This window comes from Camelus ferus, chromosome 23, assembly GCF_009834535.1.
Source record: "Camelus ferus isolate YT-003-E chromosome 23, BCGSAC_Cfer_1.0, whole genome shotgun sequence".
Taxonomy (NCBI): Eukaryota; Metazoa; Chordata; class Mammalia; order Artiodactyla; family Camelidae; genus Camelus; species Camelus ferus.
In genome coordinates this window covers 29,809,959-29,954,137 of record NC_045718.1, presented here as the reverse complement: position 1 = coordinate 29,954,137, position 144,179 = coordinate 29,809,959, and the positions used below count along the sequence as shown (strand labels likewise).

The following is a 144,179-nucleotide window of genomic DNA, read 5'->3' as shown; positions in this document are numbered from 1 at the left end:
CTCATTTAACCTCTCCAAATTTCCAAAGGAAAAAAAAAAATTAATGCCCAAGTCAGCCTGCATTTCAATGGGGTCATTTTTAGACTAGTGGGTAGCATTCCACATCACACTGACTAGGGCATGCCTCTCACTCCTGCTTCGTAAGTGCCATACCTAGCAGATATTTTAAAGCAGGCCTTCAAGGAATGTGCTACATACATGGTTTTGTAGGGGAAATAATTTTTATAATAAGTCACCTTCAATAAGAAAAGTCAGTGCTTTCCCTTTTATCAAGAAGTCTGAAAAACTGTTAACCTATTTTAACAAACTAGGGTAATTCACAGCAAAAACTAAATAATCAGCTAGAAATAGTGTTTAACTTTTTAAAACAGAAAAGATCACTTAAAACATTTCTTCTTGTCCTACCCAAACGATGAAATGCTTCAAAGAGTAACTATATTAATGAAACATCAACAAGTTACAGATAAACATTTTAATTGATTAAATATATTATTTTCAAGATCTTTTTGAAATCGCACTTGTAATATACTAATCAACAGCCAAAGGCAATAAAAAATTTAAAACCAAAAATGTTCTGACATGAATATGTGACAGGAATTGCTGCTATGTAAAGTAACATACACTGCTCCCAAGAACAATATGTTTAGAGGATAATTCATCTTAACATGTGCAAGGACAAATCTGTAATCAAAGGCTGGAAGAAATATATATTAGTGCCTGCTTTTTAAAAGTTTATTTTACATTTTAAATACAGTATTTTCTCATTAAAAAAAAAAGCCAGGAAGTGCCTAACCCCATGGTTTCTATACCATATGTACACAAGAGCTGATGGACTTGACAAATCTTCTGGATGTAACAGTATGGACATCTACAAGCTGGAACTACCGAATCAAAACTAAAAAACACAAATTACGCACTGCTTAGGAGAAAATAATCCAGTTTCTGAAGAACCAAAAGAGAACAGAGTTAGATATGTACAAAACCAGGTATTAAAAAACCAGAAAGAAATGCAGCACACAAAAAACAAACAGCCTCTTATGTAGTGAATTGTATATTCTGCAGCTAATCAGTGGAAACCCTCCTACAAGAAGTGATTTATGATTTGAAATTTAAAAAAATCTAAGTATTTCAAGAACAACATATAATAACATTATGTGTATATTGCCACCTTTGTCCTTTTCTACCCATAACCACCCTCCCTTCTAAAAACAAGATTTTCTAGACTGGTCAATCACTTAAGTTTGAGGCAATTAATCTATATTTGTTTTCAGTAAGATGTACCTCTTTCCATCAGTGAAGACAATACAGATTAAAGCTATAAAAAATTTAAGCACGGGCATATGCGTTTCCAATTCTCTCTAGGTAAGTAATTTCAAACTGGAATCATGTAGGGTTTGTGCCTAAGTAGTATCAAATTAAAAGAAAATGGACTATCTCTGGCAGTGATTTCCATATTAGTGCAATGTTACTCCCCCTACACTAAATTATATTTTAATGGCTTTATATATTTTAATTCAGTAGGTGCCAATTTGAGTTTACAAAATCCCTAACTATATGCATGTATAGAAAATAGTTTCAATTTGAGATGCTCTATAAAGCCAAATTAAGATAAAAATGAATTAATTTTGCTTTGCTACTGGTAGTATGAATACCAGATGAAAAGGACCAAGTTTGTGGTGGCTTGCTAAGATGGATGTTTGAAATGTTCTATGTATCTTGATACTTCAATTATCAATCAGGTTTGACATTCTATATTAAGATTATTCAGAAAATAATTATCTGTAATAGAACTCTGAACTAAACAGCTGTATACAAAGCAAAAACAATCTAGGTCATTCCGAACAAGATCAAACCAAGGCAATTTCTTTTTCTATTATAATCTGTGAGGTCTTAAGTTTTAAAGATGGTGATCTTCAAAGTCAGATGCACCTCATGTAGACTGTTAACACAGGACTTCAAATCAGAGGGCACTGTTACTATGGGCTCTCAAAAAACACACAGAGCAGGCAGCAATGGACTAACCATCAGCCGAGTGGGGTCAACGTTGGGATGTTTTATTTTAGAGACTTTAAAGATTTAACACATAGCTCATGTAACTTCGGCATCCACTAGTGACTCTACTGGTCAGCACCGAAGGGCTGGATGAGTCTGAGGAATCCCTTTAACCCCAAACTACTAATGCTAAAGAGTTTCAAGGAAATCCTGATTCCCAGCAAGAGTTCACAAACCATCAGACCAAAATCAATAGGGTAAACACTGACTGCAACGCTCCACAAAAATCAAAAGAAATTTCCAGATTAAATGCCACCGTCTGCCCAACCCTAGACTCCAGACTCTGTAACATCTTTATCTAGTGTAATAGACTCTGTAGTAGACCGATTTTGACCTCCACAAAGAGTAAGAGTTGTCAAACTTGAGGAGATAGACTCCTCTCCCTGGATATTGGTGGCTGCCGGCGTACACCTCTTCATGACAGTCCCGGCGATACACAGGCACAATCTCATCCAGCAGAGGCTTGTTGGCATTCTTTTTGGCTTTCTCTTCAGAACTGATATTTTCTGTCAGAAAGAACAGAGACAAGTCAGTGTGAACAGATCCAAGAAAACCCCATTTGCATCAAGCATTTTAAACTCCATCCTTTCAAGAAATTGCTTGTTAGGGATTCTCTCAATCCAGTCTACTACTTATGTGCATATGAAAATGTACTGATCTTTCATATATCTGAGCAGCTGCTATATGCCAAGCACTGTCTGGGGTCTGGGAGTCCAGTGGTGGAGCAGTCAGCATCCTCTCTCCCTCTCTGTACTATAACCATTGATCCTGTTTCTGAGCCCCACTTTTTCCCTTCCACATCGATTCAAGTCCTAATTTCTCCCAACTGGAGGAATCTCACTCATCTGAGTAGGACCAAGGAAAATGTTGCTCTGATCCTCCTACTCAACAATATCAAAGTCCCCTCTTGTTTCAGGAAGGGGGGAAGGAGCTTCTAAGGACTATTATTTTCTATTTATCTTAAATATAAAGATTATAATGAGAAAGGTAGAGGTAGGTAGATATTCAGAGACCCTCTGAAGATTCAATTATTTTCACTAGGCCTATGTAACCCAGGGATGATCTGAGTGGTAAAAAAATGAGCTGTTTCTAGGTTTGCCCCAGTTAATAGTTTTCTGAACTATAATGATATGAGGTTAGGAAAAGAATACCTGTAGAAAACTATAGGAATGAGAAAATTATGAACTAGCTTAAAAGTTTCAGTTTAGCATATTACATATAAATAGCCTCAAAATAGGTTAAGGGAATATTCAGCATAGATTTTAAAAGACCTTCAGGTTTATAACATGGCAGAATAAACTATGTGATGATTGTCAGTGGCCACTACAAGGAATTTAAACAAGGAAGGTCTAAGAAACTTTCAGGATCTAAAGGAGTTTAAGGAGATGTGATAACTACAATGTGGCATCCTGGATGGGATCCTGGAAAATTAAGAAAAAATTAAGGAAATTTGAATAAATATGGACTTTAGTTAATAAAAATGTATCAATATTGGTTTATTAGTTATGATGAACATCCCACAGTACAATGTAAGATGTTAACAATGGGGGAAACTGGGTGTGGGGTATATAGATACTCTTTGTATTATCTTTGCAACTTTTGTGTAACTCTGAAGTTATTCTAAAATACAAAGCTTATTTTAAAAAAAGTAGATGACACAAACAGGCCCAAATCAGATTTGCTTTATCATAGCAATACTACTTAAAATTAAATGTCCTTCATTTGCAAATAAGAAATATAGAGCCATTCAAAATATACACTATTGCCCAAAAGGATGAAACAGATTTTTGGGTCCACTAATTCAAGATCCAAACTTTGTTCAAAATCTGTAAAACTAAAGGTTACTTTACTGAGATGGACGAACAACACATCTTTCATCAATTTAAGCAAAGACGTGGGACCTGGAAACAATAAAGTGGAGAATCACAGCTGGAGGATGGGTTACCATTATGTTGTCTTCAGAGAAAACAAACTCCTTCATCTTTTAAGACTGAATGGAGACCTGGGCATATATCCAGAGGGAACTCTAATTCAAAAAGATACATGCACCCCAATGTTCATAGTCTCTTTACAATAGTCAAGACACTGAAACAACCTAAATGCCAAGAACAACAGATGACTGGATAAAGAAGTTGTGGTATATTTATACAACGGAATACTACTCAGCCATAAAAATAATAAAACAATGCCATTTGCAACATGGATGGACCTGGAGATTGTCATTTTAAGTGAAGTAAGCCAGAAAGAGAGAAAAATACCACATAATATCATTTACATGTGAAATCTTAAAAAAAAAAAAAAAGACACAAATGAACTTATTTACAGAAACAGACTCACAGACATAGAAAAAAACCTTATGATTACCAGGAGGGAAAGGGGAAGGGGCAAGGGATAAACTGGGAGTTTGAGATTTGCAGATACTAACTACTATATATAAAATAAATAAACAACAAATTTTTACGGTACAGCACAGGGAACTATATTCAGAATCTTATAACCTATAATGAAAAAGACTATGAAAAGGAAAAAAAAAAGACTGAATGGAGAAAAACCAAAGCAACAAACAAGAAAACTGGACATCTCTTCCATCTTAAACCAAGCTAAAAGGATCCCTCAGAAAATAGAATACACAAGGTGGACAAGACACAGTGGCACAGTAGCCTCCACAAGGAGGCATATGGCTAAATGCTGTTTGTGAGTTAAATCTTCAAAAAGGAAAAAGTTGTGCTCACTCTTAGGAAACAATTCTCAAGAGCAATAAATCCTCACTGTTGTTACTATTAATGTAGAGATTTTAATGGGTTAGGTTTTAGTTCCAAATCATTTTATGATGAGAAACAGCACAAGGATAGGTAAAGGCATTTTCCATTTGAGGGATATCACACATTAGAGCAAAGGTCAAGGATGTCAAGGTTCTCTCTCACCTCTACACAGGCACTGGGCCTCAGCCATTTTCACCAATGCTCTTCCCAACAGCGATAACCCAAAAACGATAATCAGCTAAGGGCTCAGAATAGGAAGTAACCTCCTTGTAGAAGCTATCTACCTTGCAAACCAGGAGAAATATATTATCTCAACTCACTTCTTAACAAAATTCTCCTATTATTCACAAAGTTCTTTATAAGTACAATAATTTGCACACACAATAAAAATCTCCCTTCCCAGACATCTGCAAACCATCTGATTTTAATGAGTCCCTGCGTGCATCAGAAAGGCCAGTAAAGGGTAAGTCCCTGGTCCTGATGTTGCCAAGGAGCACCTGAGACAATGGCAGTGGCACCTTCCCTGCGATCTGCTGAGGTCTCTCTCTCACCTCTTCTTCTTTTTTCTCACTGTTAGATTTTCCTTTCTGATTCAGTCAGTAGTATTTACGGGCAATGCTTTACCTTGCTAGTGGTACTCAGAAATAAAGATTGCTAAAAACAAAATGCCATGAAAGACAAAGAAGCTCCTAAATGACACTGGCCCACGTGTGTGTTGTCATACACGACCCCAGAAGGCCTAGAGAGTGGCATGGTGTGGTGATGTAACTGAACTTGTATATCAAAAGCTGACTGAATTTTTAGCCTCCCTCCACGCACCTCCAGCAACTATCTCTTTAAATTTATCCCAGTGTAATCTCTGTGACTATCAACTCTCTTCAAGAATAAGTAGTTTGTTTACAAGTCACCTGAAAGGTTAGTTAGGGCCAAGAATTGAAAGTGCTTTCCCATTCGCCCAGCCAAGGCACTTCTTCCACATTACTCTCAATCAAGTCAACAAATATTTAAGTGTTTACTAGGTGTGTACAAAAGCCCTGCATTCTGACTTTTCTGGATAACAAAATTAAGGAGACCATATTCTCAATTAATAAGCAATATCTTTTATAACCTACTTCCCAGACCAAGACAGTTTAGACTGTCCTTGGAAACACTCGATTTTGTCTACTTAGAAAATAAAAGATTCACTCTAGCAAAACAGAAGAACAACTGAAATTTTTTAGGTAGGATGTTCTGGTGAATTTCTGTATTTACATAAAAAAAAAAAAACTTAGAATAATGACCAAAGAAGCTGATTCAAAAATATAAATTTAAATAAATTCCAGAGTTGGCAGAATTTCTTGCTTGCTCTTTTAAAATTTTTCAAAACAACCTTGCACATTTGGCTTTTCAACACACAAGGCTGGAAGTATTATAGTATTTAGAAAGCAGTAAAATAAACTGTCAAACAGACCGTCCTGGTGTTTAAAAAAATTCATGTTCAGGCCCCAGTCCCTTAGGAGGCTAGCTTCCCTCACAGCCTTTTCATCCCAAGGTCCCACTAATGAGGAGATTGATTCTCATCCATGAAGTGTTAATCAGGAAGCATAAGGCTGGCTGACATCTGACTGCACCATCTCTGCCAACACACAACCCAGCTACTGAATATGGACCAACGGCTCTACCTTCCTCCTCCTCCTCGTCATCGCTGGACTCACTGACATGCACGCTGACGGCAGTGTTTGGAGAGTCTGTCCATTCAAAATACACCCCAAACCCAATGTCATAATTGTCTGTAGCAAATTCCCAAAAGAGATATGATCCTTCTTCATGGGTGGGTACTCGAACAGTGACCACTTCTCCTCGGCCCACTGTAATCACGGAATCCGCATCCTGCCGAATCTTCTCTTTAAAGTCTTTGATCTGGGGTCGTGTCCACATGGATGGAGCTGCTATTACTGGAAGAGATTCTAAAGGCAACAGGAATTACAAAGGCTAAAGAGGATGAGCCTTCACCTGTAGGTAGCAACATTTGCACAGGACCACCTGCCCAGCCACACGTAGGCACCAAGTGCAATCTGGGCTACCTTAGATCAAGGACTCAGAGGACTATAAAAGCTTTCCCATGGAAATCTCCCCCCAAATTACTACATTTAACAATGTCACAGGTATTCAGGGGTCATCATATTACTTCAGGTAACAAATGCAATCCATAGTCTTAGAAGGATTTTTTTCCAACACTCTAATTGCATATGGGGATTTAAGAATGACCTTGGAAACTTACTAGCTGGAGACAGGGACAGTCTAACACAGAAAGGAGATCTGGAATTCAAATAAATTCATTTTTGGATGTGGACAAAGAAAGCTGGGCTTTGATTTCAGCCTCTCTATTGAAGAAAAGTCTTGACCTCCAAGTAAACCAAATTTCTAGGGGAAGGGCTATTCTAAAGGAATTCAAAGAAACAGAAAAACTCGGACAGGAATGGAACTGCTAGTGACTGAGTAAAAGGGAGTTAAAGTCTTGTTACTGAGCAGTTATCTATGTACACTGGACTACTCAAGTTTCCAGAGTTATTCACAGAGATTTTGATAAAAGATTTATTTGAAAATACTGGTAAACTCGTAATTTTTATTTTGGTGGGGGGTGTCATCGGGTTTGTTTATTTATTTACTTTTTACCAGGGGTACTGGAGACTGAATCCAGGACCTCATGCATGCTAAGTACACACTTTACCACTGACCTATACCCTCCACCTTCCATCCCCGTAAAGTCTTAATAGGAATTTAAAAAGGAGGGAGTGGTATAAACCAAAGTATTTCAAGGTCTTTTTTGAAACTATTTTGTCACTTGTTCTAAGGTGGTTCTGCAACCAACTTTCTTATGAACCATATCACCATCTCTGATCACCGCCACTGGAATGTTCTTGTCTTCTTTCTTACTTGGTGAACTCTTACTCTTGCTTACCCTTTCCCCAGGAAAACCTCTGGTGACCCCTCCAACTAGGCCATATTCCTCATATCACACACTCTCACTCTGTAACGGACCTCTCTCTCTCTCTCCTTCACAGTACTTATCGCAGCCACAATTTACATTTTATGTGTTATTTTGCTTCACTACTATAGCCCAACACTCAGAAAACCTTTAACCAATTGTTGAATGAATGAATGAATTGCCCACGAAAAGGTAAGCAGATCTTTGAAAATTCTAAGTTATCTTCTTGATAATGTGGTATTTTTGTCTCAAAAAATATAATATATTGTAGCCAGCCTCCAAGAGGGCCCCCAGTAATCCTCACCTCTGGGTACTCATGTACTTGTGAGGTCACCACCCAAAATGCATCAAGGTTGCTATGTGGGACCAACAGAATATGGCAGTAGTGCTGATGTATTACTTCCAAAGACAGGGCATAAGAAACACTGCCATCTCTACCTTGGTTTCTTTTGGACTGTGTGCTCTGGAGGAAGCCAGCTGCTGTGTTAAGGACCCTCAGGCAGCCCCGTGGAGAGGATTCATGGGGCAAGGAACTAAGGCCCTCCTGCCAACAGCCAGCATGAACTTGCCAGTCATATGAGGAAACCAGTTTGGAAGCAGAGCTTTTAGTCCCAGTCAAGCCTTCACCTGACTACAGTCCCAGTGGATGTCTTGACTGCAATCTCACGAGACCAGAACCACCACCACTCAGCTAAACAGCTCCTGAATTCCTGACCCACAGAAACCGTCAAGAGATAATAAATGTTTAATTATTACTTTAAACTGCTAAATTTAGGTCCAATGCATCACACAGCAATAGATAATCAATATATGAAACAAGGCAACCCAAAGTGTCAAAAAGACGTTGAGACTTGCTCTTCTAAACTATTCTAAGGTTCACCAGAAGCATCAGGTTCAGACTAAAAAGAATGAGAGGGCATTCAACTCTCACAAATACGTAATTGCTCTCAAAAGCTAACTAATCTGACTTCTTGACTTCTGCTTTTCATTAAGTTTGAATTATGGCATCTGGATGAATGAATACATCCACCAAGCTGTACCTTTTGGTCCATTCTCCAGGGCTTCTTCTGCAGCTTCTGGTTCAAGCTCTTTTTCTGAGTTGTCAGTGTGGGTTTTGGCTTGTCCATTAACTGACAGCATATCACTTGGTGCAGCTGCATTCACTTTTGATGATGGAGGCAATGAAGCCCCAGCTACTGCTACTTCTTGTTGTTTCTGTAATGCTGCCTATAAGTCAAGAAAAAGTGAAGAAACACTAACCAGGAAGGCTAATAAATGAGACATTTGCTCTGAAATGCACTCTGACCCCATAGTTTTGCTCTTATCAGATAGCACAATGCTTTAAGGAATTACTAATAAACCTTACCAGTTTTTATCCTATCTGTAATGAATATTAGTAGCACATTAACAAACTGATAGCTTAAAAAAGTCAAAATACTAACATGGACAAAAAACTGTAACTGAGGATCACATTTTTGTGACCTGAGGATCACTAGAAAAACTAACCAGGAAGAATTAAAGTAGGCAGAAATAATCAACTTAAAATAAAATTATTACAGGTAAAAATTGAACACAGTAACATTTGCTCTTAAAATTGATAGAAAATTTTCTTGATAAAATTAATATACATAAAATTTGAATCAGAAAAATTAAACTTAGTAGAAATAAACAGAAATTTCATAAAGGCAGAAGTTGTAACTGGTGAAATCTGATAAGGGCCCCCAAAGTGTAACAAACATAGACAAAAATAATCAATAAATTAAATCTTTAAGCTATATATAAAGAAAGATTCTTACCACAATTAAATTAAAAACTGTTAATTATGTAAAAAAATTGACCTAAAAATTAAATAGGCTTATAAAATGAAGTTTGACATCAAAATTTTTTTTTTAATTGAAGTATAGTCAGTTTACAATATTGTGTCAATCTCTGGTGTAAATAGCAATGTTTCAGTCATAACATATATTCATTTCCATATTCTTTCAAAATACTTTCTTAATGAAAATTCATCACTGTTCACATAATTATGATTAAAATATATATATTCATAAACATGAAATCAAAAGGTCCACTGAGTCAAAAATGGAGAATAAAAACATGTTAAGTCCAAAAAACAACTACTTTAGAACATCCCCTTCTTCTATCAAGATGGATAAATATTAATACAACTAGAAGTACCTAAATATTACTTAGGTAACTTTTTGGGGAACTTTAAATTGAATTAAAATATACATATAGAAAAGTATACAAATCATAAACGTACAGCTTGATCAGTTTTCATTAGCCAAACATATCCATGTATCCAACACACAAATCAAGACACTATCTGCATCCCAGAACCCTCCCTGGTGCCCCTTTCCAGATACACCCAAGAGTGACGACTATTCTGACTTGTAACATTATGGATTCATTCTGCCTATTTACTTCTGAACTTTATATAAATTAAATTGTATAATATATGCTCTTTTGTGTGTCTGGCTCCTTTTACTCAGTTTGTTTGTGAGGTTCATCTGTAAGGTCACAAGTAATTATAATTGTATTTTGTTTGTTTGTATTGCTATAGGAAATGCCGTTGTGAAAATACAAGATTTATTTCTCCGATCTACTGTTGAGCATTTGGGCATTTAAGTAACTTTCAACTAAAACACTAAGTTATAAGCGAGCATATGTTTATAATAATTAGGGGAAAAAAAGAAAGAAAACAGGAAAAAAGTCTTTATAATCTCATGGTTTAGGGATAATGACATATTTTGGCATATCTGTATATACATTTCATTTAACGTAACATTTACAAACCAGTTATTAAACAGCAACACCTCTCTCTGCTGCTAGTGTAGGCTAGAAAAACACTTAAGATTTTAAAATACCTTCTCCCAAGGACTACATTCTCAGTAATTTCCATATCAGTTTTCTAAAAGAGTACTAGCTTCCAGAAAAAGGGCACACAACCAAAACAAGTCAGCACACTCAGAACATTCACTGCATGACAGGAAAGCAAAAAAAGCATTTCTGTTGATGATCAACAGGTCAGCTCAAATGGTCCCTCTCCATTTCAAGCCTTTCTTGAAACTCTCCAAAATGAACACCTCCCTACCCTGGTATCCCACTGTCTATGAATATATATCTATTATCTATAATAGATTATAATTATTTATTTACATAATCTCTTCTATCTCTGGGAAGTTTAAAAAAGCACGGAAAGGCACAGGAACAATGTAACAAACACCCATGTAACCATACCTCCAAATTAACAAGTGTTCCCATTTTGTCATTTTGTTCCAGTATTTACAAAAAAAGTAATGCTTTACAGGGCTGAAGTTCCCTTTGTTCCTTCTCCAGTCTCTTCCCTTCTCTCTTCCTAGAGATAATCAATCAATTCGATCACTGCAGTCTAAACTATGGCTTTCCAATTCTGTTTCAAAGATTCTTGGTTTTCCCCATTTGACTGACTTTGTTCTCACTAAGTGACAGCAACCTACAAGCAGGACAGTGTATATGACCTATCCTACTAAAAACTTATCTCAATGCCCATCAAAGAAGCAGGAAAAGGGGAGTGATATGCTAAAGTAGAAACAGGCTTTAGAGGACAGAAAAGAAATCTCTCAAAAATACCACTTATTATCTTGAATAATTCTGGTTTGCCATCTTTTCCCTCCTCTATGGATTACACAAAGCCTGGAGTGCCTTTTAACTGCTCACTTATGCCAAAGACTCCAGAAAACATATTTTAGGTAAGGGTATTAATTTTTATGGAATTTAAAGAATGTAGCAAAACAACAAAGATGACTTCATTTAACAAGAAATGTTGAGCAACTATACTGTAACACTTCTCTTCACTCAGATATTTTGAAAGGTAGTAACTGCTTTATAAGCGAAAATTAATGAAATAAGTAAACTTTAGCTAGGTTAACTTTAAGGAGGCATTTTATGCCTCCTTAAGATGTAAAAAATGAATGTAAATTCAGTTATCTTCCCATGTACCAAATACTTTCACAAAGTAACCATTTTCTCATTTTATTCCTCTGATCTTCCTGTGAGGTTAACAGGATAAGTACCAGGTTTTTATATCCTATTCTTACTGACTGGGAGAAAAGGCAGAACAATCAGAGCAACAGGTAACTTGCCTGATCAAACCAGATAATGACAAAGTCAGGACAGAATCCAAGTGGTATCTGACCTCCAGTCCCATGTTCTTTCCCCAAACCACCTATTCCTATGTGGAAGCAACATACATGGGGGCAGGGAGCTGAGGAGGACGACCAATGTGTTGCAAGTGAGCACTGTAGCTACTGCACCCAACACAAAGGTCAAGATGGACCCAACCCAGCTCTGTCTTAGGGGATGGGGGTCCTCCAACTGGAAGCTATCCAGGCCTATGACAGCATTCTGCCTGAAGGATGTGCTTGAACTAACACTAATTACCCAAATCTTCATTGTTCCAGGGCCACTATTAGAGTCTATGTCAGACTCACTGGAATAACACTAGGTCCATACAACTCCCAAATACCCTTATGACAAATAATAGTGGCCACATCATCTGTTGCTTCAATATTATGTACTTTCTTTCATAATTGCCAGTGCAATGCTAGAAGTCTCCCTTGATAAAGGTCACCTAAAAGTTACTTTATACCTGAGAGGCTAACTGATGCAAAATTTATTAGCAACCATTAAAAAAGACCTTGCATTCCAATGAAACTAAAAACCCTCTCTAAGGCTGAATTCAGGGGTTATCTATCGTACCTGTTGCTGTGCAAGCTGGACTTGATACAACTGCTGCATATACTGCTGATAGTGTTGCTCCTGCAACTGGCGGATGAGAATTTGCTGCTGTTCGTAGTTCCCTGGATACTGTTGGGCTGCATACTGCTGGAACTGCACGGCAGTCTGCGAGTTTAAAGCTGCCATTATCTGCTGCCTAAAAACATCAAAAAATATATACTAGTCTGACTACAGGAGACTGTTCATGACAAAATAAAATGTCCTTGTTATTTATTTTTATAATTTATAACTCTTAAAAAGGACTAAGCTAATCATGTATACCAATCAGCATGTGTCCTAGGCCCAGAAGATTTAAGAAAATGAATTTGGCCTCAAATTTTTCACTTAAGTTTTTCAAGGAAATTTGGGATGGAGAGGGAGAATAATAAGCATATCATCATCACCACCATCATCATCACCATCATAACTGCTCACACTTACTGTGCCCTTACTGCGCGCCATGCAGTGTTCAGGGCACTTCCATGTACTACCCCACTTAGCTCTCACAACCGCCCTCTGAGGTAGGGCTTCACAAAGGAAGAAATGGAGGCGTCCAGTAACTTGTCCAAGATTACACTGCTAGTAGATGCCAGAGCCAGGATTCAAGTCTAGGCAGTCTGGCTCCAGCCTATACTCTTTGAACATGATGCTGTAAGAAGAGGGACTGTCATTTCTGACACAGATGAGGGAGTTAACTGTTGGCCATGGCTTTTCTACCTAAATACATGAAAAGTAGTAAGAGGCAGAACAGCTAAAAGATGTTACATGTGGCTCTGGTAAATAAAGTCAGTGAAAATCTGCATGTCCTTGGCATTGAATGTAAAGCTTGCCTTAAAGAGGAACACTTTAATAATATCTGGGCACACTTGGTTTAGAGATACTGAGTTCTGTAAACTATTACTATTCTTTTCTTTTCTTTCCTTATTTCCATAGAGGAACCACATGCTTCTTAACTCAGTCATGTGACCAACAATAAAGGCCTCAAAGCCACTTGTTAATAAATAATAAAAAAGGACAACCTCACAAAATTCTGAATAGAATATGATCCTGGGTCCACCTAGGGCAACATCCCCGCCAACCAAAAAATAATACTCGTAATCTCTCTCCAGAGGGGAGGGGATAGCTCAGTGGTAGAGTGCCTGCCTAGCATGCACAAGGTCCTGGGTTCAATTCCCAGTACCTCCATTAAAAATAAATAAATTAATAAACCTAATTACCACCCCCCTCCAAAAAAAAAAAAAAAAAAAAAAAAAAACCCAAAACCAACAACAACAAAACCCACAGTCTCTCTCCGAAGTAGAATGAGATCCTGGGTCGGTCTGAAGCTTTTCTGAGGAACTGCTCAGAAATAATGAGAAAACAATGGATTCGCATGTCCTCTGGTTTAATCTATATGCCATGCCACCCCTAAGATTCTAGGCGTTCTTCCCACAGTGTCTTATGTGTGTTAATCCCTCCTTTCCACAGCTCCCTCCTGAAGAACTAGTCCCTCCTGAGACAGCCGCTCTCACAGCCCTTACTGAGTAAGAAATGGTTTCAGCTCCCAAGTCCTGTACTAGGAGACTAGGAATAGACACCTGACACAGGCTGAGCCAACTAGATTCTCTGTTCTGGGAATTTGTAACTGGGTCTCTCATATTCCAGCCAGTCTTACTCAGATGCATGAAAACAAATATTACATAAATCCAGGCTGGGATAAGCCTTGCACATGCCAAAGCAGAGTGACAATTTGCAGAGAACAGGAAGAATGAAACAGAGACACAGATGAGAGAAGCAAAGACAAGAGACTGTGTGGGCCCAAAGACAGAGCAAGCAAGGAAGCAACCTCAGTTCCTGTTCTGGTCCCTGGGTTCTGGGAGCAAATCCCAAATTCTTATAATACATTCCTCTTTTTGCAACCAAATGCTTAAGATAAGGCCCTCTTTGGTAACATATCATTGGCACAAATGGCAAGTAGTTCACGCTGGTCTACCTCCCAGTCATCCCACAAATCACAGACTCATTCTAAGGCACACAACGTAGATTCAAGCACAACAGTACAGCAGTCCATTTCTCATTCTTTAACACAAGCCACACAACAAGCTTACTTTTGCTGCTCCAGCCGAAGCCTTTCTTCCTCAACTCGCCTCCTCTCTTCTTCCTCCCGTCTAAGCCTTTCTTCTTCTTCTCGCCTACGTTTCTCTTCCTCCCTTCGCAGACGTTCTCTTTCCTCCTCTTCACGTCGCCTTCGCTCCTCCTCCTCCTTCCTACAAGGTAAAGGACAGAGAGAATGAACCCTAAAGAATCCTGTTTAAAAATAATTTAAGACTATTTCCCTATGAAAACTGACATAAGCTTTTTAGAGAATCATGTGATAATTTTATCACAATTTGAAATGCACATATTCCACCAAGAGAAATTTATCATATGGCGTCAACCTCACAATATACAGATCACGGCGAGAACAATGGCTGCTGCACAGCAACAGAAAAAGGAGTCCAACAGCAAAGCACTACTTAAGTCATTTTGATAGATCCATACCCTGAAGGCTCCTTCTAAGATATGCTCACAGCACCACAAGCTCTTCCTTCCTACTACTTGCTGTGACTGCAATTAAATTTGTGTGACAAATCTGGCAATACATCTGTCTTACTCATTAAAGTACATGCTACCTAAGAGCAGACTGCCTATCCCACACCGCTATATCCTCAGGGCTTACCACAGTGCTGGAAAGAGCCAGCATTCAACAAACATGAATAGAAATGAATAAGCTACCTTGAAATGCCATGTAGCCATAAAAAAAGAATAGAATTGCATGACCTAATATGTAAAGAAGTTTAATATATTTGTTTAATGGAAAAAGCAGGTAAATAAATAGAAAAAGGCCCAGAAAGACACACCTTAAACGTGTCAGTTATTATCTACAGAGAGAAGAGTGAGATTAAAAGGCAGAAAGGAAGCTTTTCAGTTTGTGCTTCATACATTGCCATATGTGGAAAGTCATTTTTACTGCATATATTTGTGAATTATTTCTGAAGTTAAAAATTTTTAAGCATTTAATTTAAAAAAGAAAAGAACAGCTGGAAATCTAGGTGCAGCCCTTACCCAGCTCTGGCCCACAGCCCTTCACCCAAGGGAGAGCAGCCTGTTGCACTAGCATAGATGCCCCACAGCTCTAAGAGTGGCGTGGGGGCAAAGGGAGGTTGAAGATGGTCTGAAAGAGAAGATTTCTGAGGGTTCTCAATGAACATACCATTTCATAGTCCTACCATGAGATGTGTCTGGGTTACCCTGCTTTTCTCTCCAAACTTCTACAAGTGATGAATATGCCTGAGCCACAACCAAGGCTCAAATTACAGCAATAACATGATTTACTTTTAATATCTCACAGCTAGTACATAGGGCAAGATGGTCCACAAGCCAGAGCTTAAGCTTTAGGATAGAGGAAGTCTAGTCTCAAATGCTTTAAAAGAATTTTATGTAGACTTCATCTACATAAGCATATTTTTAAAAGGAAAAATACAGTTTTATATGTTGAGGAGTAACTTACTCAATTTATCATTTAAAAAAACTTAGAAAGTAATGTATACTTACTTCCAAAGACACAGCTACACCTCACTGACCCAGTATCATTACACAATAATACAGCACATAAATCAATTTTACAGTAAAGGAAACTCATTCCACTCTTATAAGAATCAAAGCTTTTCGTTTGGATAAAAACTGTCTTCCTTTGGATAAATATCTTCTGGAAGTGTATTAAGATATTTTCTGTTCTCTTCAAGAGGAATAAATTATATCCAGTGCCCTGTCTCTTGATAACTCAGGAGTTATAACTACAACATAAAAATTGTACATGTCATAACACAGTGATGGAGAGTTTATTTTCATATTAAATGGCCCCTAACTGCTACACTTCTATAATTCTTATGTCTATTTTTCATGGTTTCTGTCTTCTCCCTCACTGCCAAGCTATTTTCTCTTCTAGTATGTTATTTCCAATCTAGGTTAAGGTGGGGAACCAGAGAACTAACTGTTTCTAGAGTTAAGTATAATATAATCTGAGGGAGAATTGGTTTTATAGCATCATTTTCATACCTAGAAATTTTAGACTGTCAAAGTTCTTTTTTCTTTCTAATTTTTTTTTTTAAATGGAGGTACTGGGGATTGAAACTGGGACCTTGTGCATACTAGGCATGCTCTCTACCACTGAGCTATACCCTATCCCCTAGACTGTCAAAGTTTTTGAAAATATAACCTCCAGATAAATAAGGTGCCGATTATAATTCTGCTGAGTTCACAATCATGATAGAATCCTATAAACATAAATAGCACATTCAATAGCTCCCCCTCTAACCTCTGAAAATAATAAGCCATCTGGACGCCACAACCAATATGAAATGCCTATAAAAGGCCTACCATGTAACACACCTGATAAGCATGATATGAAGTATGAATATTCTAGAAATCCAAGGAAGGTAGCAGCAAAGGGTGTGTCAGCCCAGAGGGATGGCTGAGTTTATTGTGCTCGCTCAGAAACTTAGTGCAGTAATACAAAAGGAATGCTGCCATGATGAATGGGTGGTTCCTTTTAAATGTAAAGCCAAAAAACAAAACAAAACAAAGTAAAAAACAACAAAAATATAACAAAAAAGGAAAAAAAAAAACAAAAAAATTTTTTTTTAATTTAAAAAGAAGAAAAAAAAGGTAAAGCCAGACAGAAGCAGCAAATCCTCTCTCCACAAAACTCATAATGTAAATACTTGCTCACATCAGAAAGTCTGAGCAATTGCCATAAGAAGTTGGGATCCAATGGAAGTAAGACCTCTGATTTAGAACAGACACTCCATAAAGCAAAAGCATCAGTATACTAGGCTACACGAGGAAAAAGTAGTCTGCCCTCAAACTTCACCTTTTTTTTTCTTGCTCTTCCTTCTCTATTTTGTGGGACGCAACATACGTTGAAAACAGATGGCAACACCTATTCAGGAGCTTGACAAACTCTACCATGGCATCCTCTTTAGACATGTTTCCTAGGGCTGCCCATTCTCTCCTGTGAAGAATAACAAGAAAAGTTACCTCTTCTTCTTAACAGAATGAGAATTTGATTTAAATTCTAAGAGTTAAATATTAATGAGTCTCAGTTATAACTAAAATGAAGAATTATTCTACTATAAATAAAAGATTCAATGCTTTAAGTTTTGACAAGCATGTAGTGACTTACTAAACTACATATGCCACATACTAAGCAAATCTACTGTTGTAAACTACAATTCAACTACATTGCTGATAATTTCCATACCAGTAAAAGGGTATCAAAGTTTTACTTTTCTTATTATCATAGTTTAGCCTTAACTGAATAAAATGCTTAATGTAGTCTTTTTTGTCACAACTCTGTATATGTCCCAATAAGGGAATCAATTTCTATATTGTAAATGGCTGTTTTAATATTATTTAGGAAGAATCAAATAGAGCTGTACTTGTCTTATGTTCATAATCAGATGAGTAAACTTCTTCCACAATATTCAGCCATAAACATCTCCAAGCCAAGAACAGACAAACATCTGAAGATTCCAGAAGCTGCAAGCAAAAATGTTTTTCTTATTCTAAAGCTAATGAGCCAGCTATTTACACTTTAACCAATTTATTTTGTACTCTTTTCAACATTAGTCTCATTAAATTCATTATACAACGAAAGACTGTTACCTCCTGTCATTCCCCAACACATCAAAGAATCCAACCTCAGGACAAGTGTCTGGATTGTATGGGCCCATAAGAACCTGCTTATGCAGTGCCACAAGCTTTAGTTTTTCTTCATAAGTTGGATGAAATGCTTTGCCATCTTTTTCTATAAGAAAAATCAATACAAAGAAAATAATTAGCACTAGCAAAATACGTAATTTTTAGCATTATATGTTAAAATTTTGCTATAAGGTATATCACAAATTGTTTGTAATATATAAACACCATTATAGTGAGATTTTTATTTTAAGTACTAAGTTTTAATAGTAAGTCAAGATAGAAACCCTTTATGCTGAATTAATTTTTTAAGACACAGCCAAGTACTAGTACCTATGTTAAAACTACTACAGAGAAACCAATCTGTCAAGCTACAGTCAGGCACACACATAATAATGTACCACTTGACATCCTTCATAAATATTAAAAATATTCAACTATTTTTTAAATAGATAAAAAATAATTTTATATCAAACACTTTTAATATAAGAGACAATGTGCATAAGAGATTACATACACTTTGAAAAGCTATATTCAAAATGTATCCATCCCACCGAGGCACTATGATGTGTGAAGGGGCTTTGGAATCAGACAGCCTAGGTTTAAATCTCATCTCAGATACTTCCTAGCTGTAGGACCATTTAATCTCTCAGTTTGTTCATCAATAAGGTGAGAAGCCTCCTGCTACTTCAGAGGTAACAGAATAGTATAACTGTTAGATCCTTTTCCTTCCTTCATATTATGGTTGACTCTGGCAGGTTTTCAGAGTGGAGCCAGTTTGACCTATAAAGACTTAACTATCACCAACACCACTCATAAGTAGTATGAAACTGGGTGCTGGTAAAATGGAAAATCCTTAAATAGTTCTACTTCTTTGATAAATAGTAGCATTAATTTACTGGTTGAGTCTAATGATAAGAAGAGACTACCAAATTTCAAAACAACAAACAAAAAAAAGGAGGTAGAAAGTAGTATATGTTGCCTACAAATTTTATCCACGTACAGAGCAGTCACCAAAAGAAAATCACTGATGATGAGAGAAGAATATGGGTTAAAGGATATGAAAGGGAAACTCAGAAGAGGGAGGGAAAAAAAAAAAAAGAAGCTGCCAATAAGCATCCAAAGATATTCAATCTCACTTGTGAACGAAATGGAAACTGAAACCATCAGATACCAAGACGCTCTCTGCCATTAGATAGGTCAAAAAAAAGTTCCAAAAACATCAAGAGTTGGTAAGAATGGGACAAATAGGTACCGATTTTTATACACTACTGTTGAAAGTATAAATTGTTACAGTTATCTTGGAGGGCAATTTGGCAATAAATCTCAAAATTATAAATGGACATTTCCTATGGTCCAGTAATTTCAATTCTTATTACCTACTCTTGATATGCACTCTCAAATACATAGAAGGAGGTGGATACAGGGATATTCACTGCAGCACTGTTTTCTTGTTACCGTAAACAACTTGAGAGTTCATCAATAAGGGAACAGCTAAATAATGTAGTATATTCAGCCTGTGGTGTAAATGAATCAAGTACAGGAAACACTGTTAAGTGAAAAAAAGGAAGCTGCAGAAAACTACCTACAATCACAGCACAAAATATACAGCATCAATTCTAAGTACTACCTCCAACCCTCATGCTAACCTCTTTAAAATCAGATTAGTTTTTACAATCTATGGTATTTTACAGTTATAACTGGTGGTTCTTCTTCCTTAACTACAGTACATAAGATATTAGTATGTCTTAGAACTGATGAAATATAGCAAGTAAACACCCCCACATATACAGTCTATGGGTACATTTATATGAATGTAAATGCAAAGAAAAAGATCTAGGAGGAGTCACACTAAAGAGATGAAAATGAGAAAGTGGGAGGGGGCTAAGACTAGGAGTGATAATCAGAGAATTTAAAACTACGAACATTTTAACCTTTCAAAGGAAAATATGTGGAAGAACAAAAAGAACTGTTAAGAGGTGTTGCCTCTGGGGAAGTGACTGGCAAAATTAGTGGATGGGGATTGAAGAGCATTATACACACACACACACACACACACACACACACACCTATATATTTTCCAACAAGAACAAACTCATACAATACTTGGAAAAAATAAATATTAAAAAAAGACAAAACTGTGGCACTGATCTTATTTATTTAATACAAATCAAAACAGTTCAGAAACCTATGGACATGCCATCTGTCTTTGCTACTGAGCAAACAGTATCACTAGACAGTACCAAGAGTAGAAACGCCCTGTAAAGTTTTTAGAACATGATTACCATAGGTCTGTATTTATCAGCTAACAGGCAATTCCCATTTCAAAATCTAACTCTTAGAAGGCTATTTCAATCAATGATGAACACTGTAAGACTTTTTCTATATTCATTCACTCAACTTAATAAATATTTATTGAGCACCTGTATACAAATCATTGTGCTAGACGCTAGGGATTCATTGCCCTCCTGGAACTTACAAACTTGAGCTCAATCAAAAATCTGTAACTTGGCAATACAGTATATCATTGTGTCTAGGTGCATAGTTCAGGTATATAGATACTGCAAACAAATTATAATAAAATTATATTGAGATAAAAGAAAGATTATTTTAGAATACTTCTGACCTAGGGGAAAAAAATTAGGCCAAAAAGGTAATAAAGTGACTTGTTCCAACTCTTTTGGGCCAGTAGGTGTGTTTAATTCCAACACAGTATATAATCAAAGTAAAGTAAAACAGATGAGAGTGTACAAAACCAAAATACACCTTTACATTACCTCTCAAGTAAAAACCAACAAGCCTAGAAGTGTTCTTTATTTCATTCACTTCCCAATGAATCTCTTCGAAATACAGCCTTGAAAAATTATCTTAGCAAGAAAAACCATGTTACGCCTGTTCACTGCTACATTATTTAAAACAAAAAATCTAACTATTCAGCAATAACACACTGCTTAAATTACAGTAATCCACTGGATAGATTATACAGCTATTAAAATGACAATATAAGGGCTATATAGAATTTCAGAGAACAGATTTATGACTTACTAATTAAAATAAGTAGAATAAAAAATTAGATACCATGTTTACAACTACATAAAAATGGGTGATTACACATATAGATCTTTCTTTTAAAAAATTACAGTTAAGATTTTTCTTACAAAATTAGCTAGCCAGAACTCTGTATTCTAAGATGTTAGGTTGTTAAAATATGTAAAACAATAGTGGCTACTTTTTACCAGAAAGCCTTTCTCCAACTTTAAAGGTGCCGATAACCTTCCTTTACCATCTACCTTAATTTTATACATACTAATCACCAACAGTTTTCTTACACTATGTCACAGGTAATTATTAGAGAAGCATAGCCCAGACAATTTTCTTCTCACTTTCCCCAAAAGTGATGTTTTGAAAATCAGCTCCAACTTCTGATCTTATCCAACTAGTTGAAAGGATATTATTTAGAAAGATTTTGATTTTTAAAACCAAAACGGTACCAACCTAAATATTCATTTTATCTTGAGCCTTATAAAAGAAAAACAGGCTGCTGGTGATTCAAGGGGAAAAAAAGGTGTAGCCTGAGAAACAGTGGGGATAGAGTGCATGGTAGACTATAACTAACTTTCCTGTTTTGTTCAATCAGGATTCCTGGGGGTTTATTTTGCTTTTTCCCTTTTTAAAATAAGCCTAAATTCTATGAAAGTGGTTGCTTTGATCTAAATAAACATCAATAAAGATAAAATCAGATGGAAACTTTATTTACTGGAAGATCAAACACTTTTCTGATAAGTCGTGTAAGAGCAATTTTCAAACATACACACAAGAATTCTTATTTGCTTCAGGTAGATGATTTGAAGCTAACAGAACTAGTGGGTACAAAAAAATATTTTAACAATAAAACTACTACAAAGTTATTTTAATGGAAGGAGGGTCCATTTCTTACCAGGTGATAAATTTGCTTATTTCAAACATTCAGTAGTGCAAACTAGAAGCAGGGGACCCTGGGAGAACGTAAGTAAAGAAGGAAACTGTACCCATTATTCAGCAAGGTGTTAGTCTAACCTTAACCCTAAAAGGCGACTCATCAATAGAGGGATGGGAGTTTCAGGATTTGGGGATGTCATTTTGGTATCTGCCCCTTTTATGCCTGAGAGAACTATGAATATATTCCCAATCCATAAGGGATTTTTCAAAAGAAGAATATGGTTTTAAGTGTTAGTTTGGGTCAAGCAGTCAAATAAATCTGCTCACCACCACTAACCAGAATACCCTTTGTTCACAGGCACTCCCTACTAAAACCACACTCAACTAATATCTCTAAAGAAGAAACTGACTATATAGGTAAATTTCTGTGAGAATGAGCAAAACAGTACATCCATTCTCATGAACTCTATTGGCATTTCCATAGACTCTTACATACTTGCTAGTTTTAAGAAATGCTCCATAATCCTTCCTTTAAACCCCTTCAAATTAATTATCATTATTCTAGCTGGGGGACCAAATTTGTCTCAAAAAAAAAAAAAGGCAGAAAAACCACACAAAGAAAAGGAAACACACCAAAACGTTAATACTATATTATTTCAGAAAGTTTGGTTACAGATTTTTTTCTTTATTCATTTTTATTTTCTTAGATTTCCAATATGCGTATGTACTTCTATATCAAATAAACATATGCTTTTTTTCTTTTTTAATAAACATTTTTAAAAAGTCAAGGCAATTTATCTTTCAGCTTTTGGGATGAAGTGTTAACAGAGCAATTATTCTCCCCTGAGGATTATACAAAACCCAGGAGGATATGCTAAAAATCCCAGCCACCTTTAGTATACGACAGCCCACATCGTGTTGACATACTAAACTTCAAAGAAAACCCTTCACAATCAATATCATCAGGCAGACTATTGAAGTTACTTCTCTTTCGCTCTTCAGATGGCTCTAGTTCACACAACATGAGGGTTTTATTTAGTTTTTCTGAGTTAGATGAGAATAATTTTCTCCTAAATTATTTCTGATTCCAAGGGCATTAAATGTAGTTAGCAAGAAAGAAGTTATAACTACCATAACTGCATAGACAGAAAAAGCCTTGCTGAAGCTCAAAAATCTTTAACCAGGACCATGTCCCCAAAGGAAAGCTCTTTCAGTCCTGACAGTAAGGAATAGAGGCATCATCCTAGATCCCTGCACTTACAGAGTTAATTATTACAAAGTTATTTAATTCAATCAATTTTGGAATTCTGCTTTCTATAGCAACCCCAAATTATGCTTGGAAAGAAGCTGCAGAGCTATTTTTCCGGTGCACGTGTATAAAAACACACCAATGAGAAGCAGAAAATAACTACTTCTACTACCTGGAGAAGCATGACTACAAAGCTAGTCATTCTCAAATAGACTAAAAAGGGATCACTTGTTGGCATTTGTCCAGCAACAATTATATTAAAAAGTTCATTTGCTTTAAAACTGAAGACCAATAAAAGTCAGGTTAAAATGTATTTTACCTAAAGGAGACAGACTAAAGCAGGAACTGGCAAACTAGACCAACTCTGCCCACGGTTGTTTTAAGGCTTCTGAGCTAAGAATATTTTTAATCTTTTTTAAGAATTGTGAAACAACAAAAAGCAAAAACAAACAAACAAAAAACAAAGAATATGAACACAGACCAACCATATCTTGTTCTTAAGGCCTAAAATATTTACTGTCTGGAAGGTTTGCTGATCCTGGACTAGAGGAAGAAGTAAATGCAAAACCAAATGATTTCCTGATATTTAAAAGATTCAAATACAATTAAAAAGATTAAAAACATACAATTAAACTTCCTGCTAAACATGGTGGATTGAACATACACAATTATATCTGCTCCCCAATGAAACCCCACTAAAAAGACACGGAAGCCAATTTAGAGAACCCTGGAAAGGTGGCTCAGAAATTAAAGGCAGGTTCTTTAAAAAGCTAGAGTCTAGATAAAAATAGGAGCTTTGGTTTAAAGTCTATCTAAGAAGTAGGTACCCCTACCTCCCATTTTGTTTGGCAACTCGAAGTAGGCTACCTTGCCCTACTTTAGCAAAGGTCTGGATGTTCACTAGAGAACATGAGTCACAGCTGATCCAGGTGGGAGGACACCAGCCTGAGACTGAACTGCAGGACTGAAAAAAGAAATGAAGTGGAAGTTTCCCTAGTAAATGGTAAACACCTTCCACCCACCCTTTCTCCTGTCTAGTTCCCAAATGCTAGCAACTAGGTTCAAACACATGCCAGGCAGGAGAATATTTTCATGGAAAACTGTCCAAAAATAAAAGACCTGCACACACCCCAATTTGAAGGATACTAATGTTGAAGATTCCCCAATGAAACTTCTGCCTCATCACCTACAATGATAGCTTGTATTCAAGGTTACAAGTCCTCTTTAGTGCCTTACCCTTTAACAAGAATGAAAATCCAGGGATCACCAGACATTTGAGAAAGCTTCCAACGTGGAAAAAAAAAATCTCAATGAAATCTTCCAACAGAAAAAAAAAAGTCTAAAAGAAAATAAGGAATTCCAGGAAGAATTCCCATTATAGAGAGGTGAAAGGTAATTTCCAGGATGATAGCTAGACAGAGACTCAGAAGGTAGAAAGCTAAGACTGGATCAAAAATTTAAGGACATCTTGAAAGAAAAAATTATGCACATCTAGGAGAGATACCTGTAAAGAAGGAGTTTATCTGAGGACAAAGAAACCAAATGATAATGACCTCCAACTACACAAAAGACAAGAGTCTGCACAGGAACCAAAATATAATCAAAGTGCGTGATCAGTCTCAGCTATGAATAACACAAATAGAAACGACTCTCACTGATTTAATCACAAATGTGACATAAAATTAGGAGTTTGAGAAGGAGGAAGAGAGAGGCATACATGTATAAGTTACATCTTTTTTCTTAAGGAAAGAAGTAGCAGGAAAATGGAGACCAATACCAGAAGAAAGTTAAAATAATGGAAAGTGGTTGCCTCGGGGGAGACAGATTGGAGATGGGAAAAGAGACAGGGGATGGCTATTTTTCATTATAAAGTATCTAGTACAACTTGACCTTTTAAATTGTCTTGTTTCCACTTTGATAAAAAGGTAAAATGATTAAACTCATAGGCTCAATTTCAGTAATCAGTAAGACACTATGACATACGGTAGGCATAATAATACCCGCCCCCCAAAGATGTCCACACATCCTAATCCCCAGAACCTGTTAATATGTTAGGTTACATTAAAAAAGGGAATTAAGATTACAGATAGAATTAAGGTTGCAGCTGATCTTATCCTGGACTATCACATAGAACCAATGTAATCACAAGAATCCTTATAAATGGAAGGGGACAAAGAAGAGACAGAGGAAGATTTGAAGATGTTATGTTGCTAGCTTTAAAGATGGAGGACGGGGTCACGAGCCAAAGCATCCAGGCGGCCTCCTGAAGCTGGAAAAGGCAAGGCAACAGATTCTTTCCTAGAGCCTCCAGAAGGAACACAGCTCTGCTGACACCTTGATTCTAACCCAGTGAGACCCATTTTGAAATTCTAACCTCCAAAACTATAAAACAGTATGTACTTGTTTTAAGCCACTAAATTTGTGGTAATTTGTTATAAAAGCAATAAATAAGAAATACACAAAACACATTTTCCCCAGTAAATATATAAATGACTTCTAGATTACATTCCTATTAAATTCATAAGTATTTAACTTTACAATACTAAAAAGACAGCATTAATAATTTGATAATAGTGTTATAATCACAGTTACCAAGCCCAAAGTGCTGAAAGATGACCCTTCCACCTGAAATAAATTATACAAAAGGCTATTAGTCTCAAATGTCAATTGCTAGAGTAAGTTTACGGAGAAATATTTTTTCTCTGCTCTCTGGAGGTAATGGCAGAAGAATGTAACAAATTATTTCAGTGTTCCTTCTAGCCTTTAGTTGATGAAACGAAAGCCAGTAAAATCTATGGATTGTCAAGGATATTAAAGACAGGTGACCGAAATGCACAACTGAAGTTCAAATCCCCTCTACATATCCACTTGACCTACAATAATTTGTTATTGGACACACTATAAAAAAAGTTGCAAGCTATAACAGCAATAACCTAAAATGTGAGGGAGAGAGGAGTATAGAATTTCTGTATGCCATGGAAGTTATTAGCTTAAACTAGTATAACTATAAAATATTTTATATAAACTTAATGGTAACAACAAAGAAAAAACCTGAAGTAGATACACAAAAGATTAAGATAAAGAAATCAAAGCATATCCACCTAGTAATTGCTAATGTATGCTTGCACACTTCCTGGTGATGGGAATTCACTGTCCCAGTCTCTTCCATGTTTGGATAGCTGTGACTTGTAGCTCTTTATTATGAGTAGACCTCTCTCAATTCTATCCACAGGGTCTATTTCTAGTCCTCAGCATTAAATAAAACACATCTAACAGATGAGACCTTGAAAAAAGCCACAAAATACCATACACATTTGCCCTCAGTACTCTATTCTCTAGGCTAAATATCCCTAACTTATTCACTCATACATACCTCCTAAAGACCTGTGTTTAAATCCCAGCTCTGCTATTTACTAAGTATGTAACAGGGACACGGATAACCTTTCTGAGTCTCAGTTTTGCTATCAATAGAATGGAGATAATAACGTCTCCTTAGGTTTCTCATTGAGGGTTAGAAAGAATGTGGTCCAAAGTCTTGGTACAGTGCCTGCATAGAGCAGACACTTACTGAACAGCAGCTGTTATGATAATGATGGTAGGGATTTGAATTCCCACCCTGTACAAGTTGCTCTCTTCTGAATGATCTCCATTTGTCTTTACCCCTAAAGGATGATGCCTCAAACTGAAAGCAGCATCCAGGGACTGTCTGATCTGTGTGGAAGAGTCCAGGACCATCTCTCCCTTCTCTCATTCTAGATATCATATTTCCAACAAAGCAGCCTAAGCTCAAATCTGTTTTCTTTCATGGCCCTAACACACTGTTGCCTGGCAGAGAATACATTTTGAATAAATTCTGTCTTTTAGAAACATTAAAACCACATCTCTCCCATGTTCAATTGAGAAAAAAACTGATTGCTAAATTTTTATACTACTTATAAGAAAGTATAATATAATGCAGTATTTATAAGTTAATTAATATAAAACTCTGGAAACCACCTAGCATGTACAAAGTGCTTAATAAAAGTTGAATTTTCCACCATTACTTCAACACACCCCATAATAAATTCTTGGTAATCTCTCCTGAACAACATAAGCAGTCACAGAATACCAACTGCCAGGTATATATATACATATAATTCTTAAAACAATCTGAGTAAAAGAAGGCAGAGTTTAAACAACTGAGTGGCAGTATTAGGAAAAAGTGCCCCAGACAGTGTTGACTCCAGAGCTCAATTTCGTAGATACTGAGCCAGAGTAGCTCTCATTTTAGTTAACTGATAAAAGTAAACATTATCTCCTTCTGGGCATTGGTTACCAGAGTGTTCACTTTGTGAAAATTCATCAAGCAACATTTATGATTTGTGTACTTTTCTGCATGTGTAGTTAATAAAGGGAAGGCCTCAGGTAAACGTTAAAGTCACTTACACTAAAATATACATATACAACACATACATAAACAGCTCCTTGAATTCAGTATTCAAAGGAAAATTTTAGTTCAGTTCAAATCTACTATGAATCTAACATGAACTAGCAAATAAAAAACTCAGATGTTTAAAAGGCCATTACTATTCTCGGTGGCTATGATTTTCTTTCTTCTAAGTGACTCTTAGGTCTATATGTCCTCCTATGTTATACACTAATATCTTGGAATTATCTGAAGCTAACCCACTTAAGTCCAGGAGGCACATACTAATTATACATGTTATCAAAGAATAAATTACAGTTGTACAGTATTTTAAAACATTAATGGAACCAATTATAAAAGTTCTTGAAGATGCATGTCTAAAGAACAAAAGGAAATGGAACCATCCGTACGATTGCTTCTCTGCTATCAGTAATGTAATAGCGTAATCGGAGGCAACGCTAGTGGAAATGCATTAACAATTACATAGAGAAACTGAGTTCAAGACTTAAGTTCCTCCAAACTCAACTACAGCTTCCTTTCACATATCATGCATAAACACACACACACACACCCACCCCCTAGATCTATCTTCTGAAATAACGACCAATCCAGAAGCAATGAGCACCCACTGTTAACACCCAGATTATGGCTCTTCAAATGCCACTTTCCACTAAAAGGAACTATGTCTCTCTGGAGAAATGGCCGATTACTAGGGCAGCAGGAAACATTTCTGGAACATGTCATCATACCAGATACAAGGAAGCGATGGAAGACTCCCATCATGTCAAAGGAACTTAGGAGCCAATCAGAAGAGGCTACCACTTGCTAAAAATGGTACAATTTGAGCATCAATAATAAAAGCTAAAGAAAAAAAAGGTTTAAATGCATGAGTACATAATGACATTTAAAAAAAACTGTCACCTTTTGAGGCTGCTAAGGGAAACAATTCATTATTTTGAAAACTAATAATGGGAAAGAAGCATATCTTTCCTTTCCTATTTGAGCTGTACCCCAAACCAAATAGTAGATGAGGAAAAGTATTACAGTGAAGGAAAGACAATTAGAATATCACAAGTTTTCAATCCTTAATGAATCAACACATCCATTTTCAATTTACAAGAGTAAAAAACAAACATTATGTTAGCTAAATGCAGGCCTCTCAAAAGGTCTAATATTGTATTAGTAGCAATGAGATCTGGCGTATCAATATTTTTGATGGGCACATTTACTTCAGTCCTTCAGATGGGGATTTTTTCATTACAATCAAAATTTGAAACCTGACAGCAAGGTTATGCAGGAATTCAGAGTAGATGACCTTCTCACACTTGACTTTTCCAGATATCTGAATAGACTGTCAATAAAATGATTATAAATAGGAAAACAGTATGAATCTTTCCATTAGCCCTTAATATTTTCAAGCAAATGTGGTAAAGAAGTTCCAAAAATGTGATAAAGCAACAGGGTAGGTAGTTACGAATACTTTCCTAGGAACACCATCAAAAAGCAGGGTTCCTATTTGCTTTTCATCTCCTGTAGTGAAAAGAACTGTCTTTGGAATCAGACAGACTAAGAACCAACTCTGCCTCTTACTAATAATAATCAAGGGGCCTCGGGCAAGTTCCTCAACTAAGAAACCAGGATAATACCTCACTGAAGGACTTGCAGAGGATTAAACAAAATAATATATACACAGCTTTCAAAATAGTACCTGATATTTAGTGAACATCTGCTCAATAACTGGTGGCAATTATCACTCTGGAGTTTTAAATTAATGCAATCATCTACCAGCTTAATACAATGATGTAATAAAGTATTAGAGAAGGAAAAATTCACCCCCAAGAATTATAAAAACCAAAACACAACTGCCCAGGTTAACTCTATCCAAGAATAAACGCTACAATAATACCAACCAATTTAGTCCTTAACCCAAAGAGGTGAGAAAACCAGCTTAATCTTGCTAAACTAGAACTGGGCAGTTTTGCTCTTCCTTTTAAAAACCTTCAATGGTTCCTCACTGTCTACAGACAAAAAGGCTATTTACAATGGCATTCAAGTCCTTCCCCATCTTACCCTTCCAGCTCTCTCTCCATCAAACTACCCCTTCCTGTTTGCCATCTCCCAGACACACATGCCTTTCCTTCTCTAGAATGGCATCTGCTCCCTGGATCCTCCACACTGTACTGCAGTTGCCACTGGTCCTCTTTTGGAATCTTAAGTTTCGTAACAACAAAAGGAAACACACTATTCATTCATAGTGGTAACCTAATACAAAAATTTATCCATAATAAGGATTCAACAATGTCAAGAACTTCTATGGTAAACTGCTAACTTACATTTTCCAGTATTTTCATCCATTATTTTACTTTTACCTTCATACAATTAAGAGAGTAGGTAGTTGACATAATAGGTTCAGTCACTGGCCTATGACCACTGTGACAGGAACAGAATGCAAAACAAGGTTCCTGATTCCCAATCCAAGTAACTTTCAACGGAAAAAGATATCCATGTTTTCAAGATTCTTATTTATTCCACAATGAGAGATAAAATGTTATGTTATTTTTAATTCATGTGAGATATAATAACCACAAAACAGGGATTTAGTAAAACCCTTGCAAGACTGATAAAAATGCCAAGTATTATGCTGGAAAAATTCACACATTAAAAACGAAGGCAGCCAGCACGACTCACCCCACTTTCCATAATTCTTCTGATTGCTTTTAGATCCTTACTTTTTCCCCCTAATCAGGTATCTCATATACTAACAACTTCTTCATTGCTAACTATGTTATGATCCATGCAGAAAGGCAGCTTACATTACTAGACTGTTATTTCTCCATTTAAGTACTTGTATATTGCTCTGAGAGCTTAATTTAGAAACTTAGTGAATTATACCTATTAATGTACCTTTTTTTCTCTAAGGTGACTGATAACTAGGTCCCTAAATTACAGATTCCCCTAGGAGTCCTGCCACTCAACAAACATGTTAAAATAATGTTAGGTTTAGACCACTAAATCTTAAATCTGAGATTCACTTAACCCAGTCATATATATCTATATATGAACAGACTCTGGAAGAGAAAAGTTAGTTGTCTAGGAGTACATGGTAAATAGAATCCAGAGCTTCCTGACTCCCAAGCAATGCTAAATTTACAGCACATTAACAGTGTTTCAAACTGTTAAAGACATTACTACTATTTTCAAGTAAGACAGGCTCAGACGATAAAATTATCCATCTTTTTTTGTTAGTCATATGGCAAAAGTCAGTATTAGATTTGTTCTTACACATTATTCTGCTACAATATGCTTTAATCTTATTGTACACTGGAAAAATAAGTTTCAAGAATAAAAATTTTAATTAAATGCAAAATACACGATTTGCACAGAAACCACGAGATTTTTACATAAGTGGTAGTATATTATCACCACTGGTAACTCTAAATTCACACCAGTGACCTAAGGGTCAAGTGATTCAAAACCCATTAGCCATTACCAAATCCCCAAGCTAGCTAGCGCACAGAGGGCTGAAACTCACTGTGCGATGACGATGAATATTTCAAGGGTAAACTTTTTAATAAAAACGCAATGAACAAGGAAAGACTACTCCGGAAAATATATAAAAGAGAGACCTTCATTAGCTTGCACAATTAAAGTTATTTTGAGAGAAAACAAATAACTTCTACATGTATAACTACACTGAGCGACTCAACTTCAGCTAATAAAATATGTACTCCAAAAGGCACTCCCTCTGGGAAAAGTGTCATAAATATGCCGTTCTGGAATGCATACGGAACCTAGCAACCACTTTTAAAGTTTCATTTGCTGATGTTTCTCCTTGCCCATTCGCCCCACGAGATCTAAATTATCTCTAAGAATCAAACGGGCTTCTTATCAGTCTTTCCTACAGACAAGGTCATGTGACTGGTATCACCACCATTTGGCTAAGTGAACCACCCAATTAAAAAAAAAAACAAACCCACACATCAATCTTGCTCTAAGACAAGATTTATTACAATTAACTCTGTAATTAATACAGAAGGTAGTTTCAGGACTTAATCTAAAAATTCATTCTTGGACATTGCTTACAAGGTAAAATTTTAACCATCTAGAAATTACTAGAACATAGTGGGCATCCCTTCTCTTTATAGAGTTTGACAAACCAGAGGGGGTACATTCGCGTAATATTTTACTTCTTTTTTCCTTTCTGCCACATCAATACTGCCAAGTGGTCAAGTCCTATTCGAGTTTATGGTTCCCCAGAATGAATGGAAAGAGTATATATGGAACCTAGGGAAAGATTTCTTCCACTATGGAAAAAGGATAAAAATCGGTGCTTCTGATACTCCAAGCCATAGGAAACAGGAAAAGGAATACGATGGTTTAACCCCCCCACCCCCCAAAAAAATCCCAGAATGAGATCTTCTGGGAAAAAGAGAGAGGAGAGAGCGGGCGGTGGGGGTAAGCTCATTCTTCCACCCAGGCTCCTGGAAACCCGAGAAGCTAAATCAGGTAAGATGCTCCGGTAACCTCGGGGAGGCGGGACTTAGACAGTCAAACCAAGGTTCCAGGCCCCTCAGGGGTGTGACCTAGCGGCCAAGCGGGTAGTGACAAACTTCGGGTACCCCCAAGGACAGAGTCCTGCTCTGGTCGCCGCGACCCCGCACGATGAGGGCGAGTCTGCTCCAGTCTCCCCGAGGCCGGGCAGAGGCGGCAGGGATGTGGGCCTGCCCGGCTCACCTTTGAAGAAGCGCAGCGCCAGGCCATACAGCTCCTCCAGGCCAAATCCCCAGCGCTGCTCCAGGCGCCGCGCCTCCTCCGCCGCGCCCCCAGCCGCCGCCTCCCCGGGCTCCGGCTGCTCCTCTGTGGTGCCCGGGTCCCTACCGGACCCGGGAGGCGAGGGCGGCGGCAGCGGCGGCGGCAGCAGCAGCGGGGCGCCCTCCGCCCCAGGCCGCTCCTCCGGGTCTGGGCTTAGCGTGAGGCCGTCGACGGAGACCTCGAGTCGCTCTGCGTTCAGCACCGCCGCCATATCCGCCTGCTGCGCCTCCTCAGCGGGGACAGGCGGCGGCCACGTATCGACTTCCTGCTGACCTCTGACCTCCGCTAAACGACACCGGAACTTCCGCCGCTGAGGAGGATCTCAGGCTCCCGGAGCTGGGTGGGGCATCAGCTCCGGCACGATCCTCCCGCCCCTAGCCCCGCGGGTCCCGAGCGCCCCAGTCCCCACCCTATCCCGGTCCCCTTCCGGCCCTCGTTCTCCCGGGAGGGGCTACGACCCAGGGACCCCCGTCCCGCCGTTCTTTCCCGCGGCTCCCGGTGTCCGGCAGGGGCGGCGTCATTCCGGCCCTGCGTGCGGTCGGTGCGGGGAGGGTGACTGCCGGCCAGCGCCCTACCCTCTGTGTCAGTCCCTCCCCATTTATAGCGAGTTGTGTCGTTGGCTGAACTCTTTTGCCCACCACAGTTTTTGCTTGGGCTTCACAGCAGCTCGGAGGAAATGCCAAGCAAATACCTTAAAAAAATTTTTTTTTTTTTAGTAAGAAATTGAGGTTACCGAGAAATTCAGTAGCTTCTATGAGACTGTCTTGGAAGGGCCGATCCTGGTTTTGCGGGACCTGAAGCTCATACAATTTGTGGGGCCCTCATTAAGTAAAAACTAAAAATTAGGAGCGGAAAGGTAGGTAGGAAGGTGAATTTGTATTTGGAATGAGAAATCACAAGCGACATTTTGAAAAGTTAACAAAACTCACAAATATCACACAGATAACCGTGAAAGTTCTTATTAACTGCCTGACACTTCTACAGGGTGTCCAAAAATCCAGAAACATAGTTATTTATGTTTTTAAAGGTTGAAAATGCTCTTGACAACATTATATTTACCTGTGTTTCTAGACTTTATGGGCACCATTTATAAGCATTTTCCCGACTTTTTTTTTGGCTGTACACTATGCCAATTATTGTGTAATGTTTTCTATAAAGAGAATAGAAAAATCAGTCTTCTTTAGCATGGTGATCAAAATTTGTTTTTTATTACTGTTTACAAGTTTCAGCTTTACAACTAATTACTGATACTAGTGTGTACTTTTTTAGGACTGTTGTCAAATTTCAGAAAACCTGTATCAAGTTGCTCTCATATATGAGATATAATATTTCAGGACTGTTTGGCTGCCTCCATGGCAGTTTTGTGTGTGGTTTCTACTGGATCCCAGCGTTTTCCAGGACAAGAATTTTCTGCTATGTTAAGACAGGATCTCATCCATTAACATGAATAAAATATGTGACTTCATGTATAGACTCACTTTAGTACACCTGCAAGTTTCTGTCCCACAAACACAAGAATTCTAATGTATTCCATTTTGCATGATTCACATAAAAACAAAAATAAGTATGGTGCACTTCTAATTGTATGTATGACATTACCTAGTAGATTTCTGATGAGTGAGAACCTCCGTTTTAGGTTAGGCATTGAGAGAATCCCTCCTCTTATTTAGAGTTTTTTTTTTGTTTTTTTTGTTTTTTTTTACTTCTGATAGTCGGAAGGATTTTCTGTGGGCTAGTTTCTCCTTTTCTTTCAAATCTAGTTTCTCCTCTGCTACCCACACAGAGTTCCTTTGCCCTCTGGCCCTGCACCTCTGTGACATGGTGCTGGCTAAGTTGGCATAATGGGCAGTAGGTGTATTCCAGAAAGCCATTCCTATGCCCACGGTGAGTAATAATTTAACAGTAGATGGAAATGCCTGCAAACCATAAATGCATGCCACTAAATCCAAATGAAATGTATCCCAATTCAATCACTCCTCCCTTAGCCAGATCTCAAAAAAGCCCATGGCCATTCCTACACCACTTAATGCAGAAGAGAAATGATGGAAGTCAGAATATGAGACATGGTCATAAATATCTTACTTTAGAAACTTTTACAGAAACATCTGGCCAGGTGAATATACTACTAGGGCTTCTCCAAGGGTCTTGGAAGGGGCTTTGAGGTGAAGGTCCCTGAAGCTTAAGCGTCACTGATCTATGGTAAATGCATATCTCAAAACTAATTCTACTGCTCCAAGCCCACTGATTTTTTTTTTCACTTAGCTTGGATCTTTAGATTTAGCTTTAATTATTTTTAAAGCATGCATATCACAAGGCCTTACCTCCAAGAAGTCAAAAATATATTACCTTGTTGTGTTCTACTTTTAGTATTCAGTAACTTTTGAGGATGATAATGAGATGGGTAAACATAACTGTACTTCACGGAATTATAGATTCTGTTTCTCAAGTCTTCTACAATAACCATTTCTTCTGTAATCATAAAATTTTTTTAAAACAATATAAATATTAAAAACTATAGGGGGGTGGAGGGTGGGAAGGGATAGACTGGGATTTCAAAATTGTAGAAGAGACTACACTGTATAGCACAGGGAAATATACACAAAATGTTATGATAACTCACAGAGAAAAAAATGTGACAGTGTGTATATGTCCATGAATAACTGAAAAATTGTGCTGAACACTGGAATTTGACACAACATTGTAAAATGATTATAAATCAATAAAAAATGTTAAAAAAAAAAACTATAAAACACACCTAGGAAGATGGGCAGGTAAAATATGCTACACGAGCAATTACTGACTTTTTCTAATGTTTTGCAATTTAACATATTGAATGTTATTGAAAAATCTGCACATCCTCTAGGTCAGACATTTAAGCCTCATCCTAATATAACCATCAAGGAATGTCTTGTAGATAGTTGCTCTCAGTGACCTAAAACAGATTAGGGAATATAATTCCCCTTTAACAACTCATGAAGGGAAATTAGTTCCAGACATTCACTATAAGAGGTCAGATTTAATGTGTTTGAGAATCACACGAGGGTCTTGATAAATTGCAGATTCTGACTCAGGAGGGAGGCCTGAGAATCTACATTTCTAATAAGCTTTCTGGGCTGCTGCTTCTGCCTACAGATCACATTTTGAACAGCAACAGTCTAGGTAACTTTTTTCACAGATTTATTGACATGTAATTGATGTGAAATAAACTGCGAATACTCAGTTTACAATTTGATGAGTTTTAACATATGCATATACTTGTAAAACCATTACTGCAATCAAGATAACAAACATATCCATCACCCTTTCTGTAATCCTTCCCTCCACCAAGACTTTTCAATACACCTTTTTTATAATGTGCTTGTCACAATAGAATCTGACTTCTATAAACAGTTCAGAGAAACTACCTGTATTTCCATACTCCTGTCTTATATATGAAGGAGACACACAGTGAGCAAAAGAGTATATTTTCTGAAACCTTTCAAATAATTTCCCTAAGTCTGTTCCTGTACAAAAGAGAGTAATTTTCAACCAGCCAATTTTATTGTGTGAATTTCAGTTAAGCTTCATTTCATTCAATCATTTATACGCTGAAGTATTACCATTGCTGAAATGCTTTAGAAGTTTCTTCCCTTAAATCAACATTTCCCTTGTTCTTGCCACATATTTTCATCTGCTCTGTGAAATATTGTTAGATCACCAGACAGAGACCGGGATGAAATGTATGTTTCCTACTCTATCTGGTGAATTCATAATTGGGACTTGGTAAAATTTTGCAGTTAGTCTTATTTAGTAATGCAGTACACTTTAGGAGTGATAATTGTTTTGTGCTCCTTGATTAGAAGCACCTGAAGGCCAAAGGCCATGTCCTTGAACTCCTATAGTCCCTACCACAGGACAGGACACGCGGTAGGCACTCCAAATCTTTTTCTGGGTGAATGAATAAAAGTATAATTACATTTATTACATGCAACATCAATTCAGCTCCACAGACATTTAAGGAGTGCCTCGTATGCTAGACACTGTAGAAATACACAGGTGAGTAGCTGTGGTGTCTAAAACAAAGGAATCATGGTTCAGTAGGCGAAACCATGCGAGAAGCACTATGTTAGGGCTGGGAATGCACTCACCAACTCAGTGACCTTCAGCAGGTCACTTAGCTTTTGTTTCCTCCTTTGTAAAATGGGGACAATAATAGCATCCACTTCTCAGGCTGTGGAGAAGACTGAATGCATGAAAAACATGTAAAGCACTTAGAAAAGGACCTGCTAGGCTCATAGTGAGCTTTTAGTAAATTTTGGCCATGGTGATGTCCAATGTTCCATTAAAATGTAGAAGAGAGATTGCACACTGGAGGCCCACAGGGTAAAGTGGGCCTGTTTATGTCTTTTGCTTGGCTTGCAAAAATTGTCCCCTATAGTGCTTTAAATCTGAACTGGTTGCTAGCATTTTAAAATCTGGAATTTTAATGTAAAAAAAATCCAGATTTCTTACTTACCTTAAAAAATTAAGAAATTTGGTGACACTGGGCCTGGCATTGGTGCTAGAAAGCCATGAGCTGGAGCTGTATAGAGGCTGCCTCCATGAGGAGGGACACATGCCCTTGAGTTTGCAGCAATCCCCCCAGCCCATTGTGATGTGCACTGTCCTTGATGTTGATCATGGGCCTGTATCTGGTGCTATTGATCATATTACACCACATCTATCTACTTATATTGTTACCTGCCTTGACATTGTAGGCATTTATGTTTGGAACTCCCTAATACAAAAGAAAGAGAATGGCATATTGCCAGGAAGGTTTATGGGTGGCTTCAGAGATGGGATAAGTCCAGCTGATCACTGTGAATGTTTGCATTTGAAGAAAGTAGAAACAACATTCTAGGCAGAGAGAATACCTTTTGCTAATGTCCTGAGAGTTAAGAGAGCCCAGTATGTTTGGCTAGCCTTGAAGGAGTGGCAGGAGATGAGCCTGAAGAGGTAGGAGGGGGCAGATGTGTAGGATGTGGAAGAATAGACTGGAGATGGTACTGAAAGTGGTGAGGAGCCACTGAAGGATTTTATGCAACGGAGTTTCATGAATAACTTGGGTAACAGTGGAAGGAAAGTTTGGAGGGGGGGCTGGCAGTAGGGAGCTCAGAAAGAAGCTGTTGTTAAAAGGGCTAAATTAAGGGAGGAGGGTATAGCTCAAGTGATAGAGTACATGCTTAGCATGCACAAGGTCCTGGGTTTAATCCCCAGCACCTCCTCTAAAAATAAATAAATAAGTAAATCTAATTACCCCCCCAAAAAAAAATTGGCAAAAAAAAATAAGAGGGCTAAATTAACTTATATCTGTAGAAGTGCGTTAGAAATCGTACAATATCTGAACAGGTAAGAGTAGATTTGTATAGCTGCTGTTACCATTCCTCTTTGGCCTTCACAGCAAAACACTCTTAGGGGCCAGTTTCCATTATGAAATTATGTATATTTTTTTCAGGTTCAAAAGTAAAAAATGAGTCTAATAAAAGAAATCAAAGACATAGACATTTGTGTCTTTAAAAAAACCACTCTTCTATAATCCCATTGCTGAGATTTAGCCAGCATTCTTTCATTTGTCTTTCAAATATAATATTCATATAATAATAGTTATTATTGTTGTTGTTGTTACTATTATTATTATTCATTAATACCCTCCACTTACAGTAAGAAGAGGTGAAAGGTTTAGGAAAGGAGACCCATGATTCCAAAGATCTATTCAAAAGATGCTCTGAGACTAATGCTTACGCTTACGGGGCCCTCAGCCCCACCTGCTGGCTGGAGGTGATAGTGCTGCCCCAGCCAGACTCCACTCCAGGTGCTCCCGCCAGGCTAGCCTCTGCATCCGCAGCCTGTAGCCACTTCCTGGGTAGGGGAAGAGAGATGCCAACAGTGAGTAGAGCGGCTGCTGTGGCCCCACCTGGGAGCTACAGAACCAGGACAAAGCCTGGGGCTCTGGGCTGGTCTGCCCAGATGATGAAACTTTGCTACATGATGGATATGAAAACCAATATTTGATCAGCCATGCTAGAGGAAAGACTAAATTATCAACTTTCCATTCTCTCAGTAGAAAATTAAATTATGAAAGTTATCATATAGAGAACAAAGAGTATGCAGCCTAAAAAATGTAGGAAGAAAAATAAGCATGGCAATGTGTCAGGAAATCAAATAATAATAATAGTTGTTGTTATGACTGTCATTTGAATTTTGTCATACTAGTCAGCTTTTTTTTAACGTTTGTGATTCATTGTGGTTTCATTTCTCACTCTAATTAAACATTCATTTTTGTACCTAATTTATAATCGTTTTTAAGAGCTCCCCTTCCCCTCCATAACTGTATAAGCTTCAGGCCTGAATGTGCCCTTGCCTGGGTATACTGGATGGCCACTCTCCAAAGAGCAGAGAATTAAAGTGGGGAGACCTGACTTCCAGGATGGCAGAGTGCTTCCTTGCACAGTGCTTGGGGGCCTTGGGTTGCTCTCCAGAAAAGTGGGAACACACCAGAAAATTGGCAAGTGCAAACAAATAGGAAGAAAGGAAACTGGGTCTCCAAGTGCTGACAGAATGACCTGGGCAGGGGGATATAGTTGCTTAGTGAGGTTTGGGAAGACTTCCTGGAGGAGGGATAATTTTGAGCCTTAATTAAAATCAACAAGCAACAAGAGCCAAAAGTGCAACTAAATGGATGTGGGAGAGGGAGGTTGAGCCTGGGAAAGAGGAATGTCAAGGAATCAGTGATGGTTCCCCTTACATATCCCAATGACTCTCATGTGGAGGAGGGGTACTTCTCCCACATACAGGGACTCGTTCTTATTCTCAGGCCTGGCACAGTCCCTGGCACACAGGAAATCCATGTTTGCTGAATGACTGAAAGAGCATGCTGATTTCATAGCAATGCAAAGAAGTTACAGGAGACCAATTTTAGCTCAGTAAGAGGAAGAACTTTCTAAAAATTAGAACTGATGATTGAAGAGCACCAATAATAGCTACTGATCACGTTGTATGTGCCACGGACTAGACTAAGCTTTTTATGTATATGTCTCATTTAAGCCTCACAATAGCTGTTTAAAATAAGCATCATCGTCCCCATGTAAAAATGAGGAAAGTAAGTCACAGAGGTTAAGCCACGTGCACAGGGTCACAAACCCTCCTTCAGAGCCAGTGGAGGAGCCTTGACTTGCAGGCAGGTCTGTCTGACTCCAAAGCCACACCAGACATCACCCTGAAGATCTGACAGTGCCTCTAGCCTTGTCTGCCAGTATATCATGAATCTTGCAGGCCCATGGGGCCCTTGCATTTCATATGCAGAATATGCACAGCCTTCCCCCCTCCCCTGCTGAGGAGGCCCTGCCTGGTAAGATATGCCAACAGGTACAGGAAAAGCTGCTCAACATCACTAATTATCAGGGTTTTGCAAATCAAAACCACCATGAGATACCACCTCACACCTGTTAGAGTGGCTATTATCAATAAGGCAAGAAATAACAAATGTTTGATAGGCTGTGGAAAAAAGAGAACTCTCGTGTACTGTTGGTGGGAATGTAAATTGATGCAGCCACTGTGGAAAGCAATATGGAGCTTCCTCAAAAAACTGAAAATAGAAATACTATATGATCCAGCAATTCCATTCCTGGGTGTATATCCAAAGAAAATGAAAACACTAATTGGAAAAGATACATGCACCCCAATGTTCATAGAAGCAGTATTTACAATAGCCAAGATATGGAAGCAGCCTGTGTCCATCAACAAATGAAGATATATATATATAGATATATATAAAGATATATAGATATAGATATAGATATCACATCTTCTTTACACACACACACACACACACACACACACACACACACACACACACACACACAGTGGAATACTACTCAGGCATAAAAAAGAATGAAATTTTGCCATTTGCAGCAACATGGATGGGACTGGAAGGTATTATACTTAGTGAAATAAGTCAGACAGAGAAAAACAAATGCTATATGTTATCACTTATATGTGGAATCTAAAAAATAAAACGAATGAATATAACAAAACAGAAACAGACTCACAGATAAAGAGAACAAACTAGCGGTTAACAGCGGAGAGAGGGAGGAGGGGTAAGATAAAAGTAGGAGTTTAAGAGGTACAAATTACTATGTATAAAATAAATAAGCTACAAGGATATGTTGCACAACACAGAGAATATAGCCAATATTGTATAATGACTTTAAATAGAGTATAATCTATAAAAATTTTGAATCACTATGTTGTACACTTGGAAAAAATATAATATTGTAAATCAACTATACCTTAATAAAAATAATTACTTTTTTAAAAAAAAAGAAGCAGCAAAGGTACTGTTACCTTTCTCCAGGATGTGCCACAAAACTTTTTAAGATAAAGTCTAGGTTGGTTTTTTTTAACTTAATAAATATATGCTTGTTGTAGAAAATTTTGTCAACATAGAATAATATAAGAAATAGGGGGAGGGTATATAGCTCATGCTTAGCATGCACAAGGTCCTGGGTTCAATCCCCAGTGCTTCCTCTAAAAATATATAAGCCTAAGTATCTCCCTCTGCCAAAATAAAATAATTAAGTAATACAATAATAAATTAAAATATTAAAAAAATAATAATGTAAGAAATAATCAGGCAGACTTCTGCCACCCAGAGAGCCACTATTAACACAGTTCTGTTAGGAGACAGACCCTCCTGGCCCCTCCCAGCAGAGGCTGCTATTTGGGAGACAGTCTCCTCCCCAGTTCCCTTGCTGTGCCTGGGGCTGAGACAAAATTTGAACCTGGTCTTTTGGCCAGAGGCGCAGTGTCCCTCAGAAAGGTACCAAGACACAGGTACAGGAATGTTTATTACAACAGTGTTTATAATAGAAAAAAAAATCTCAAAAATATGTTACTGTGTTACGGAGCCACGTTTATAGTACGGTTCTTTTGGGTTAAAATATTTATATAACTAAAGAAATTTATGTATATGGGATATATGAAGGAGGTTTGAATCTTTCATTTTCTACCTTTCTGTACTTTTTCAATTTTCTAATCTTATACGGGCATGATTTTTAAATGTCACTGAGGATTACCTGGGGAGGAAAATTACGGTTAATTTTTAAAACTTTCCACTGTGTATACTTCTATTTAAAAAATACACAAATCTTAAAATAATTAATTAATTAACTTAAAAAAATATACAAATCTTCTACTCATGTATTACAAATAATCTCCTTTCTTGTATTTTAAAAATCAGCTTCCTTTCAAAGCCTATTGTAGGAACTTTTGAGGTGACAGCAGTTACTGCTACCACGCCTGCGACCCCTCCTACTAAATACTGAATTTATTTAGTTTATTGAATGGATGAATAGATTTGGTGAATAGGCTGAAAGCATTTCTTTCTGATCTTTGTTTCCCTTCAGGAGAACATGTCCTGAATTAAATTCACTAAACTAGTAGCATTCAGCCCCTCCAGCTTTCCCACAATCACTGAAGCGCAGGTTAAGTGACAAGGTCATCTTAAATGTAAATTTTACTGCCTTTTTCTTCTACCCACAAGCTCCACCATTTTCACACATTCATTTAGGAAATATTTATTGGTCACTTACTATATGCACAAGATAGAGCAAGGGGCTGGTGTTAAATTCCCCAAATTATTTTCATAGTTAAGTTATTCACTCAACAAATATTTATTAAGCACCTAGAATGTATTTCAGGTGCAGGGGCAAAACACGTGGTCCCTGCTCTAAGGGACCTGGAGGTCCAAGGGCCATGGATCTGAACCCTATCAGACCCCAAACCTAGTCCTAAAACAGAACACTTTTTTTTTTTTTTTGTCTTTTTTAGTTGAAGTATAGTCAATTTACAATGTTGTGTTAATTTCTGGTGAGAGCATAGTGATTCATTGATACATATATATACTATATATATGTGTATATATATATATTCCTTTTCATATTCTTTTTCATTATAGGCCATTACAAGGTATTGAATATAGTTCCCTGTGCTATACAATAGGCCCGTGTTGTTTATCTATTTTATATATAGTAGTTAGTATCTACAAATCCTGAATTCCCAATTTATCTCTCCCCACCTGGTAACCATAAATTTGTTTTCTGTGTTTGTGAGTCTGTCTCTGTTTTGTAAGTAAGTTTGTTTGTGTCATTTTTTAAAGACAAAGATCACTTTTAGTATCCCTCTCACTGTCTGAAAAAAATCCATAGATAAAACAGCATGTCTACAGTCATTTTTTTAATGTCCTAAATGTAATATAAGGGAGAAATGCAGGGAAAGAGATTAATAACAAAACTGTGGCTGTTTGAGCATGACTTCTAGGGCAATAATAAAGTGGTCAGATGCTTGCCGCCATACGTGGAGGTGCCTTGAAAATATCTGCTATAAACACAGATGGTAACAGTGTGGCTGCTGGTATTATGATTTTTGAAACTGTGAACATCTTGAGAAAAAAATTTATTTATATGTAGTATATAAGTATAAATGTATTTGTTTATACTTCCCAGGAAATTTTAATGTATATTAAAACTGTGCTAACATTCTCTGTGGTGTCTTTGTAAAATTCTGGTTCTGTGCTCAGAAAATGACAGACTGGCTCTTTGTCACCATGACCATCCAGCGGGACGTGGGAGTTGGATGAACTGATGCAGGACATGGAGTGTCCCAGCCCTGCCCACAGATGGCCAGGTTCAGTGTCCCCATGGATGAGAAAAGCAGAAATGCTCGAGTTGGGACACTAAGAACGTTGGTCTAGAGCTGCCTCGTGGGGCTTCAGAGGCAGTAATTGAAGAGTCAGAACCAGCCCAATCACACTGCATATCTTCAAACAGCAGGAAGTCCCGACACCCAGGAAAAATGTGGTGTGCAAGCCCGGAGCAGGGAAGAGGGTATCGCTTCCCAGGTGCCAGACAGCAGGATTCCGGCTGAGGCAGATATAAAGGTGATAATCAAATAAAACCCCCATTATAAAGGGTCTTTAAAGAAGTACCAAGAGTGTGCCAGCTATGCCCTCCCCCATGGCACAGGGCTGTGTGCCAGGCTGTATCTATTTATTTAAAAAAACAAAACTTGTTTTAAGCAGCCTGGGAGGTGGGGCTACAGCAACTCCAGCGTCAGGGTGTGGAACAGGGCAAGCCCCAGGGACCAGACCCACAATCAAATGACAGTGGGGCCAGGCAATATTTTCTTCTCCTTATTTTTATTGCATATGAATCTTATGTATTAATCCTTACTAATATTAGTTATTATTAATACATTTCAGTATGTGGTATTTTTAAAAATAAAAGATAAACATATCATATTGCTACAATATAATCATTAATGTAATTCTATAAATACCAATAATAAGTCTTAATAAAGGAATATTCTTTATTCCTATTGACTTCTTTCTAATATTTTTACTTTTTTTTCTTATTTTTTATTGAAGTGTGGTCGATTTACAATGTTAGTTTCAGGTGTACAGCAAAGTGTTTCAGTTATGCATATACATACATACATAAATGTATTTTCAGCTTCTTTTCCATTATGGCTAATTACAAGAAATTTAGTGTAGTTCCCTGTACTATAAAAATATATTTACTTTTTAATTAGTCACAAAATAACACATATTTGTGGTAAAAAAAAAAAAATTCACACAGCACTGCAGGGTATAAAGTGACAAGTAAAATTCTCTCTCACTCCTAACCACCCCAGTCCCACCTCCTAGAGGTAAGTGTTTCTCAAGAATCCTTCCTGAAATTTTGTCTATGCATATGCAAGTATATACATGTATATAGAGCCTCTTTAAAAACATACAAATGTGCTTAGAGTAACATCTCATTTGGCAATTTGCTTTTTTCATTTCACAATATCTTGGGGACTTTTTTCCAGATAGTACATTCAGAGCTACAAATTGTTTCTGATCAGGTCTAGATTTCCTTTGAACCAATGTACCCCAGTTTACTTAACCAGGGAATAGGCACCCTCTGGAGACTTCGGAGGTGGAGAGCACAGCAAACTGGACATGATAAACTCACCTTTGCAGAAACTCTCAGGCACACCTGGGCAAGGGCAGAGGGCTCCACTGCCTTCCAGAAGGTGCCCGTGCTGTGCCAGTATCCCTTCTCCCACTGCAGGCTGGAATTTGAGTCCTGGAATTGCAAGAGACCTGAGTCCAGGGCCCACGCCATGCGGATGAGAAACCCGAGGTGCTAAGGGTTGGCTCAAGTCACAGTCAGATGGTGGAAGATCCCATTCTTGATCCAAAGTCCCTCCAGCCTAGCTGACCCACCAGCCCCCTACAGTATGAGTCCCTGCCCAACTTACACGCCACCACCCCGACCTTCCATCAGAGAAAGACAGAGTCTCCTGGTTTGGGACGAGCTTTGAAAACTGCTGAGAGGGGCCTCCTCTTGTGCCTCATGCAGGTCAGGGCAGCAAGTGCCCTTTGATGTAGCCTCCTTGGGGAGTGAATCTAACAGATTGTTAAAATAACGAACTTATTAGAGTATTCCCCCCCAAATTTAGTAAGTACAACCTATGATCCCATTATCTAAAAAATAAACAGAGTTAATATTTTCAAAACTGCCCCTCCAGAAGCTTTTCTGGGAATATATTTATGTGTGTGTGTTTTAATTTTTAGAAAATGGTATATTTTCTATAGTGTTTTGTTAGGTAGCTTGCTTTTCCCCTCTCTGTGGTGGTGAGGGCAATATATCATTTTCTCATGATAATAAATGTTATTTCACAACACAAAGAAATTTTTGGGGGGGGGAAGTAATTAAGTTTATTCATCGATTTATTTTTAAATAGAGATACTAGGGATTGAACCCAGGACCTTCTGCATGCTAAGCACGCGCTCTACTACCGAGCTATACCCTCCTCCCCAAAACACAATTTTTAATGGTTGCATCATATTCTATCTTACGAATGTACCATAATTCATCCAATCAAGTCTCTGCTGGTACTGGTTTAATCCAGTCAGCTGTAGAGGGGTCAGGTTACCAACCAGCCCCTATTTCCTGTGCCCCCTCTGCGTCTAGCATGAGCTGAGGGGAGGGCAGAAGTGTGGTGTGGGTCATGGTTCCTGTCCTCAGGAAGTCAACCATCTGCAAACACAGACCAAGTATGACAGAAGACCATGTATCGCTATGCTAGGAGATTATAAATATGCCGGAATTGAGAGAAGGGAGTGATGAGGCGTTGCCATGGTGAGGAGGTTAGACTGTGGTGTCAGGCAGAGCTAGGTGTCAGTCCAGGCTGGACCACTAAGCAGCCTGGGTGAGAAGGTCTTGAGTAAGTTATTTGGTCCTGTGCCCAAAGTCTCAGGCACTAATGGTCACATATTAGATGATTCCATTTGTATAAAAAAGCCAGAATAGGTAAATGCCTAGAGAAAGAAAGTAGATCAGGATGAGGGGAGGGGAGGCTGGGAGAGGCAAGAAGGAGGAGTAACTGCTTAGTGGACATGTTGTCTCCCCTGGGGGCATGAAATCCTTAGGAACAAGATAGAGGTGATGGTTGCACAACGTTGTGAATGTACCAAATGTCACTGTATTGTACACTTTGAAATGATTAACTTTATGCTGGTTAATTTTACTTCCTTAAAAGAAATACAATAAATAGTGACAATAATTGTACTTACCACAGAGGGCAGCTGTGAGAGTTAAGTGAGATAAACCATAGAAAGCTTTGAATGCAGAACTCAGCACAGAGGAAGGACTCAATTAGTGTCAGCTGTTGTTACAAAGTCCCTCTGCCCAGCAAAGCCTTCCAGGGCTCCGCTCCCAGGAAAAGCCTAAATCCTTACTCCGTCTATAAGGCCCTGCCTGATCTGGGCCCATCACCTCCCTGGCCCGTTTTCGACTTGGTGAGAATCTGAAACCAGTGCCCCTCTGGGTCTATGCTGGGCAGGAATGAAGACTGTTGACTTGGAATCTCCAGGGCAGAGAGAGGGACAGGAGCGGGCATCAGGCTGAAACAAACCCCTCCCACTTGTGATGATTTGAGAGCCTGGGGATCATCCTTGATCCTCCTCTGCTGGCTGCTGGCTCTCAGATGGATCTCAATGTTCACTGAGGTTTCCACCAAAGAGGGTCAAAAGAAAGGAGACTGAAATCTCAAATAGTCTAATGGGATTATCTACTTGAACTCTGCTTTTTAAAAATTAATTTATTTTTAAATTTTAAATTTTTAAAAATTGAAGTATAGTTGCTTTACAATATTATATGTTACAAGTGTATAATACAGTGATTCACAATTTTGAAAGGTTATACTCTATTTATAGTTGTTATAAAATATTGGCTATATTCCCCATGTTGTGCAATACATCCTTGAAGCTTATTTTATAGCTAATAGTTTGTACCTCTTACTCCCCTACTCTGATGTTGCCTCTCTCCCTTGCAACTCTTAAAAAAAGGAACTTTTAGAGGAGAGTAAAACCTGACTAAGAAGAGTACTAGAAGAATCTTCTATTTGAGAAGCGGTTGGAAATAAATTAATAACTGAGTTCTACACACAGAAGAGGCTCCAAAAGACCCAGGTATGTGGGTTAAATTTCCAAATCCCCCACCTAATCCCTCAGAAACTCCTCACGTGGTGGGAAGGTGAGTTATAACTAGTGAGCCATGGAATTCTAGAAATCCTTTATTCCAGCGCTCTAACTGGGCTGCACATTGGAATCACCTGGGAGCTTTCAAAACTTCTGATGACAGGATCTCAGTCCCAGAGGCTCAGATTTATTCTATCTGAGGTGCAGTCTGGAGTCAGGATTTTTAAAATTTGCACAGGAGATTACAGTATGCAGTCAAGTTTGGGGGCCACTCTTCTCCGTTTCCTCCTTTTACACATCAGGACCCTAAGCTCCGAGAGGAGAGCTTGCCCAAGGCTTTGCCTTTCTGGGCTTTGCCCTTGGGCTCAGTTTCCTCATCACATCACCCCAACCCCCTCTCCTCAGGGAAATGACAGATTTTGTCCCTGATAAGGGCTCCACTCCCCGCCGCCCTCACGCCCTAGGTGTGGCTGATTGGCATGCTAATTCTCCCCCAGCATCACCCTCTGGGCGGCTTCACAAGTACCTGTCAGCTGACCACTTCCTCCAGCCGCTCCTCCAAGGCTTCAGAAACTGTGGAGAAACTTAATATGGCCACAAGATCCTTTCATCCCATCAGTGCCTTTCATCTGAGCCCTAAAAGTGAAAAGTTTCAGACTATCAAAGAACCCCCAGGAAGAAGATAGGAGGCAGGTACCACTTTCCCCATTTCCCTGCTGGCAAAACTGAGGCTCTGGGAGAAGCTGTCAGTTACACACACCACCTTCCCCCTAGTCCTCCAGTTCCTCTTGAGATAAATCAGTTGACGGAAACCTGCAGGGGCTGAAAGAAACCCTACTGAGTCCTCTAGAAAGAGATGGTAGACCAGACAGATGCTCCTGCATGGACCCCCACCCCCCGCCCCATGTCCGCTTGTGTCCTAGCAGTGTGGGTGGGCGCTGTGCTCCCTACCCATTCGTTGTACCCTCCGGAGCTCAAGACCACTGCCTGATAGGGCAGCTACACTTGAGCTGGCCCCGGAGCTCAGCATACACCAGGGGCCCTGCCCACTGGGACCTCTCAGGCCAGATGGGAGCCAAGATGAGCACACCTGAAAAAACACTGACTTTGCAAAGCAGTATGTAAGATGTGATAGACGGGCAGTTCGGGGGCCATGGAGAGGGGGAGGGCGTGTCGGCGGAGCTAACGTGAGTACCCACCGTCCCTCCACCTCACTCACCCTGCAGCACTGCAGATAATGAGGTAAGGATCAGAGAGATGTTCCATCGGCAGTGTTTTTGCAGAGTGTTCATTACCAAGTGCATCAGCCATCAGCTGAGGCTTGCCCAGGCTATTCAGCTTAAACAGCCCTCTCAGGGATTAACTCCTCTGCTCCCTGCAGGCACGTTTTGCAGATAAGAAAACCAAAGCCCAGAGAGGTTAAAGCCCTCACCCGAGGTCCAACAACTAATCAAGGACTAAAGTGAAGACAAATTCAAGAAACTGCACCCTTCCTGGGGTTGGAGATTTGCCCCAGAGTGGGCAAGAGATGCCCCAGCTTTCACGTGTGCCAGCCGGGCACTCTGACCCTCTACGTGTTTATCATAATGAACTCTTCACTGAGCCTCTGTTGTGTGCCAGACACTGGGCTGGAGTTTGGAGAGTGGAGAAGGAGTCAGATCCAGCTCTGGCCAGTCTCCCGGGGAAGGTGGGCTGTTACACAGGGACCCCAGGCAGCATGTAGACAGGAGGGCTGGGGGCGAGTACCCTGCAGGGAACCCTGACCTGGTCTTGGGCTCAGGGCTCCTTTTGGGTGTTCACATCCCCAGGCCATCTAGCTTAGGTGGGAAGAAAGGAGGGGGTCACTTGGATGGGGCTGTGTAGGGTCAGTGTCGCTCCTGTCTGGTTCCAGGCTGTGGAAAACACTCGGCACAGTTCAGTATGATTCCTGAACAGACTCTTGCTTCAAGGAGATGCTGGGGCTAAAACAGGGAGAGGCCTCTTAGAGTCTGAGATGGGTGCTCCCCAAACAGCCCAGCCAGGCCCCTACAGACTCCGCCCCAACAGCCCTCAGACTCAAGGTGCCTCACAGACACCCAAGTAAGAGATGCAGACTCAATCTCATTCCCTTCTGGACACGCTGGGAGGCGGAGGTGTGCTCAAGTTTCTGATCCTCTCCTAAACTAAAGGCTTGCAAAATATCTTTGAGTCAAGACAAAAGCTGTCCCCAAGGCCCCAAGCTCAGACCGGAGCTCACTTGGGCCCTTCCTGGAGTGAGCTAAACTACCTTCTTCCACACCCAGAGTCAGCGTTAGATGCTTCCAAAAGTAGGGCTGGCTCCAGGAAAGCAGGGTCTTCCCAGAACTGGGGCATCCAGGGATTTCCCCTGGGGCATCCTGGGCATATCCCGCATCCTTCCAAACCTAGAATGCACAGGAGATTACAACAGTTTGAGGATGATTGCTGTGCAATAAATACAGATACTTATAAAGTTTGTAAGTTAAGGTGTGAAAGTCTCTCCCCTCTTTAACCCCTTTCCCCGCACAGATGGGCACACACACAGATGTTAGACTGTGAGCTCAGATTTTTTTTTAACATTTTTTTATTTCAGATTTTCTTTCTAGCCTATTACAGGTTTTAGAAATAAAGATTTTTTTAGTGTGCTAGGCACATGCAAGGCACAGTAATATTAAACAAATAAATTAGTCTGGCTAGGGAAACAAGATTAGACTATATAAAAATGATACATGAAATTGTATAAATAGAAGTATAAATACATACATCCACACCCCTGTACCTATATAGAAAAGCTTTTACATGAAAAGGTTGAAAATGGCTGACCTCAGATAGATTTATTTATGGTCTTTTCTCTTTTTCTGTAGTTTATCTTTGACTTCTCCAGAAACTAAGACTCACATGAAGTGGCTGGAGAACCCCACATATATAACCAAGGAACCGTGGCAGCTGCGACAGACTCTGAGAAGGAAACTGAGCTCCCTGGGGAAGGAGGACTTGAACCTGGTCTGGCAGGGGAATAGGGTGGGATTTCAAACAAATATCAGGAGGAAGAACCAAGTTATCCCAGAGATGGACAGGGAGTGGACTAGTGGGATTTGAAGGGAAGAGGACTAGTGGGATGGCCTGGGGGGAGCAGGTGGCACAGGTCAGGGATTTGGTCAGCCTGGCTCTGATCCTAGCCACCTCTAGCCTCCTAGGCCTGTCTCCTCCTCGGGTCACCTTCACCCCAGGGAGCCGCAGGGAGGAAAGGCTTCGTGGTGAGGTCACGTCTGCACAGTCTCCAAGCAGGGAGCTCCAGACCAGGCTGTCCCTGTAAGCCCTCCATTTGGCCCACAGTGGTGCAACACGGAGACTTGGCAACAGGCTATGGCAGTCTTCCCTACTTTGGAAAGTTCCCACCGGGGGCTCCTGAGGTCTACACCTCCGGCAGAGTACCACTGTCTCTCCCACCCCCGATCTTGCCCCTGGGCCCAGGACCAAGAGCTCAGGAAGGGGGCACCCCCAGCAGCGTGGCCCCCCAAGGCGCACCCCACCCCCAGTGTCTGCGGCTGGAGTGGGGTTCGGCCTGCAGTGGGCTGTTTTCTTAAACTCCATTTAGGGACATTTTAAAGGCTGTGGTTGCAACTGTGAGGTCTCTTCCCAGACTTATAAAGGGACAGTCCAAAGCTCTCTGACTGGCTTTGCCACCAGGGCTGGCACGACTTCTAGCATCTCCTCCTCTGGGGAAGACTTCACAACAGACAAGACAAAATTCCCCAGAACTCAATCCAGAGTCCCCAGAAATTTGCACAGGACGATGAGGCAGAAGACAGGAACTTCTGGATGAAGAACTGTTGGCAGGAGAAAAAGCTCCCCAAGAGCAGTGGAAGAAGCAGCCTGATTCCCTCTTCTGGTGGACGAGATCTTCCCCTCCTTGGCCTTGAGGTCCCTGTCTCCAGACTGATCCCTGGTACTGGGGATCCAGGCTCTCTGACAGGCTTCACGTGCTCCTGCGTTTGTGCCTGTGTTCACACCCTCTTCTCCCAAAGTCCTTCTCACAGCCCACCTAAAGCCTGCCTGCGAGGCTCAGCCAGGCTACCCTTTATCCAGGAAGCCGGCCTCTATCTCTCCCCCACGTCCTCTTCTCCTCCCCCCAGGCCTCCCAGGCACTGAGCACGGGAGGGCTGTCTGTGGTTGCGCAGTCAGTACTGACTTGGTGGCTGTGATTTGTGCAGCCTGGCTTGTGGCAGATTCCGCAGAGGAAAATCCCAGCTACCGATCATGCTCATTTCCAGCACTGCCCCCTTCCTCCAGCCCAGCTCCAAACAAGTGACCGTGGCCCAGCCGGCCCTCCTCCCCTCCTCTGGGTTCACATAGCAAGTGCAGCCTCAGGCCAGCAGACCCTGCCTCGCCAAAGCAGTATTTTCTTTCTCATCCTCAGTATCTGTCTTCCATGTCTTTCAAAGATACCTCCTACTGCTTTTTAAATAATTTTTATTCTGGAAAAATCTTAAGCATACCCCAAAGTAGAGAGAGCAGCGTTGGGAAGGAGCACGACCCAGCTTCAGCTGTTACTGATTCATATCCAGTCTTGTTTCTTCTAGATTCCCTGTCTTCCCCTGACCCCAAACTACATTAATTTGAAGCCCAAACATCTTATTATCTCATTTGCCAATATTTCCATGTATTTCTAAAAGACTTATTGTCTTTTAGAACACAAATACAACACAAAATCACTACAACTGAAAAAATATTAACAGCAATTCTCTAATACCATCGCCTATCTAATGTTTAAATGTCCCACCTTGTTTTAGAAATGAATTTTTACAGATGGTTTGTTTGCTTCAGGATCCAAACATTGCACTGGGATGATACATCTCTTTGGTCCCTTTTAGTCTCTAGGTTTTCCCTCTTTCTGCACTTTATTTGACGAAGCAGTTGGCAATTTGTCCTGCAGAGCTTTCCCCAGTCTGGGTTTTACAGCATGTATCCTTGTGGTGGTGTGTGATCTGCTCTTGTTCCCTATACTTTTTTGAACAGGGAGGGAGCTCTAATGGCTGGATGAGATTTTGGTTCTGAATTAGCTGGTGATGTGCATTTCCACAAGGAAGCAGAGTGAGCAGCCACGATGATCACTGCTTAGGCCCACTCTTTCATTAGAAGTTGCCAATTTTGTATTCTAACTCAATCATTCCTTCTTCATGGATCAGCAGAATACTTCTATAAGGAGTAACTTTTCTTTAGTGAGAATTTGTTTCCTTTGAGCTATAGTCATACAGAAAAGGCAGAATAAATACTTGCTTCTTTCTCTTTGTTTACCAGTCTTCAGAATAAAGGGTTTGTTCCCTAAAACCCTCCAGGGGTGACCAGTTTTTGGTTTTTGCGATGATTATGAAATGATGGATTTTAACATACTTGATGTGTTTCAGTCTACTGCTTTTAGTATTCTTACTGAATTCTTTTTTTTTTTACATTTTTTATTGATTTATAATCATTTTACAATGTTGTGTCAAATTCCAGTGTTCAGCACAATTTTTCAGTCATACATGGACATATACACTCTCATTGTCACATTTTTTTTCTCTGTGAGCTACCATAACCTTACTGAATTCTTATTGGTGCTCAAACTCTATGTTTGGCCAGGGGGAGTCTCTTCAAATTGTTTCTGGAGAGTACTCCCTCAGTAGCGCTTAATAGTTTTATCATTTTCAGATATGACTAAATATTCAAGACTCATACATTTGCTGTCCCAGGCCTAGAACGAGCCATCTTTCAAAGGAGAATTTTTTTCTTTTTAACAGGAACTGGAATGTCAAGACCAAAGTCTCAGTGCTAATGAATTTAAATAATCCCAGAATAAGCAACCAAATTAAAAGCAGGGCCCCTTTGGCACTGTGTACAAGTGACAAACCCAAGGTGAAAGCACATTTTGGGCCATACAGGGGAGTGGGCTGAGTCTGGGTCTACTGCTGGGGTCTTGGTGTGGTGGGCCAGCTGTGTGGGGTGGGCTTCATTCTTGCAGGATGGCCACTGGCATGTGAGCACTGTCTGAAGGAGGAGGTGCCCAATGCTACTTTCTCTTCCATCCAAAGGAGTCCCAAGTGCACCAGGACTGTGAAAAGGTAAATGCCCAATTGCTTAAGAGAGGGGATCTGTTGATTTAAAACTACCCTTCCTGGAGCACATTAAAATGGATTAGAATCTATTTGAAAGTACCTTATTATATCCTATACCCACCAAGAATCTGGGCTTGACTGGACTAACTTTAGGTGGTATTTTACTTGCACAGATTTTCTCATCTATTATAATCTATCCAGTAAAAGACAGTATGTTGTAAATACACACCCAACACATGCTGGCTGGGACACAGAGTCCAGAATTGATCTTAGGTGGCGCTGGGTATCTGCTAATACTTAAATAAATTATTTGAGAAGAGAAAAGACAGGTATTGGCAGATTCTGTGTTCTCCTGACATCCCTCTCTTTACTCGTCCTGGTTCAGCTCAACTTCGTGCAAGACACACGATGTGCACTAATTCAATATCATGCTGCATCCTGCAGAGTCAGAGGACTTCTGAAGCAAAGTGTCATTGTCTGCTTAGAAGAGGACAGAAAGATCAAAACGAAATGGAGTTTAAGTCAAATTGAAATGTTGAAGAAACTCGTGGTATCATAAAACTTTAACCAGCAGTACTCTCACATGGTCGCTTTGGAGAAAGGCCATTCACGGATGCTACAGGAACACTGCACACACTGCTCAGCCAAGTCTACAGGAGACTGTCTGGTATGGAAATGAGGGAATCATTTTGATGATCCAGAGATCTGTTTAAACAATAAAAATGAGATTCTAGAATCCAAATCTAGAATCTGATTTTTGCATCAACTAAATACCTCTTTGTATCTACATATACAAAATAATCAGGGGGAGGGTATAGCTCCTGAGGTCAATCCCCAGTACCTCTTCTAAAAATAAATAAATAAATAAATAAATAAATAAATAAATAAATAAACCTAATTACCTCCCCCCTCAAAAAAAAAAAAAAAAAAAAACCTAAGTAAAAATAAATACTGTATAAAAAAACAAAAACAAACAAAAAATTATTAAAGAGTGATTTGCTAGATGATGATATAGAGCTTAGATGTTAAATATGGCAGCCAGTGGCCACATGTGGCTACTTAAATCTAAATCGATTACACCGAAATAAAATAAAAAATTCAGTTCCCTGGTGGCACTAGCCCTATTTAAAGTGCTCAAAAGGCATTTTGCAGAAAGACATGTCATACAAATGTCAGGTATGAGGACCAAATACTTTGCTAGTTGTTTCAGGTTTTCTTTTCAAGTGTGTAGCATAAACTTGGAAAATTTATGGTTTCCTTTCTCTGTGGCTGAAATGTGCTTTTAAATTTATTGGCTAGCTATGTGAATTGGGGTCGTGAAAGACATATAGAAGAGTCTTTCCTGCTCAGAGGCTTTGGGGTAAAAATAATTGAAAGAAGAAAAAGAGTCATCCTTTTAAGAAACTCAACATGCTGGGTTCAAAATCTGTTTTGTGTTTGTTATTTGAATTTATATGATGCTGACTAAACAACCAAAAAAGTGCTTCTTAACATTTTATCACTTTCCGGGCACATCAATACCTTTTGGGGGGGGTGTTGTCAATCTCTTGTAACCCCTGATTCTGAAATAAACTTCAGAAACTGAAGAGGCCTGGGCAGCAGAGGCGAGGAAATCAAAGCGAGGCCAGGATCAAAGGGGCAAACAGCTCGCGGATCTCAAGGTGGAAGTAGAGCTATCGACTCCCCTCGGCTGCCTTTTCCTGGCTCTGTCTTTAATAAACACCCGGGGCTCCAGAGCCAGGTCTGAGGGGGGCGCAGAGGGGAAGAGAGTACTTAGCACTTGGAGAGGAAAGGCAGGCCTCTGTGATGTTTGGGGGAGTCAGCGACAGGAACCGTGGTGGGAAATGTGGAGGGTGCGGAACAGGACCGGTGACCCCGAGTGGCTCCCTCCTCCCCAGCCTGGGCTGCTACAGAGCCAGTCCTGGCTTCGGAGAACAAGGTTTTCTTTAGGGACTGCTTTTCTACAGCATTTTTACGTGTATTTACCAGCTTTCCCCATTATACAGGCAGCATCTGTGAAAACTGTCGTCTTATTTCACCTTGCCCTTCCCTTGTGTCTATTTCAATAGATGTTACTCACAGGCCAAATATAATGGCCAAAACCAATAAATACATGAAAAGATGCTTAGCATCACTGGTCATTAGGGAAATGCAAATCAAAGCCAAGAGATACCACCTCACACTCTTTAGGATGGCTATTATCAAAAAAGAAAGAAACAAACAAAAAACAGAAAACAACAAGTGTTGGTGAGGATGTGGAGAAACTGGAACCCTTGTGCATTGTTGATAGGAATGTAAAATGGTACACAGCTGCTATGGAAAACAGTATGGAGGTTCCTCAAGAAATTAAAAGTATGTAAATCAACTATAATAAAAAAACAAAAAGCAAAAAAATTAAAAATAGAATTGTTATATGATTTAGCAATTTCATATCTGGGTATATACACCAAAGAATTGCGAGCAGGGTCTCAAAAAAAAAAAAAAAAAAAAGAGCCAAAATCTCTCAGCAGATCAAGAGATGAGGAGCAGAGCCCAGGTGTTGGTGAGGGGGAATCTGACCCGTGACCTCAGTGATCCTTGTCTTCAGCTAACCCTGAACTTCAGTTTGCTATTTCGAAACTGGTAAACTGACTTGCTCTGGTAGAAGAAAAGTACTTTACAGAGCCTATTTAAAGTGTACTTAAATTTCACAGATTATCTACTTTGGGAAAATAACTTGCAATAAGTATTTTTTAAGATATTGCCAAGGATTGGGTTCTTTCCATTTTGCATTTGGAGAAACAGGTATAGGAGAATTATCAAATATTCAGTGTTATGTTTGCAGCAGGGTAACTGACTAGGGAATCGAGAACTTGGATTCAATGGTTATAAAACCACTTATGATTTTATAGGTGTCTGTCAAATAAGAGAGAAGCAGAAAATAACTTTAGAGTGAATGCACACATCAGAACTTCTGTAGAGATCCTGTAGAGGCTTGCATCTTGCTAATGTGAGTCAATGAAAATCCCAAGAGAACTGGGGACTCCATTACCACAGTGAAGTAGTTTATGGTTTCTTTCCGGATACATTATATTGTATTGTTTGCTTCAGATTTTTTAAAATTAGCTTTTTTTTTTTTTTTAAATTCAGGTTTCACCAGTTTTCCCACTACTGTCTTTTTTCTCTTCCAAGAGTCCATCCAACTCAGAATACCACATTGCATTTAGTCATCAAAAAACTCGGTTTTAAAAACGTACTTATAACAATAATACATGCACATGATTTAAAAAAATAATAAAGTAGCACCAAGGGACATAAAACAAGTCTCCCCCTCCAAATCACAACCCTGGGTTTCCACCGTCTCCTCATCGAGGTTATTTTTTAGGTAGATATAAGCCCACACCAATAAAACTTCATTTTAGAGCAAAAGGAGAAGGGGAAAGGGTGACATCTTATTTCAGTGTAGAAGACTGTAACACTACACTAACTCTAAGGAAAAATCATAAGAAGGTAACACTTGTTTAGTCAGTTTAAAGGATTATCAAGCTGTAAATTGAACACTGCAATTTCTTACCACCAGTTTAAAAGACAGAGAAAAGACTGGTTACAAGTTTAGATTCCTTCAGATCATCACCAGGCACTCCACTGGTCTCTGCAGGTCCATTTTCCACCGGCTGGGGCCCCTGACAAGTGAGCAGATAGCAGCAGAGGAATGAGGCTTGGACAAAGGACTCAGGGGATTTCCACACAGGCCAGAGAATTTGGATAACTCCTGACCCCTGGGCAGAGTTTCCGGGTTGCCAAGCCATCTCTGGCTGAGGTTTAACAAACCTCTGGTCTTCTTGCGTGCTCAGCCTCCTGGTCCCACAGCCATGGCTATGGAACTTGGGGTCTGCATGGATCCGGCTCCATCACCATTGCCTGTGACTGGGATCCCAATGGGCCTGAAAGAGAATCATCCCAAGACTGGAGAAGGGCAGGGGGCTTCCCCCTCCTCTGAGACTGACAGGGAACTCAGCAGGGGGCACAGGAGTCATGTCTGGAGGTCAGCTTGGCACAGTGGCTTTGGAGCCGTCTGGGCCTCACCTAGATTGTTGAGCATTTCTTGATCTGTAAAACTGTGCTAGAAATACATACTGCACAGGTACACATGTAAAGCACAGCGCAGCACAGCGACAATTCATAAGCAGTTTTTGAATTAATGAAAGAATGAAGGAGCATGGTAAATTAAGAGGGCCTGACCTTCCATTCCACACATCCTCTGCTTGGAAACTCTAATGACCTATCTAAGGAATAAGAGGAAGAGAGGAGGGAGGGAGAAAGAGAATGGAGTAAGGGTGGGGGTAGATGTTGGAGCAGGCTGTGAGAATGGTCAGACTGCCTACAAGAGCCTCAGAGACTGTGATGGGGTGGGGTGCGGAAGGGGCCTGGGACACAGACCCTGACACCCCACCCCCACAGGGAGAGAATCAAGCACCGGACTCCTCTTTGCTGCAGCCCCAAGAATCCTTTCTGCTTTGACACCTGGAGAATCCATCCAGAATGAAAATATTCAAGCTCTTCCTGAGGTTGTCTTGCAGCATTCTAGAATGGATAAAGACAGGTGGGGACTGTGGCCTGAAAGACCCTCCCATCATGGAGCCCCCTTTGAGTTCAGTGACAGTAAAAGGTCCTGGTGAATCAGGGCTCAGGTTCTGTGAGCAAGACAACCTCAGGGCTCAGGTTCTGTGTGCAAGACAACCTGAGCCTCTGAGCTCCTCTGCTGAGGATGTGCACTGTGGTGGAGCAGTCCCCATACCGGACCATGACTTTTCTCTTTCTATAAAGTGATTTCAGTGACATCCAATTCAGCAGACGTTCACTGAGTGTCTAGAGTGGTGTCTTATGCATAGTAGATGTACAAAACAGACACTCAACAGACTTTAATGACAGAAGTGGGTTCCTGCTGAGGCTTTATAATCTAGGAGGGAAGCAGGTACATAAACCATAACCACAGTACAAATCAGAATAAAATGGGAGTCTTAAATGAGGCCTAAAGGGCAGAGGCAAGAGGAAACTTCGTGGTGCCCCTTTCATCTCTTCCGTTCCTGCCAGATGGGTCCTGAGCACTATTGGGTATCTCCAGAAGGGATCGCGAGCCTGTATATAAATGAGCTCGGAAAGGCACACTGTCAATCCTGCTGTGTCTAGGGTACGCTTACTCCTAGGCCCACAGCGACATTCCAGACAAAAGGGTCTCCTCCCCTCCCAGCTGAGTTTACTGCCTCTCTTTGAGGTCCCTTTATCTGCACCCTCTCCTTCTGATTCCAGGACTTGTTAGGAAGCCTCGCGGAGGACAGGGGATGGGCTGTTTGACCAACCTGGTACAGGGTCTAGCACATAGCAGGGGGAGTAAATAAATACCTTTGATGACGACAGACAGGACGGCAGGCAAGGCTCACTGACCGGGCCATGGGAGAGATAGGCGGCCCCAGGACCTCGCCGCCCTGAGTGGGCGACCTGACCTCGGATGAGGGCGGTTCCGCCCGCACTCCGCCCACGCACTCGGGCCCTTCGGGGCTGCCCTCCCGGAGTAGACCTGCTCTGGGGGATGTTGATTGCGGTGGCGGTGGCGGTGGCGGGGCGGATGGACGGGGGAGGGGTCGGAGGGGGCCTGGGCCCAAGTTCACGCCTCCCTCCCTCCATCCCACGGGCAGCGGAAGCGATTATTCCCACCGGCGTCTGGCGGGGCGGGGGGCGGGCTCGCACCCCAAAGAGACACGGGCCTTCCTGCGTCCCGCCCTTTGATCGCGCCGCCACCCCAGGCCCCCTCCCTCGGTCCCGGGGCCCCTATAACTAGAGGCCCTGCCCCTCCCGGCGGCGCACTGGGGTCGGGCAGCGATGGCCACAGCGGAGTCCAGCCAGCTCCAGTTCGGGGAGAGCGCCGCGTCCCCCCTCTACCGGCCCGCCCACGCCGGCGGGGCGTTCCTGCCGCCCCCGAGCCCGGCCGCTCCCCTGCTCCCCTCGCGCCCCTCGGGCCTCGGCTCGGAGCGCGGCGCCCCGGCAGCCTTCGCGGGCTTTCTTGGGAGGGGTCCCGGGCCCGCCGCGCCTCCCCACGCCGGCCTGGGCCCGCCTGCGCCCCACAAAGGCGCGGCCGTCCCGTCGGCGTCGCAGCGCCGCAAGCGCACGTCGTTCAGCCCGGAGCAGCTGCAGCTGCTGGAGCTCGTCTTCCGCCGGACCATGTACCCGGACATCCACCTGCGCGAGCGCCTGGCCGCGCTCACCCTGCTCCCGGAATCCAGGATCCAGGTGAGCGGCCCGGTGCAGGCGGGCGCTTTCGCCGGTGCGCCCCAGAGTGGAGGCACAGGGAGCAGCAGCCAGGATTCCCAGGGCAACACCTCGGTGCCACGTACTTGACGTTGGGCAAATTACTTCCCTTGAAAGCCTCAGTGTGAAATCAGTACCTATTGCCCAGGGTGATTGAGGCTTAAATGAAATCATTCAGGCGCACGCTCAGTGACTTCTCTCTCTCACTGCCAAGTTTAATAAGGGACCCTCCTAGGAGACTAGCTGGTCTCTTGAAACGGTCAGAAAGTAAACCCTCAGCACGAAGATGATAGGAAGTATTTTCACACTTTTTCCTTAGAATAAGAGACAGACGAGGACAGATGAGTTGGTGTTTCTCCCTGGTATGAGAATGGTAGCTGAGACAGGGCAGGGCTGCCTCACCAGGTTGCCCTTGGGCCCCTAGGCCACTTTCTTGACAGGTATTGGGTCTGGAATTTGGGTTGGAAAGGATGTAGCATCTGGAGTATATGGCATTTCTTGTCACAGTTTGAAAAATCTAGTGCAAGGTATTGCCTAAAGTAATGTGGATCAGAATCCTGGAGCTAAGTGATGATGAGAATCTGGTCGTTTCTGCTTGTTAGTCTCCAGCACCTTGGTCCATGTCCAAGTGCAGGTTTAAGTAGGAGCCCTTAATGTAACACTGGGAAAGAGTGGACTTGTTTTTCTGCATCCTTGGTGGAATACATCTGTCAGTTTCAACAGCTGGCACAGAAATTTCCTAAGCAGGACACTCTTAGTATTTGCAGGGGAATAGTGAGCAAAAAAAATTTTATTCACAGAAGTGAATGAAGTCCACTGAACAAAATACCTCCTTAACTAATTTGACAAGGGAGTGCACTTTCAAAAACGGATTTTCCAAATTGTCTTTGTGCCCATCATCTTTAAGGAGAGTAGTGTTTTTTCCTAAAGTTCTAAGTGCTATTTCTGTGGCCTCATTTTTCATTGCAACTGTCCCTATATAAAGTATATATGTATATATTATAAAGTAAAGTATATAGGATTAGGTATTATTCTAATTTTGCTCCTGGGAATGGTGAGGCAGAGAAAGCCAGGTGCTTTGATTTTGTGAAGTGTTTTGTGAAAACCATAAGGTTCTGGAGCAGGGAGCCTGGGCATGTTAAACTGAAACTTACTATGAACTATGAAGGTAATAGGAGCATAAGGACTCCAACTGAAAGCAGTTTCTCTCTCCCTTCTTCCAGGTGTGGTTCCAGAACAGGCGCGCCAAGTCACGTCGTCAGAGCGGAAAATCCTTTCAATCTTCAGCCAGGCCGGAGCTTTTCCTCCACCACTCTGCTTGTGAAACTGAAGTGAAATATTTGAAGCCCCAGCAGCCTCTGGAGGCAGATGTGAACTGCCTGCCTGATCCCAACAGGGTTGGAGGGGGCATGTCTGACCCTAGCTCCCAAGGTCAGAATTTTGAAACCTATTCTCCTCTCTCTGAAGACATTGGTTCAAAGCTGGACTCATGGGAAGAACACATCTTTTCTGCCTTTGGTAACTCTTGAGGAATCTGGGAGAATTCAGGATAAGCTCAGAGGAACCATAACTGACAGCCAGGGAGATACACAGTAGAATACTGCCCTTTCTGGGTTCCATGTTAAGTTCACATCCATGTTAACCTTGGTAATGGTTTTGAGTTATCGCTCATCTGTGAAGATTTCGTCCTTCTTGCCCATGAACCTTTGCCTATAGCCTGTTCTTTCTTCGTAGGACACGCCCCTTAGGAGTTCTGGCCATTTATTTTTACTAGTGCATCTCCATATCTGTGCATTCATTTTGGTACACATACCTGCTCCTTACCAGTCCTGTTGCTATTTTTTGGATGGGTTATTTAAACTTATCTTCACAAGAACTCCTTGGTTCGACTCGGTTTCCCCATGTGCTTGACAGCTACTGTCTACATATGGTTCTTCCAAGGCTTGTAACCTTAAACTCATGCTAACCATGCTCCTTCAATCCTCATCCTATCACCCAGATTTACTACTTTTTAAATTTGGCTTTTCAGCTTTACACTTATTCGTAGCTCCGATGATTCTCTGTCCAGATTATTCAAGAGCCCCCTGCCTCAAGTTTCTCAACTTTCAAAAAACTACTCTCTTTAGAAATCTTTAGGAGCCTCCAATTGCTATAAAATTATAAAAACCTTTTGGTTACTCTTCCAGCTAATGGGCATCGATAGCCCACAGGACAGACATATCTTCTGAAGGTCACCCTTTCACAAAACATACCTGTCTCAGAGCCACTCTTCAAACAAATACCTCTCTATGTTTCAAAACACCCTACACCTCCCTCTCTCTGAAGGCTTTAATTATCTCTGATCCTGATTTTGTACCTGTTACTTCAATTACTCCAGCATTACCCTTAGCACTTGTCATTGTACTTCTGTGCAACTTTATTGTTATTAAATGTTTTCCACAAATGTTTCATTGTATGTCTATTTAAATGAGTTCCATCCTTTAGATAGCATTTAGTACAGTGCTTCATTCCATAATTGCTCAGTCCATATTATGTGGTCATGAAAAACATTTCTAAAAGTTTCTGCAAATACAGTTTATAGTCAGTAATTATCCTATCGGCAGGCCATTTTCCTGAGAAATTTAACTTGGTTAAGTCTATCCGGCTTGTTCAAAGTTTAATAACACAAGTCTTTTGGTTTCAGATTTCTCTTTCCTAATTTATGATAAGAATGTATGTAAATGACTGTTTCTAAGTTAGCCTGAGATAAATTATCGTTTTGCTATTTTGAAGGTTTTCAAACTCCTAAGGATAAAAGGAAACTGTATACAAGTTAACACAGGTGAGGGTTCTTTGTAAGCTGTGCTTTGGAGGCTCATGAGAAGCCATGGCCAGGGCTGGGGCTCACGTCTTGATGGTTATACTAGAAGATTCTGAGCTATGTTGAGTGTCTTAAAGATTATACATGCCAGTTACCCTAATTTTCATAGAGGTGTTAAATGGCTGGCAGTTTTCAGAGTAGCAAATCTACTGTTAAAAGCAACCAGGACATAGTTCAGGCTTTAGTAGCAGACTTGACTTCTGAACCCTTGAAAACTGTCTGAAATCAAAAATGAGACAATAAACAAACATTAGCTATTATTATTTTCAGTGCTTGCTATGTGCCAACCATCGTGCTCAGGGCCTATTGTTGGGGTGGCCAGGAGGTCTCACAGAGAGCTTTCTTTGCATTTAGACTTGTACATGGCCAAATGAGATGGTACACATTCACAACTGAGACATACAATACTTTAAACTTATGGTCCACTAAGGATCACATTTAAAAGAAAATCTTGTAATTAACTCATTAATGTTATTATTGCATTTACATTGTTATATTCTGTTTTCCCCAGTGAACAGTTTAAAAATCTACAGATATTTAAATCTTGTCATATTTTTTAATGTGGGATCCTCTAAGAGCAGTAGTCTGCACCACTCTCAAACTCTCTAGAGACCTTAACTGCTAAATGTGTTATAGGCATTATCTGTTTAATCCTCACAACTGCCATATAAGGTGGGGATTATTACCATTTCAAAGATTAAGAAATTTAAGTCGTGGTTCACAATCACAGAGCTAATAAATAGAGGCCAGGACTCAAACCCAGGACCAGCTCAGCCTCCGCTCATCCACCACCACATAACAAATGCTATATTGGCTTGGCCTTTTTAGACAGGACATAATGACAATGTGATAGGTTTAAAGGCAACTCCCGAATCAGAATTTCTACATCCAAGTGAGTCCTGTCTCATCCTTCAAAGAAATCATCATGAAGAACCATACTTTTACTTCAGTGACATTGTTACTTAAAGCCCTTTTGAAACTCTTATTTGCTCATTTGTTCCACAAATATTTGGTGCCTATAGGCACTTTATCAGGGCCTGGAAACAAAATGGTGAGCAAAACCAGAAATGGTCCCTCCAGCTATGGAGTAAAGAGGCCAGAATGGAGGCAAAAGAAGAAATGTAAAATTGCAAATGTGACAGAGTGCTGGAAGGAGAGGTACATAAAGACCTGGAGAATGATGTGTCATGGTCAAAGAAAGCTTCCCTGAGAAAATGATGCTGAAGGTAAGATCTGTAGGATGATCAGGAGTTACCAGGGTAAAAGGAGAGGGAACACACAGGGCATGGAGTGTACAAAAGGCCCTGTGGAGTAAGGAGTAGGATGGAGAAATTATAGGGGAGGCCAGATCATGCATGGCTGTGTAGGTCTTGTAAAAGAGTTCTGAATTGTCCTGAGAGCCATCAGACTTTAGATGGGGAGAACACAACCAGTTCCGCGCTTGAAGAGTATTGCTCTGGCTATGTTTGAGGACAGCTGAGTAGATACTGGGAGATAAGTGAGGAGATGACTGCTGTGTTCCAGGCTAGTGATGACGGCAGCTAGGTTGAGTACTGGAGGTGGAGATTCATGAATTCAAGAGAAAATTTAATAGGCAAGTTTTTGGGTAGATTCTCAATGGTAGCAAGTGAATCTGATTTTTGGAACTAACAGAGTAATTCAGAACCAAATCTACATAACACGTAGTGCATTTGCTTGCTCAATCTGGCTTTGATGCTTTTCATTAGAGCTCCAGCGTTAAGCAGTGGCAGCATCATTCAAATTAATGTACAGCTGACCGAAATGACTACTTAAAATTATATAGATTTCTTCCTCCTTAAACAGAAATAAAATTCAAATATATTCTTAAGCACAGTTCTTGCCATCAACACACGAAGACACTGAAAGATATGGACAGTGCTTATATATGTGCAAAACTGATTTAAGTGTGACAAGTTAGCCTTAAGCAATGTAGAAGAAAAAAATGTTAAAAATGCTTACCTAATTCTAGGAAGAATATATTTTTAAAAAGTCGATCTTTTTCTAGATCTATAGTAAGCCACGTAATTTACTTGCTTATTGTTTTCCACAGTAATTACTCAGAGATGGAAAAACAAAAACTCTAAAATAATACTGGATGGTATTGTAATTCAAAATGACTTGGTAATTAATCTGTACTGTTTCTCCTAAAAACATAATTTAGTGGAAATAAGTTTTTAAAACTTTTTAAATAGAAGGAATACTTATCAACTTGTATTAAATGAAAATGCAGATAATATTACTTTTCATAGATCAATTTATTTAGAATTACAAATATTAAGAATAAAAGATTTATGCATTTCTTAATTAACATAACAGTTTAGCTAAATATAAACTCTGCACTAAAGTTTTGCAGTGGCACAATACCAACAAAGAATATGGAAGCATTTTTAAACTATACAAAAATTTCAAATGGAAAATAATCTTGTTTCAGTTTATTATACATTAACATATAAAAAGTCTCATTTTATGAGACATCTAAAAGAATCAAAGCCACTTCTACAGCTATACCTTAAACTCCAAATCTGAAAACAATTTATTATATTTTGACTTTATAATATTCTATATTAAAACAGAGAAAATTCCAAATACATACTTTTTACAAGATTAACATTTTAGGCAGGGTTTTCCTTAAAAAACCAAAAACCAAAAAAACCCCACAACCAAATACAAACCTTTTTTCTCCATTTCCTAGCACTGGCTATTATATTTGTTTTCCTTATAAAATCTTTTTACTTTATAAATCGTGTACTGTTGGATTTTAACCAGTAATCTGGTTCAAAAGTTGTGCAAATAAACAAAAAATATGAAAATAGTGTGTTATCAGTCTTTTTTTTTTTTAAATAAATCTCATAACAATAGCACTTTTTGCCCTGAATTGACGGGAGAAGACATGCCAAATCCACTTGCTGAAATTAAGCATTTTGTAGTAATGTTTCTTTCCTGCTCCTTCATTTTCTTTCAACAGACAAACAACAAAGGTTTCTTTTATAAATTATGATAAATTAAAATATTTATTATTATAAAATGATCTATAAAACCATGTCACATTGCAAGTATATATCACATATACTTGTGAAGTCCATATTTCCCATCTATATTCCAGTGGCTTCCTTAAAATGAGGACTTCCCATAACTCATGATGTTATCTTTTGAAGACTGAGGTGGTGATCAACTAGATGAACTGGAGTTGTAATTTTTGGATGAAATTTCCACACTGCCATGCATAATGCACAAAAAGACCATGTTTCTTCATGTTCTCCACTGCAGCAGTTGTCTGCATGGGTTGGGTTGAATTCATGCACGTTAAAAAAAAAAGGTCAACATATTCTTCCGTGAAATTATGTTCAGACATTTTCAGTTAAAAATACTTGCTAATAAACATATGTAACATAAGCAGTGCTACTGCGGCTGAATAATAAAAGAAAAATAAATTTAATGCTGGTCAGCAATGCTGGTTTAAGAAGCAGTACAGTATTTTAAAATGCCTTATTTGGAAATTTAAATTTCCCTTGTTTTCCAGCAGTTAGGTTATTTGGTGTTGGAAGCCTATATAAAGGAAAAGAACTTCTCAAAAACAATGTCCTATGCAGTTGGAATAATTAATTCTTCTACTCAGTCTCTGTTGGTGTTATTTGCTGCAAAGGCATGTAAGTTTCCCATCTGGCTCAGGCCGCTCTGAATATGTGCAACATGAATTTCTACATTATTCTGAAAGCAACTAAAGAAAAAAGAAACATGGTTAACTACTGTACTTCACAAAATTAATAAAAACAATTTTAAAAAAAGCTGAATTTTAGTTAGGAGACAGTGAAGATAATGACTCCAGGTAAGTAATCTGCTTACATTTGCTGTAATTCTATTTCAGTAGTAACTTAAAAAAGTATGCTTAAAAGAAGCCACCGGGATACTGGAAAAAGACGACAAATCTTTCTTTTACTGGGAAGTCTTCTAAGTTGAACCTCCATGCTAAACTCAAACCTAAATATTATATGTCTTCTGATTCCTTTATATAAAAAAACCATGTGAAATTTCCATTCTATTAACAGACTGGATGTAACTGAGAAGCTAGTTTACACTTTACTTAAAGGATAAAAAAATCATATGACTAGTTCATAAACATGCAAAATTCTTAAAGCTTGTACTAGAAATCACTATGAATTTAATATAAAAATGATTAGATAAACGTTTATACTGTATAGCACAAGAAACTATATTCAATATCTTGTAGTAACCTAAAATGAAAAAAATATGAAAAGAAATATATGTATGTATATGTATGATTGAATTATTATGCTGTACATCAGAAGTTGACACACTATAAACTGACTATACTTCAATAAAAAAAATGATTAGAGTACATCTAATAAATTACCTGATATTAGAAGCATCTATTGTACTCTTGATATCATTTAATGAATCTGTAAGTGATTTAAATTCAAAGGAATTCAGGTCTCCTCCTTCTGCTAGACACTAAAGGAAAAAAAATTTCAAAATTTATTAAATTATAGTTCAAACAGACAAGAAAAAAAACCTGCTCTAATATATGGGTTATAATTTTCTAGCAACAAATTAGCACATTTGTTTAGGTGTCAAAATTAAGAAAATATTTTAATATTTTCTCTGAAAAGTTCTCTGAAATTTACCTTAATTTGTAACAAAATAGCTGTAAGCCTAGAGATTAAGTCTGTCAGATTCTCATTTTCAACACAGGGCTGTCCTGTTGAGGAATTTGCATGCCGAACTATTTCCTGTGCTTCCTCCTCACACCTTCGTCTCATATCTGTTGGCTGATCTGCAGGCTGGAGCCCTTGGTCTGGAGCAAGCTGAAAACAGATGATCGAAATGTAAGATGTAGATTCATAAGGCCATGACAACTTCTGTGTATTTGTGCCCTGTTTTCAGATTTGTATTTTTATAAAACTAGCATTTATAACAAAAATGATGCTTACACTTACCTTAGAAGTTTTTTCTCCTCTAACAACTTTTTTTTCTGACTTGTTTTATATATTTGGTAACTTTTAATTTTGATATAATGTCAAACTTCTAAAAAAGAATAGAACATAAAAGCCCTTGATAACCTTTTACCCAGATTCACTAACGGCTTACGGTTAACTGTTTGACTTGACATTTGGTTTTTCTCTCTTCGTATATATGTAATATTTCCCGCTTAACTATTTGAGAGTATGTTGCAAACACTGTGCCTCTTTACCCCCGAACCTCCAGTCTGTATTTCCTAAGTCCAAGGATATTCTCTTACATAACCATAGTGCAATGACAGTAATCAGAAAATTTAGTACTGAAAGAACACCATTTTCTAACAGTCTAAATTCAGATTTCATCAATGGTCCCAATAATGCCTTACACATAGCTATTTTTTCCCCCTGAATACATTTGGTTGTCATGTCTCTCTAGTCTCTTTTATTCTGGAACAGTTTCTCAGTTTTTCATGACCTTGATATTTTTGAAGAGTACCAGCCAATTATTTTGCATAATATCCCTCAATTTGGGTTTGTCTGTTTCCTCTTGATTAGACTGAGGTTATACATCTTTGGCAGGAACACCACAAAAGTGATGTTGAGTTCTTCTCGGTGTGTCATGATTAGGAGGCACATGATGTTTATCTGTCCCACTCACTACTGCATCTTTGATCACTTGCTTAAGGCAGCTATGCACCCCTAATCATCACAAGAGAGCTTCCTCGATCATTCTTAGAGCAGCACAGCACTCCACTGTGGGGTATGCCGTTAGTTATTTAGTCGATTCCCTACGTGTGGGTATTTAGGTTTTTTCTAATATTTTGTAATTATCAGTAACACTACAATGAATAACCTTATCCTCTAACACTTAAAATTTTTAACTGAAGTGTACATAAATATATAAAGTATACACATCATAAAGTGTATGGGTTAATGAATTTTCTGAAATCAAACATGCCTGAAAGATCTCTAGATTAAGGAACAGAACATTACCAGTTCCTCAGAGGCCTAATGCCATTTTCCACTGTAATACTCCAAAGGTAACCATCAGCCTGACTTGTAGCATCATATATTAACTCTTGCTGACCTCTGAGCTTTACATAAATGGAATCAGGCACTATATATTGTGTTTGACTTAACCTGTTCAATATTTACATGTTCTCATATGAACAAATATGTTCACATATTTCTGAGTTCATCTGTGGTGGTGTGTGTTGTTGAGTTTATTCATTCTCATTGCTAAGAATTCCACTGTACGTTATACGACAGCTGACTGGTTCATTCTAGTACTGATGGGTATTTGGGCAATTTCTGACTTTTTGGCTATAATGAACAATGATGCTGTGTACATTCTAGTCTATGTCTTTTGGTAAATACACATTCACATGCGTTTGGTATATACTTAGAAGTAGAACTGCTTAGTCATAGTGTTCTCTCTGATATGCTCTTATTTTAAAATCAGTATTGTACTTCCATAAGAGCTTTGTGAAAATGAAATCATTTTACTCCATTAGGAAACGAGCCTATCATATATGGCCTTGTGTACATATGAGATATAGAAAGACATGAGCAACCCACTTCAGCATGTATTAACACCTTTTTTATGTCCTCTTAAACTGCTTGGTTTGCACTTCTTGTGGATGGTTGCTAGTCCAGGGGGAGAAATCTATCTGCTAGGACAACACTTATGTTGCTATGTAGGTAAGTGACAATTACCAGGAAAATGAAAATAAATGACAATGGATGGCTAAAGGAACAAGCAAAATATAACAGTTTAGTTAGAGGTTATCACAGTTAATTTCTCTCTGGTCAAGTGGATTGATAACATCACCTATGGCAGATCATTGGGACTCAACTACGAGGCTAGTATCATAAAAAGCTAACTGTTTAAGAATTTCGTATTACAAATAGAGGTGGCTTTACTGGAAACATACAACCTCTAAGAATGCAAATGTAGGAACATTCTAAACTCAGCTCAGTCATTTAATTCTTACCTTGTAGTACGAAACTCCTATTTTAGATGAAAATGTTGAACCACCTTCATATATATAATTATATGTGCATGATAATGATAATTCACAAACAACCCTATAGTCTATGTGATTGAAGGTCAAGAATCTATAGTTCTAATGTAAAGTTTAAAAAGGAGGAAACAAAATTATATACACAGCATGATCATAACTTTGTGAGAAAAACCCTGTATGTTAAAAAAAAGATTAGGAGGAAATAAGCCAAAATATAGTCTTTGGGGTAGTGGAATTAAGAGCAATTATTTTTCTGGATTTTTCTAAATTTTTGGAGAGCTATATCATTTGTAATTCAAACAAACAAAAAACTAACAGAACTGACAGCTCACTGTGTATATAGCACTCTTCAGTGCTGATGCTGTAAGGAATAAAAATATATGCATAAAATACAGTTCTGTTAAAGGATCCTATAAAGATATTGGCTTAGTTTGGATTTTCTAAAATGAGATGTTAACAGTATTAAGCTTTAAATAAAAGAGTAGAGGGCACAGCCCTTCTAGGGAAATTCATACAAATTACCTACCTCATAGCAGTACTGTTGAACTTTATGCAAAACTTTATTTAGATCCTTGTTCAGCTGTTCAAGCTCTAGAACAATTGTTGCATATCTCCGCTGAAATTCAATGCCAATGGGCATGGAATATGATTTCTGAGAAGAAAAATAATTCAGATTATGATGAAGTTTCTTTTTAGCAATGCAATTTCAATTATTTAATAGGATATCTGACTTATTCAAAATAAACTAAAGGTTATTAAAACTACTCAATGTTATACTTCTTAGATGTGATAATGGTATGATTATTATTTACGCAGTCTTTAATATACAGTAATTCCCATGTATATGTATATGTATGCCTTGCTCATATGCTTGTGTATGTGTGTGTATGTGTATGCAAGGGTATATATATAGAACGACTGTACCATGATTTATCTAACCAGTCTTCTTTACATGGACATATTGTTTCCTTTTTTTTTTTTTTTGCTATTACAAACAATGCTACAATAAACACTCTTACATGCACACCTTTGTGCATATACATGATTAATTCTCCAGAATGATGCTCTAGAAGTGGAATTGCTGGCTCATCAATTTAGCCAAGCTACCTTCTAGAAAGGCTTCAGTAAATTATATTTCCACCTATAGTGTATGAGTGTGCCCACTTCTCCAGACATTCACTAAAGCTTTATTTGAAATATTTACAAATCTAATGGGAGGACTAGTCTGAAAAGGAATAGAAGATGGGAGAGGTATAAGTTGTCTTCAAATATTTTAACAGTTAACCACACATAAGATGTTAATACTTTCAGAGGGGTAAAACTAGGACCAATTGAGTCAACATAAAGAACTAACAATGAGTTGGGCTGCTTTTTTCTTCAGTTTTGGGAAGTTTTCTTCTATCATTGTTTTGATAACTCCCTTTCCTCCATTTTCTCCGTGCTGTCCTTCTGGGTATCCTACTGGACCTTTTGGATCTTTTAGGATTGGTCTTGTGTCTCTCGTAATTTTTCTCTCATATTTTCCATTTCTGATTTACAGTCATACATTCTAGGATCTTCAACTTTTTCTTAACCTTCTATTGAAAATATTAAGAAAAATTTTAGAATAGAAAATACATTTGCATGGTTTAAAATTTTAAGTCTCCCTCTAAACTCAGCTCCCTTGCTGCTTGCTCACTTTTTTCTCTTCAGAAGCAACCAATATTATCAAGTTTCTTCAGCATCTTTCCAGAGAGTCTCTATATATTCAAGGAAAAATATGCTTATCTTTCCCCTCTCCTAACCCCACTACTATTTAAACAAATAGGAACATACTTACATATTCAGCACTTTGCTTTTCTCAGTAGACTATATATCCTAAGGACTGTTCTATATCAAATTTTACAAAAATTGTTTGTTTAGAGTTGCACAGTGTTACACTGTAGAATTTGTTACAAATGTAACCAATTCCTTACTGTTGGACATTCAGGTTGTTTCCAGTCTTTAGGTACTGCAAACTGTGCTGCAATGCGTACCTGTGTATTCATTTTGGACAAGGGCAAATACCTCTGAAGGGGAAGTTCCAAGAAGTGCAACTGTTATATCAAAGGGCTTGTGCATTTTTAATTTTAATAGATACTGCCAAAACGCCCTTCACAGAATAGGTACTAATTTATTTGTAAGACTGCCTATTTCTCCACATTCTCACTAATAATGTTTTATTACAACATTTTATTTTTGCCAGTCATGATAAAAAGTAGGATGTTGGTGTATTTTTAATCATGTGAATTCTTTTAATTGTGATTGACTTTGTTCACCCTTTCACATATTCAACAGTCATTTGTATTTTTTTCTATGAACTGTCTATTCACATTCTTTCCTGTCTTCTGGGTGATCTTTATCTTATTCCTTGAGGGAAAATTTTGTATATAAAAGAAATCAGTCTTTCGTGATATGAATTGCAAAATATTTCCTCAACTTTTTGTCTTTTGATTTTACTTACATGGTGATTCCTATCATGCAGAAATTTTTTATTTTTATGCAGGTAAATTTATCAATCTTTTCTGACCTCTGGATTTTGTGTCATGCTTAGAAAGTTTCGGTATTCTTTAAATCTATGAGCTCTTTTTGGTTCTTTGATTGCTTCTTTTAATAGCATTCTATTTATGTGCTTTGTCCCCAAGTCCAGTCACCAAGCTCTCCCTTACTTTCATACTTCCCTACAACAATTTTCAATTAATTGGGGATGGTACTTGAGATGAAATCTAGTCCCCATCCTATAAACACATAGCAAATTACAACTTTCAATACAATTAAAAAACTTTCTTAGTGAATATTTTCTACATTAAAAAAAAGTCTGGTAATTCTCTCCTATGAATAAAATTGACTCTCATATTTTTATACTCATTAGATTAATAAAATAGGATATAAACTGTCAAGATAACCTCACAATACCAGCTTATATATTTCCTGATTTACTTATTTTGAATCACTTAAATAACCTCTGCTAATATGGCTTCCTTAGTCAGAGGCACCAATGCTAGGGATTCTACACTCAATGCAAACTGTCAAAGAACGTAATATGGATCTATCAATCCTATTCAACTGTACAGTCAATGGCATAATGAGGTCTGGGGTAATGAACTGCGCTGCATTGTTAATTTACTTAGCATGTGTTCAGTATAACAAGAGATAGAGCAAATCAGGACTTTAAAATAGTATTTTTCTCAAGGTTTTCTTCCATAAAATATTGAAAAATCCTTAGATATAGAAGTCCTCACCATTTTAAAATGAGACAAGCAAACAAAGAAAAAACAAAAAAATCCTTACCAATTTTTCTGCTTCTGTGTTCATTTCCCTTAATTTCTTGATATGTTCTTTTTTAATCATGAGAATTTTTGATAATCTAGTCTATAGACAAAGAAGAGATGTTTTGGAATAAACAGAGGCACTTAAGTATATTAGATAGACATCAAATTTCTAATTTTTCACCGAGATATTTTAGCAGATTTTAGTGTTTCAATATAAACATAGCAGAGACATTTTATTTTATGTCTGATTGGCATAGAGGAAGATATTGTAAAATCCACTGTAACTAAGACATGTCAAAAGGACTAGGGAGTCAACTTGAATAGGCTTTAACTGGTCCAAAATGAAACAATTTGTAGGTTAATCACAAAAATAACTACAATGGATTGAAGCACAAATATGTTAAAATCCATGAGTTCATACTGATACTTAAAATTAACCACTACTGAAGAATACTAGTGCCCACACTCATAAACTGAAAAACAAAGAACCAAGCATTTATCTTGCCTTTCCTACACAAACTATACCATTAGGCAACGAGATAACAGATTAAAGGTTTTCTTTATAGAACTATTTCAGCTAATAAACAAAGAATGATAGAACAAGATTACCACCATTTTGCAATCCTAATGAATATATGGATCTAGGCATTCATAATTAGCAGCAGCTAACATTATATTAAAAAAGAAATAAAATAATACGGGTATTCTATCAGAACACAAAACCACCCATAATAGTAGTCACATAAAAACAAGTAAACCGGCCAAATAAAAAACCCGAATCATAGCAAACCTTTATATTCAATGAGCAATTTATATGAAATACAAAAGACAGAAGAACCTGTTGGATGATATCACAAGGATTCAGTCAGCAAAATCCAGACTGTAGGAGCCTCTATGGACAAATAGCCCAGTTTCTTTAACAAATAGTTAAAAGGGGAAAAGAGCAGTCAATATATTTAAGAGACAACTTGAAAACTAGATGCTGACTGGATATTCGATGATATTAAGACTTTTTTGCTAACTTTTTAGATGTAATAATAATATTATAGTTATGTCTCTTAAAAAAAAAAGGGCCCTTACCCCTTAAAGAAATATAACAAAATATTTACAGATAAATGATATGATGTCTGATATTTGCTTCCAAATAATACAAAACAGAGAAAGTGGGTGGGAGTATAGATGAAATAGAACTGGCCAGGAGTTGTTGGTAACTGTTACAGCTAGACAATGGGTACATAGAGGTGCATTACACAACTTTGTGTGCTTTAATATGTGTTAAATTTTTGATAATTAAAAAAAGTCTAAAAACTTGACCTAAGTTGACACAGGTAGAGGAAGGGCCTGGTGAGATATGTTACATACTTGTTTACCCAGACCCTTATTAGTAGGTCCAGAGCTCTTGACTGGTTTCCTTTCTCCTCTAGTTGTTGGAGTTTATGTAAATTTGTGTGATTCTTTAAAGTTAGAAGTAGTAAAAGATGGGATGAAGGCAACAGTCTCTCTGCCATTTTTGGTTTCTCTTTCAGTTTTGTGTTGCTTGATTGTTTTTGATAGAAAATCATGCTGTTTCCTTTTAATTCTTTTCAAAATTGAGTCCTCTCTCAGAAGTGGGTCAGTCTTTTTAGATTCCTCGAAATCCCTAATCCAGGAAATAAAAAATTCCCTCAAAAAGAAAATTCATTATAAACTATGAATTATGAAATTGTCCCGAAAATGTTTATTTTGCTATAAGAAAAAAAATAGGAACAGAAAAAGATAAAAACATATCCATCTATCTCAAAGCTTAATATTAATAAAAGCAAACCTGAGTTTCATAAAACTTTACATATTACAAGAGACAAGTACATGAAAGGACTTTTGCTTTACTGCTTTTACCTAGATAGCTTAAAATAACGAAAGTACAGTTTTAAAACTAGCTTTACACGTAGACTTTTGAAGTTAAAATTAACCACTGCAAGCAAACATATAAGCATCAATAAAAATATCAATATTTCAGAAATAGTGCATTAATACTTAGCTTCTGACTCCCTCTGCTGGTGGACCTCTCTGCACCCCCCTCACCTCGCCTTCTCCCTCACCTCTATTTCTCCAAATGTGACACATTAGCTCTGTTTTTAGTTCCACTATTTAAAAAAAAAAGAATGTCTTTAAAAAACAAGTGTCCTATTTGTAAAAATGATAAGCCTTGGCTCTTTTCATATTTTTAACTTTTCATATAAAGACATCTTCTCTACCTTTGGAAGCCAAAAGGTATAATTCTGTATTCCAAGGATGATTAACAACATATAACTCAGGAATACAAAATGCTATACACATACACACAAATGACAATATTTTCCTTAAAATAAAATTAATTGTAAAAGGTAATACTGTGAATATTTTAATGTGATTATGTTATAAACATTTTTATTTATACTCTATCCCAAGCCAAGCAGTTTCTCTTTTCAAGAAGAAAAAGAAAGAAAAAAAAAAAGAGAAAAAGAAAAAAGAAGAAAAGAAAAGAAAAAAGAAAAAAAGGAAAAGAAAAGAAACAAATCAAATATTATTAGACTCTAATTCAAACTAAGTATTTTATTTAATCGAATTCTCAAAACAAAATAGCTTATTATATTCTTAAGAGTCAGGCTATTAAAGAAAATTGGCCTATATAACAATTCTACACTTGTTTCAATTTAGATTTAGATTTCTTTGTGTCTAATCACTAAGTACTTAGCAAAAGAATAGCTATGTCTAGTCTCAAAAAAGAAATAAAGTTCCTAACCAGAGAGCTGGTCAACACATTATATATTGTGGAGGTGACAGATAAAGGCAGGATGTACTGAGGTTACTAAATAAAAGCCTTTATACTTATATAATTTAGTAACAGCTAACCATTTAGAGTTTCACAGAGCATATGCTAGAATGTTAGAGTCCTTACCACAGGAAAATAATAAGAACTAAACCCAAGAAAAGCCCAACAAAAAAGACCTCTAAGTCTTTTTTGGCTGTTATATCATATTTTCGATCTTTGTTGGAAATAACAGAGTTCTTAAAACCAACACAATTATTTTTAAAAAGTGTAAAAATATTTGGTCCTAGAAAAATCTTCAAATTTAATAACACAAAAGACATTGAGTTGTTTAATAAAAACTGGCAAAACAGCCAGAGCAATTCTTACCACTTGGATAAGGAATTCTACTGGAAAACCACCTAACGTTTCAGTGTCAGAGCCAGAAATTTTACTTCTCCAAGGTGACTGTCCTAATAAGGGATCATTATCCTATGGGAATAAAAGGGAGTCATTTAAACATTGTTGAAAAGAAAGTATCTTATTTTTAAATAAAGAGCAAATGCTATTATCATTAATAATCTATTAAAAATCCTACAAAAAGGAAAATATTTCCAGAGTTGAAGCAACTATTTTATTTCATTAACTGTGTATTTTATTTACTATTGGACAATTCAAAATAATGTGGGCACCTCCTGAAGTTACTGTAATAGATGTATATTTCATAAGAACATAGTTTACATTCATAATAATCATTTAAGTTACTGATATTTAAAAAATATTACTTACTGTAATTGGTGACTGGAGAGGAGGCGTATAATGTAACCGTGGTGGAGTCATAAAAAATCGAGAAGGCCGCTGTTTTTGTCCAAAGGCAGCAATTGGCATTGTCTCATGAGGCTCATTACTCTTTGGGAAAAGAGAACAGTCCCCAAGACTTAAAGAACTTTACCAATCATTTTAGCTTTATAAAAATCATATTTTGGTTTAAATGTAGACTAGTTTATATGCTATGATTTATCATAAAATATATTAACCTACAAAGATCAAAGGGCTAGAACTTACGTCAGAGTATAAATACTACTTGGCTACTAAGAGGCTGAACCCACAACATAGAAGAAAATGATCTATGAAAGAAAGAACAGTGCTCTATGGCCACCCTTGGTTGTCTCTGTGTTAAAGATTATCTGAATTTTACTCACTGTAATTAAAGTCAATTCTTATTTAGCCAGGGAGAAATGTTTGGGTGATCACATAAAGGAAATTACATTAATGAAACAGAAAAGTAATTTTCCTCTTTAGAAAAAGGAGGTTTAAGGATTTCATCCTTTAATGAAAAAACTTGATTGGTGTACTTTGCTCTGTATTTAGTCCAAATTTTCTTTCTCCCCTACTCCTCCCTAAAAATATGTTTGAAAAGGATACCCTTTCAATAAACAGAGAGTCACAGTTTTTAAAAAAGTATAGATCAGAAAAGGAAGATTCCTCAGTTATGCACTAAGAAGATAAAGAAATTTTGATTTTTAATTGTAAGTTCACAATCCTTAAAAATCAAGTTTATAATAAAGAAATAAAAAAGGGAGGCTAAATGTGAACAACTTAATTTCCATAATGCTTAGAGGCAAACAATTCTGTTATAAAAAGTTCATTATTCATTTAAAAAACTTTATTAGAGATTATATTTAGCCTTTATATTTTAACTTATTAGAAAGGTATATAATTTCCATGACATTGCTAAATCAAGCATGATGATGAAACAGTGGTCCAGCAGTTTAATGGATTCTATCAGAAGTTCAAAAGATCTGTGTTTGAGTCTCAACCCGGCAAGAATCCAGCTGGAAAGCCTTGAATAAATTACCTAATGTACCTAGGTCACAGTTTCATCATGCAAAAAGTGGGGTTATTACCATCCACCCTACATATTCTGAGGATAAAACAGGAACATTTAAAAACATAGATTTGGAAGTTCAAGATGTTACTTCCTACTTTTAAAGTCACTTTGCAAAAGGACTATACAAACAGCTGAACTGAAAGTGTGTGTAGCTCATTCCCCAAGATTACTTAGTCAGGAGTGATCAGTTCTGTCACCCTAAAGCTTGGTGCAGGTAAGGTACAATGAAGGGATGCTAGCTTCCAGAAAATGTGGAAGACTTAAGTATAGTTCTGCTCCAGGGGTCTAGTAGGTAGGGCTGGGAACCCCTAAAGACCTCTTCCTCTGTGACTTGAATTCTTGATTCTATCATAAAATACAACCCCTAAGAAAATTCTATAAGATATATTTAATAGGCGTAAAACACACCTGTATTATGAAATAATACTTACAAGAACTTCATAGTCAGGGATAGTATGAGTTCCAAGTCCTGCCCTTTCAAAAGTCACCCTATAAGTAGCATTAAGAGTATCCACAGCATCTATTTGTCCAGTGAACAGACCATCATGAACACCACGTAATCGTGCTGAGAAAAGAAACAAAAAGGCATTATGATGTTTGGGAGATACAAAGAATTGTCAAATACAAAACTGCACCAAGCATGTAATTTAAAATGGAGAAAAGTACAGTACAGTTGTCCTTATAGTTTCAAAAAAAGCATGCACTTTATTGTAGGTTTAGAGGAAGGATAAAAAAAATTTTAAAACAAAACTATAAGTGGTGATTCCTAATTTGATATATGAATGAAATCATTTATCTACCAAATTTAGGGGAAAGTATTTAAAAATCATTGCTTTAAAATCTGAATTGCCAAAAAAAAAAAAAAAAAGCTCAACCAAGGAACTTTGGTTGTTATACTCATGAAAGAAATACTAGTAGTTCAACTGATAAAAAGAAAAAAGGGTGCTAGGCAGAAAGGATATAGTAGGCTTGAGGCTGCTATCCCCCGAAAGCATTACATATAAAGGCTGGCTTCCAGGAACATAAGAATTTTTATAGTGTACCCACCATTCTCATGCTAATAAAGGTACTGTGCATAGACTGTTTGTGCACACTGTGGTTTATGATGGTTATCTGCTTTCTGATTCCTGTATGCAACCAGCCCCATATAAAAAACCTTGGGCACTGAGTCTCTAATGAGTTTCCCTGGTAGGCAACATTTCAGAAGTGCTGTTATAACTTGCTGCTGAAGTAATTTGCAAGTCTTGTGTGACACTATAGGGAGGGGACTCTTAGAAGCTTGCACCTGTTTTCCTCTGGACTTTGGTCCCATGTACTTTTCCCTTTGCTTATTTTGCTTTGTATCTTTTTCCATAATAAGCCATGGCTGTGAGTACAACTATTTGCCAAGTACTGAGTCTTTCTAGTGAATCACCAAACCAAACCTGTGGGTGGTCTTGGGAACCCCTCACACAAATGAATTCTTGTGTCACTATTAGTTAAATCCAGTAACATCAGGAAAACCCAAGCAAACATCCATCATGAGCGAAAAATATAAGAACATTAGCATTTAAGGCATTAAACTAGGCAAAATGATATTTTATACAGATAAAAATTATAATACATGATATTTTAATAGAACACAAATATTCAGTGCACAACTGTTTAAAAGAATCAACTGTTAAAAACACAATTGTAGAAGACAAAAATATCATTGTCAGTCTTTGACAGATCACATAGGGGAAAAGTAAACAGGTACACAGGGGAAGATATGAGAAATAAAGCTGAATAAATAAACATAAATATAAAAAAAAGATCTCCAGTTATGGCAATGTGAAGAGGTGGTGATTCTTTTCTGCAAGAGACTTACATAAACTGTGCAAGACTGTCAAAGACAACCATTTCAAGGTATTGTAAATGGACCAAATGCAGAAAACAATAAAGAAATTATTATTGTGCCCTAGCCACAGCAATCAGGTAAGAAAAAGAAATAAAAGGTATCCAAAGTGAAAGAGAAGAGGTAAAATTGTCATCATATGAGGATGACATGATACTATACATAGAAAACCCTAAAGACTCCACACAAAAACTACTAGAACTGACCAATGAATTTAGCAGAAGACAAGATTAACATACAGAAAATCTGTTGCATTTCTTTGCACCAACAATGAAATACCAGAAAGGGAAAGTAAAAAAAAAACCTCTTTTTAAAATCATATCAAACCAAACAAAGTAGAATAAAAATCAAATCAAGTCAAATCAAATCACATCAAAACAAAACAAAGCAAAGCAAAACAAAACAAAAAACCTAGGAATAAACCTGACCGTGGAGGTGAAAGACTTAGATGCTGAGAACTAAAAAATATTGATAAAGAAACTGAAAATGACTTAAAGAAATGGAAAGATATTCCATGCTCTTGGATTAGAACAATTAACATTGTTAAAATGGTCATACAACCCAAAGCAATCTACAGATTTAATGCAATCCCTTATCAAATTACCCATGACATTTTTCAAAGAACTAGAACAAATAATCCTAAAATTTATATGGAACCATAAAAGACCATGAATTGCTAAAGCAATCCTGAGGAAAAAGAACAAAGATAACCCTCCCAGACTTCAAACAAAACTACAGTAATCAAAACAGTGTGTTAACTGGCACAAAAACAGACATATGGATCAATGCAACAGAATTAAGAGGCCAGAAATAAATCCATGCACCTATGGTCAATTAATCTTCAACAAAGGAGGCAAGAATATACAACGGGGAAAAGACAGTCTCTTCAGCAAGAGGTACTGGGAAAGCTGGACCACCTTATATAAATCAATGAAGATAGAACATTCCCTCACACCATACACAAAAATAAACTCAAAATGGCTTAAAGACTTATATATAAAACATAACACCACAAAACTCCTAGAGGAGAGTATAGGCAAAACATTCTTTGACATAAATCGTAGCAATGTTTTCTTAGGCCAATCTCCCAAGGCAAAAGAAAGAAAAGCAAAAATAAATAAATGGGACCTAATCAAACTTATAATCTTTGAACAACAAAGGAAACCACCAACAGAATAAAAAGATAACCTACTGACTGGAAGAAAATATTTGCAAATGATGTGACTAACAAGGGCTTAATTTCCAAAATACACAAATAGTTTATACAGCTCAATATCAAACAAACAAACAATCAAAAAATGGGCAGAAGCTCTAAATAGACATTTCTCCAAAGAAGACACAGAGATGGCCAAGAGGCACATAAAGAAATGCTCAACATCGCTAATTATTAGAAAAATGCAGTATCAATTGTTATCAGTGAAATATCACCTCACATTGGTCAGCATGGCCATCATCAAAAAGTCTACAAATAATAAATGCTTGAGAGGGTGTAGAGAAAAGGGAACCCTCCTACACTGTTGGTGGGAATGTAAGCTGGTGCTGCCACTATGGAGAACAGTATAGAGGTTCCTCAAAAAACTAAAAGTAGAGTTACCATAGGATGCAGCAATCATATGCCTGGGCATATATCCAAAGAAAACTCTAATTCGAAATGATACACGCACCCCAATGTTCATAGCAGCACTATTTACAATAGCCAAGACATGGAAATGACCTAAATGTCCACTGACAGATGACTGGATAAAGAAGATACTGTGTATATATACACAATAGAATACTACTCAGCCATAAAAAAGAATAAAACAATGCCATTCGCAGCAACATGGATGGACCTGGAGATCGTCATTCTAAGTGAAGTAAGCCAGAAAGAGAAAAACTGCATATATTACTTATACGTGGAATCTAAAAAAAAGGACGCAAATGAAGTTATCTACAAAACAGAAACATACTCACAGACACAGAGAACACACTTACGGTTACCAGGGGTTAAAAGAGGTGGGAAGGGATAAATTGGGAATTCAAAATTCACACCTCTTGGGGAGTGATGGAAATGTTAGCTATCTTGACTGTGGTGGTGGTTTCATTGGTGTATACATCTATCAAAATTCATCAAATTGTACATCTGAAGTATGTATAGTTTACTGTACAGGTATCATAACAATAAAAGTGTTAAAAAACAATTAAAATAAAACATATGTAAGATTTTCTTCTGACACAAGTATTTAAACATGTAAAAAGTTCCCTCTAAATACTGCTTTAGCTGCACCTTACAAATATTTATATGTTGTATATTTATTATCTTTTAATTTAAAATATTTGCTATTTTCCCTTGAGATTTCTCTTTTTACTTATGAATTATTTAGGAGTATGATGTTTTATTCCCAAATACTTGGGTGTTTTCAGAGATCTTACTGTTTTAATTTCTAATTAAATTCTATTGTGCTCAGAGAAATTCTCTATATTCTTTTAAACTTCATTGACATTTATTAATAGGCCCACATATGATCTATCTTGACAAACAAAGCCTGAGCATGTGCAAAGAATATGTATTCTGCAGCTCTGGGGTGCAGTGTTCTAAAAATATCAATTAGATCATCATGATTAGTAGTGCTGTTCTAGTCTCTATATTTGTACTGATTTTTTTCCCCCTTTTCTCAATTACTGGTAGAGAGCTGTTAAAATCTAAAACTTTGTTGGTTTGTATATTTCTTCCTTTAGTTGTCTTAGTTTTTGCTTTAAGTATTCTGAACTTCTGTTATTAGGGGCCTACTAATAAATATATATTAGGATTGTTGTGTTTTTCTGATGAAGTGACTTTTTGATCATTATCAAGTATCTCCTCTCTCTGGTAATCTATTTTGTCTAAGGTTAACATAGACACTTCAACTTCCTATGGTTAATATTTGATTAGCTTATCTTTTTCATCCTTTTGCTTTTAGCCTATCTGTGATTTTATATTTTAAGTACAACTATTGAAGAGAGTTGACCCTTGAACAATGTTGGGGTTAGGAGAGTCAATCCCCCGGGCAGCTGAAATCCATGTATAACTTTTAACTCAAAAGTATAACCCAAACCTTAACTACTAATTGCCCACTGTTGACTTTAAGCCTTATTGATAATAAACAATTAACACATATTTTTATGTTACATGTACTACACGCTGTGTTCTTATAATAAAGTAAACTAGAGATAAAAATATTAAGAAAATTAAAAGAAGAAAATACATTTATAGTACTGTACTGTATTTACTGATACCATAAGTTTACTTCATCTGTTTACATGATGAATCGTGTCACAGTAGCTATATCAATATTGTCTTATATGATACAAAACACTTTACACGTTATACGTATTACTAAAACTAGACATCAAAAAAGAAAAGATACTGTGAAAAAGAAACTCATTTATTTACAGGTACAATGATTTATGCATTGATATAAACAAGCAGCAATATAATTGCTTTATGGTAGCCTACTGTAAGCAATACAATGACTTCACAGTAGTCTAGCATATATATTAATGAATGCATCATAAAAATTTTTATGGCATATAGTTTTATAACACAGATTAAAACACTTATATTTTTTAAAAGTGAGGTATAGTTGAATTACAATATTATATTAGTTTCAGGTATACAACATAGTGATTCAGAATTTTATAGCTTATACTCCACTTAAAGTTATTACAAAATATTGGTTATATTTGCTCTGCTGTACAATACATCCATGTAGCTTATTTATTTCATACCTAGTAGTTTGTACTTCTTAATCTCTTTGCCCTATCTTGCCCCTTCCCAACTCCCTCTCCAGTAGTAACTGCTAGTTTATTTTCTGTATCTGTGAGTCTGCTTCTGTTTTGTCATATTCATTGATTTTACTTTTAATATCCCACATATATGTGTAACATAAAGCATCTTTCTCTGTTCGACTTACTTCACAAAGCATAACACCTTCTAGTCCATCCATGTTGTTGCAAATGGCAAATTTTCCTTCGTTTTTATGTCTGAGCAGTATTCCATTGTACATATATGTACCACATCTTCTTTATACATCATCTGTTGCTGGACACTTAGGTCGCCCATATCTTAGCTATTGTGAATAGTGCTGCTAGAACATGGGGTGCATGTATCTTTTCAAATTAGAGTTTTCATCTTTTCCAGATATATACCCAGGAATGGAACTGAAGGATCATGTGGTAATCCTGTTAGATTTATCCCTAGGTATTTTATTCTTTTTGATGTGATTGTAAATGGGACTGTTTTATTAACTTCTCTTTCTGACAACTCAATGTTAGTATATAGAAATGCAACAGATTTCTGTCTAATAATTTTGTATCCTGCAACTTTAATAAATTCATTGAGGAGCTCTAGTATTTTTTTGGTGGTGTCTTCAGGATTTTCTATGTACAGTATCATGTCATCTTGTAGTGACAGTTTTGCTTCTTCCAATTTGGGTTGCTTTTATTCCTTTTTCTTGTGTGATTGCTGTGGCCAGGTCTTCCAACACTATGTTGAATAAAGGTGGTGAGAGCGGGCATCGGTGTTCATTCCTGATCTCAGAGAAAATTCTTTTAGCTTTTTACTGCTGAGTATGATGTTAGCTGTGGGCTTATCATACATGACCTTTATTATGTTGAGGTTTTTTCCCTCTATACCCACTTTGTGAAAAGCTTTTTATGAACGCTGAATTTTGTCAAAAGCTTTTTCTGATTCTATAGAGATGATCATATGATTTTTTAATTCTTCAATTTATTAATGTGGTGTATCATGTTGATTGATATGTGGATAATGAAAAATCTTTGCATTCTTGGAATAAACCCCTCTTGATCATGGTGTATGTATGATCCTTTTAATGTGTCATTGGATTCTGCTTGCTGATATGTTGTTGAGATTTTTGCATCTATGTTCATCAGTGATATTGGCATCAATAACAGTGATAGTGGCCTGTAATTTTCTCTTTTTGTGATACCTATGGTTTTGGTATCAGTGTGATGCTGCCCTCTTAGAATGAGTCTGGAAACATTCCTTTCTCTGCAATTTTCTGGAATCATTTGAGAAGCATAGGTGTTAACTCTTCTCTAAATGTTTGGTAGAATTCACCTATGAAGTCATTTGTTCCTGGACTTTTGTTTATTGGGAATTTTTTAAAATTACTGATTCAATTTCATCAGTGGTAATTTGTCTGTTCATATTTTCTATTTCTTCCTGGTTCAGTCTTGGGAGATTGTACAATTCTAGAAATTTGGCTATTTTTTCTAGGCTGCCCATTTTATTGGCATATAGTTGTTCACGGTAATCTCTTATGATCTTTTCTATTTCTGTGGTGTTGGTTGTGACTTCTTTTTTCATTTCTGATTTTACTGATTTGGACCCTCTCTCTTTTTTTTCTGGATGAGTCTAGTAAAATTTTATCAATTTTTTAATCTTTTCAAGAAACTACCTCTTAGTTTCATAGATATTTCCTATTTTTTTTCCAGTCTTTATTTATTTCTGCTCTGCTCTTTATGATTTCTTTCCTTCTACTAACTTTGGGCTTTGTTTGTTCTTTTTCTAGTTCCTTTAGGTATAAGGTTAGGTTGTTTATTTGAGACTTTTCTTGTTTCCTGAGACTGGCTGGTATCACTGTAAACTTCTCTTTAAAACTGTTTTGCTACAACCTATATATTTTGGATTGTTATATTTTCATTTTCATTTGTCTCCGGGCATTTTTTGATATCTTCTTTGGTTTCTTCAGTGATCCACTGGTTGTCCCTGCTCCCTGGGGAGAACTCTACAATTGTTAATTATTCTCCCATTTGTGGGCTGCCCACCCTGGGGTATGGGTCTTAACTATAAAATGACTCCATCCCTCTCACCCATCTCACTGTGGTTCTTACTGGTAGATTCCAGTCTTTCTCCTCAATGGTTGTTCTGTAAATAGTTGTAATTTTGATGTGTCCATGAGGGGAAGTGAGCTCAGGGTCTTCCTTCAATACAAGACTTCAAAAAGTCTTGCACACAATGTTCTACATGATGAATACTTAGGTCATGATGATGATGATGATGATGATGAAACAAATATATCTCATATTTTCTTGCTATACAGTTACTACATTTCCACACAAAGACACTCACACATATATATAACAGATAAGTTTATTAACTGTATGGCATGATTATTATTTACTATTCATTAAGTGAAAGTGAATCATCATAAAGGTCCTCATTCTTGTCTTCACGTTGAGAAGGCTGAGAGGAAGGAGGAAGAGTAGAAGCTGGTCTTGCTGTCTTTGGGGGGCAGAGGTGGAGTACGTAGAAGGGGAGGTAACAGGCAGGAACGCTTGCTGTGAATTTATGGAAATACATCATAATTTCTATTTGACTTTTTTGCTTTTTCATATCTCTAAAAATGTTTCTATATGGTATCAGTGCTTCCATTACTTGCTTTAGTTTCAGTGCCTCTATCACAGAAGAGTCCATGCTATTAAAAAAGGCAAAAGCAGTCTTGAATAATTGGAAGTCTTCTTCCTGATTGTCTAATGTCAATTTGTTTTCTGGCACTGCTTCTTCTACATCTTCTTCCTCGTTGTCTGGCACTGATTTGGAAGCACTCATCTCCATCAAGTTGTGTTGTTAAATCCTCTGGTATGCTGTCTATTAGTTCTTGAAAATATCCGTATCTTGAAACCCTACACCCTCAACCTTCCCCCTGCACAAATCTACAATCTCCTTCATGATTTCCTTGATTGGCTCCGTCAGGCTTTTTCTGTAACAATGATATCTTCAATAGAGTAATCCAGATTTTCATGATGTTCTCGCTACTGGGGTTCTGTTCTATAGCATTAACAATCTTTCCCCTAGAGTACTGTGTGTAATGAGCCTAAAGGTCCTTATGATCCCTTGATGGCTAAATTATAGATGTTGTGTCTGGGGGTAAGCAGACTACTTTGACACCTTCCGAGTTGAACTCATGGGGTTCTGGGTATCCAGGGGTACTGTCCAATGTGAAAAAAAACTTTAAATGGCAGTCTGTTACTGGCAAGGTACTTCCTGATTCAGGGACAAAGTATCAATGAAATCAATCCATAAAAAGGGGTTCTGTTGTCCAGGCCTTCTTGTTGTACAACCAAAAGACTGGCAGCTGGTGTTTATTTTTCCCTTTCAAGGCTCTGGCAGTTTTATATGTAAGGGCAGTCTTGATCATAAACCCGACTGCATATGCAGAAACAGCAGAGTTAGCCTATCCCTTTCTGCTTTAAATCCTAGTGCTTGATTCTCTTCCTTACTAATAAATGTGCTTTGTGGCATTTTTTTCCCTGAATAGGGCACTTTGGTCTGCATTAAAAACCTGTTCAGGCAGGTATCTTTTCTCCTCAATGATTTTCTTAATGGCATCTGGGAACCTGTCTGCTGTCTCTTAGTTGACAGAAGCTGCTTCTCCTGTTATCTTGACATTTTTTAAGCCAAATCTCTTTTTTAAATTATCAAACCATCCTTTGCTGGCATTAAATTCTTCAGCTTTAGATCCTTCATTCCCTTTTGCTTTGAGTTGTCATATAATGACTTCACTTTTTCTCAAATCATATCAGAGTCCATAGGTGTGCCTTTCTTATAGCAATCCTACACCCACATAAAAGCTGTACTTTCATTAGAGATAAAAAGGTATTTTTTTAAAAATGCAAGGTATTTGTGCCTGCTGGCATAGCTGCAGCAATGGCTTCATAAATTACCTTTTTTCTTTTTTCTACAATGGTCCTTATACTTGATTCATTTATCTTGAAATGGTGGGCAATCACAGCTGAAGACCTCAATACATATGTACATACAGTACGTATCAAGCAATTCAACTTTTTCTTATAATATCATGGCTTTTCTCTGCTTCTTGGGAGCAACTCCAGCATCACTGTGGTACTTCTTATGGGCTTCATTGTGTTATTTAAGGTTTATGGTATTGCATTACATACAATGAAAAATACTTCAGAACTGTAAGAGATCACTTTTTACTGTAACATGCAATTTATTGGAGATGAACTGATCACAAAGTGATGATTAGGGTCATACAGCATTTTAAGCAGATATTTGCAACAGTTGAGGTCACTGCAATAACAGGAGGTTGCTATGAAGTTTTTACAGTAATACATTATGTACTACAGTTAATTTTATGTAGTTATTATTTAATACTGTATCTCTATGTTCTTTTACATTTCTCTCAACAGCAAATGTATAGTCTGTGTTTGTGGGGGTAAGTTTTGATAAATTTTACTACCGTATCTTATTAGCAGTAAATGATAAAACAGACTGTCTACATATATCTTATATATTCATGATGTATCTTTTTCCTTAATTTTTCCAATATTTCAAGACTAAAAGACTCATCTGCAAATTTTAAGTTGTCACACATCTCCAAAAAAATTTCCAATATGTTTATTGAAAAAAATTCATGTATAAGTGGACCTACATTATTCAAACCCATCAAACCCATGTTGTTCAATGGTCAACTGCAGTTGAGTCTTATTTTTTGAAGTAAATCCAGTCTGATAATCTTTACTTTTTAAGGACAGTGTTTAGTTCATGGACATTTAATATCATTTTAAGATAATTAAATGTAAGTCTACTATCGTGCTACTTATTTTCTACTCCTCTGTCCTTTCTTTCCTGACATCTTTTCACTTAATTGAGTATTTGTTAGTATGTCAAATTTAATTTCTCTAGTGGCTTTCTAGGTATACATCTTAGTATTTTAAAAAAGTTATTCCTTAAATGGATAGCTACATGTAAAAGAAGAAACGAGACCACTACCTCACACACATCATATACAAAAATCAACTCGAAACAGATTAAATACTTGAATGTAAGACCTAAAACAATAAAACTCCTAGAAGAAAACATATGCAGTATGCTCTCTGACATTGGTTTAACAATATCTTTCTGGATATGTCTCCTCAGGCAAGGGAAACAAAAGCAAAATTGAACAAATGGAATTACATCAAACAAAAAAGTTTCTGCACAGCAAAGGAAACCAACAAAACAAAAAGACGACATACCAAATGAGAGAAAATATTTGCAAATCATATATCCAATGAAGGACTATATCCAAAATATATAAAGAATCCATACTCAACAACAAAAGACAAACAACCCAATTAAAAAATGAGCAAAGGAGCTGAACAGACATTCCTCCAAAGAAGACATACAGATGGTCAACAGGCACATGAAACCATTTCTGGTGCTGCTACTTTCTGTACTCAAGGTTCCATCTGCTATCATTTCCCTTTAATCTGAAAACTGCATTTGACATAATATCTAGTGTTTATTTTTTTCCCCATGAGAAGTCAGTTGCCATTTATATCACTGTTCTGCATATAATGTTATTTCTCTATGACTTTTTTTCAAGATTTGTTCTGTATTTTTTCTGTATTGTGTCTAATTATGGGTTTTGTATACCTGTAGGTTATATGGCTTGCGGTTTAGAGTATTGCGGATCTGTACTTTTTTTGTAATCAGATTTGGGGAGGGTGGCCAAGATGGTGGAGGAGGAAGACTTTGAGCTCACCTCTTCCCACAGGCACACTAAAATTACAACTATTTACAGAGTGATTATTATGAGAAAGACCAGAAGACTAGCAGAAAAGATCTTCTACAACCAAAGATATAAAGAAGGAACCACAACCAGACAAGTAGGAGGGGCAGGGACGCAGTATAGTCAAGAACTACACTTCTACATGGGTGACACACAAAGGAGAGGATAATTACAACTGCAGAGGGTCTCCCCAAGGAGCAAGGGATCCAAGCCCCACGTGGGTGTCTTCCAATCCGGAAGTCCTGCACTGGAAGACAAACCCTCAGAACGTTTGTCTTTGAAGGCCAGCGGGGCTTACATCTGGGACAGCCAGAAGGCTGTGGGAAATAGAGACTCCATTCTTAAGACTGCACACTAAATCTCACAAGCTTTGGGACCTAGAGCAGAAGCAATAATTCAAAAGAAGCCTGGGTTAGACCCACCTGATGATCTTGCAGAGCCTCCCTCACAAGCAGGAGGTAACTGGAGCTCACCGGGGGGATAAAGACACTGGTGGCAGCCATTTCTGGGCGCTTGTTCAACCATGAGGACTCTGGTGCTGGCAAGAGCCATTTTTCAATCTTCCCTCTAGCTTATTAAGGCTGGGACCCAGCCCCGCCCAGCAGGCTGTCTGCACCAGTACTGGGACGCCTCAGGCCAAGCAGCTAGCTGGGCAGGAACACAGCCCCACCCACCCCACCCACCAGCTGGCCAGCCATCCAGGAGTCCCTGATCCCACAGCAGCTTTAGGCCCTGGCCCTGTCCACCAGAGGGCCCAGGTCCGGCCACTGACACCAAGGCGTTGCAACAGTCCCAAGACCCCCTAGGGCCCCGCACCAGAGACCCTGGGACCTGGCTTTGCTCCGGAGTGGGCCAGCAGTGGCCAAGGGACCAGCCTCACCCACTACTTGGCAGGCACCAGCCCCCAGACTCCCTGTTTTCTGGCACCACCCACCAAAGACTAACTCTGGGACTTTCAGGGCCCTGCAGCCAGAGACCCTAGGAGTGGCTCTGCCATCAGTGAGCTAGCATTAGCCCCAGGACCCAGGCCTCACCTACCAGTGGGTGGGTACCAGCCTGGGGACTCCCTAGGCCTTGGCCCTGCCCCTCAGCAGGCCGACACCAGCTCCAGTACCTCAGGCCCTGCAATGAGAGAACCCCGGACCTGCCAGTGGGCAGGCACCAGCCCTGGGATTCCCGCACCCTCACCCATCCAACTATGGGTAGACACCAGCTCCAGGACCACCAGTCCCACAGCCCACTGTGTCAGAACCAGCCCACAAACCAGCAGGCATGGATCAGCCCCAGTACCCACTGAGCCCTGGCTCTGCCCACTGGCAGGCTAATACCAGCTTTGGGACACCTTGGGCCCTCAGCCAGCCACTGCAGGAACTCCTTCAGTCCACCAGTGGTGGGACATTAGCCCAGGGAACACCAGGGACTTTGACCCACAAACCAGCAAGCTGGCAGCAGCCACTAGATACCCTGGCCCCCTCAGCCAATAGCCCAGGATCCAGCCTCACTCACCAGCCGAGATACACCAGAACCCCACAGACAGCTGTGTCAGGAACTGTCCCAGCCACCAGCACCAGATCTGGGATCCTGGCCTATAACCACCCACACCAAAACCCAGCTCCGCCCACCAGAGGGTCAGCACTAGCCCCAGGACTCCCCACCCGCTTTCGCAACCAGCCACCTTGTGACCCAGCCCCATCAACCAGCAGCCCTCCACAAGGCAGAGTCGAGCAACCAACCAGAAGGGGGCCAGCCACACCTACCAGAAGGCCTCCAAGTAGTCAGCCCACCACAACAGAAAGACCCAGGCAGCCCATGCAGGGGGCATCCAGAGCGTATAGCTCTGGTGACCAGAGAGGAGTGCGCTGCTGGGATGCACAGGACCTCTCCTACAAAAGGCCACTTCTCCAAGGTTGGGAAATGTAACTGATGTAAGTGCAATCATTATGACATATACCTTACAGTGCTGTATGTCAATTATATTTCAACAAAACTGGAAGAAGAAAAATTAAATCTTTTGTCTATCTATGTGCCATTATGCCTCTCTTCTCCTTTTAGGGACACTAATTACATATATACTATATTGCTTAATATTCTCCTACAGGTCTCTGGGGCTCCTGTAATGCTTTTTCCATTTTTTCCCTCCTATTTTCACAATGGATCATTTATACTGATCTAGTCTGAAGTTCAATGACCCTTGTTTTTGCTGTTTCCAATATGCTTTTAAACTCGTACAGAATTTTTCTTTTCAGATACTATACTTTTCAATTTTAAATTTGTTTTATCTAAATAATTTCCACTTACCTATTGAGATAGCCCCATTAATTTATGACCATATTTACATTTAAGTTATTTTTTTATTTATTTCTTTTTATTATTTTAAAATTGAAGCATAGTCAGTTTATAGTTTGTGTCAATTTCTGGTGTACATACATTTGAGTTCTTGAACATGTTTTATAACAGTTATTTTGAAACTAATTCCAATGTCTGAGTTATCCTAGCATCTACTTCTACTGATTGCTTTTTGTCTTGACTACAAATCTTGTTTTCCTATTTCTTCATAGGTCTAGCAATTTTTTTACTGTATGTTGGACAGTGTGTTGGACATTTTCTGGTCAACAAAAAATTACAAGCAATTCTTTTTGGCCCTGTCATACTTGCTCTTAAATTTTGTTAGAGTTAGTCTGTTTCAGTTATGAAATTAATTTAGAGCATCTTCATTTCTTAATGAGGCCTTCTGAATTTTATATAATTTTCATATGTCACAAAGTCATATCTTTTGGGTTTTCCCCCCATCTATTTAAAAATGTAAAAATCATTCTTATCTTATAGACCATATATAAATAGATGGCAAACCACATTTGGCCCACAGGCCACAGATCACTGACACCTCTTCTAGACCAAACGGAAATTTTAAAAAGTTCTAGTAGTTGATTCCTACAAAGCTTCTCTCATATGTTGATACATCCAGACCCATTCCTTTTCTCCACTGTAACAAGAGTAGCTACTTACAGACCCTCTGTAAAATTTTCAGCCTTATCAAATAATACTGCCAGTCCTTAAAATTCTGTGGCAATTAACTTTTAAGGATTTCCTAATTGGGTCTATGTGTCATTCTACTCATACCAGCATTTCTCTGATTAGTAGCTACGTTGTAGACTTTGTGTCTGTACTTATTTATACGGAATTTTTAGAACTAATATATTTTTTTCAGGAATGCCATCTCTCCCTTACTCTATCTCCATACCCATTCCTAGACTAATTTTGTTAAGAGAGAGACCACATCATCTATAACTTCTGTACATGGTAAGTTATTACTAAATCCATTCTTCTCTTTTCTATCTGCATTTCATATGCATGATACAGTCTCCTCCCTGTTATCCACCCTTCCTCTTCATTACCCATTTTTACAATATGATGGAAACATGTACCACTTTTATAGCCAGAGAAAAAATTATATAAATATGTAATTCAAGGTTCCCTTTCTTTCAAAAAATATTCCCTGATTAATGCAACCATTTTCAAACCCTTTCAGTACTATTACTACCCTACCTACCCACATAACACCTTGTTATTTCTTATATTACATAAATTATAATTTTAATTCACCAAATTATTAAGGATTAACTTAAACTTGAGGTTTTGGTGGTACTTTCCCTCAATACTGAAACTGAGGTGAACATATAGAGTCACCATCTACAAATTGACAGTTTAATTAAATTTTGTAAAAGTGTAAATTCTGTCTACTGAATAATTTTGTTTTATTCAGTCATTAGAAATGGACTATTTCTAAACTCAAAGATCATGAGAACAATGGTGTTTGTGAACTAACCAGGTAAGACTGGTTAGAAAGGAAAAACAATGATGTGGAAGCAAAAACAGAATTCAAAATTTTAAAAATTTAAATAATACACTTATTCCAGTGAATTTTAAGTTTCATCTTTAGGGTAGTTTGCTTTACTTTATGTTGTGGTAGACATTGCTTTGAACAGGTACACTTTCATCCAATTATATTAAAAAACCAACTTCACAGATGAAGGTACAGTAAACTCTATAGTATACTGCTACAGAACTAAGGTTAAGTTTTCTAAATTTAAAAGCCAGTGTCTAATAAAGGCAATCTTGGAGAAAAATTACAAGTCAAAATAGTATTAAGCTTATCTTCACTTACCTGTGACTTTGGTTCCAATAACCAGAGGCAAAGGAATTTCATCTGGGAGATCCTTGAATTGTGAAACATCTGCAACCTTCCTTTGTTGTAAGAGCCTTATTTTCTGCCGTTTCTGTTTTAATGCTGATCTCTCTTCCTCAAAAAATGCAGAAGAACATCTAGAATAAATTATAAAAATCATATAAACTGATAACTGTCCTATATGAAAATTTCAAATCAGACCATCCATCTCACTACCCACTTTATTCCTCTCATTCTTTCGAGGACTGTATTTAAAAATGGGTTCTCAGAAATAATCATTTTTTTCTTTAAAGTAAATTACCTTTATATCTTTTTAAAAACAGGACCTCGCAAGACTGAAAGATACACAAGTCTAGATTATTCCTTCCTACAAAGCACGAGGATTTGTTCACCATCCTTTGCAAAACTGCATTTGGATCCCAGGTCTCCTCTTAAGAACAAAGTTCAATTTCAATATTCTATTTAGAAGAACATGATATTTTCCCAGGGACTCAGTGAGCATATCAACATAGGAATTAAAGATAAGACTTGCCACTGTGTAAACTTTTAATCATTACTTCCTGCCTTGAAGTATGATTACTGAATCTACTCTTATTTTTAGGCTTATCTTACTTCTATTTTCAAATTCTAGGATAAATTAAAGGTATTTAAATACAGCTTTCATGCCACAAAATATACATTGTACCACTATGATACGATATAAAAATATCACTACAGTCCAGATAATGAACATATGAATGCATCAATCAGCTCCCCAAAGTTTCCTTGTGCCACTTGATTATTCTTCCTTTGCTTCCTCCCACTTCTATATCCCCATTTCTCAAGCAATCACTAAGTTGCTTTCTGTCATTATAGTTTCTATCTTCTAAACTTTTATATAAATAGAATCATCTAGTATATACTCTTCTGTCAGGCTTCTTTCAATCAGCATAATTATGCTAAGATTCATCCATGTTGTTGTATGTATCAATGGTTCATTTCTTTTTACTAAGACACACCCTATTCTATGGCTGTATCACCATTTGTTTACCCATTCACCTGCTGGTGGACTTAGGGGTTATTTCCAGGTTTTGGCTATTACAACAAAGTTGATACGAACACTTGTGTGTGAGATTTTGTATAAACATATGCTTTCATTTCTCTTGACTGAAGTAGTGAAATGGCTGGATCATATTGTCAATGTTTGTTTAACGTTTTAAGAAAAAAAGGAAGATATACAGATGGCAAATAAGCATATGAAAAGATGCTCCACATCATATGTCATCAGGGAAATGCAAATAAAACAATGAGACACCACTACACATTTATTAGAATAGCCAAAATCTGGAACACAGAAAACTTCAAATGCTGGTGAGGATGTGGAAAAACAGGAACCCATTCATTTCTAGTAGGAATGGAAAATGGTGCAGTCGTTGGTGATTTCCTGCAAAAGTAAATATTCTCTTATCATAAAATCCAACAATCATGCTCCTTGATATTTACCCAAATGAGTTGAAAACTTATGTCCACACAAAAATCTGTTCATGGATGTTTACAGCAGCCTTATTCATAATTGCTAAAACTTGGAATCAATTGAGTTCTCCCTCAGCAGGTAAATAAATAAACTTGTACATCCAGAGAATGGAGTATTATTCAGCACTAAGAAGTATGAGCTATCAAACCATGAGAAGACATGGAGGAAACTAAAATTCATATTACCAAGTGAAAGAAGCCAATCTGAAAAGGCTACATTCTATATGAGTCCAATATATGGCATTCTGGAAAATGCAAAGCTATGAAAACAATAAAAAGATCAGTGGTTGTCAGCAGTTCGTGGGGATGGGGAGGGATGAACTGGTAGAGCACAGAATATTTTTAGGGCAGTGAAAATACTCTGTAAAGTATTATAATGGTGGATATACGCCATTATACATTTGCCAAAACCCATAGAATGTACAACACCAAGAGTGAACTCTAATGTAAACTATGGACTTTGGGTGATTATGATGTGTTGATGCAGGTTCATCAATTGTCACAAATGTACCACTCTGGTAGAGGACACTGATAATGGGGGAGGCTATGTATGTGTGGGGGCAGGGGTATATGAGAAAGCTCTCTATCTTCCTCTTAATTTTGCTATAAACTTAAAACTGCTCTAAAAATTTAAGCCAGAAGTAAAGAGAGAAAGAGAGAAAGAGAGAGAGAGAGAGACAGAAAGAGAGAGAGAGAGAAGAGAAGAGAAGAGAAGAGAAGAGAAGAGAAGAGAAGAGAAGAGAAGGGAAGGGAAGGGAAGGGAAGAAAAACTGCCAAATTGTTTTTTCAAAGTGGTTGTACCATTTTATACTCCCACCAGTGGTGTATGAGAGTTCAAGTTTCCCCACAGCCTTACCAACACTTGGTATACCTAGTCTTATAAATTTTCAACACTGTAGTTTTAATTTGCATTTTCCTAGTGACTAATTATGTTGAATGTCCTCTCAAGTGTTTATTTAATATCCTATATATTTGGTGAATCACCTATTCAAATCTTTTGCCAATTTGTTAAATGGGATGTTTGATTCTTAATACTGAATTTTCAGAGTTCTTCATAGATTCTGGATATACTATACACTTTCAGCAATGAAATTTTATTTAAATAGTATTTTTGCATAGTTAGTACATTTATAGGCTTCAAATTTAAAAGATTCTAAAGGCACTGAAAACTCTTAAATACCTGTTCCTATTTTGTCTTCCAGAGGATCATTATTGTAAGTTTTGTACATGTCCTTCACTGATACTTTAGGCATATACGAGCAAAAAATGCCTATGTTCCCTTCCTATTTTTCTCAAATAGCTACAATATGTTATGTTGTATATTTTGCTTCTTAAAGTATCCTAGCAATCACTTCCATATCCCTACATAAGAAACTTCCTCTGATTTTAAGTTATGATTTCACAGTATTCAAATATATTGGGGTACCACACTTTAATTAAACATTCCCCTATTTATGGACATTTAGGTTTTGCCAATCTTTTGTTACTACAAATAATACTGCAAAAAAATAACTTTGTACATGTCATTTTACCCATGCACAAGTATTTCTGTGATCTAAATTCACAGAAGTACTAGATTAAAGCATATGGAAATTTGTAAATTTGATAGATATTACCAAATTGCCCTCCACAGAGGTTATACAAATTTAATCTCACCAAGAAGAGTGACTTTTTCACCACACCACTGCCAACCCAACGTATTAAAACCTTATGAGCTATGTCAATCTGATAGTTAAAAAATAATACTTCAGCATACTTTGATTTTATTTTCTCATTATGAGTAAGATTAAACTCTTTTCATCTGTTTGAAAGAGCCATTTCTTTTTGCTTTCCTACAAACTGTCTGTATAAACAGACATTTTTATTATGGGTTATTTGACTTCTTTTATTTTTTACTGATCCATAGTTCTTCACATATTAGGAAATTAATCCATTGTCTGTGATAAGAGTTACAAATATTTTTGTTGTTGTCTTTTGACTTTGTTTATGGGTTTTTGGGGGGAGGGCAGACAATGCAAAATGTTATTATTTTTATGAAGTCAAATTTACTAATATCTTCTTTTATAGTTCCTAGCTTTGGGACCTGTTAGAAAGACCTTCTCCAATTCAAGATCAAAGAAAACTCTCCTATAGGTCCCCTTAGTAGTTTTACTGATTCATTTTAAAACATTTGAATCTCTAATACTTTTCAAATCTTTCCTGGTATAAGGTATGAGGTATGAAACCAACCTGTTTTTTCTTTGATTGCTTCAGAGTGGTCTCAATAGCCATTAAATAGTTTAACCCAATTCTCCCCTATATGCCTGAGGTGCCACCACTGTTACCATGTATTAAATTCCTGTAGACATCTTTGATTCTATCTGTACTTTCTCTCCTTTTTAATTCATCTCTCTAATCATGTACCACTACACTACCATTTTGATTATGATCATATTATAATCTATTTTAATATCTGATAATGGCAGTCTTCCTTATTACTTCTTCAGAATCTTCCCAGATCTTTCTGCTTGATTTCTCCTTACATGTGAATTTTAGAATTAGTTCATCCAGTTGGGAAAAAAAAGGCCTACTGATATTTTTATTGGGACTGATTTTAATTTACAGGTTAACTTAGTATGCTGTGTATTCTTATCCAAGATCACGTATATATTCCCAGTTCCTCATTTGTATCCTGCACATTTCTTGTTAAGCTCTTTCTTGGTATTTTATTTTACATTTTTTAAGGATATTTCAAAAAGTATACTGTATCAATAATTTGTAGTGTCCCTTGACTTCCTCAGAAAAAAGAAAAACTACAAACTTTTGTTGAAAATAAAGACTTCATTTCAACTGTTAATCTACCTTGATGAAGTAAAGACTAGAAGATTAAACAATGTTATGGTAAGATAACACAGAATAAATTACCAAGAAAAATATTATAACAGCACTCAAACAAACTGCAGAATTATAACCAAATAATAAAATAAATAGTGACTAATACCTCATTCTGATGGACAATAATTAGAAACAGTGTAGTTCAATTTACTCAAACATGTAAAGTCACAGCAAAAACCCTCAAATGGCCTAATTACCAAAGACCATAAATTACTGGTATGAAATACACTAATATATCACATTTTAATTTGTTCTTATAAATAATGGAAATATTTTAAAAAATCATCTTTCAATATAAGGGATAAAATATAATAAAGTATTAGTTCAATTAAAAGTTCTCCATGAATTTCATTATTGTCTATAGAAATAATTAAAACTAAATTCCATTTCTACTTGTCCAAATCACTTTATATTTACAAGCCTTCCCTGAATTCCCCCATCACTTAAAATGAAAAAGACTTACATATGCTTTTACTAGGCAGACTGAAGTAAAATGAGAACTTACGATCTAACATATTGTAAAATTTCACTCAAAAGTAATACGAGGTTTTCTGACGTGTTAGGAAAACAAAATAACACTAGAAAAGGAAAAGTAGTTTCACATGAAAAGCAATTCTCAGAAAGTAACATATTGGATATATTCATTTGACTTCTGTTTTTATGTAAAGTAAAACATGCATTTGTGGAAAGGCTCTTGAGGTGATAAAAAGTTGTACAAAAGAGAATAACAACGTATGCATAACCTATAGCTTCATTAAATGTTTTTTAGTGCATTCTTAAAATTTTTTGGGGGAACATAGTGGGGCATAGATAATGTGACAAAATTACATTAAAAAATCTATGATCTGAACAAAAATGAAACTGTGCATTTAATTTGTAAGATGCATAAGTACAAAAAGCATCTATATTAACATTGGTCAACAGGATATATTTAACACATAATTAATTATTTTTTTTAATTGACGCTCAGTCAGTTACAATGTTGTCAATCTCTGGTGTACAGCACAATGTTCCAGTCATGCATATATGTACATATATTCGTTTTCATATTTTTTCCATTAAAGGTTATGATAAGATATTGAACACAGTTCCCTGTGCTATACAGAAGAAACTTTTTAAAATCTATTTTTATATATAGTGTATTCTTAAAAGTTATGTTTGGTACCAATCCTTTTGAAGATGAAAAAAAGCAATGTGGTAATGATACTACCAATTAATTTATTGATTTTATTTTAAACAAAAACATTATTTTTACCTCCGTGGTTTCCCCATAAGCCGCCTGATTTTTCCCCATTCTACTCTTGTTAACTTTCTTGTTTTCAAATTAGGAAAAGATTCCTTTAGACATACACAGAAGTCATTGTCACCTTCAAAAAGTGGTCTGTAAAACAGAAATGATATTTTAATAGTTAACATACAATGTGTTACTTAAAAGACATAAAATTCAAAATATGCATTCCAATTTTCAAAACATCAATCACAAGCCACCAAACTTTTACTTCTACCCAAAACATATATAAAACAGGCACAAATTCCAAGTGCTAAAATTAAACTAAATCCTTTGCATTTATGAAATAAATAATGTGTAAGAAATATCGTCTGTGCTTGAGGTTTCAGGAGACATTGATTTTTGCTAAGTCTCCTACAGGGGTCTATCCTTTGAGACGCTATCCTAGCACTATCATTATATCTGGTGAGGATAAACAATGTTAGCTACAAATGATCTTTGTCCCAAAGGGAATACCATCACCAAGGAGTTCTCTTTCAGATTAAATCAATTTCAGAAAACTGGGGGACTTAAGAGGGTTAGATTAATTCTTGGGAAATCTAGAACTCAGTCATATTAGGACACCCTGAGAACTCTCTTAAACCTATGAAAAAATTTTTGGACAAAAATAAAACAATTTTATCAGCGTTTGAGAAACCAGGAACCAGTCTTAGCAATGATACATGAATCTCTTGAGCTTAAATATGCATGTTTATGAGATTCACAAGCCTCAGGGTAGGCACCTGGTGAAAGCAGAGAAAGGAAAAAAAGGTAAGTAGCCAGCAAAGGAAGCACCACTGACTGACATGGATTAGATTAGATTAGATTGTGGTGGATTAGAAATCAGAGTCTTTCCTCAGTAAATTGTTATTGAATAACTGGATTTCACCCAAATCTCTTATTATGTTCTACTTAAACAGTTATTTTATTTTTTAGAATTTTTTAAAACTTTATTGAGTTATAGTCATTTTACAATGTTGTGTCAAATTCCAGCGTAGAGCACAATTTTTCAGTTTTACATGAACATACAAGTATTCATTGTCACATTTTTTTTGCTGTGAGCTACCACAAGATCTTGTATACATTTCCCTGTGCTATACAGTATAATCTTGTTTATCTAATTAAACATTTATATATAACTAAAGTGCATAAATATTATCCCCAAATACAAAGTACAGAATAGAAACTATCCTAAAATTCTTACTCAATTATTATTACCATTAGTAACTGTTTCTCTACTATTATACTAGCATTTTAAATCTTGAGATTTATAAAACAAGTCCCATTCACTGCCAACAATGATGCATGTTTTAGAGTATTGTCACTCCATAGCCTTGGTAAATTAGAACACAGAAATTATACTTTCACTTTATTTTTCACAAAAATGTATAATAACTTCTTCCCAGAAAAGGAGAGGAGGGAAGAAAACTATGAAAATTGGAAACAGATCAAACTGGAATGAGGACTAGAAAAAGAAATTCAGGAAAAAAAGTAGAATAAAAATAGGCCTCTAGAAAAGATTGAGGCTTTTAACATTTGAAAACCTTAAACTTCTGGTTCAAGTGATACTTCTAATATAAGCCATGATACATACTTATCTATATTTGAGTAGAACCACTCATATATGCACCATTTATGTGCTTTGGGAAGCTTGAGTAAGTTACGTAATCGAAAACCAATCTTCTGTGAGGCCTTCTTATCTGGTGTTGACATTGTCGCTGTAAATTTCTATACAATAAAGAAACAGAGATTAATTACAGTTCCATTAAGTAAAAATGAATATCTATATCACTGAATACTTTTGTAAAAATGCAGATTATGGTTAAGTACTCAAAAAAGATTCAACAATATTCAAAACAGAAATTTTGGGGGAGGGTATAGCTCAAGTGGTAGAGCACATGCTTAGCATGCAGGAGGTTCTGGGTTCAATCCCCAGTACCTCCTCTAAAAATAAATAAATGAATAAACCTAATACCTCTTCCCTCAAAAAAAAGATTAAAAAAACAAAATGGCATTTTTTTTGTAGGGGGAGGTAATGAGATTGATTGATTCATTCATTCATTTATTCACCTCCACTGATGCTAAACACATTTGATAAAATTCAATATCCAATTAAAGAAACTCTTAATAGGATAAAAATATAGACAAAATGACTGAAAAAACACAATATACCAAAAGTTAAATGATACAGCTAAAGTAGTACTTTGAGGAAAATTTAATTTACTGGGTAAATGCTTCTATTAGAAAAAAAGAAAGATCTCAAATCAGTAACTTATCCTTCTACCTTAAGAAACTAGAAAAAGAACAAAGAAAACCCAAAGCAAGCAGAGGAAGAAAACAGTAAAATTAGAGCAGATGAAATAGAAACAAAAAATAGAAAACCAATAGAAAAAATCAATAAAATCAAAAGTTCTTTGAAAAAAACCCAACAAAATTGACAAACTTTTAGCTAGACTGACCAAGAAAATAAAAATAGGTGGATACTTTCTTAACCTGCAAAACACAATTCTCCCTATTCCAAACCAAAAGTTAGTATCATATTCAGTGTTAAAATTCTAAAAACATTGTCAATAAAGTGAGGAATATAACAAAGATGTAGACTATCACCCCTATTTTTAAACATTGTTTTGATGGAATTAGCCAATGAAATAAAAGGAATAAAAATTGTAAACAAGTAGACAAAACTATCATTACTTGCAGGTGATATGACTTCTCCAGAAAACTTAAGAAAATCAACTATAACCATTAAAAAGAATATGAGAACTTTAAATAAAGTGGGAGAATATAAAGTTGGTATACAAAAACTTTCACCTACAAAAAAAATTTATTTCTTCTATATATAAATGAGAACAGATTAGACAATAAAACAGAAGAAATATCTTGTTTATGATAGCAAAATAACTAGAACAAAAGCATTAAATACCTAGGAATACACTTAAGAAATGTGCAAGATTGACATGGTAAAAATTTTTAGAGCCTACTGAGGGACATTATGGCTTGAATAAGTGGAATTACAACCAGTTGTTGGATGGGCTGTCTCAGTGTCACATGTCATATCCCATAAATTAATTAATAATATTACTGCAGTACCAATGAAAATTCTAACATAAATTTTTTCCTAATCAATTCTAAAGTTCATATGGAAAAATAAATGTGCAAGAATATTTAGGAAATCTTTAAAAAGAATAAGTAATAATGTCTTATCAGAGATTAAAAACAAAGATAAAATTATAATTTGACACTAGCACATACAGAGATATACTAGACATAAAGAGGTAGAAAGCCTAAAAATAACCCCAAACATATACAGGTATTTAGCTTGTGATGCAGGGAGCAAAATCAATGTATAAAAGGTGAATTACTCAGTATATGTTACCAGGAAGACTAAGTAGTCCTCTGGAAAAAAAATTAGGTTGCAGTCTTACCTCATTCCTTACTCCAAAATAAATTCCAGATGGACTGAAGATTTAAACATTTTTTAAAAAAATGAAATAAGAAATATGAGAGAATTCTAAAACTATAAATTTTATACTAGGGAAGGTCCTTCTAAGCATAAAATCAGAAAGTTATTAAAAGGAAAGACAGTTTGACCATTAGAATTTTTTTCAAACCTCCATGACGAAAACTATAGAAACAAAGCAAAAGGCAAACTACAAACTCTGAAAAAAATTAGAATCAATATAAACAGCCAGAGGACTAATATCTTAATATATACAAAATTCTTACAAACTAGTAAAAAAATGATCAACAATCTAATAAAAAAAAAAAGGAGGGGAGAGAAAAATAGTTTACAACAAAGGAAAGAAATAGTTTTTAAATATATATGAAAAGTATCTCAATGTCACTCATAGATGAAATGCCAACTACAACAAGTGAGATGCTGTTACAGAATAGCAAAAATCCAGATGTTTGGTTTTATACTGAGTTGACAAGCATTAGGGAAAATAGCCACTGTAATATATTATTGGTGGAAAGTATAAATCGGTACAATTTCTTGCAGAGTAATTTGGCACTACTTTAAAAACTTTAAATGTGCATATCCTATGACCCAGCAATTCCACATTTTAGGCATCTGTCCTAGAAAAACACTTGCAAATTTATACAAACATGCTTAGGATATTCACTCCAGTATTGTCTGTAATACTGAAAACTTAGAAACCATTTAAATGTCCATTAATAGGAGAATTTATAAATAAATAATGCTATTATAAGATTGAATACTACATAACAGTAAGGAGAAATGAAATATTAAAGACTGTCTATCTTACTAAATCAGTCAGCATGGTCAGATCTTAAAAACAGACTTCTGAATGAAAAAATAAATTACAGAATGATGTCTGATATAATATTATGAAAATAATACTATAAATATAATTTTAAAACTACATACATAAAACAATACCATATATTTTCTATGGATACATATATAAAGTTTTAAAAGTATTAAAAAAAAGTCTAAAAGGATAATCAAACTACAGTGATTACCAGTGGAAGAGAGAAGTACATATAGAGGGTAGGAGGAAGTCAAAATTAACCTCTTTTTATTATAAACCTTTACTTTAGAAAAACTATAGATTTATATATATAGATTATATACAGATTTATAGAAGAGTTGCAAAGATAGTACATGGTTCCCATATGCCCTTCACTCAGTTTTCCCTAATGTTAATTAACATCTTACAAAACCATGGTTTATCAAAACTAAGAAATCAACATTGGTACAATACTATTAATTAAACTACAAACTTTATTTGGATTTCTCCAGTTTTTCCCCTAATGTCCTTTTTCAGTCCCAGAATCCAATTCAGGATACCACATTGTACTTATAAAATAACTTTTTAATATTAAAAAAAAAATGAATGTGTCAGGAGTCATTTAGCATAAATAACAACTAAATTACTACAAAATATTATTATCAGAAAGAGTGCTATTTTTGTTTCTATTGAGTTACTGACCCAGATTTTAAAATGGGTATTGGTGGCTCACTGGATATAACACTGTATTAAAGATCCCCCTGTTGAGTGTGGGGAAATATATTTAATCTGTTAGTGGAAATATAAATTAGTACAACTTTAATAAATAGATTATTATAGAAGTTATCTTCCAAAGTTTAAGTATAAATACCCTTGTAGCAATTAACACTTTCAAGGGTTTATTCAACAATTGGAAAAATGGAAAGTGACAGCTACTGAGTTTTTCTGAGATGATGAAAATGTCCTAAAGCTGGTTGTGGTGATGGTTGCACAACTCTGTGCATATATTAAAACCATAATACTAAATTGTATGCTTTAAATAGTTGAATTGTATGATATGCTAATTATATTTCAATAAAACTACAACAAAAAAATTTAGAGTTTTGAAGACAGGTGCCTGCCATTTTAGTAATAGCCTTCACTTCCCAGTTTTATGATCTTGAACAAGATACTTCTCTGTGTCTGTTTCTCACCTGAGAAATGAGAAATAAGATAATAGTAACCTAACTCATGGAGAGTTTTGAAGATTAAATCAAAGTAATACACATAAAGTGGTTAGAACAGGGCGTGGCATAGACTAAGTACTCAGTAACAGTTGGTTTTTATAATTTCTCAGCTCTAAACAGTGCTCTTTAAACAGACACACAGACAAAATACAACAGATTTAGAGGATGTGACCAGGAGGGTAAGGGAATAAGCCACCTCATGTAAATGAAGATTGAAAGAACTTCACTGACAGAAAAGAGAAAACTCAAAGAATATAAAAACTTTTCACATATTTGAAGAAGTCTCAAATTGTGTTTGTCCTGTTATATTTGCTCTGTACTGCTCAGAAGTAGAAAGGATTTTGTAAAATAGTTGGAGGGGAAAAACAACTTTAAAAAAATCCATACCTTTGGAAACTTAAAAAATCTAAACGAAGTAAAATCATCCAAATTATCCTAATAACACAGCTCTTCTAAAGTCCATACAAGAAATAATTATTTAAGTATTTCTTGTATTCATTCAACCTTGTATCTAGCATCTACTGAGCTAAGCAATGCAGTGTGTTAGTTTCAACTGGGTCAAATTTTTAAACTGAATTTAAGATGCCTGTGTATATTTATTCTTGATGTTAAAAAAAAGCTCATATATTTTTGCTCATTTTACAGAGAATGAACATATTTTACTATTTGAAATGATCATAAAGGTATGTAAAAGTTCTTTGGATATTTTTTCTTGGTAGGGCATATTGCTGGTAATATCTTTATTTGATGCCAAATCCTTGGTTGAGAAAATTACCTCTACTAAGATCCATCCTCCTGGAAAATCTTATAACACTTTTGGAAAAAGTAGACACTTCTGGGGAAAAAATGAAAGGGAAGTAAGGAAAAACGATTTCAAAACTTAAAAATTTCATAGGAGAAAATTACTTTATTCTTAAAGTCTCCTTATCCAATTTTCAATCATTCCTTTGATTCTTACATGTCTATGATTTTTCTTAAAAAGATGTCAAAAATGAAAAAGGAGATATGATTTTATGTTATATATTTTCTTCTTTTGGATAAAGAAAGTCTTCAACATACTTCCCTCAGTGATAAAGTAAAACGATTTTCCCCCTCTGATTTCCACCCAAAACTCCAGACTGATTCCAATTTGCTAAATCCATTTGTTTAATGTCCATTATCTCCATGTTTAGAAGAAAAGTGTGCATTTATAAGACTGAGGACTGGCTTTTTACTCTGGGTTAAAGTCCATCAACAAAATAATGGCCTTTTCTAGGTAACTAAAATAGGAACTGAGCTGGAGTCCTGATTTAAAGAAAAGAACCTGTTACTCAAAATGCAATAGAACAATAAATATAAACTTTGTTATGCTGAGCAATTGCTCACTTCTTTTTGTGAAACAAAATTTTAGCACACACATACCTGTGGAACCATTGCAACCCTCTGGTTTCTTTTAGGTGACCTTGTATTTATTTGTCTGTCATCTTCATCAGAAAAAAGCCGACTTCGTTTTGAATTTCTGAAAGGCTATGATAGAAATTTTTATTATTTAATGAAAAGGCCAAACACTTCTCAATTTTGTTCCAAAACACAATTCTATACTTGGAAAATCCAGCTAACTCTGAATTATCAGCAGTATGGAAGGATAAAGAATGGGTAATACAAAGCACACAAAGTCAATATAAATAAATAATCTTAAATTTTAGAAAGTAGAAAAATACATATTTACGTAATTTGTTTACAAATGAAACACCAAGCTGATAATTAAAACTAGAACCCAAGTCTTCTTTGTATAGGACACAAGCAGTCTTAAATGTTGACGATAGGAAAATTAAGTTCTGGAAATTCCAGTTCTCATTATGCTAGTGCTTGGATTAATACCAGTGGGTGTTTCACATGTGTCTGTTGCATAGGGCTGGGCTGGGACAAAGATACTAGATCACTCTAGAGAGTAATTCTAAAGGTATATAATATTAGACTAGATCTGCTGTCAAAAGTTATTGACAGATTTCCACTTGTAAATAAAACACAAGACACCTATAACAGATACTTGATAAATACCTGTAGAACTAAATTTTTTAAGTATCCAAAGAACTAAATTTTTTAAGTATCACACACTTAAGGATCTATAATGTGAAAAGTTTCACAGTCCATCCTAGGTTCAGACATTTTATTAATAGAGAAGAACAAAAGAAATAATATCCCAATACCACCCACATCCTTTTTCAAATCCTTCTCCCACCATTAAAGACAGTTCCATGCCTATGCAGAAGGTTGCAGAGAGCTAGCAACATATGGGAAGCATCCAACTGGATCAAAGCTAGAGGTATGGACCCTTGAAATTAAACCCACTGAGAGTCTCAACACTGCATAGCCCTGATAGGAATCCCTTCTATCCTGTTCCCCTCCTTTGACTGTGGGCAGAGAGGAGGAAGAGAATCATGGTGATAGAACTGATAAGAGTGTGGAGAGTCCTTCACATTCACTGTGGCCAATAGCCCAGGCTACTGTGACAGTTACTGTCTAACCCAGCTCCACACTTGTTTCATTACTGACCCCTAAAATTCCCTGGCTACCTGGCTGGGCAGGGGAAGAACAGAGGCTCCCAAAATTGTGAGTCATGCCAATTATATGCTCATCTCTACTTTCCACCCCTAACTGCACTTACCCTAGGCCTACACAAGATTTCAGTATCTTACCACTTATTTACATATCTTTTTGCAGGGATCAGAGTTATGTAAAATTTTTTATTAAAATAAAACCTACTGAATTATTAAAAATCTATTAAAAAGAAGATTTTAGGTTGTTGGAGTTTTTTGGTTTTGCCTATTTAAAGAAACTACAATTACTTAACAAATTCTTAATGATGATCAGATTATCACAGTGTACAGATTATTTATCTAAATATGATCAAATACTGCTTAATGATGATTAAAGACACAAATGCTTGGAGTTAGGGAAAAAACTTTAGAAAATTTTTACAGTGCTGTAAGAATGTGCACATGACAATAATACAGACAATTTAGCAATCATATTCTAAAGTATAAGAAAAACTAATTTCTTACCATTTCCACAGCAGAGCCTGTATTCCTGCCTTTCCAAACAGGTGTTTTTTGTAAAGAATTGTACTTTTCATTCCATGTGTTAGATAAGCTTCCCTCTGTAATAAATAATTATTATTAATAAGATTTAAGTTTAGCTCAAAGGATTTCATACTATAAACACTGGCTTTTTAATAACATAATATATCTGAAATATTTACCAATATAGAAAAAATATATTGACTATAATAATTTTAGTTTATTACAACGAAAAATCTCTTCTGTAATTTTCTTTCAAAATCACTAAATAATTTGACAAGGCAATGCTACTTGAAAGTATTAAATTTTCATATTAAAACATGTGTGGCTTATTTCATTTTGAGTTTCAATAATTCCTCTATTCTAATTTGCCAAGAACTATCTCAGTAATCTGACTGAAAGCAGGCAAGGAAAAAAATCGAAAAAGCTCCTTTATCCTTGAATTTAGAGCATATTTCTAAATGCTTTCTACTTCAATGTGTGAAACCTCTGACATCCAAAAATGAAATGTGTGGTGCTTCTGTTTTCCTTAATTCAAAGAAACGTCTTCAGAGTTGTAAGCAACCAGAAAAAAATCTAATCAAGTAATTGACATTATTAATATTAAGACATGTTATAAAAACAAAGAAGGTGAGTTTAATTTTTATAAAGAAGGTGAATTTATTTAGAGATACAGAAAACTGGGATGAATATACACAAGATAGTTATTTTTATTTCCTTCTAATTGCTCAACAGTATTTTCTAATTTTTTCTATAAAAATTTACATCACATATATTTTCTTAAAAAGAAAAATGGCTCTAATATTGAGAGGAACAAATTAATGGAATACTTTTTCAGATGTATATTTTAAGAAATACAAAAGAAAAGAGATGGGATGGGGTTGATCTTACTAGGCAAATAAATTAGGGTAATTCTGGAAGATAAGTGTTGTCAAGCTAGAAGAACTTAATTTGATAGATCACCAATCCAAAGTACACCATAGCTTTAAAACTAAAAGTACTAATGAACCTTTAAGAGGATCTAGATTGGTTCCAAATTTACTTAACCACCAGAATCTTGCTCAAGAGGCAAAATTTCAAAACAAATTATATTAAGATGGTTGGTCTAATATACTTACAGACAGAAACAGCAAGACCAAGGAACATGTCTAACTTTTTCCCAGAAAAAGTACTATCATTCTTTTATTTCAAGAGACTTGCATTATTACTTAGAAGATAAGATTCTTAAAAAATAAATGATTATGTAAAACTACAGCTTAGCTCAGTTGTTTAATAAATGATTTAGATCTAGTGAGAATTGTCTGGAATGTTTAGTTAGAAGGTTCTTTAATCAATAATTCTAGGGGGATTTGATAACTATGTTAAGTTTAAAAGGCTAAAGCTCTAAACTCTTAGAAACAATGAACATACTGTATAGCACAGGGAAATATATACAAGATCCTGTAGTAGCTCACAGTGAAAAAGAATATGAAAATGAATATACGTATATTCAAGTATGACTGAAAAATTGTGCTGTACACCAGATATTGACAAAACATTGTAAACTGACTATAACTCAATAAAAAATAAAATAAAAAAGAAACAATGAATGGTACATATATATAAATTTTAAAAATATGTGCAGTATATTGTGTATATGTATTTATATGCAATATATTGTATATGTGCAGTCAAACTGTAACAATTCTACTTAATAAAACTGAAAAATGAAAAAGAAAATTCTAGGGGGAAAAACCAAGGGCTAATTTGCCATATGAATTTAAAGTTATCATCAGTGAAAACCAGTATCTAAAAGCTATAGTGAATCATAACTTGAAAAGAAAAGAAAAATACTATATCCAAATTAACTTAATGAATTAAATTTCTTGTTTATGCCATACCTAAAGAATCGTGCTATGATTCTTACCTTTTAAACTTACAAGGGCTTTTGCTGAAGAGCCTGCAATGAAAACAAATCTGTATTACTTTATAATCAAAGTGAGCAAAGAAGAGCTTGGTTTAGGGGTAAATGTGATCCATTTTTTAGCAAAGTTGAGATTGAAGTGACAGTGGGATGTGCAGTGCAAAATAACCAGTAGACAATTCAAGCTACTGACCAGAACTCAGATAACATAAGGAGAACTGGAGATATTTGGGAGTCATGTTTGAAACTGTGAGAACTGGAGACCTCTCTAAGAAAGAAAAATGTGGAAAGAGGAAGAGTAGGGACCGAAGCAATTCTGAATCCTTATCCAGAAGTGTGTCAGTACTGGAGAAGGAAAAGAGAAAAGGGAACTGATGTTTATTGAGGCAAAGATCAGAAGTGGTATCAGAGTGGAGAAAAAAGAAAATGGAAACGATCCAGGGACTGTCAGCAGGAAGTCTAGAATGCAGGTGTGTGCAACTCTGAAAGATCCAAGCTGGATTAGGGAGTTCAGAATAGCCAAGAGCAGCTGGCGTGGAGTTGGAGGGGTTCACTGACTAAAACATTAGTGTATAGAATAACTTGGGAGCTCCTCACACATGCAGAATCTGTATGATTAATAAAGGTCCTCAGGGGATTCTATTGCAGGTAACCCTCAGGCCCATTTGAGAAACACTGGGCAACAGGTTCTGGTGTAAATAAAGAGCAGGATCTATGGGTGAGGGGAAGAACTGATAGGGAAAGAAGTTTTTATGAGAGAGCGAGAGGACTAAACTGAAAATTTCAGAGTTGGATATGTATACTACTAAGAAGCTCAAGTCATTTGAAAATAATAAAGGATGAACTCTCTTACTTTTATATGACATCTAAAAAAACCCAAAACCAAAAACAAAACCAAACTCATAGATATAGAGAACAAACTGGTGTTTGCCAGAGGCAGGGGGTGGGGGATGGGCAAAATAGGTAAATGGAGCCAAAAGGTACAAACTTGCTGTTATAAGATAAATAAGTCCTAGGGATGTAATATACAGCATGGTAACTAGTTAACAATACTATACTGTATATTTGAAAGTTGCTAAAAGAGTAGATCTTAAAAGTTCTCATCATAAGAAAAAAACTGTAACTCTGGTGATAGGTGTTAACTAAACTTACTGTGATAATTATTTTATAATATGCAAATACATATGTCAAGTCATTATGCTGTACACCTAAAACTAATACAATGTTGGTAACATATATGTAACATAAAAACATGTGTAACATGTATGTTAATTATATCTCAATAAAAGAAATTAACAGGACAAAAACCTTTCCATGCTCCAAAGTAGAAATTATTCATATAATTATTGATGAGCAAAGTCTCCCTCTTCTAAGTCAAAAAAAATCGTTTAGAATGCCTTTTTTCTTTTAGTATAGCCAAATTATTATTTATCATTCCTCACTTAAAAATTTGTTTTATTTTAGAATCAATTATTTCTCATCTCAGTTACTGTGACATCCATTTGTTTGAAAAAATATAATCTAAAATCAGGCAGTGGTGATGTTATTTGAAAGGTTGGCTGTTTACTTACATTGAGAAAAGACAAATTTGTAAGTGGCTTGCTAAAAATGTCTGTAAACATCTTTAAGGGGCCAGTCCGTTATGACATTACACAAAACAGAAAAATAAATAAATAAAGGATGATCTCAGGGAATAAAGTAAGATAGAAGAATATGAACTAAGTACAAAAATCAGAGAAAACAGATTAATTCTCCTTGGTGTTTAACAAAAGAAGCAATGATTTACAATTCATATAAATGGATAAAAGATTTTGAGAAATAACAGATAAAGTATTCCAGTTCTAGCTATGAAACATTTTTATGTATCTCAGATCTCTGATCCTCAACTAACTTCTCTGCAAGGCAGTATGAGAGGCTTAAAGAACAGATAACCCATCAACATCAAAGTCACTCTTGCTTTCCCCTACTCCCTTGCCTAGATGTGGAGAATGGTTAACAGGATCCCTTAACAGCTTCTATATGGCAAACTGAAGTTAATGATCAAAGGCTGTAAAACCGTACGGGAAAAAGTGGGGGAGAGAGGCCATAAAGTCTTGCTAAAAAGCCTCAAACAATACAGCACAACTGGGAAGCAGCAGTAGTAGACAGGGTACATATCGATGCAGCTACCAAGAGAAATATGGTTCATTTGAGAAAAAGCAGTAACCATTTAGTCATTCAGTGAGTATGTGTAGAATGCTGACTGCATCCTGGTCCCTGCTCTAGGCACTAGAATACTGACAGCACACAAAACAAAGTTGATGGTCCTGATGCTTCCCTGCAATGTACATTCTCGTGAGGGGAAACAAACAAATACCCATTATCAAGGGATGATAAGCACTACTGGAAAAAAAATAATAAAGCAGGATAATAAGGATAGGGAATGTAGGGCAGGGGTTGGTAGAGGGAAGACTATTTTTCTATGAGGTGTTCATGATTAGCTTCTATGAAGGGTGATATTTGAGCAGTGATCTGAAGGAAGAGGTGTAAGCTGTAAAGATATTCATTCCTGCTCCATGAAGGCAGGGACTATATCCTGCAGATTCTGACCTACCACCTTTAACCTTCTTCCTTTCTTGAGAGACAGTAGAGCATAGTGGGTAAGAACACACATGCAGACTAGGTGTGTTTGAATTTTGGCTCTGCTTTCTTACTGTGTTACCTTAAGCAAGTTACTTAACCTCTCTGTGCTTATTTTTCTTTTGTAAAATGGGAAATAAATGAGTTAGTATATGTAAAACTGCTTCGAGAACAGTGCACATAGTACATGACTAACTTTTATATCAAACTTACTTTGATCAATTAAAACAAAACTATTAAATTAAGAATATTATTTTATAGGCAGATGAATTCAATTAAATAGAATCCTGCTTTAACTGGGGGTGTTCATTCATTCAATAAATATTCACTGAATATCTGCCATAGCACTATTCTAGGGACTGGGGTTATCTCAAGGAAAAGACAGACAAAATCTCTGTTTTCAGGGAGATTACTATGTAGTGGGAAGAGACACACAATAAACAAGTACATAAAATGACAACCACACTGGAGGAGGTTGCTATAAAGGAAATAAACAAGGGGTCTCAGTGTAGGGAGTAACTTTATGTAGAGTAGTTAGGGAAGGCGTCTCTGAGGAGTTAACATCTGAGAAGGACTAGCCATGAGAGGGCAGAAGGTCAAGCAATGAGTCAAGGCAAAAGAAATAGGTAAAAAAGCCCTAAGGTAAAACATTAAGAATAGTCAAGGAAAGTAGGGGGCAATGTGCTTGAGAAGTCGCTCGAAGGGGAAGAGTGGTATGAAAAAAGGTCAAGTGGTGGGGCATCTAATCAAAGCCAACCAAAGAATCACAGTAACAAACGTAAGGCTGCCAACTGTGACAGTTGCCACTAAGAAATTACACAGTGGTATGAAAAGATTTAATAAGATGTAGTATTTGTCAGGGAGGACAGAAGCTTAAAATGTGATCTAAAAGATAAGTAGAAGTTAACTGGAACTGGGAAGGAAAAGCTTTCCAAGCAGAGAGAACAACATGTGCAAAGGCCCCACAAAAAAAGGGGGGCCTTGGGCTAGGGTGAAGGTGAGAAATAGGTAAAACCGAGAGACATTTAGAAGGTAAAAGTTACAAGATTTAGTAAAGGCTTAAAAATGGGAAGTGCTGAAGATAACCTCTATCTAGGTTTCAACTAAATGCTTAGTGGTACCATTCATTACAACAGGAACCACTGGAAATATCTCTGTACTGGGGTAGGATTATGAAGTAGATCTTGAACCCGTAAGGCTGGAGGGACCTTTGAGACATTAAGAGGTGATGTGAAATGGGCAAGAGGTAATATTAAGTACAGGAGCTCAGAGGAAGGATCTGGGCTGAAGATAGCCTGGTTACCTCAAATCTAAAATCAAATTAGTAAGAATACTTATCTAACTTGGAATGAGGATTAAATAAGCGAATATATACATTATGCTTCGCATATCTGGTTCATAGTAAGTACACAATAAATAGTAGCTTTTATTACTGAGGTTATACTGGCTATGGGATAACTTAAAAACTAGCTGCCTCAAATAAAATTGGCAAAGAAACAAATTGCTACTTCCAGTATCAAACTGAAATCATTTTCCTTTTTCAAACCTCTGCCCCAGTTTTGTTAACAATGACTCTTACACTACATTCAATTCCATAAACTAAGTATTTAAATATACCTGATTTGTGACAAACCAAGTAAGGCAATCCCTGCTTTCAACAAGCTGTAGTCAAGCTAAATAAGACACGACACAAGTTAAGGTATGCCCACACACACCCTTGTGCACCAGATGTCACAAAGCAATATAAATGACTATGTTACATAGTTTGAGAGTAGAGCTGGAATTTGAACCCCAGTATGAGCCCCAAGTGTCTACAAAGAACTACAGTAACTCCTCAATAAATGTTTAATGATGATTAGCAAATATTCTAAATGACAGTTATCTAGTGTCCTTGACTTCCAAGGGGTGATAAAACATCTTAAATAACAAAGAGAGCAAAGATTTCAAGATGAGAAGCATATTGTGTTCAGTAGGCCCACCTTTATTTAGGAGCGTCCTAAATCGCAATCAACTCTATTTGCCAAACAAGAAACAATAAAATTCATGGGAGGTGTACAGTTGTGACTTGTCCAACACAGTAGCCATCAGCCACACACACCTGTTTAATTTAAATAAACAAAAATCAGATGAAACATAAAAACTCAGTTCCTCTGTCTCTCTAGCCACATCTGAAGAGTTCCATAGCCACATGAAGCTAGTGGCTACCCTAGTGGACATCAAAAAATAGAACATTTCCATCACTGAGAAAGTTCTACTGGAATTCAGCCCCTGGTCTGGAGCAAACTTAAAACACAAACTATTTTAATACAACTTTTCACCAGTTTGGCAACTCAAACTGTTAACTTTATCACACATTAAGAATATATGATCCTATAAGGAAAACAGGATGGGTTGTATTGAGCTCTCATTTTAAAAGCGTCTTGCACAGATAGGTTTAACAGCCTTTTGTTTTTGTTACACTAAAACTCGCACAAATGATATGTATGCATAAACTTAACGGTGAATGTGGATCAGGACCCTTTGTAATTAACTAAAAGATTTGCTTTTTAATATACTTTATACAATACTGTAAATTACAAAATTAGGTACTGCTGTGCTTAAACTACGGAATTAGTGCTTTTACTTACTAAACATAAGTGAGCATACATGTCTGAGACGGCGAGATGAGTAAACATGGGCAAGGGAGGCAATGCACAGGGGTATGTCCGGAAGAGTACTGTCTATGCAGGCTGTGATGGACACATCCATGCATAAAGGTACCCCCATGATTCTTAAGACACATACGCACAGAAGAAACTCTACAGATGGGGGCTACCTGAACACTTGTGTACCCAGTCTGGATTATCTCTTGAAAGGTCCAAAGCCACCTGTGGTCCCAGGGGAAGGGGCCAGCCCTTTGACACGGAAACACTTCCAGGGGTGGACACACCGGAGGGAGGGAAGGGCAGTGAAGATCACAAGCGCCTGTAGATGCAGGAACTGTGACAGGACAAGATCAGAAGCCGGGGCAAGAAGAAAGGTTGCGACCACCCCCCTCCCCAGCCCGAGCCCTTCCCGGCCCCCGGACAGGCGAGTTACATAACCCCGCCAGGCGTCTCTCCGCGCCGGGCGAGCGGTGCCGGCGGTGAGGACAGCCCCCGCGGCCGGGGGCCGCGCTTCCCTCACCGCGGCAGGGGCCCCGAATCGGGCCAGGGGACCGGCCACTGCCTCCGCCCGGCACGGGCTGGGCCCCGGGGCTTTCGGTTTCCGGCCCTGGCGCGCACACAACCCCAGAAACCAACACACAGACACCATAACAAAGGCGGCGACGCGGCGGCAACACCGGGGTGGGAGGACCAGGGGACCACGGTGGGGCTGGCAGTCAGCCCACCTGCCCAGCTGAGGGCACGGCCGCCCGTCCCGGCCGATGCAGCCCGGGGGCAGGCGGCCGGCGGGAAGAGGGGGGGTGCTTTGAGGTGCTACTCACTCTCGTCAGGCAACTGGTCGAGCTCCGCCATCTTGAACGAGCCGCGCCGCTTTTTCAAAGGCTGCCCGCCGCGGTGCATTGTGGGGCGGAGACAGTCTTTGCGAGGGAGGTTCGAATGCGGAGCTCGCTGCCCGCGGCGCGGCGCGGCGCTGCTCCCGCCGCCGCCGGCTGAGGCTGGCTGGGCTCCGCCCGCGCCTGCCCGGGGCGGGGGTGCGGCGGAGTGGGGCCTAGCCTCGCCCCTACGCCCCCGCCCTCGGCCGGGCCGGAGGGAGGGGGAGGGAGGCCGCACCGCCAGGCCCGTCTCGCGCCGCCCCTGCCCGGGCCCGGCGCCGGAGCGCGGGAGGAGCGGCGCGAGCGGCTGAGTCCCGCCCGGCCCCGCTCCCGGCGCGCGTTTCGCGTCTCGCGCTGCAGCTGCGGGAACTGCAGGCTGTTTGTTCCGAGTGGGGAAATAAAGAGGCCCGGGCCGGCTGAGGAGGGGGGGCGGTGGGAGAAGTCCCTGGTTCTTAGCCGCGTTACCCGAGGGGGCTCTACTCGAACTAGATTTTTCACTGTTCCCTAAGCCCACGTTTCTCCGGCGCCTGCATCCTCTCCCTTCTCCAGAGAGCTGGGAGGAGGGCCGAGGAGGAGGGCTCAGGCCGCGGCAGCCCCACAGCTTGTCGGCCCAGGACTGGCGGCTCCGGCGGCCCCTCGCGAGCCAGGGACAGCCTTCCCAGTGTCGGAACCGGAGTTACATGGAGCTTGGAGGCGAGACCTTGAGAGGTCATGAAGTTAGTCATTTAGGTCGGCAGCGAAAGAACTGTTTTGCTCAGCTCTTTCATCCACACTAGATCACATAGTGAGCAGGCAGAGAATTACAGAATCAGAAACAGGAGGCTTGGTGAGGATACAGACAAAAGTCAACAGTGGCACTACAAGATGGTGAAGCACTCTGATCGAAATGTTGTAAGAACACCGAATGAGAATTCATCCAGTTTTGAAAGAAGCCCGGATAAAGATTTCACAATTCGTGTCTATAACACTGTCCAGGAATAAACCACGGTTGCTTTTCAACAGTTCAGCTAACAAATGTTATTGGTTCCAGTCCTTTTTTTCCAGGCGGGGGTTGGGTGGGATTGAGGTGGTGGAATAGGATAATTAAGCAATGAGAATACAACAAGGGTGAATTCCAGGAACTAAAAAGTTAAAAGGTGGTAGACTGACATGAGAGGACAACACAGAGGTCAGGGAAGGCTAAGAAGCTGGACTTGTTAAGAGCACCGGAGCAATGGAGAGGTCGAGTTTTAAACTATAGGGATGGCATGTTTCCATTTGAGTTGTAGAACAAAAATACGGGAAATGGATTGGAAACCAGTCAGGAAGAAGCTTGTAGAGGAGGAGAGACAGATGTGCACCAGCCACCCCAGAGGTTTAGAGTGGGGACTTTGAAGCCTGAAGTCCTGTTTGGGATTCTAGCTACTACTTGTATAATCTCGGGCAAGTTTATGTCTTAATTCTCTTTGCCTCAGTTTCTCATGTATAAAATGCAAATAATAAGAGGGTTGTTTGGAGGATAAATGATTTGATAAAGACCTTATATTAGTTCCTAGAACACCTTTTGGCTCAATTGTGAGTTATTGCCCCCACCACTTTGGAATAGGGAGTATCATTGGATGCCAACTTTGTGCCTTGGGTAACTGGGTGCTGCCCCTTGCTGAAGTAGGAGGTGGAGCAAGGTGTGAAGCAGGGGTGAAAAATTCAATTTTACAAAGTAATCCTTCCTTCATAGCTAACTTAACCCCTCTTGTGCCTTTTAATCACATTCTGATATACCTTCTAAGAAGATGAAAAACAATTGATCCCTGTTGTCAGCACCTGGGAGGCTGTCACTATCAATTCAGAGATGAGTTCAAGAAAGGTCAACCCTCTGAGAATGAAAGACTAGAAATAAACAATCGAGAGGTAAGTTAGGGGAGTGGGAGAAGTAAACGTCTTGTGAATGTAACCTATGGTCAAGGTGCCATTAGACCAAGGCAAACCAGGTTTAATTTTAAGGTGGTTTTCACACACACACACACACACACACACCAGCAGGTCTGCTGTTTCAACAGCAGTATATAGCCAAATGAATTGAAGGCAAGGTCTTGAAGACATATACCCATGTTCATAGATACATTATTCACATTAGTCAAGAGGTGGAAGCAACCCAGGTGTCCATCAGTGATGGACAAACAAAACGTGGAATATACATACAATGGAATGTTAGTCATCAGCCTTAAAAAGAAAGGAAATTCTCACATATGCACATGGATGAACTCGAGGCCATCATGCTAAGTTAAATAAGCCAGTCACAAAAAGGCAAATATTATATGATTCCACTTATATGAGGTACCTAGAGTAGTCAAATTTGTAGAGACAGAAAGTAGAATGGTAGGAGGCTGGGAGGGGGGAAATCGGGAGTTACTGTTTAATGGGTATGGAGTTTCAGTTTGGAAAGATAAAGTTTTGAGATGGATGGTGGTGATGTTTGTGCAGCCGTGCGAACGTATATAATGCCACTGAATTGGACACTTAAAATAGTTAAAATGGTAAATTTTACATTATATATATTTTACCACTATAAAAAATACATGTTGCACAAACACTACACATAATGTGATCTCATTTACAAGTATATGTGCATAGACTAAAATCCAGGAGGAGAGATACCAACGGTGGCTGTCTCTGGGTGGTAGGATAATGGGTGATTTTTATTTTCTTTATATCTTATTTATCACTTTTCTACAGTTAGAGTTTTATTACTTTCATAATAAAAGTGATTATTTGGAAAAAAGTGGTATATCTATGTAATGGAATATTATTCAGCCACAAAAAAGAAATGAAGTACTAATACATGCTACAGCATAGATGAATCTTGAAAACATTATGCTAAGTGAAAGAAACCAGACACTAAAGACCACGTGTTGTATGATTCTATTTATATGAAATGTCCAGAATAAGCAAATCCATAGAGACAGAAAATAGATTAATGGTTGCCTAGGGCTGGAGTTGGGGAGGCGCAGTGTGGGGATTGAGACGGTAAGATTGGGGGTGACTGCTAACTGATATAGGGTTTCTTTCTGGAGTGAGGAAAATGTTCTAAAATTGACTGATTGTAATGATGACTGCACAATTCTGTGCATATATTAAAACCACTGAATTGTATGCTTAAATAGGTGAATTGTATAATATGTGGATTATATCTCAATAAAGCTGTTACAAGAAAAATCTTATTTTTGGACTTTTTGGGTTTTGTCTCAATGTAAAATATTTGGTAGTTACTTTCTATAGAATCCTTTTTTAAATCACTTAATGAAGATCTAAAGTCAACTGCACTCTGATGGGCAACTAAACTTTTTTTTTTTTTACATTTTGAGTGGAGGAGGAGGTAATTTGGTTTACTTATTTATTTTAATGGAGGTACTGGGGGATTGAACCCATGACCTTGTGCATTCTAAGCAAGCACTCTACCACTGACCTATACCCTCTCCCCTCTACTAGTCCCCTGCTGGGCAATTTTAAATGATAGCTGCAAAGAAAAGACCAATAGCAAACTGCTTTCCTTTCCACTTGGTCTTATCTGCCAAACATTCTACTTAAGTTTCTGCAAACTATGCTGGAAAGAGAAGCTGCTTCTCCTGTTGGACCCAAGTGGCTATAGGAAGACACAAACTGAATTCTTGACAAAGCCTGTTTCTTTATAATGACTCCTAGAAGGGTCGTCAAATACCAGTTTCTCTTGAGACCCAGGTAAAAGTATTATTTGGTTAAAAAAAAAAAAAGAAAGAAAGAAAGAAAAGAGAGAGAACAGGGGATCATTAAACATGTTTCCTAGGACTGTAGTGAGAATTAAGTGAGATCACTTAGGTAAAACACCTGCCCCACATCCCAGCACATAAACACCAGCTCCCTGCCTCTCTTCCCTACATCCTTTTCCCCTGACTTGTACCCAGAAGGAACTAAACGTTGTTAGTTGTATCTCTGAGAAACTGCTTCTAAAGACATGCTTGGCAAAATTTAGTGGTGTATCCAAGGTTATTTATGGAGGTCTCTTTGTCTTTCAGTCTGCAAAACAGAGCCAAGGCTAAGGAAGAACTTCACTTCTTTGAAGGAATAATAACAACCTTTTTCACCCGGTATCTTTCATAACAAGCTATGAAAAAGTTATGATAGATCATCCCATGAGAGTGAAAGAAGGAAGACGTACTCCCCACACAAATGAACACAGTCATTGTCCAGAATCTTCTAAATGAACTGCGGAGATCAACCAGGAAGCACATAAGACCAGACTACCCAGGAAGGAGCGCCTTGTCATCAGAGTTGCCCAAAGCAGAAAGATGGCTTAACGCAGTAGATTTGTGGTCTAACCCAGAAAGATTATCCCTTCAGGACATGTATATGTCCATGGGATATAAGGAAACATTAAGAGCTGAATAATCATTAATCTTACTTTCTATTCTTAACCCCAAGCAACTCAATAGGGTGCAGTTATCCAGTAGTTGATCAGCAAGCATTTATTAACTACCTACTGTGTGGCACGCACTAGGCAATATTCAGTGTGACATAGCGCCTATTCTTACAGACTATGGTCTGTGAATGGAAGACACAGACAAAGTCTATAGGCAGTTACAGTAGTGTGATGAGCGCTACTATGGGATTGAGGACAGGATGCTACAAGAGCATAGAGCAGAAGGCGGGTAGGAGGGGAGCCGGAAAGTTTTCTCAGGGAAATGATCTCTAAACGGAGACCTGAAGAATGAGGAGAAGTTAGGGAAAGGAAGTGGAAGAAGGAAGCAGTATTATTATTGGCAGAGGGTCATGTACAAAGACCCAGAGATGAGAAAGTAAATGACTTTTATTCCAGGAACTTTAAGTAGTTCAGGATGGCTGGAGAGTTTAAGATACAGCAAGAGGAAAAACTAGAGAGATAAAAAGGAGTCACACAACAGTCAGAGGGAGCTTTTAAAAACTTTCCGAGTGGGTTTTAGTAGCTATGGAGGTATTTGCCTCTCTGATCTCCAGCTCGAAGGAGTGTAGTTGGTTGACAGCCCCCAACTGCTGCACCCTAACATCTGCTCAGCATTTACGCTGATGCCGTGCTCCCCCCAGACTGCTGCTCCTAGTCAATAACTGAGCATGGCAGAGGTGCTAGAGCTGGGCCATTTGCCCTGGACGTGGCCTCCCCTAATGGGCGATCTTTGCTCTGGGGCTCCTGCATGGCATGGTCTGGATTGGCTGCATGCTTACCCACAGAGCTGCCTGGAGCATGATGCTGACCCTCGGCAACATGATAGAACATAAAAAATGATGTTCTGTGACCACTGGTTTGTGGATTGTTTGGTGTGCAGGATAGACCAGCTCGTCAGTATTGTTTAATAATTGTTTCTTGGGTGGCGCCTCGGGGATTTGAATGATTAGGGCTGGTTATGGAGCTACAATGTGCCTACACGATCAGCTCACTCTAAGAGAGCCCCACCATGAGTCAATTTTGGCCTTCTTGGTACATCTGCCAATGGTGGTTTGAGACCTGGAGACAAAGCACACCCTGCGCAATCCAGCAGTGCGAGGATAAGGAAGCCTGTGCCTGAGATCTCCAGCCCCTTCACTGCATAACTTCTCTTGCTGTTACTAAACTGTATCCTTTGCCTGTGAAAAAACCAAAGCAAACAAGCAGAAAAACTGCTCTGTGCTAAGAGTGAACCCTAATGTAAACTATGGACTTTGGGTGATAATGACGGGTCAATGTAGGTTCATCAGTTATAGTAAATGTACCAATCTGGTGGGGGATGTTGAAATGGGGAGGCTGTGGCATGTGTGGGACAGAGTATATAAGAAACCTCTGTCCATTCTGTTCAGTTTTGCTATGAAATTAAAATTGCTCTAAAAATGAAGTGTGAAAACAAAAAGTTGTGAGTATAATAAACTCTCGGAGTCCAGTGAGTCCTTTCAGTAATCAAACATGTAAGGTGATTAAAGCAGAATTAACAGCCTCCCAATTGGCCTAAGACTTCCTAAGAGCTGCACTACAGTCTGAAGCTTCTCCTATGAGATGCTCCTTCCTTCACTTCCTCTCCTTTTACAGGTGTCAGATCTGCATTCTGGTCTGAGGCTCTCCCCACATCCTGATCCCCCCTCTCTGCTTTATCTTTTAAAAGTGTTTCCCCAAATAAATCTTCTGCATATCTGATTATATTCTGGCATTTGCTTCTCAGAGAACCTGAACTGGAATAGTCGGTATTGGGAAATGGTCTGGAAAAGTAGGATGTACAATGGGGCTTTGAACTGGATAACTCATCACCTGGCTAGCAGGGACTATCTCAACCCAGGTGGAATGTGGGACATAATGCCTGGCATGTGGTGACTGAAGATTCCACTTGTAGTGTCCTGGGAAAATATCCCAGGGGGAAGGAACACACCTTTGCTGGTGTGATGATTCAGGCAGAGAAAGATAGGGAGAAAACAGTGGAGTTGGCTGGTTATTACTAAATTGTACTGATGTCCTGTATAAGAATAATGAAGAAAAAGAAAAAGAAGTTATCAAACCCCTAAAAGCTAAGTGGAGAGCCAGAGGGCTTCTTTGGTAGCTTGTAAAGAGGACTTTATCATCTTCACGGAGAGTGAACACAGCTAAGGAGTAAGAACCGGACTTAATAGCTAGAGTCATTGGGCTCCAGAGACTTTTTTTTTTAACTGAAGTACAGTCGGTTATAGTGTGTCAGTTTCTGGTATACAGCATAATCTAGAGACATTTAAATGCTCAGCCAAGACAGTTTTGTTACGCTCAGGTCAGAGTCCTAGTTGAGAAAACCATTTGACAGTGACACGTGGGAAGGAGACATGTAGGGGGATACCTCTAATGATGTGGCTCTGCATACTCTCCTGAGCCCTCAAGGTTGAGGAGCTGTCCAGCCCTCCTTTAAGAGCTAGCACTCCTCCCATGCAGGCAAACATGGTGGAACCTTCTCTCTGACAAAATAATAGGTTTCCCCTTCAAGAGCTACCCCACCTGCCCTCTTGGCTGCCTGGCTGATAACCAAGGTTAAATCCCAGTGTAAATTGGCTGAGGACACATTGGGTCTGATAAGGAAGGAGAGAGATTACATCCTGATGGAGCTTCCAGAATTACCCAGCATGTATTGGTAGGAACCAGGGGATTTTGGGATTCTGTTTTGAGGGTTGTTGATCAGGACAACCAGAATACAGAACTGAATGAGGAAGAATTCATTGACTTGGGGTCCTTTTCTTGGGACATAAAATTTAATGCCTGACAATGATCTCAAAGGATACCAGGATGTCACTAAGAAGCCTGGAGAAAGCAGCGGGCCACACCAAACGAACTGAGAATTTGTGAGTTGCCCCAGCAAATGGTAGAAGAAAGAAGGAAGAGCTTCAGAAAGGTGGGCAGTCTGTAGTGGCTACATTATACCAGGCCAGAAGACCCAGCAGAGGATTGTGTTACTTGGGGAGGACCCAGAGGACATATCATTCAGCAAGGCCAGCAGGTATGTGCTGGTGAGGAGAAATTCAGTAGTGGCTCTTTTCTGCAGGCGCGGGGTGACACAGGAGAGGCGGTCACATGCTGGGCTCCTTAGGAGTGATGGGGATGATGCAGGGCCTATTGAAAACAGCAGAGGCCGGACGGCAGTGCTCAGTCATGGTAAGGCAGAGGGCTGCATTTACCACAAAAATTGGCAAGGTTGAAGGGACAGTCAAGGGGGAGTTGACCCACAGGGACATGTGGAAATGGAAATAGTTCATAGGACATGGTGTCTTTAGGGGCAAAATAGATGAACAGCCAACAAAGCTGCTACTTAATATCTACAATCAAAAGAAGACAAGATTGGAGGAGCAGGATGGGGAGGGCAGTCACCCTAGTAAAAACTCTTTTTTTTTTAAATTGAAGTATAGTCAGTTTACAGTGTATCAGTTTCTGGGGTACAGCATAATATTTCAGTCATACATGGCTATACATATATTTGTTTTCATACTCTTTTTCATTATAGGTTACTACAAGATATTTAATATAGTTTCCTGTACTATGCAGAAGAAATTTGTTGTTTATTTCCCAATAAAAAGTCTTGATGTCTTCCTCATTTCCCAGACCTGAGCCAAATTTCAGATGTAGAACTCATTAATTGAAGAGCTGGCCAGGTTCCTAGGAGGAAGGACCCTGAAACAGTGTGGCAAGTGGACACTGTATTGATTCTAAGTCATTCCTCAAAAGGGACTTACCCAGCCATTTCAAGGACTGTTGAACACAAGTCTGAGTTACATTGATAGTTGTAGACCTGAAGTCATCATAAACCCCCTTCAAAGCTGGGGTACACTAGGTGGTGGTAGGAAATAGTAAGTGGAGTCCTGACTAACATCTGGCTTTCAGTAGGTTCAATGGGTCTGTAACACACACTTGGTGGTCACTTCCTCAGTCCCTGAGTGAGTAACTTGGCAGTTAGAGGATCCCCCTCATTGCAGTAAGAAGAGCTGCTATAGTGGGAAAGGTTATAAAGGTAAGTGGAAGCCTCTGAAACGTCCTTCTGCCTCCCCCCACAAGATATGAAATCAAAGCCAGTATTAAATCCTGGGGGTGAGAATGGTGAAGATTAGTACCACCATCAAAGATCTAACAGATGTCAGGTCTCAGATTTGATTCTTTTTAAACTTTCCAAGTTTAGTAGTATGGACAAGTTTTTCAGTACTTGTAAAATCATCCAGCCACACTTTCATGTTTTCTCATGTTCAACAAACTGATTCAAATAAAGTTACCTCACCATGTAAAGGGAAAAGTCTGTGTGATCACTTTAAATCACAAAGTTATTACCTTGGTTACACCATTGGCTGCTTTTCTTAGACGTTCTTCTAGCTCTTCCATTGATACATTACAATAGCTCTTCATCTCACAGCGATCTGGATCCAAAGCTACATTCTTCTTTACAAAGTGTAACCAGTTTCACCCCAAATATCATCAGATTGAGCCTTGTAGTGAATTTCGGTTAAAAAACTAACATCATTTGGGGAAACCTGTGCTATAGGAATTCCTAATTCAGCTTTTAAAGGCTTCTGTGCTGCCCTTCTTACACTCCAATTGCATCACTGTCTTCAGGTTCTACTGGATGACTTAATCGGTAATGGCAGGTGTTGGGAAAACAAACTGGAAAGGAAATTTTAGCATCTGACCTCGACTGTAGCAGTAGCTTATTTTCTGTGTTAAATAAGAGGACACTGAAGACTCGATGCAATACTCTTTTCTCAGTGTTTTCATCCAAGTCACAATTCATTTTGGTTCTAGGTCCAATTTTATTGTTATTTTCATCGATAAGAATACATCGCTGTCAGAAACTGAACCTAGTGCTCATCAAAATTTCAATATTTATTTCAGGCATTGTTAACATGTGTCTGTTCTGTCCTGAATATCCTTGCTCTGGCTGCAGCAGAAGGTCCCAGGGCTGTGTTGGACAGCAAGAACCAAGCAAACACAGTGGGATTAAAAATGTGTCTCCTCCAGGACTGGCAGGTCATAGTTGATTGGCTTAAGGGTAACTCCTACCCAAGATTTCCTTTCTCACACCTTGCCACAGGTGTTTGGTTCAAGGATGGGAAACTGAATCAGCGATTGTAGGTATTATGGAATGGGATTCAGAAGAATGGAATTAGTCACTTTCCAAATGGCTATACTTTCCAATAGGGCATACATTTGTCCTTTCCTCTGCCTGTTTTCTGCCTCATGGCTAGAAAAAGCCAGTCCACAGAGAAAAGAAATTGGTGGACTCACAGGAGGCCCCAAGAGAGGAGAGGGAGCCCCAGTAGTGTCGCCTGGCCTTGTTCCATTTCTCTCCTTTCCAGGTCCTGGCTGCACTCCCACCCTGGGGTCATGTGCGACTCAAGGCCTCACTAACCTAAATTTCTTTGCTGTAGTTAAACTAAACTGCATATGTGCAAAGCATTGGAAGCAAAGAAGGAAAATGAAAACAGCTTAATATATTTGGCGGGGGTGGGATCATGGATGAATGTTGGTCTTTAACTTAATGTCTGCAAACAATTTTCACCACAACAAATTTTAAGATTTTTTTGCTTAAATTGAAGCATAACATACACTTAGTACAGTGCACATCTTAAGCATATAACATCTTGACCATTTTTCTTTTAAAATCAACTTTATTGAAAGTAAAGGTTATATATGATAAAACGTACCTATTTTAAGTGTACAATTTGATGAATTTTGACATCTGTGTATAATCACTAAAATTAAGATACACAACATTTCCACCCCCCAAAAGTTTCCCTTACTCCTTTGTAGTCAATCCCACTCCCTCCCAGTGCTAGGCAATCACTGATCTGCTTTCTGTCACTGTATAGTTGATTTACCTGTTCCAGAAGTTTACAGAAAAAGATATGAGTATATATATATGTGTGTATGTGTGTGTAAAATAGTTTTGGGGGCCCAGATTCCTTAGCTCAGCAATACTGTTGTTGAAATTCATCCATGTTGTTGCATGTATTGGTATTTTGCTCCTTTTTATTGCTGAGTAGTATTCCATCATCTGGATGTACCACAGTTTGCTTATCTGTTTGTCTGTAGATGCACATTTGGATTGTTTCCAGCTTAGGGGTATTATGAATAAAGCTGCCATGAATATGCGTGTACAAGCCTATTTGTGGTCTTGGGTTTTCGTTTCTCTCGGGTAAATACCTAGGAGTGGAGTGTCTGGGTCATATGGTAGATGTACACTTAACTTTATAAGAAACTGCCAAATAGTTTTCCAAAGTGATTGTGCCATTTGACATTCCTTCCAGCTGTGTATGCGGGTTCCAGTTGCTCTGCAGCCTTGTCAGCATTCGGTATTGTCAGCTTTTTGCTTTGTTGTTGCTATTGCTGTTTTTGCCATTCTGATAGGTGTGTAGTGATACTGATTTCTAGATTCTTTTGTGGTCAAAAAACATACTCTAAGTTGCTCCAGTCCTCTTAAATGTGAGATTTATTTTATGCCCAGAATATGGACTATTTTGGTGAATGCTACATTTGCACTTGAAAAGAATGTAGAGGGGAGGGTATAGCTCAGTGTTTACAGTACATGCTTAGTATTCATGAGGTCCTGGGTTCAATCCCCAGTACCTCCATTAAAATAACTAATTAAATAAATAAACCTAATTATCCCCCCTAAAAACAAAAACAAAATGAAAAACCCCCACAAAAATAATAAAATATCTTTTTTAAAAAGAAAAGAATGTGCATTCTGCAACTGTTAGGTGAAATGTTCTATAATATCCATTAGGTCAGGTTGATTGATAATGTTCAAATCTATGCCTATTAATTTTTCTCTGTATTTGTTCGTTCATTACTGAGAGAGAATTATTGAAATTTGCAGCTGTAATTGTGGATTTGTTTATTTCTCCTTTCAGTTGTGTCATTTTTTCGCTTCTTGTATTTTGAACCCCATTTATAAGGAATTATGTACTTAGGATTCTTATCTTCTTGATGAATTTCCTCTTTTTCACTATGAAATGTTTTTTAATCTCTGGTAGTATTCCTTACTCTGAAGTTTACTTTGTCTGATATTTAGATTGCTTATGATTAGTATTTGCATAGTCTGTCTTTTTTTTCATTCCTTTATTCTCAATCTGTGTCTTTATATTCAAAGTTTACATATATTTAGACAGTATATAGTTTGGTCCTGCTCTTTTAATCCATCTGACAATCTCTGCCTTTAGTTGAAATGTTTACATTATTTGTATTAATGTAATCATCTATGTGGTTGAATTTTAGTCTGCCACTTGCTGGTTGTTTTTTGTTCACTTCATTTATTCTTCATTTTTGTTTTCTTTTTTTGTTGTCTTCTTTTATTGAGTATTTTTCAGGAATCCATTTTTTTTCTTCTTTATTGACTTATTAGCTATACCTCCTTGTTACTTCTTTTTTTAATGTTCATGCTAGGGTTTTTACAACATGAAACTTTAATTTACCACTTATCTTTAAGTATTGTTATCTATTGTTATCCGTCTTCATATATAACTTTTACTAGTATACCTCCTTTTTCCCCTCACAACCTTTGTGCTGCTATTTTAATATATTTTATTTCCATATATGTTATGAAGCCCAGAACATATTTTCACTTTTCTCTAAATGATCAATTGTCTTTTAAAGATTTTTTTAAAGTAGTTGATATGTACCGATGTATTTACCATTTCGGGCACTCTTAATTTCTTTGTGCAGCTCTGATTTTTCTGTTTGGTATCATTTCCCTTCAACCTGAGGAACTCTTTTTAAAAGATTTCTTATAATGCAATGCTGCTGAAAAACCCTCTCAGCTTTTGCTTATCTGAAAATATCTTTATTTCATTAGACTGGTAACTTTTTTCCTTCCAGCACTTTGAAGATGGCATTCTTTTTCTTTCTGGCTTGCATTGTTTTCTGATGAAAACTTTTTGTTCTTCTATAGGTAATGTGTCTTTTTTTTCTTCTTGTCTGCAGCATCCCTGGCTTCTACCTTCTAGATACCAGTAGAATCTTCCTAGTCATGATAACAAAAATTTTCTCCAGATATTGCAAAACATTCACTGGGGAGCAAAATTCCTCCTGGATGAAAATGACTTCTCTAGGACTATTTTAGCTCTACTCTTAAGGTACGACCTTTCTGGGATCTCTATTGAATATCCTGGGTGTTTAATCAGGACTCTTCCCTCTGATTGGTTGGAACTTACCATAAACTGAATGTTTGCTTCTCCCCCAAATTCAAATGTTGAAACTGAATCCCTCATGTGATGTTATCTGGAGGTAGGACTTTTGGGAAGTGCTATGTTCATGAGGATGGAGCCCTTATCAATGGGATTAGTGCCCTTATTAAAGAGACCCCAGAGACCTCCCTTGTCCCTTCTGCCATGTGAAGATACAGAGGGAAGACAGCTATTTATGAACCAGGAAGCAGGCTTTCCCAAATACCAAATCTGCTGGCACCTTGATCTTGGACTTCCCATATTCTAGAATTGTGAAAAATAAATTTCTGTTGTTTATAAGCTAGCAGCTTGAATGGATTAAGACAGACCTCAAACATTTCACAGCACAATGTAAGCTCTGGTAATTGTCCAACTTACATTTCCTCATTTATTTTTTGCCTGACTCTGTAGAGTTTCACGTTGGATATACACAACTTAGTTTCCCGCATAAGACTCAAAGGGATCCCTATGCAGATTTCGTGGGCTCTTCCTTTGGGTTCCTTTCTCTCTGTCATTCTGCCTTGCAAATTCCAGCCATCTTAGCCTTCTGAAACCAATCTCTGTCCTTCAACTCAGTGAAACTCTCTTTTCCACCCCAGCAGTCTGCAGAGTGTCTCCAGGCAGAAAGCCCAGGTGATCCTTGTGCTCATTTCATTCCTTTCTCTTCTCAAGAAGCACAGTTTTGTGTTGCACAACGTCTAAGAACACTTGTTTCATGTTTTTCCCAGTTTCCTTACAGCAGGAGAGCATGTATGGTACCTCTCACTCTGTCATGGCTGGAAACAGATATCCTTCTCAGAAATTAAAATGTTAAACCATTTCATCTACTAACATGCCCTGTAGATGTTGGCCTTCCTTCCTTTGGCTCTTTAGTGCTTATATTTTCTAAACACTCAATTACTGAATCATACAAAACAGACAACTCAAGTAAACATACTTTATTTTCTTTGAGATTACCTTTTCCAAAATGTGTCAGATCTCTATTTTGTTTCGGGGCAATCATATTCATCCTTGAATAAATACTGACCCATATCCATTATTCACTGTGCCCAACGTAGATATATACACCTGCTTTCAAATTAGGAGGTAAGCTGGACAGTCTCAGTTTATTGATATAGTAAAATGATGATCTTCCATCTGGGTTCCTTGGTAATTCAGAACCCATGCTTTTAAGTGGAAATTCCTGGTGGAATTAAGTAAAATTATTGTAATACATTTGATCATCAAATTACAAGAACCCTTCTCTCTTTCTCCATGGAGGCATAGGTCCTCTTCTCCTCTAGGTGACTGCCTCACCCAGCCTCTCCAGGAGACTAGCCAGATTTCTTACATGGTGCCGCAGGGCTTCCAAGAATACAAAGGCAGAAGCTACCTGGTGTCTGGAGGCTCAGGCCCAGAACTTACCCAGCATCCCATCTGTAATGTTCTCTTGGTTAAAGTGAGCTATGAGTCAGCTCAGACATAAGATGAAAGGAGTACTCGCTGGGAGGCATGGTTCACTGGGGGCCATGAATATAACAGCCCACCACAGTCTTCTTGGACAAGTGACTAATTTCTTCTCGATAAATAATGGTTACAATTTAACCCACCTTACTGGATTGCAATAAAAGCAGAAAAGTAAGATACTTAAGGCATCTCACACAGTGCCTGGCTTAAACATGCTATAAGTGGTGGCTGATTGTTTATTCACTGTACAAGACTCCTGTATTGTCTCATATGTAACGACATGATACTCTTGCCCCCTGAATAAATACAACTGAGGCAAAGATAGTAATTTGATGATGCTGGTACAATGTAACAGAAGCTCTCAAGTTGAACATTTACTTTAAGTACAATTGCATCCATCATCTTATTATTATCACCACTTTATAGATAAAAGTGAAAGTCTTAGTAACTTGCCCAAAATGACATCTACTTTCATTCATGGAACATTTATTGAGCATCTCCTTATTATAAGGTACTAAGAACAGAACAGTCCCTGCCTGCTAGAGGTTTTCAGTCTGCTGAGGGAGACAGAAACAGGCAGAATGTGATAAACACAGGAAGCAGTGGGTGCACTGCAGGGTAGGGGGGAATATTTGGGGTCAGCAAAGGACTGCAGAGAGGATGATACCTGAGCTCAGCTTCAAAGGATACTTTATCTAGTAAATGTATGTCAGAAGTGCTCCAGGCTAAGGGAGGAGGTGTGAAATGGCATGGTTCATAAGTGCTGGCCTACGATGTCAGATTAGGCCTTCTGATCGTTTGTGTGCATCTGTGTACCACCCCAAATGTCCATTTTTGGCTCAGGTAGTATAAAAATGAGTGTCACAATCTAGATATGATTCTGTTTTGTCACACGTGTGTAAGCAACAGAAGAGACAGAGAGAGAAGGAGGGGGAATATCCAATTCAGAATAAAGCTGGCTGATCTTAAAATGGTCTACTTAATCTTTAAATGAGCTTCAAGCGACCTACATCCCTGTTAACTCATTTACTCATTCATTCATTCAGCCAGCGTGTCCTCAGTCCTGCCCTGATGTCAAGCACTTACTTGCTTAGAGCGGAGAGTGCAAAGTTGAATCAGATGGTGCCCACTGCCCTCAAGAGTCACAGAAAAGGGTGAGGAGTACCACTGCCTGGGGCAGACTGACACTTCAGAGTCCCGACTAGATGGGCATTCCTGCAAAACCAAAAGTGTTATAAAAAACAAAGAGCTCAGAAGACTACATGGACAGACTTCAAAATATATTGTAGATGGATTTGAAGGTGTAGTTTTTAAGAAATTCCTCCCAGAAAAATAGGATACAAAATTGTACATATAGTAGGGTTACAACCAAAACATTTTATACAGAAAAAACCTGGAAAGAAATATACCAAAATGTCCATAGTAGCTAGCTTTGGTTATTTGATTATTATTTGGTAATTATTGGTTATTTTTTTCTTTTTTCTGGCCTACTTGATTTTAGGCCTTCCATAGACTATTTTGTACACTTGTGATAATTATTATTTTGCACTTATATAATAACTGGTAGTTACCATTTAAGAATACCCACTACATACCAAGTCACTGGGTAACGCTACCAGCATATTTCTCTGTTAATTCTCACAACCTATTGAGAGAGGCGCATTATTATCCTCATTATACTGATGTTCCAAGAGTTTAAGAAACTTTTCAGAATCACAGAGCTAGCAAGAGGCAGCCAGGCCAGCTTATGCTCCTCACCACAGAGTGACTGTGAGAGCTTCAATTTCTCAGCGACATGAGCACCAAACTTCACAAAGGTGCTTCCAGTTAACCTGCATGGTGCCTGTTTATTAACTTAAAAATATAAAAATTGCTAGCATTGAAAAGAGTGGCACAAAGATTATATTAGTCACTTTCAAGCGTTTTCATACATTTTTCTGTTTGAATGAAATACTTTTTATTTTTCAAATTAAAAACAATTAGTCATGCGTCAAATTCTACCATGTCGATAACGTGCTTGTCTCTGGATCATAATAATAGGAATGATTTTGCCTGAAGGAACTGCCAGGCATCTGTGACTGAGAATTCACCCACCATGCTGTCATTAAGTCTCTCCGCATTTGCTATGCCCAAATAAATTCTCTGTAAATTTGAAGACCCAGCTCCTATATTCCACAGTCCTTTCCAGAATCACCCCAGCCACTCTGCTGACTTGCCTTTCTCTTCTTGATCATATATTGTCCCTAATTGATTCAACTAATATTTACTGTGTGCATCTTAGGTGCAGGATAGAGTGCCCTCCAATTTTTTTTTGAGAGCACATCTTGTACTTTGATTGCAAGTGTTCTTGGGTTTCTTGTGTCACCAGCATGAGCAAACACAGAGTGAGTATTTAATAACTATTTGTGCATCCACTGCCTCCGGCCCTTGTCCTGGAACTGGTTCTTTCTTCTACTATCTTAGTTCTTTAATTCTAATCCTTCCCCTGGGCCTCTGTGTTCAGCAAACCATATTACTTCTCCATTAATCATCAGCATTTTTAAGTTCTCAAAGTTATTCAGCACCTCCTCTTACTTAATTTCTTCCTGGATCATTCTAATCCCTCTTCTAAAGCATAATTTCCTCCCAAGTGATGTATATGGGTTTTTGTCTATATTTAGTTCTTGGCTTTTTATTCCCCTCTCTTCCTCTGTCTTCATATTCTGTTTCTCACATGTTGCTGTTTCTTTGGGGGAAACACACAACACACACACACACACACACACACACACTCCCCACACTCACTGAGCTTTCCCTCCAATGAGAAAAATCTTTCTGAAGTCCTTTATGTATTGAATCCTTTATATATTTAGAATTCTTAGCTGTATCAGTTATGATCTTTGGAAGTAACAGACTGCCCTTGCTGGAATGACTTCAAACAATAAAGAAAAGGTATTGCCTCAGGTAATGAGACCCCTAGAGGAGGGCAGTCTCAGACTGGTGGATGTGCAGTTTGGGGAGGTAATCAGGGGCTTAGGGCCCTTCTCTCTCCTTACTCTGCCTTCCTCAGCACATCAGCTTGTCCTCGAGAGAGCTCCTTCCATGGTGACTGATGGTTACAACATGTCTAGGCATCCAGACATCACAGTGCCCAGTGGAAGGAGCCCTTCTTCTACTTATTAGTGAGGACCTCTTTTCCAAAAGTCCTCGGCCGACTTCCTCTTATGTCTCATTGGCCAGAATTGGGCCACATGCTCCTTCCTAACCAATGTGCCAGCAAGAGGAATGGGACCACCATGTGGCTTAGACCAGTCGTGCCAGTTATCAATCAGGTGGCACGTGTATGTGGAATAGTCTGGGGAGCTTTAAAAACCACTGACGCCTGATGCCCAGCCCCTCACCATCCACTTTAATTAGTCTGGAATGTGTCCTGGGCATAGGGATTTTTAAAAATCAAACTAGGTGATTCTAATGGGTAGCCAAGATTGAGAACCACTGGCTTATACTCCTCAGGATTTACCCTGAGTTAAGCAGGGAGAGTGGGGGAGAAGTAAATATCAGGGGAAAAAATGGGCCAGGAAGGAGGGGAATGATTGTTGGACCTGGCAAAGAAATAATGTCTACTTGGCCTATTCACCTCCTTTGAAAGCAAAGTATGTCCATCCATTCTTTCATTGATTTATTTCTTCTTTCAACAAACATTTATCAGGCTCCCACAATGATCAGGAGATGAGAAATCAAAGGGCACTGTTAGGGAATGAGAAGAAGTTACAAGTCATATAAAATAGAAAAGGCAAACCTCCTCTGGGCGGATACAACACCAAGGCATGGAGCTTGATTAAGAAAGTGCAGGCTGGATTTCCGCCCTCATTCACCACTCTTGGCTGGGCATCCTTGTGCAGTATACAAACTCATTAGCTGTACATGGAGGACTGAAGAATACAAAGATAAACCATCCTGCCTGCCAGGATCTCAGACTAAAAGGGGGAAACACACAGGTAAATATACCAACTGCTTTTGATAACTGATCAAGTTTCTAAGGGGTGGCCGAAGAAAGTAGAAGTCATCTTAAAGTTCTATCACTATATTAGATGTTCATGGCTTTTCAGGAGACACGTGCTTTCAATGTGATCTATTTTCCAACCAGGAGAGTGAATATACATGCATACCTTTGTATACTGCCATGCTGCATAGCACTAATTCATAATAAGGTTATTTGTCTTTAGAAATGTTTTTCTTAAAAAAAAAAGCCAACACAATTCTTCACAATACCTTGTTAATAACTTTCTTTCCTCTGTTCTGAAGGTACTGAGGGGGCATCTTTAGCCAATGCGATCAGGCTGTGCTGTGCACCCTGAGCCTAAGAGCGCAAGCAAAGGCCTCCTACAGCATAAGCTCTCAGCCAGTGAGTACCTCTGCATTCTCCTTGTTTGGGTAAGTTCTGCAGAGGGCAAGGTTCATTCCTCTGTGGTCTTTCTTTCAACATCTATTTTGTTTCTGGTAAGTAGTTCCGACTCACAATGGCTGGCTGTAGAAGTAATAGGGCTGGACCCATTTCAAAGTAGCAAAAGAAAAGTGTCATATTGGATTTTGATAAAGACTAAAGGGGTCTTCAAGGAAACACGTTCCAGGAAAGGAGGATCAACAGGTGAGTAAAGATCGGTGGGAGTCCTCTGGCTTGGTGAAGGAAATCATAAACGTCACTGCAGTCCTAGGGGACTGGTCGATAGAATGAAACTATGGTTGTAGCATGTCCACGACCTCAGGGGATTTGGAGAGAAAGGACCAGCAATTCACAGTTGCTAATGCCCTAAACACAAGTGGGGGTCTTCCACCGGCAGGGACCATTTATAGGACTGATTTGCCTGGCATTCTTATTTCCAGAAGTGCTACATAGAATATGCAGTATCTTTTGTTTGTTTGTTTTTTCTGCTAGAGATTCCCTTCTACTTTATTTATTTATTTAAACATTTTTTATTGAGTTATAGTCATTTTACAATGTTGTGTCAAATTCCAGTGTAGAGCACAATTTTTCAGTTCTACACGAACATACGTATATTCATTGTCACATTTTTTTCTCTGTGAGCTACCATAAGATCTTGTATTTATTTCCCTGTGCTATACAGTATAATCTTGTTTATCTATTCTGCATATGCCTGTCAGTATCTACAAATTTTGAAATCTCAGTCTGTCCCTTCTCACCCCCCAGAATATGCAGTATATTTTGGAGCTGATACTTTCAGAGTAGCAAGAAATAGTTCACTACTTAACCAAAAAAAAAAAAAAAAAAAGAGAGAGAGAGAGAGAAGAGGCAAGGCATAGAAAAGCTAAGTTTTGATAGGGATTGAGGAGCTGGGAAGGGAATCAGAAAAAACATAGGCGATGTATCAGCCACACAGGGTAGCAGATTTTGGCTCAGTACAAGTCAGTTTTTAAAAAAATGAACTGAGTGACCTTATGAGGAAGGAATACTGGAAGTATTCAAGTAGTTGGTTTGACCAACACTCAAGGATGTTGTGGAAAGGATTTTTACAAAGGTTAGGAGACTGGACTAGATCTGGGTTCTTAAACCATTTAGGGTCAGGTGTCCTTGAGAACCCAAAGAAAGGTAAGAACCTTTTTTTTCCCCTCTGAAAACTCACATGCCTGTTGAACTGATTCCTGAGGATCGCATAATAAATCAGCCCCAAGAACTTAGTGGCTTCTTCTCTCACAGTTTCTGTAGGTCAGGGATTTGGAAGCAGCTTAGCTGGGTGATTCTGGCTCATGAGGTTAAAGTCAAGATTCACCTAACACAGTGGCTCTCAACTGGGGTGACTTTGCCCCCCAGGCGACATCTGGCAAAGTCTAGAGACACATTTTTGGTTGTCACCAAGGGTGTGCTGTGTGTGCTATTGAAATCTAGTGAGCGGAGGCAAGAGATGTTGGTAAACTTTCTACTCCACACAAAAATGATCTGGCCCCAAACGTCAACAGTGCAGAGATTGACAAACCCTGGCCCACAGGTCTGACTTGGCTTGGAGCATCCCCTTCTGAGACAGCTCACTCATGTGGCTGGTGAGGGCTGCTGCTGTCCTCACAACATGGCAGCTGGCTTCCCTGAGCGAACTAAGAGAGAAGGCAAGGAGGGCCTGATGTGATGCCCTTATGACTGGCTTTCTGAAAGCAAGTCACTGAATTCAGCCCACAAGGAAGGCGAGAGGAATTAACTTTCACTGTTTAAGGGGAGAATTGTCAAAGAATTTGTGAGCCTATCTTAGACACAACACACCCACACACAACAAAATCTTACATGTTAAAGTTGAGGTTTCACAGATTCCACAGCCCCGCTGTGGAATCCCTAGGTTAAAAACACCTCAGGTTCCTTCCAGCTCCAACAGAAATAAAACAACCAGGAAATCTGCAAGCACGAGTAAAAACTGGCAAAACAATAAAATAAAACAATAAAAAAAAATCCTCAGGATTCTACCTCCAGCCATCCTGTATTCAAGCCCCTGTATTCACATTATACTTTTCTTTACCTCCTTCTCGGTTTTCAATCCAAGGTCCTTGCAATTTACTGCGTTACATTCTATTTCATTCTAAATATACTATGTCACTCTATTTCATTTTAAAGCAGAACAGAGGTGCTGAGCCACTGACATTTACAGATTGGAGAGTTGAGACTCCATTTCAAGAGAAAGATTGGCTGGGGTTTCAAGACCTCCCTCACCATGAGACAGAGTACAAGGAGGACTGTTAATGGTGCAAGTAAACATAGCTCTCATTGTTTATGCGAGAAAATGAAGGACAGAGGGTTAAGTGATGCACTCAGATCCATCCACTAATTCCCTGATGCCTTATTTAATTTCAGTCCATTAATTTACAAAACAGAAAAATTTTTTCCGTATTTGCTTTCCATTAAATATGAGCAACTTCCAAGATGGTGCTTCCAAGAGGGTTCCTTGCAATAAGAAAGAACAGTGTGTATATATATATATATATATTTTTTTTTTTTTTTAACTTAGATTTTTAAAAGCTTTTCTCCAAAATCATTTCTTTGTAACAATTTTCTCTTTCAAAACAGAGAGGGAAGTGCTTACAAGCTCCTGGATATAAAGTGGCTTTCTCAACCCAGTACTTTGATAGATCAAAGAGGGGAAAGCTCTAACAATACCTGGTTCCTGCCCTTGAAATACCTCAGCTGAACACTTGGGGCAAAATATCAATGGAGCAAAGGGGTTTTAAAAACAGGGTCCAGGTGTTTTTCCTGCCCTGGAAATGCTGCCGATTTTGCGTCTTGTTGCCCCTTTGATCACCTTTGGAATAAGCAGGGGCTGTGACAAGAACAGTCAGGCTCAGGCATGGCTGTTTCCTCGGAGATCTGAGTTGTAATGGAAGGTGCTGGCAAAATTGCTTCTGTCTGTGGGAGGGGCCTCCCTTCACAGGACATGGTGTGGGCAGCATTTGTTAACATGAAGTGAAAAAGAATATACATATTCTTTTTTAAGACTCTTTTTCCACTATAGTTTATTACATGATATTAAATATAGTTCCCTGTGCGGTACAGTAGGACCTTATTGTTTATCTATTTATGTATAGTAGTTTGTATCTGCTAATTCCAAACTCCTAATTTATCCCTCCCCCTAGCTCCGCTTTCCCCTTTGGTGAAACCGTAAGTTTGTTTCCTATGTCTGAGAGCCTGTTTCTGTTATATAAATAAGTTCATTTGTGTCATTGTTTTAGAGTCTACATATCATGATATGTAGTGATATCTTATGATATTTGTCATTCTCTGACTTACTTCACATACTAAATGATAATCTCTAGGTCCATCCACGTTGCTGCAAATGGCAATATTTCCTTCTTTTTTATGGCTGAGTAATATCCCATTGTGTATATATTTCACATCTTTATCCAGTCATCTGTCCATGGACATTTAGGTTGCTTCCATGTCTTGGCTATTGTAAATAGTGCTGCTGTGAACATTGGGTTGTATGTATTCCTTCAGATTAGAGTTTTCTCTGGATATATGCCCAGGAGTGGGACTGCTGGATCATGTGGTAGCTCTATTTTTAGTTTTTTAAGGAACCTCCATACTGTTTTCCATAGTGACTCCACCAATTTACATTCAGACATGGGATTTATAATGTGAAGGGGAGTTTTGCTGAGGACTCCATCCTGGACTTCCAGCTGCTTGGGCCCAGAGTCCCCTGGGCCAGGCCCACATTCCTGGAAGTCTTCCCCCTGTGCAGGAGGCCTTGACCCAGCCCCTGCCCTTCTTCCCCTTGGAGGGCTGAGGACGATCGCCCAGACCCCTCTGCTTCCCTCTTTCTTGATGGTATCAAAAGCAAGCAAACAGCCCTTTTTCCACTTTCAGGGCTTTCCTGGTAACCATTATGAGAGCAGGAAACTGCTAACAGTCAGGGCCAATGTGGGGAAGTTCCTGAGGTTCCAGAACCTTACCAAGGCCTTATAGTGAGGACCACCGCTGCACAGTTCCTCTCTCCCTCCTGAATCAGCCGGCAGAGCTCACCGATTCCCTTCCCTTGGAGTCCACCTTTGACAGGTGGAGCTTTTCCTCTATAAAACCTAACTTTCCAGTCAGAAAAGACAGTCCTTTAGAAAAATGAGGGCACTTCGTCTCTCTCCAGTGGGCAGTTAGTTATAACCCACCAGGGGAGGAGGCCTGGAAAAAGTTTTCTCAGACATCGAGGCTAGCATCAGTCTTGCAGGCATGCATTCTGGGAGGAAAGGCCAGGAGTGTCTTGGAGATGACAAGCCCTGCCTGGGCTAAGGTGCCTGAGAAGCCTGCAGAGGACTCCCTGGAGGGGAGGTACCAGAAAACACACATAGGTGCTCACATCCCTCAGCCACAGTGCCTTCTCTCTCCAGCTGAGGGCATCCAGGGTCTGTCAAGGGGAAAACTTAGAAAAGACTTAGGGGACCTAAGACCAGTGCTTATCTGTAGTAAAGAGCAGAGATAATGAAGAATATGAAAATGAATATATGTATGTATATGCATGACTGAGACATTGTGCTGCACACCAGAAATTGACACAGTGTAACTGACTGTACTTCAGTTAAATAAAAAAAGTAGGGATAATGAGAGTGTGATATGAAAACTGACTTCTCAACCATGTTAAAAAGATTGTTTATATTACCTGATTATAAAGGCTTATTGTTAGAAAATGTGAAAAACCCGAAAGATAAAAATTATCTATAAGTCTACCATGTAGAGCCTGCTAATTTTACATTCTTGCATTTTCTGCTCAATCTTTTTTCAATGCATGTATATTTTCATTTTTTTCTTACAGAACTGCATCATACTGTATAATACAGCTTTAAAAATTTTAATTAACACTACTGAACAAATTGTAAATCTAATTTCAGTTCTAATGAGATGATAAGCCAGTGCAATAGTTGAAATGTTTAAAATGGACAGAGTAGCTGAGAGGAGGGTGTGTGTGTGTGTGGGGGTCAGTGTTGTCAGGGGACTTTCAAAAGCCACGTGGTCTTTGCTGCTGTGGCCACACAAGTCACAACTACCCCAGGCACTGATCTAAGTACTCCACACCTCTAATTCATGAAAACTAAAGAGAGAAAAATTACCTATAAGTCCTCAGAACAACTCCATGAGTTAAGTGCTGTGATCCCCACCTACAGACAAGGAATATGAGGTCTCACAGCTGGTAAAGCCAGGCAGTCTGGCTGGAGACCACCCTATCACCACGCCAGACCCCCTGCCCTTCAAGCTCCAAGGAAGTCAGAACAGAGTCACGGTAACCTCCTATGTTTGGGCAAATCCAGTGCTTGCTTCATTCAGAGGCATCCGTGGCTCTGTCTCTCTTGTCCCCCGGTGCAGAGAGGAGGCTCAGAGGCTCCCTTTGACTAATCTGCTTCAGTAGTTTCTGTGGCTTCTCTTTGCCTCATTTCTCCAAGCAGAGAAATGGCAGAGAGTGGACTGTGTCTGGCCTCAGACAGTCTTTGTACATTACACTGTTTCATTGTCCCTTTTCCCAGAGAGGCCCTGGTGGCACTTTGTAGCGGTGTGAGAGTGAGCGTGTCAGATTTCAGGGTTCCTTGATGAGCACGCAGGCTCCAGAAGGAGAGCGCCAGCCCAACAGAAACATGACAGTCAGGAACACAGGCAGGGAATTTGGGCCCAAGCGCAGCACTCGGGCGCCCTTGCTGCACCTGCTGGGGTTGGGAACAGATGTCCACTTGGACTGGCTCAAGCAAAGGGGAAGCCTTACAATAAGGTCACAGAGGCGTTGGGAGGCCAAAGGAAGGAGACGGAGATCAGGCTCTGTGGGAAACAGGAAGTGGGAAGCAGAAAATCAGGAGCTGAAATCTCTTCCCATTGAGGTGGGGGTCACGTGACTTCTCTGGACCTCGCTGGGCACCTCTCTACCCTTGGATGACTTCTACTAGCTCTTCACACAGAGTCCAAGTTGGCCCCCAATTCCAGGTGTGCATAATGACACCTCAGCTCTAGTTTTCACGACTGAGGGGCAAGAGGTTATTATTAATATTTAATCTACTGCTATTTCAAAATCAACTTAATGGAGATATAACTTACTAACAATAAGACGCATCTGTTTGAAGTATGCAACTCAATGACTTTGACACCATAATCAAGATACAGAACACTTCCAGCACCCTGAAAGGATTCCGTGGAGGGGCAATCATTTTTCCCTTTATACAAATTACTAAACACATTGGCCATCAGTTGCTGGCCGTGGGTTAGGTCAAGTGGTTGTCACTTGGTCCACCCATTCAGCAGGATTTATATTGAGGTCAGGCGATGAAAGGCCTGTCTAGGACAGTCATCTACTGGCTGTATGACCTTGGACAAGTCACTTAGCCTCACTGTGTCTGTTTCCCATCTGTAGACTATTGGATAATAATATCGACCTCACAGGCTTGGTAAACAGTGTGCAAGCAGATACTAAGTTCTCATGGAGACTCCAAAATACAATAGGTATGAAAAGGAAACAGTCTGAGCAGAGCTTTACGACTGCGGAGGGAGAGCATTTTGTAAGAAGGCTATCAAAGAAGAAAACTGCCAAGAACCCATCTTCCTCTCCCAGGAGTGGGGAGTGGGTGGCTTGTCTCCTTGGAGGGTTTATCTGGAACCCCTCAGCTGGGGGTCTGGTGGACCGTCTCCCACCTGGGAAAACAGGAGAGACCCAGGTGCTCTGCAGGAGAGGCCTGTGAGCACCACTGCACTGGGGCTGGCCAAGCTCCTAGTGGTGTCAGGCAAGGGATGTGTGGGTGACCAGGGGGAGTGCAGTGAAGAGTCCTCTTGGGGCCTGTCCAGTGGGGCTGCCTGTGTGGTGAGAGAACCTGGCAGCAGGAAGCTGGAGGTGAACGTCTGATTGCTAAGGTCTGCAGAACAGACACGCACCTGCTAGGTTTGAGGGGCCCAGTAGGGACCCTCTGAAAAGCTGATGAAAGCACCCTAAGAGGGAGCCAGTGTCACATCCTTGCCAGAGCCTGATTAACCAGGTGCCAGTGCAGGGAGACCTTTTTCAGGCCATAATCTTTGCCCCCCTTCACCTCCCTGGAACCCTGGAACTGGCCAGAAACTAGGACAGGAAGGAGAGGTTGAGAGATGGAGCAGAGAACTGTGTCCCTTTCCTACTGCGGGCCTCCAGCCTGAAACAGGCCCAGCAGAGCCAAGGGAGGGAGAAATGGTAATGCTCTAAGTCCGGAGATTTGATTCTTATCTTGCACTGGGCATTCCAATTGCTGAGTTGAAACAGTTTGAATCTTTGAGTCACCATGGGGTGTAAAAGACCATCTGTTTTCGACAGAAGGGAAGAGTCACAGGGCCTGCCAGCAAATTTTTCTTCCAGTGGCAGGACAGTCTTTCACTGAACAATTTTAAAAGGGCAGTGGGAGAAAAATTAATGGTTTTGATCACAGATTGTGCTTGCTTGTTGAACACAATGGAGATAAGATGTGTTTTGTTAAGCATCCGTTTGTTTGGCAGGGGTGTTAGGCGTGTTTCCTCAGTTACTGCCACAAGCCAGAAGCCGGGAGATGGTCCCTGCACTGGAGACAATGTAGGGGAGAGAAAGGGGGCTGTAACCCAGGAGACCAGGCTGCAACATGACAGGTTCAATGGTAGCGCTCAGTCCTTGCAGCCCACCGGCCCTTGTCCTCAGGGAGTCACTAACCCTCCCCTGGGAGATCTCCTCAAACTCTCAGTCAGTTGGAGCTGTTTCCTGGTGTCCTGGGCACCACAGTGGCTGCCTCGCCTCAAGAAGGAATGGAACCACCACCAGTACAATTGGAATCCAATACCTGCTCAAAGGATTTCAACTCCAGAAAAGCAGGGTAGGACCATTCTCTGGGTGAAGACATTGATGTTCACAGCAAAAAAAAAAAAAAAAAAAAAAAAAAAGCTAAGGAGGAAAAGAAGAGCTTGGTGGTCCCAGGGGTGCCTGACAATGACCTCGGTTCTGTCATCAAAACCCAACTGGGTCTGTGAGATGAGCACTAAGTACTGCCATTTAAACTATTCTGGGCAACTGTTTCTATTTCCATGAGGGTTTACATCTTTCTTCACAAAAATCACAGGATATTAGAGCAGCTGAGGAAGTCTTTGCCACAGCTGTGGTTCTGAAAAGTCCTTGCAAGCATGGACTGCTGAGGATCTAATGGGTTCTACGGACCCACTGCGCAGAAAAAAGTGTGCCTGTGCCTAAACTTCTGAACATACTTTCCAGGGGCTGACACACACTCAGCCCCATTCTCCACCCACCTTGGTCCTTGCTGGTAGACCCCACTTTCCTCCAAACAGGCTGGAAACACCAGATACTCCATGTCCAAGCTTCCTTACGGCTATGCCCCAATCCTAGCCGATGAGACTGGTCTACCGGTAGCAATGAAGACAAGTCTTTCTTTCTGGTAAAAAGGGAAGGATGAGGGGGCAACTCTCTCCTTCTTTGGATGTTGATGCCAGGAGTCCAGCTGCCATCCTGCAACAGTGAAGGGAAAGCCAAGAGAAATACAGAGCTGAACTAACCAGAACTGCCACTGTCCACTTGTTGGCAGAGATTCCACGTGTTCTTGCCGGAGCTGCTGTTAGCTGGGCTTTCCTTTTCTTGTGGCTGAAAGCAGCCGCTGACGTAGTGGATTCCCTGATGACCATCAGGCGTCTTCTAAGAGTCCACAGACCCAGCTCAAGGAAGCTGTGAACTGGAGTCTGGTCTCCTCATTCTCCTGATGTCTTCTCAGGTCCTCAGTTTCCTTCAGTGACTGACCGTCAGTCCACAGAAAGGCAATGGCAGGCTGGACGGCAGGTCTCCAAGCCACACTGCACTGTCTCTTAACTTCCTGAGGGAATTGTATGAAAGGTAGTCTTCATATACGGGGGATGATGCGTAAGAAACGTCATGCTGGAAAATACAGGTTCTCAACCTGCTCAATTCCAACGGGAACTCAAGACACTCTTGCCTCTCTGAGACTCAGTTTCCATGTCTGCTACTTCATGCTGCGTTGTCATAAAGCAAAGTAGGTTCCTGTTTGCATCTGTGCTTCATTCCTTCTGCATCACCGTCCTTCTACGGCATCAAAATGCAGCCTATCAACCAGAAGTGGTTCAAGAGATGAACTGGGAAGGTAAAGCTTTTTTCTTTCATTTTGACAAAGAAAACAACAAGGGGCAAGTGTTCCCAGGATACTGAGGCCAGGCCACCTGCCTGTCAGCAGGGGGAGCAGGGTGTCACCGTCTGCTTCTCACCGCTATCCATCAGCACAGTCTCCTGGCTCGTCCCCAGCCCCTCGCAGGCTCGACTGCCTGCTGGCTCTATAGTTTGGGCTCATATTGGTTGAAAGAAACAAAATCCTTTAAAAATTATATTTCTGGAATGCCTGTAAAGTGCCAGGCAGACACACAGATCACAACTTAATGCTTTGTTACTGGCTCCAAACCAAAGTTGCACACTGGCTTATTCAAATCTAAAAACCCCAGCCTGGTCCCTGGGTGAGTACCACATGGCTAAAATTAGCCTGGCCATCTGCTGAGACAGCAGCTGGGTTATTCTGAGCCCCAGCAGGCCTGGTTGGAAGTGGGGCTGGGTCTGGGGGGGGAACACTGTTGGAGAGTCTGGTCCCTTCAGTTAAGGTGCGTGACAGAGAGGGACGGGAGGATGAAGGCCCCCGGAGAGAGGAGGCCAGTGTCACCAGCTCCCTATGGGCACAGGATTGTTTCTTTGTCCTGGTCCCTGGTTTCTCTTTTTTTTTCACCTGGAGTTTCCTGCTTGGACTTACACCCCAGCAAAAGCATTCTCTGGGATTTCAGCAATAACGGCTGAGATTTATTGAGGGCATATCAAGGTCAGGAACAACACTGAGTACTTTACAGGGATTAGCACACATTCTCAAAACAGCTCAGAGGTAGCACCAAGAGATTTCAGGGATTCAGAATGGCTGGATTCATCTTTTCGCAGTCAAGAGAAAGAGCCCTGTTGAAAGAGCTCAGATGACCCTGGGAACCCAGGGGTTCTCTCCCTTGGGCCCCTCAACCCTGCTTCCCCCAAGCTGAGCCCATCACTGGTTCTCCAGAGGAGGGCAACAGTATTCCTCAGAGTTGACAATCCATTGAACTATGTACAGGGTGAGGAACTTGGGGGTACAAATGCCACCTAGATAAGACATTTATAGACACTCCATAAACAAGAGTCCAGTTTTATATTTATAGCCATTCTAAACCAGCACCTCAAATCCCAGACTCAGGCCAGTTAGGCCAGTTGTCTACAACCCCCTAACTGGTTGCTTCTGTTTCCATATTTGGCCATAAAACCATAGTTGTGACCTGTAACCTTCCACTATCCACTTCCTATTATTTCTGC

The 144,179-nt window shown here is 38.5% G+C and overlaps 3 protein-coding genes, 1 long non-coding RNA gene and 2 pseudogenes across 5 annotated transcripts; 2 read left to right on the top strand and 4 right to left on the bottom strand.

Annotated features, from left to right (window-relative positions):
- Window positions 1-457: 457 nt before the first annotated feature.
- LOC102510464 lies at window positions 458-2,231 on the bottom strand (annotated as a pseudogene).
- ACBD3 (acyl-CoA binding domain containing 3) lies at window positions 458-32,919 on the bottom strand. The gene is made up of 8 exons (XM_032466587.1): window positions 32,565-32,919; window positions 18,226-18,367; window positions 17,432-17,572; window positions 14,628-14,786; window positions 12,523-12,697; window positions 8,823-9,009; window positions 6,476-6,760; window positions 458-2,558 (listed from the first exon to the last, which is right to left on the bottom strand). Exons 1-8 carry the CDS (start codon window positions 32,851-32,853, stop codon window positions 2,347-2,349), a joined length of 1,590 nt encoding a protein of 529 aa, XP_032322478.1. The 5' UTR covers window positions 32,854-32,919; the 3' UTR covers window positions 458-2,346.
- Window positions 32,920-58,664: 25,745 nt separating this feature from the next.
- MIXL1 (Mix paired-like homeobox) lies at window positions 58,665-62,008 on the top strand. Its single transcript, XM_032466745.1, has 2 exons — window positions 58,665-59,543; window positions 60,785-62,008. Exons 1-2 carry the CDS (start codon window positions 59,136-59,138, stop codon window positions 61,088-61,090), a joined length of 714 nt encoding a protein of 237 aa, XP_032322636.1. The 5' UTR covers window positions 58,665-59,135; the 3' UTR covers window positions 61,091-62,008.
- A 2,670-nt stretch (window positions 62,009-64,678) lies between these two features.
- LIN9 (lin-9 DREAM MuvB core complex component) lies at window positions 64,679-115,551 on the bottom strand. Of its 2 annotated transcripts, XM_032466586.1 has the most exons (16): window positions 115,189-115,540; window positions 113,702-113,820; window positions 109,107-109,139; window positions 107,186-107,280; window positions 105,543-105,647; window positions 100,257-100,390; window positions 98,651-98,776; window positions 92,989-93,146; window positions 77,822-77,955; window positions 76,289-76,408; window positions 75,890-75,991; window positions 72,752-72,832; window positions 69,969-70,094; window positions 67,086-67,265; window positions 66,815-66,912; window positions 64,679-66,160 (listed from the first exon to the last, which is right to left on the bottom strand). In XM_032466586.1, exons 4-16 carry the CDS (start codon window positions 107,186-107,188, stop codon window positions 66,055-66,057), a joined length of 1,473 nt encoding a protein of 490 aa, XP_032322477.1. In that variant the 5' UTR covers window positions 107,189-107,280; window positions 109,107-109,139; window positions 113,702-113,820; window positions 115,189-115,540; the 3' UTR covers window positions 64,679-66,054. The 2 variants fall into 2 exon arrangements, with proteins under 2 accessions (XP_032322477.1, XP_032322476.1); XM_032466585.1 differs by lacking the exon at window positions 113,702-113,820 and having other exon boundaries at window positions 115,189-115,551.
- On the top strand, window positions 114,621-121,472 carry LOC116659266. Its single transcript, XR_004314510.1, has 3 exons — window positions 114,621-114,741; window positions 117,006-117,126; window positions 119,268-121,472. It is a non-coding gene; the product is annotated as an uncharacterized LOC116659266 (long non-coding RNA).
- A 2,451-nt stretch (window positions 121,473-123,923) lies between these two features.
- LOC102510007 lies at window positions 123,924-127,383 on the bottom strand (annotated as a pseudogene).
- Window positions 127,384-144,179: the final 16,796 nt, after the last annotated feature.

What these genes read in the sequence shown, in the direction of transcription:
- MIXL1 (XM_032466745.1), top strand. Translation starts at nt 59,136, where the DNA reads ATGGCCACAGCGGAGTCCAGCCAGCTCCAGTTCGGGGAGAGCGCCGCG. An exon ending in TCCCGGAATCCAGGATCCAG is followed by an intron (nt 59,544 to 60,784) that starts GTGAGCGGCCCG and finishes CCCTTCTTCCAG; the next exon opens with GTGTGGTTCCAGAACAGGCG.
- ACBD3 (XM_032466587.1), bottom strand. Translation starts at nt 32,853, where the DNA reads ATGGCGGCGGTGCTGAACGCAGAGCGACTCGAGGTCTCCGTCGACGGC. An exon ending in GGCGCTGCGCTTCTTCAAAG is followed by an intron (nt 18,368 to 32,564) that starts GTGAGCCGGGCA and finishes TTTTTCTTATAG; the next exon opens with AAAAAGATGGCAAAGCATTT. An exon ending in GAAGAGCAAGAAAAAAAAAG is followed by an intron (nt 14,787 to 17,431) that starts GTGAAGTTTGAG and finishes TTTACCTTGTAG; the next exon opens with GAAGGAGGAGGAGGAGCGAA.
- LIN9 (XM_032466585.1), bottom strand. Translation starts at nt 115,267, where the DNA reads ATGCACCGCGGCGGGCAGCCTTTGAAAAAGCGGCGCGGCTCGTTCAAG. An exon ending in TAGAATTCCTTATCCAAGTG is followed by an intron (nt 72,833 to 75,889) that starts GTAAGAATTGCT and finishes CTTTGTCTATAG; the next exon opens with ACTAGATTATCAAAAATTCT. An exon ending in CTATTTTGTTACAAATTAAG is followed by an intron (nt 66,913 to 67,085) that starts GTAAATTTCAGA and finishes TTTTTCCTTTAG; the next exon opens with TGTCTAGCAGAAGGAGGAGA.